Source organism: Volvox carteri (genome assembly GCF_000143455.1).
Source record: "Volvox carteri f. nagariensis unplaced genomic scaffold VOLCAscaffold_1, whole genome shotgun sequence".
NCBI lineage: Eukaryota > Viridiplantae > Chlorophyta > Chlorophyceae > Chlamydomonadales > Volvocaceae > Volvox > Volvox carteri.
Genome location: NW_003307545.1, coordinates 18727 through 156038, shown reverse-complemented (window position 1 = coordinate 156038; position 137312 = coordinate 18727). Strand labels below are relative to the sequence as shown.

General features: G+C 56.7%; 16 protein-coding genes across 16 annotated transcripts in view; 6 read left to right on the top strand and 10 right to left on the bottom strand.

The window, feature by feature from the left end:
- VOLCADRAFT_109528 (uncharacterized protein) overlaps positions 1 to 2045 on the top strand; it is a 2785-nt gene extending 740 nt beyond the window's left edge. The window contains exons 5-9 of the mRNA XM_002945935.1: positions 148 to 317; positions 468 to 561; positions 810 to 887; positions 1186 to 1266; positions 1370 to 2045. Coding sequence (XP_002945981.1) covers positions 148 to 317; positions 468 to 561; positions 810 to 887; positions 1186 to 1266; positions 1370 to 1399 — 453 coding nt within the window. The 3' untranslated portion in view covers positions 1400 to 2045. The remainder of the gene's footprint in view (positions 1 to 147; positions 318 to 467; positions 562 to 809; positions 888 to 1185; positions 1267 to 1369) is intronic.
- Positions 2046 to 2179: 134 nt separating this feature from the next.
- Positions 2180 to 3708, bottom strand: VOLCADRAFT_55034 (uncharacterized protein; the record flags this gene model as incomplete). Its single annotated transcript, XM_002945570.1, has 3 exons — positions 2180 to 2536; positions 2783 to 3049; positions 3376 to 3708. The coding sequence occupies 3 exons, from the start codon at positions 3706 to 3708 to the stop codon at positions 2180 to 2182; spliced, it is 957 nt and encodes a 318-aa protein (XP_002945616.1).
- Positions 3709 to 17621: 13913 nt separating this feature from the next.
- VOLCADRAFT_78603 (uncharacterized protein) lies at positions 17622 to 23815 on the top strand (the record flags this gene model as incomplete). Its single annotated transcript, XM_002945934.1, has 12 exons — positions 17622 to 17993; positions 18428 to 18595; positions 18903 to 19039; positions 19323 to 19404; positions 19538 to 19660; positions 19862 to 20073; positions 20420 to 20576; positions 20992 to 21080; positions 21435 to 21551; positions 21730 to 21817; positions 22653 to 22904; positions 23459 to 23815. The coding sequence occupies 12 exons, from the start codon at positions 17622 to 17624 to the stop codon at positions 23813 to 23815; spliced, it is 2154 nt and encodes a 717-aa protein (XP_002945980.1).
- Positions 23816 to 28665: 4850 nt separating this feature from the next.
- On the bottom strand, positions 28666 to 36016 carry VOLCADRAFT_85767 (uncharacterized protein; the record flags this gene model as incomplete). The annotated part of the gene is made up of 7 exons (XM_002945569.1): positions 28666 to 28989; positions 29117 to 30509; positions 30672 to 31027; positions 31302 to 32000; positions 32322 to 32413; positions 32773 to 32940; positions 35992 to 36016. 7 exons carry the CDS (start codon positions 36014 to 36016, stop codon positions 28666 to 28668), a joined length of 3057 nt encoding a protein of 1018 aa, XP_002945615.1.
- Positions 36017 to 40090: 4074 nt separating this feature from the next.
- Positions 40091 to 41419, bottom strand: VOLCADRAFT_85766 (uncharacterized protein; the record flags this gene model as incomplete). Its single annotated transcript, XM_002945568.1, has 3 exons — positions 40091 to 40402; positions 41168 to 41182; positions 41336 to 41419. The coding sequence occupies 3 exons, from the start codon at positions 41417 to 41419 to the stop codon at positions 40091 to 40093; spliced, it is 411 nt and encodes a 136-aa protein (XP_002945614.1).
- Positions 41420 to 51970: 10551 nt separating this feature from the next.
- On the bottom strand, positions 51971 to 53748 carry VOLCADRAFT_54973 (uncharacterized protein; the record flags this gene model as incomplete). The annotated part of the gene is made up of 4 exons (XM_002945567.1): positions 51971 to 52040; positions 52444 to 52555; positions 53118 to 53175; positions 53446 to 53748. 4 exons carry the CDS (start codon positions 53746 to 53748, stop codon positions 51971 to 51973), a joined length of 543 nt encoding a protein of 180 aa, XP_002945613.1.
- A 1821-nt stretch (positions 53749 to 55569) lies between these two features.
- On the bottom strand, positions 55570 to 59720 carry VOLCADRAFT_55676 (uncharacterized protein; the record flags this gene model as incomplete). The annotated part of the gene is made up of 7 exons (XM_002945566.1): positions 55570 to 55990; positions 56462 to 56613; positions 57035 to 57112; positions 57911 to 58030; positions 58469 to 58720; positions 59133 to 59184; positions 59587 to 59720. Coding segments are annotated over 7 exons (1209 nt in total), but the record flags the coding sequence as incomplete, so codon positions are not given.
- A 996-nt stretch (positions 59721 to 60716) lies between these two features.
- cog1 (component of oligomeric golgi complex 1) lies at positions 60717 to 70488 on the top strand (the record flags this gene model as incomplete). The annotated part of the gene is made up of 18 exons (XM_002945933.1): positions 60717 to 60848; positions 61027 to 61100; positions 61205 to 61286; positions 61493 to 61586; positions 61867 to 62068; positions 62190 to 62316; positions 62589 to 63806; positions 64204 to 64443; positions 64814 to 64887; positions 65406 to 65586; positions 65910 to 66170; positions 66781 to 66931; positions 67190 to 67578; positions 67804 to 67962; positions 68382 to 68607; positions 69103 to 69281; positions 69746 to 69869; positions 70144 to 70488. 18 exons carry the CDS (start codon positions 60717 to 60719, stop codon positions 70185 to 70187), a joined length of 3957 nt encoding a protein of 1318 aa, XP_002945979.1. The 3' UTR covers positions 70188 to 70488.
- Positions 70489 to 72989: 2501 nt separating this feature from the next.
- Positions 72990 to 78772, top strand: spl7 (splicing factor like protein). Its single transcript, XM_002945932.1, has 7 exons — positions 72990 to 73254; positions 73325 to 73427; positions 73493 to 74076; positions 74471 to 74736; positions 75037 to 75331; positions 75797 to 75945; positions 76222 to 78772. The coding sequence occupies exons 1-7, from the start codon at positions 73044 to 73046 to the stop codon at positions 76348 to 76350; spliced, it is 1737 nt and encodes a 578-aa protein (XP_002945978.1). The 5' UTR covers positions 72990 to 73043; the 3' UTR covers positions 76351 to 78772.
- On the bottom strand, positions 78757 to 109020 carry VOLCADRAFT_78597 (dynein heavy chain 7; the record flags this gene model as incomplete). The annotated part of the gene is made up of 58 exons (XM_002945565.1): positions 78757 to 79483; positions 79887 to 80144; positions 80511 to 80654; positions 80953 to 81437; positions 81858 to 82275; positions 82685 to 83408; positions 83820 to 84118; positions 84435 to 84659; positions 84876 to 85025; positions 85393 to 85584; positions 85731 to 86000; positions 86171 to 86425; positions 86918 to 87062; positions 87449 to 87597; positions 87891 to 87953; positions 88091 to 88255; positions 88442 to 88612; positions 89143 to 89250; positions 89671 to 89763; positions 90113 to 90337; positions 90809 to 90927; positions 91119 to 91340; positions 91917 to 92040; positions 92245 to 92380; positions 92758 to 92858; positions 93263 to 93500; positions 93663 to 93823; positions 94020 to 94141; positions 94434 to 94596; positions 94958 to 95039; positions 95386 to 95584; positions 95932 to 96010; positions 96268 to 96687; positions 96969 to 97199; positions 97438 to 97628; positions 97877 to 98042; positions 98478 to 98624; positions 98974 to 99079; positions 99441 to 99531; positions 99839 to 100196; positions 100513 to 100694; positions 100929 to 101115; positions 101316 to 101473; positions 101838 to 102138; positions 102886 to 102984; positions 103281 to 103472; positions 103599 to 103775; positions 103989 to 104030; positions 104278 to 104414; positions 104763 to 105030; positions 105506 to 105796; positions 106563 to 106646; positions 106875 to 107140; positions 107246 to 107591; positions 107733 to 107760; positions 107785 to 107897; positions 108250 to 108506; positions 108897 to 109020. 58 exons carry the CDS (start codon positions 109018 to 109020, stop codon positions 79295 to 79297), a joined length of 11436 nt encoding a protein of 3811 aa, XP_002945611.1. The 3' UTR covers positions 78757 to 79294.
- A 1514-nt stretch (positions 109021 to 110534) lies between these two features.
- Positions 110535 to 111735, bottom strand: VOLCADRAFT_115568 (uncharacterized protein; the record flags this gene model as incomplete). Its single annotated transcript, XM_002945564.1, has 4 exons — positions 110535 to 110673; positions 111191 to 111314; positions 111416 to 111511; positions 111595 to 111735. Coding segments are annotated over 4 exons (500 nt in total), but the record flags the coding sequence as incomplete, so codon positions are not given.
- Positions 111736 to 112478: 743 nt separating this feature from the next.
- On the top strand, positions 112479 to 119342 carry VOLCADRAFT_102592 (uncharacterized protein; the record flags this gene model as incomplete). The annotated part of the gene is made up of 12 exons (XM_002945931.1): positions 112479 to 112507; positions 112966 to 113047; positions 113461 to 113634; positions 114095 to 114319; positions 115157 to 115288; positions 115458 to 115556; positions 115788 to 116078; positions 116363 to 116531; positions 116984 to 117159; positions 117638 to 117712; positions 118021 to 118243; positions 118618 to 119342. 12 exons carry the CDS (start codon positions 112479 to 112481, stop codon positions 119340 to 119342), a joined length of 2400 nt encoding a protein of 799 aa, XP_002945977.1.
- A 1676-nt stretch (positions 119343 to 121018) lies between these two features.
- Positions 121019 to 121840, bottom strand: VOLCADRAFT_115565 (uncharacterized protein; the record flags this gene model as incomplete). The annotated part of the gene is made up of 3 exons (XM_002945563.1): positions 121019 to 121120; positions 121374 to 121616; positions 121688 to 121840. The coding sequence occupies 3 exons, from the start codon at positions 121838 to 121840 to the stop codon at positions 121019 to 121021; spliced, it is 498 nt and encodes a 165-aa protein (XP_002945609.1).
- Positions 121841 to 121950: 110 nt separating this feature from the next.
- On the bottom strand, positions 121951 to 123690 carry VOLCADRAFT_109527 (uncharacterized protein). Its single transcript, XM_002945562.1, has 2 exons — positions 123471 to 123690; positions 121951 to 123197 (listed from the first exon to the last, which is right to left on the bottom strand). Exons 1-2 carry the CDS (start codon positions 123677 to 123679, stop codon positions 122384 to 122386), a joined length of 1023 nt encoding a protein of 340 aa, XP_002945608.1. The 5' UTR covers positions 123680 to 123690; the 3' UTR covers positions 121951 to 122383.
- A 146-nt stretch (positions 123691 to 123836) lies between these two features.
- VOLCADRAFT_78588 (uncharacterized protein) lies at positions 123837 to 125529 on the top strand. The gene is made up of 2 exons (XM_002945930.1): positions 123837 to 124132; positions 124339 to 125529. The coding sequence occupies exons 1-2, from the start codon at positions 124008 to 124010 to the stop codon at positions 124499 to 124501; spliced, it is 288 nt and encodes a 95-aa protein (XP_002945976.1). The 5' UTR covers positions 123837 to 124007; the 3' UTR covers positions 124502 to 125529.
- A 314-nt stretch (positions 125530 to 125843) lies between these two features.
- Positions 125844 to 126897, bottom strand: VOLCADRAFT_115562 (uncharacterized protein; the record flags this gene model as incomplete). The annotated part of the gene is made up of 3 exons (XM_002945561.1): positions 125844 to 125975; positions 126174 to 126254; positions 126777 to 126897. Coding segments are annotated over 3 exons (333 nt in total), but the record flags the coding sequence as incomplete, so codon positions are not given.
- Between the last annotated feature and the right edge of the window lie 10415 nt (positions 126898 to 137312).

The window sequence follows — 137312 nt, the reverse complement described above, 5'->3', positions numbered from 1 at the left end:
GTGTGGGATTGGTTATCGTAGAGCCAGGGTGGCTGGGCGGGTCAGGTGGGGAATGGCTGCTAGAAAGTGCATGCAATCACAGCTGCAGATGACCCTGCAAAACCTAGCAGTACCAACTTCCAAGTAACTTGGCCTTGTCTTGCGCAGGAGCTAATTAACTTCTGCCTTCACTACATCGCCGATCTGGATATTCCCATCAAGCGTGGAACGTTCATCGAGTTCCGTAATGGTATGCTGAACGTGTCACCCATTGGCCGCAACTGCAGCCAGCAGGAGCGCGACGAGTTCGAGAAGTTTGATGAGACGGCAGGTGTCAGGTACGTGAGCGACTTCCTTTAACGAGGGTGTTGACTCTCGGATTCCGTTTCACCCGTGCATCTTACACCGATTCCGCTACTGAAGAGCGAGTGCGCCGTGTGCATTGTGGAATGGACATCTAAGCACTTGGTGCACTTTTGATACTGCAGGAAGGCCTTCGTGGCGACGCTCAGGGAGAAGTTCGCACACTTGAACTTAACATACAGCGTTGGCGGCCAGATTAGCTTCGACGTGTTTCCCCAGGTGGGTGTGTCGGGCCTCGTCCCATAAAAACCTTCCGTTGCATGATGATGGCCGGGGCACCTTGCGTAGCAGCGTAGTAGCGTGAAGAGCCCTTATTCGGGGGAAAGCGGAGATATGCCCGGAGCCTTCAGTGGTCCCCTGCAGAGCTACCTAGCTCGTTTGCGAAATTGTGCTATATTCTGTCTGCTGTGGACGGCGATGCTGTTGGGGCCAATTATGATGCTCCGTATTTGGGTCACACTTTCCAGGGCTGGGACAAGACCTACTGCCTGCAATTTCTCCAAGACTTTGATGAGATTCACTTCTTTGGTGACAAGACATATCCGGTGGGTTGGATTCGTGTGTCGTGTGCATGGTATCTGCGTTGACGGGGAAACCATTCCGCACATGTGGCCATAAGTGGCAACGATGAAGGACTGCGATGTTCGAAAGTCTTAGAACTCCCTTGAAAAGCTAGTCTTGAGCTGGCTAGGAAAGGCGAGCCGATTGCAGCTTTTCATAGGAGTGTGTGGTGATCGAGGCGAATACTGACTGCACTGCTGATGTCACATGGCATATTGGACGGCACGTAGAACATTACTCGAGACGGTCGGCCTGGTAACATGGCTCACGCCGCAAATGCAGGGCGGCAATGATTTCGAGATCTTCACCAGCGACCGCACAGTTGGGCACACCGTCACCAGCCCTGATGACACGCGCAAGCAGTGCACGGAGCTGTTCCTGCAGGCATAAGAGAGCTTATAAGCAAGTGCATGTGAGCAGTACCGAGAGCCTAGGCGATCGCTGAGACCCGTCTTGAGATGAGCAGCGACAACAGCACGGTTTGTTTTTTTGTTGATCTTCGAACTTCTCGGTTATGTATTTTAGCACTGAGACCTGCCGGGGGCTGCGTAAAGCCAGCGAACTGCTGACGCCATCATAGGATGTATGAGGGCATGGTGGACGAATTGGGCGTTCATTGCGTTCCGCTGCGTCCGGATAACAACACGGATACCGTGTGCTGTCATGTCCGTGTGTTGGCCTACAATGAACAAGCAGCGTAATAAGAGGTTATTTATCTAGGACCCCTCACACAGCCTCTGCGTGACTTCAACCGCCGGTGGTTATTATTGACCTGACAGTTTGGAGCGGAGGCCGCAATAGCAGGGGGTCCCAGCACTACCCAGGCGCTGAGCAAGCTCGACACCTCCTGTATGCTGACCTCAATATATGGGCATGCAGGGGTAACTGCTTTGACATGGCAGGCGATAATGGCATATGTGCTTGTTCCGTATTGGAGACATTGGAGTGTTTCGGTTTTGAAAACAGTCGAAAGATGTACTGCTGGTGCTTGACGTTTTTTAGTGGGACTAGTTTCCTTACGGCCTTTGACTGTGCGGTATTGGCCGAGGGACGCTTTTTCATTGAGTTTTCCTCGCCTGGAGGTTGAGATCGGTTTCGACGTATCTAGGTCGGCCGGTCGGCTACCTGTAAGTAGATAAGATAAGGCTGGTCTACCATATCTCGCGTACGTTGTCCGCACATTCTCATGCAGTGCTCAGTCTACGAAACAGAGACCTGAAACAGAGTTGGAAGAAAGCTAAAGCGACAAAATCAAACAAATTACTCATGTTGCCTGCTAGTTGTCCACGTTCTTGCCAGTGCCGTACAATCCCTTCTCGTAAATGTAAGACAACACGCTCTGCGGAACTAGGTAGCGAACTGGTCGACCGGCGGCCAGCTCCTCACGCACTTTAGACGAGCTAATTGAGTTGCCCACCCTGTCGTATACAACCAGAATACGTTCCCGATAGTCGTGCAATACGTTTCCCGGTTGGCTGAGAAGTTTTTCCAAATCCGTGCCTTCGCGCGCCACGCACACCACGCCATGCTCCCGAAGAATGACGTCCGGATCGCGCCAGACTCCCGGCACGGCCATGGATGCCAGGACGTCGCCACCGCACAGCAGCATTGCTCGCACCGGCGGCAGGTGCGGCTGTGAGGTTGGCTGCTCCGCTGGCGGATCCCGGGCTTGGAATTGCTGCTGTCCGTCGGCCGCCGTCGATGGCTGCGGCCGTGCTGATGCCGCGTGGCTGGACGTGTTCTGTAAGCTGAAGCCCAACACGACCTCCTGTACCCTGGCGCTCTCTGTAGCTGTATGTGCTCTGGAGGTAGCAGCATCCTGCTCGGCCATTGCCTCCTGGATGCACCCAGTTGCCCAGCCTCGCAACTCAGACTCCACGCGCCGCAGCACAGCAAGGGTCCGCGTGTAACCGGGCTGGCGTGCTTCCCAGTCGTAGACCATTGTAAGGTTCATCGTATGATGCCGCGTGGCGTGAGCGTGAGCATGCGGACCCAAAGCTGCGCTATCGTACACCTGGCCGCTGGCTGATTCGGCTTCTGCTGCCAGGCGGCACATCGCAACGCGATCTGCGGCGGGCGCTAGGCCCGCCTTGCCGTACGCATCAGCGACCGGTGACAAGTATGCGGCCCAGACGTCGTAGCCGCGCTGCATTGGGAGAGCCAAGCGGGCAAGAGGGCTGACGTGATGAGGACTGGCGCACCATGGCTTACCCTTTTAAAACTTCGATCGTTGCAGGTATACATTGTTGCAGGTTTCCGGAGCAGGATGGCTGGCAAGACAGCCGATTCGGCTAAGCCCTGGGCCAACCGTGGGGTTGCCGGATCGCCCCTATCCCGAAGGTCCATGCATCTCAACGGACAGCACGCGGGAACGGCTGCAGGTTGATCTGGACTTCACCCGCCTAACTTCTGAGCAACTAGCCTTCTTGGCCCTGACTTCTGGCCCTCACAACACTGGCTAAGCTTTCTTACTCGCATCAGCTCATCGCCAGCCAGGTCCACCATCCGCATATGCATGATAGTAGGGGGGTTAAAGCTTCCGCAGCAAACCAACACCAGGGGGGTTCGCGGCGGCATGGAGTGCATCTTACAGCTCAATTTCTCGGTCGGCAGAGCCGCCGAAAGGTGCGTATGCCCGGCACATGCAGCGGTGCCGTGGACGCCGCGCCATGCCGTCCGTTCTGCAGTGCCTTCCGCCTCGGCGCTACGCTCGCTCGTAGCCAAAGATAATGCTGCCGCGGTGGCGGCAGCTGCGGCAAAGTATGTGCCACGCCTTCGGGTAAGGCGCTTAACCGGCCCAAACATGCTAAAGCATTAAATACTCTTATCAGTTTAGGGCTGCCGTAGCAAAATAATTAACACACGCTGTCAACAGGAAAATGGTAATTAGATTCTCGACCCAACACCGATAACAATCACCGAGTTGAAGCTACCTTCCAGAATTTAGAGATAGATACCAGTCCTTACTAAAATACTTCAAATTAATGTCAGCACCCAATACGGATAACGCCTTGCTCTGTCCCTAGGGTCGCATGGTCTCGGAGCTGTCCTGTTTCTGTGTAACGACTACTGCAAGAGTCGACGCAAGCGTTCAGGAGACAGATCATTGAATGAAACTGTATACCTTCGGAATAACTAGCAGCAGTCGTCTTGGATGGTTTGCACGGGCGTGCATAAGGCTTACATAATGCGCGATCATCGGTACGTGAAAACAGGGTTGAAAGGTTTGGGTCAAGGGTCAAACTCTCAGCATCTGGGGACATGATGCGACGCGTAGCACTGCATACTCGCGAAAGCTGTCAAACTCGCAAACGAGTCACTCGCAGAATTCTCCAAACACGCGGGCACTCCATCCTAAAAATGAGCCTTCAAAAACTACGCCAGCCACCTCATGGAAAAGAAGATACAAAGCCAAAGCCAGCGGACGGAAACGACAGAATCCAATAAGACACAATTATCCATTACGGTTGAAACCCTGCGAAACCAGGTCGTAGGAAGTTGATGTATCGAGGTCGTTGTGTCGTACCACGAACCCGCTCCTGATATGACTGCCTCCTCGCGCAGCACCTTGCAGTGCAGGTAAGGCAAGCCGCCTTATATCGTGCTATGCCGCAGCTAGAGCACTCTGGTTTATAAAGAGACTAAACCATACCCAGTGCTTCCAGCAAGCTGCAAAGACCCATAGAAGTACAAGAATGCCATAATCATAAGCCGCGTAACACCGGGGCCATAGCTGTGAGATTGTGATTGCCCCAAGCACCACTGCACAAAATAAATTCATCTTTCACGTCCGGCCAACATCCAGGACGACAATGCTAAGCATGAAGTCCTTAGAAGGCAGGCACTTGGCCGGATTATCAGCCTTATACGATATCTGAAATATGCCAACCCGCGCTCCATTACGGCTTCCGTTACGCTCATCCTTATACCTTAACCTCATATGACAGTGGATGCGTGCCCTAAAGGGTCCCACCTGCTAGTCTACGTAACACGAGCGCTTCAGCATTTTTCATGTGCCGCACACAAAGCAAGTCAGCAGCCTACTGCGACGACCATGCCGCTTACTGCCGACAACCATGCGAGCCTCCTCCCCTGATGGCTCAGGAGTGCCCAGTTTGCCGTCCTCTGTCCTCCCCGTTTTTAGGGGATCTGTTACGTCTACCGGATACTCTGCTGGAACATCCTTGCTGCGCGCCATAGGCAGCTCCGCCTCCGCGTGCACGTACATGCCCGTGTCATTCAGGCCTGGGGCGGCCATGATGCCGCTGCTGCCCGGTTGTGACTCGATTACCCGCGCAGCGCAGCCACCGCAAGCAGTCTCAATTGGAGACCTAATGCGCACCTGCATTCGCGGGGATCAGTGGGGAAAGATTCACGTTGAAGCAGCTGCAGTGCTCACCGATGGCGAATCGAAGCTCGTCCAAACGACGATGGAGGATACTCAGGTGACCGACCAGCAGCTATCTAGGTTGCCGTCTGTAGATGCATCGACAAATGCATGCATCCCCATGTCGCCCTTTCAGCGTGCTTGTCTTGGTTGTTTGACTACCTTACCGTTGCGGGGCTACAAGGCTCCGGCACAGGCAGCTTTCCTTTGCACGCGGATGCCTCGGAAGGCATCACTGCCGGCGGCGCCGCCGTACGTGCATCCACGACGTGGATATCTTTTGTGCGAGCTGAGCTCATGGTTAACGGCGGCCCATCCCTCGCGCTGTCAGCTGCTGGGGCTGAGCTTGAGCGATGCCGCTCAGCACGTGGCGGCACTCGCGGCGGGCATGCTGCGCGGGGCGGCGTCGCGGCAGTGGCAGCGGCAGTGACACGACTCTCGGCTGCACATGCCCGCACGTCACGCCGTCGCTCAAGTGCGTCCTTCAAGAGCTGCGCCACCGCGTCATGGCCTTCGCGCCGCGCAAGGTCGCAAGCCGTCCGGCCTACGGTACAACAGGGGTCCGTGGGGAAAAAGCGTGCAGCATTTGCACGTAGCTGCAAAAGTAGGCATGGATGCGGCCGCACGCTGATCCTTCCACATCGTTTTCAAACATTTTTTCCAAACAAGCGTAAAGCTCCTAAGGCAAGACGTCCAAGCGATAATCGATATGGAGTTAGCGGCGATTGAGGTACACATTTGCGTCCCAGTGCTGGGGCCTAACACTGACGGATAGGTTTTCATTTACAATCTGCCAGCAACTGACTCGCTGGACACTTTAACAGGACGCACGCCGCTTCCCAGGGGACTCACCGGCACCGTCACGGACACCTGCAAAGGCACTGCGATGCAGCAGCAGCTGTGCAACGCCGAAGGAGCCTGCCAGCGCGGCGTAATGCAGGGCCGTCCTGCCGCCCGCAGCCCCACCAGGAGTTAATGCGTAACTCAGGGCACCCCTCACGCCCTGTAGAGCTCCATGCTGCTGCTGTTGCTGTGCGCTCTCGACAGCATTCACATCGACGCCATGGTCCTAAATTTGGGACATGGGACCACGCGGATGTTCCACGGGGATGTTTTCGCGAATTGGAGCTCTGCTTCACGTCGCCTTGTGCTGAAGCCAGTACCTACTCGTTAAAACCTAGCGCCACAAAGCTGCACATAAGCTGCAAATTACATTTCAGCACACACACCTGTAATCGCCCTCACAGCACAGACCGGACTGGCATGGGTACCACGCCATCCTGCCATCATGTCTAGACCCCATGACGCACAAACATGCATGCCGGCACACCCACCACAAGGTAGGCCACGCGAGCCATATTGCCTAGCTGCGCCGCTTGGATCAGGCTCGCAGGACGCAGCGGCAAAGCCGCACCTTGATAGCTCGATGGGCTGCGCGCATGACCTGCGTTGCCAAGACGACGCAGCAAGGGCGGTCATTGCATATCAACAGGATTGGGCAGTGACCCAAATCGTCACTTGCCAAATCGTACTTGCAAACCGTACTTTTTAATTTTTTTACACAAAGTATGCATCGTTGTACGAACGGGCGGTTTCTATACTGTGATCTTTGCAAAATACATGCAGCTTGCATCTTCCCTTGATGGCTTCATGAGCCCTGTTGGCTAATAACCACCAACGCCAGTTAGCCAGGTAGACTCCAGATTGATTCAGGCTCTTACTTTGTTGAGTGGAGAGATGCGACGACGTCAGCCCATCCATATCAGAGCTGAAGCGCACAACACTAGCCGAAAAGCTGCTGTCATTGCAAATGGAGCTTCCGCGCCGGTGCTGCCGACGAACGCGGCCGCCGGACGACGCCAAACAGGGAAGTGCAGGATCCGAATCCAGGGCCGCCGCGCGCCCAGGCCCAGCACCGGCTCCCGACGGAAAGGACGGCAGCGCGACAAGATAATCACGCAGCTGTGACAAGCTGTATTGCGCAGCCAGCTGTACGCGCTGGTACTCGCACAGCGACATGACGTGCAAGGCCTCGCCTTCGGCCAGAAGTTGTCGTATACTGGAAGTAGCGGCCGCGGCGGACGCAGCCGCTGCTGCCTTACTTGGCTGGGAGCCGGGGTTTGCTTTCCAGCCGCCGTTGATGATTCCAGTCGATATACCCTTGCAGGTCGGCATGGCTTGAACTCGTCCTCCGCCGCTGCTTGCGGCAAGGCGAGCAGCTCCCGGGTAGTACACGCAGTGCTTCGACATGATATGAAACGCCAGCACCGCATCATACTGTTCCGCTGCAGCCATCACCACGGCAAAGTGCTTCACGGGAATGACGGCAAATGGGTAGCCTTTATCAAGGCATTTTGTCACCACGGCAGCGGTTATCGCCACCAACTCTGAGGATGCATGCATGGCAAGCGATGGTGGCAGAGAAGACAGCCCCCTCCCAGAGGGGCCTGCTGGAGGCGGCGGCAGCCCTGGCAGCAACAAGGGCACATACCCCTCGTACGCGGGCGATGAAATCTCCTCATTGCCGCCATGCATTGCAACAGGTCCAGGCTTATGCACCACTCCGGGGTTCCCATCAAGCGGCCCAGGAGCTCCAGTCCGCCCGCTGTTGGGCGGGATGTAAGCGTCCAGGCCGTTCACAGCTGCTCGCCGGGTGCCGGTGCTGGATTCAAGCCGTGACAATGGCAGCTGAGCTCTCTGGCGAGCGGACTGAATAGCTTTTAGGTAATCAGGCGTGAAGCCATCAACACCCTCACGTCCATGCCGGATCACCACATCATCACCCCTGCTCGCCGCAGCTTCTGCTGCGCTGTCGAACATGGGAGCGCCGAGCCAGCTGTCCACCACGTCACGGATGACAAGGCGCGCCGAGGAGCCTGCGGCCGCAACAGGCTGGAGACTGCTGCTGCTGCTGCTCCCCGCCTTGACAGGCACTGGCAAGTTTGGTTTGGCAACAGGCTCCTGTGGTGTGCGTACAGCGGAAAGGAGTTAAGGGCCGCATGCAACTGCGCAGAACGCTCATACAAGCTGCCGTAAGATCTTGGTTTGCCACCGCAGGAAGTCACACGAGGACAGCCCTCGTCCCTAACAGTGCTCGTAAGAGCCCCCGTCTGTGCAATGCTGCACCGCCGAGCATCACCTGAATTCCGCATAATGCAAGACTGTTACATGTCACCATGTCACCGCAGCGATATAAGGAGCATAAGGTTGGAAACGACCTGCTTACATCTTACCGGCCAGGCAAGCACTTGAACACCCGCGCCGGCCATACTGATGCTGTTTTGGTGCTGCGATGATCGCTGCTCCTGGTTCATCTGGAACGATGCTGCAACCGGGAGCAGCGCGAGGCTGGGCTGCGGCTCTCCGGACGGCTGCAGAGTGAAGAGGCTATCGGTTCCTGGTATGGAGCAAGTGGTTTCCATCCCCGCGAAAGGAACCCACCGCTCACAGCCAAGCCGACCGGGCCCAATCTCCCGGGCGCTTGAGTTCCTTGACGGCATCCAAAAAAGTGTTTGATTTGTCACTCGCGACGAGGCACCGCCGTACAAGGTATTGTATGACACGCGTTCTGAGGTTTTAGAAATGTCAGCCCCGCATGGTGACGTGTGCCGGCTGGTTCCAGTGCTGCTAGCCGCAGGTGAGCGGTAGTAAGCCTGCAGGTCAACCATGTCAGGCACCTGCGGTGACGGGTGCTGCAGCCTCCCGTCGGCTTCTCCATGCAATTGCGGAACAGCCTGCAGGCTGATTCCAGTCTTCGATCGGCCATCTTCAGAAGCCTGCCTGCGCTGAAAGGGTGCAACATGATGACCATTTGCCCGAGTGCACGCCGCGTATGAAGCGATGGCCACCGCGTTCCTGTACGGGCTGTCCGGTGGAGGCGCAGCGTCCGACGCAGCAGCAGCTTCGCGTGCATATTCCCCGCTTGCACATTCCAGGTCTTGGCCACAGCCAGGAAAGGCAGAGCGCTTGGTGCCGTTAGGCGCGACGGAGTCTCCATTAAGTCCACTAACGATTTCAATAGCTCCTGGTGCACATCCGTTACCTTTCCGTGCTGTGCCGTCGTAAGGCCCAGGTCCTGTCGGCACGTCCGACAGTTCGCTGCCTGCATCTTCGACTTCGTCAGGCGGTCTTTCTGGCCGACTACTGACCTGTCCTTTCCGAAGGACGGCGTCGCGGATCACGAAGAACTGTCGCCTAAGCTGCTCAGGCGAAAGTGCCTACAATGCATAGAGCGCGGGTGCAGGAGACAGCGGTCTAAGGAATATTGCATGGCCACGCGAATTGCCTACATGATGCACCCGGACTGCACCCGGACTAAGATTACGACATGCATGCGGGGCGCTGGCTGCCAAATTAAAAGCAGCATGGAAGCGCTGCACGTCCATAACCATGGTTTCTTGTTTGTAAACGCGAGGCGCTGTGGATATGCTTTTCACAAGTAGCGAGCCGACTATCTTGGTAGGTGGGATAGTTCTGGATGCCATGCATAATCTGGGTCGGACAGGTGCGTGCCGAACTCGTCTCATTCCAATTCTTTGCGAAAGTAATCCTCCAACGGCTTGAGTCCTCAAGTGTCAAGCATTTGATGAGTTGAGGCCATCGTTATGTTGTAGATCATGCGTGGCTATTACTTGGCGTCGATCCCCACGGTGTTGGTCACGCGCCCGCATGATGACAGCACGCGAGCTCGCCCTCTCTATCATGCGTAATACTCACTTCATGCACTCCGGGCGTGCGGTTGGCACCGAGATCCCGAAACGCGCCAGCTGCCCAGCTAGAGCGCCGTCGGCCCCGTGGCGCTGATGGCCCTTCGGTGCCCGCTGAGCCCCACTCACAACTGCCCTGAGCTGTTACATCCTCTTCCTCATAGGAATCCTCAGACAGCGCGTCCAGGCCGACCTGATTCTGAGCATTACGGGCAAGGTTCCGGCACTGCTTTACTACCCATATCGCGGAAGCTGGAGGAGCGCTGGACCGCCGCTCGTGGTAAGAGCCCAAAGTAACATCCGAGCGAGGTTGGAACGGTGAAAGGATGACTGGTGGATACCTTTGGTGATCATCACCACACGGACCTATGCCAGCGGCTGAATTATGCGCTGGTCGGGTATGCTCAGCAGCCACCATGTACGCCTCTCTGTGTTGTCCTTCGTGATCAGTTGCTACCACGCACGCCGCAGGCCACACCAGATCATTATCACTTTGCATGTTATCCTGTAGCTGCTCGGCTTTCAGTAGATTTATGGCGAAAGCCGACCAGCTGGACCAGCTAGCTACACAGAAGACGCTACGAAGATCAGGCTGTCCCAAGCTTGGTTAGGATACGCCGTAAAAAGCTCCCCTTGTTACCACAGACGTCGCAATTCTACATGAACGTACAGACCTAGCGTGGCGGTTTTATGATTGTCAGAAGCCAGGATGACGATGCTGTATACATGATCGATGCAACAAATTAGGCAGCCAAACTATCGACTTCAGCGTGACAACTAAGACGATGGTCGCCAAAATTGTTGTTGTTGACTTTTGGGTGGACCCAAGTCAGGGAAAGACCGAACGGCGACCTATGATGTCAACGCGTTGCCTAGTTAATATTTATTGGATTACAGTTAGAGACTTGGAAGCGAACGGAGTAAGCAAAAGAAACAAAGTCGTCGTCCCAAATCCATGCAATTTTTGAATATCGGTTCCCTACCTGCCAGAATCGGTTACTAAGTATAGTTGCGGCATACACGTTAAAAGAAATTGGTTACAAGAACTTGAAAGATGGGATGTAAACTGATGGGATGTAAACGGTAAATTGTAATGCTATTTCGCGAAGCTGGAGGTTAGGGTTTATACTCTGCCACGTTGCCACGAACAACCTATCTTTGCAGCAGCTGATTGCTGTGTGATCACAGGGCGCAGCGACCTTCTTTTTCTGCTGTACGTGCCAACCCGCCTGTCAGGAGTATCAAGGTGGGCCGCCAGAAATCCCCTCATAGTTTCGCAATCTGTTGAGCAGATGCAGCGAGATTGGAAGCATTTTGATGAATTACCCAAATACCCAAATCACTCAAAAAATTCATCTGCCAGGAATACGTACCGCTAGAGGATGCGCGTACAGCCCAAGCCGAGAAACCGGTTAGCTAAAGCTCGACTCGTTGCCATTTGCCATCTTGTTACAGTATGTGCTATGCTAGGAAAGGTCTGGCCGAGAGAAAAGGCCTGGCAACTAAGAAAAGCAAGATCCTCAGGTTGGGTTGGGGATAGCCGTGACCGTAAAAGGATCAATAGAACATATGATGCCAAGCACAAACCGCCAATGCTTGAATATTGGACTCGCAATAATGATGCAAAGGTATACAAGTCCGCCGGAAAGAGACGAAGCAAATGTGGAGATTTGCCACGGGCTTAATGAGGTGTATGTGTACAATTGCAATGCAGTCGGGTGCGTCGTCTCACGCACCCCCCACGCTGTCCCTTCAATCTCTAAACAGTTCCTACCTTATGATGATATGAATATACGCTGGATAAAGATGTTTGGTCAATGGGCAAAGACCTATATCAGCAATCCGTTTTGAAGCTATGGTACCGTATATCGTTGTCGCGGATTACCAGCTGTTGGAATGACCGACACTCATACACCAGAGAATGGTAACCACAGTAATAGGACCCGGCGGGGTTCCGGCGTTCTGCTGGTCTTAACACCAGCTACCAAACAGAGGATGGAAACTTTGGCCAATCGCTAACATTGTATGCTGTTGTGTGGAAAGATCGTGCCATGCCAACCCAGATTGGCTGTCTCTGTCCAAGCTTCATCGCTGCTGTTGGGCAATCCCAACCTGGACTGCCGCAGTCAACCAACTTCAGCGTATCATCAACTTAGTGCTCTTTCAGAAACAAGGCATGCAGCGCGATGTCAAGCAGATTATGTTCATGTATGCGTTTGGATGCTTACGGTGTTATGTACCTAGGGAGAAGCGAGTATGCCCCTGCTGCGGCACTGATACCCATATCGAAGATGAGAAGCACATTTTGCTGGACTGTCCGGTGTACGACAAAAAATCAGATCTGATATGGATTTCCCACGCTTCGAGCATATGAAGGACGCTATGAAGTGGGAACCTGAACGCCTGGCAAGGATGCTGGAACGTATGTGGTCCACCGCAACTCTATCGTTCCCTTTGGTCGTTAGCATCCTTTATCACTTGCTTTGTTTGAAGTGCGAGGTAGGATGGTGTTTAAAGGCGATCTGGCAGCCCTTGAGCCCTCGGCTTGTATTAGGGCGGTTTGCAGGTACGGGAACGCACCCACGACCATGTAACACACACATACTCTCTCTCTCTCTCTCTCTCTCTCTCTCTCTCTTTTAAGGTGTGTTGTGTGTGCTACACACACACACACTTAAAGGGTGTTGTGTGTGCTTCGATTTGCACAACTAATCCCTCGAGGGCAAGTCATCGGCTTCACCGTCACCTGCGAAAGGCGAACCACCTAGCAATCACGAATCCCAAAGCGACGACATGCTTTCGGCTCTCATGCCCACTGCACACAACACTGCACACGGTGTGTTTCGGAGCATCCTGCGGCCCATGGGCAGTTATTAAAGCGTACACAGGTGAGCTCCGCCGTTAAGTAGCCGTGGCACCTGCCAGGCTAGCCATCACAGGGGGTCCATGGCATCCGGTATACGGGAGCTCCTTATATTACGGCACCAGAAAGGCTGGCAATCTCTTTCCGTCTGCGTGATACGAGGCGTAGGGTACCTGTTACCCGTGCTCCGCCGCATGCAAGCCAGGCGCCTATGTGGGCCCAATGACATGCTCGTGCAAGAGAGCCGAATCTGTTGCCCTGGCCGTTCACTACGCAACAAAGCTTTCCTTGGTCACAATTAAATAATGAAATAACTGTTCAATGTTGTGCTTGTAGCTTATGCGGACCCTGGTTACCATAGGGATTGTGGGGCTTTTCTTTGCGGGGGCCTTGCACAATATAGCATGTTTTTAGAGGGACGTATACGCGTTAAGCAGCTGCGTGGCGTAGTAACGCGACCGGCGCAGGCTGAAGAGCATGCTTTCCAGACGCTGGTCGTTGGTGCGGAGTTTAGACCGCTAACAGGCAGCTCTTTGCATGGGAGCTTTCATTTAGAGGACCCCCTCAAATTATACGAATTATCATCGGCTCAATTGGGGGAAGGAGGCCGGCGAAGCTACGAATTGTCCGTCGCATGGGAGCCCGCCTGGGATCCATTTAGTGCGTGCATTTTTTTCCGGGAAGGCTGTGCTCTTTTGCGACTGAACTCGAAAGGGGATGTTTCGGTCGTGGCAGGCGCGCGCAACAGGTCCGGCGGAGATGACGGCGTTGGGACTGCTGCAACCTTTGAGAGCGTGCGCGCCATAGTCTCTGACGGCGCAGGAGTGCTGTATGTGGCAGACGAATGCAGAATTCGAAAGCTGCAGCTGCCTGCATCGTGGCGGTCAGCCCCCGCGCCCTCTCACTCCCGCAATTCCGAGGTTGTCGTATCCACCATCCTGGATACGCAGCGGCCTCTGTGTGGACTTGCCTTCGACAACTGTAACGGCAAAACAAGCCTAGTTTACAGTAGTAAGAACGCCGTGTACCGCGTCCGATTAGGCCCTAGTGGTGCGGGAGTGCCGGTGCTCCTAGCGGGACAAGAGGGTCCAGGCGCCCAGCAGGCCAACAGGCACGGAGAACAGGCGCCCTTTACGGAAATCTGGGGCATGGTGATGGACGGCGACGGCAGCCTGTTCCTGACAGACGTCTTGTACGACCGTGGCGGGCCCTGCAGCTGCCTGCGCAAATTGACGCCCGATGGCGCCGTCACAACCATCTCCAAGCTCAGCTGCGTCTGCTTCCCAGCCAACATTCTTCCAAACGGGTGTCTGGCGCTATGCGCTGTTAGGAGCGTCGGCGGTAGCGACGAGGACCTCATCCTGGTTCAGCTGGGCCTCAAGCCGCCCAGCTACATGGTTCCGGAGCCCAGGCGACCTGGGCCCGCGCTTCCTGGCACGCTACCCGGAGACCTGGGCGCCTTACTGGACCGCCAGCCAGACGGCACAGCAGACCTCACTATCGAAGTCGCCGGCCGTAGCTTTCACGTCCACCGCGGCATTTTGGCGGCGCGCAGCGAGTACTTCCATCGGCAGTTCGAGAACAACTTTAGCGACAGCAAGGCCGAGCACTTTGTCCTTAATGAAGCCGACCCAGATGCCTTCGCGCTTGTTCTGCGCCACATGTACACGGGGACGGTGGACGTGCCGCCAGGCAAGGCGCAGGCAGTGGCGGAGCTGGCGGCGCGTCTGCTACTGGAGAAGCTCCAAGACCAGGCCGTGGAGGCTGTGCTCACCAACGTGCAGCCAGAAAACATTGTGGACAGGTTGTTGTGGGCGGACGCGCAGGGCTTCACGCAGCTGCTGGCTAGCCTGGTGGCCTGGTACCTAGATAACCAGGCGGACATAGTGGCGCGCGCGGCGGACTCGTTCTCGCGCCTGGAGGCTAACCCCACACTCATGAAGGAAATCTTAATTGGCTGCGCCCGGAGAGCTGGCAAAGGCGTGGCGGTGAGCGCGCGACGCAGCCCATAGCTGGGTGTAGGCATGCATATGCCATTACGTGTGCGCGACTATTTGCGCGATCGAGTGGAGATTTAGAGTGAGTGTGCGCCGACTGAATGCGCGCACGGAAATGTGCACAGGGATTTTAAACGGGAGCTGCGCAAAATGTTTGATGTTGCGCATGAGGCTTCGCGCGCACGCGTGTGTGTGTGTATGTTTGTGCGGCCCTGTTGCGATGTCACCACGGCGGGGTGTGGCGGGACGACACAGCGGCGCACGGCTCAGCGCAGAGCCCTATGGGAGTCCGGCCCCCTGGAGTCGTTCCTTGTAGGGATTGTCCTTGTTCCCTTCATTGATATAGCTTTTTTGAGTTCTTGGCCGACAAGGGTAGTTTCAGTTTGGCAGGAGGATCTCCATGGATCTGGCATACTATGGCTTTTTGTCGGCACAGGTCCACATAAGTGAAGCAGCCCAGCGGGCTTCGAGTCCTGGTTTCCTCTCTGGTTTGTGCTTAGGCCGACGGAGCAATGGAGTACATTGCTGGACGAAAGTCCCTCTCTTTTGCTGTGTATGTGCGTGTGTATGTCTGTAAGGTCAGATCTTGACCATCAGGATTGACGTGGCATTCGCGCGTTCACCCATTCGAACGCACTCACGAACATTTTCGCGTTGGCTGAAGGTTGGCTTCTAAACCATGGACATGGCAGCAGATTTTAGTTTTGCAGGAGCGTAGGTAGGTGGCTTTTTGCGTCGAGTTGGGATGCATTAAACGTTGGATGCATATGTGTGTGTATGTGTGTTTACACATCCTGGAAATGACGGAGGAAATCGGGTGTGAGAAACATCGTTTGGGCACGGACCTTGCCTGGCGTGTGGCAAGCAAAACCCACAATAGTACTGAGACTGTCTTCAGCTCGTACAGAGCTTGTGTACTAACTAACGCGCGCGCACTGCACGTCATTGCATATGTTGTTGCGGCGAGGGGAGATGGCCGCTCAAGCTGTTGGTGATTCATCGAGCGATTTGCATTGCTGCTGCCGCTGCTGCTGCTGCTGCTGCTGCTGTGTGTGTGTGTGTGCTAGCAGCGTCCCGCGGGCGCATCATGGAGTGGCCAGGGTAAGGAATGCCTCATCAAACAGGCCTTCCCTGGCCGCTGCAGCACCGCGCCTACAACACCATATGCATGGCTAGCGTATCAGGGCCTAGTAATATTTTAAGGAGCTGGATTTAAAACACCATTGAGAAATATTAAAACGGCATTCGAACAATCTGTCTATGCCTTTTCTTTAGATACTGCGGGGCCTGGTGGGTGCGGTTCCATTGGCCGTCTTCCGAGGTCAGCCTAGGGGCTCTGGGAGTGCGCCCACCGAGCGGCGGGTGGTTGTGGCGCAGTCCCGGAATCGGGTTATGTAATAATAATTTAAGTTGAGGGTTTTGGGTGCAGAGGGTGTATTGTGTGGTGACCTTGTTAATTTGGCCTTGCGGGCTTTGGGGTTTCACGTTCCCACCGGTTTATAATTTCATCATCTACGAGTTCTTCAGCCTGAGCATGGCTGTCAGCATGATGGATAGGGACCCGCGATATATGGAATGGTGGGTGCAAAGGAGGATGGGTTGTAGGGTTGCGTGCGGCATTTGTTGCGCGGCGGCGGTTGACCTGTGTTGCGTGGATTGAGCTGGAGAAAGTAAGCATCATTTTCGACCACTTAACTTCATTAATTGAAGGCAGCAGATTGGGCAGCCAGGGTGAAGGCACCCTGGCTGTTTCACACAGCCGCATCGGTGTTTTCCGTCCTGGACGGCAGGCTTCTGTATGCGATATATTTAATGACTGTTTCACTTTAGGCTCTGCTGCACTTCCTTTGCGGGATTGAAAAGATCCACGGGGATCCCTCAATCCAATGCCGTACGGTGTTGCATTATGGTATTGCAGCATTGGAAAGGGAAAGTGTTAAGAGTGCGTGGAACCTGTTGTGAGATGGTGGGCGAATTTGCAGGTACAGAAGGTAATGGAACAGTTCCGTTATCTGAAACCTGTTGAGTGGGAAAAATGTCTGTTGAAGGATATGCAAACTGTGTGGCGCCGAGTGGCCTCGGTACGTGCGCCGGGAAGTCTTCCCCTAGAGGGGAACAAACTTTGGATTTCTGAAGGGGATGAAGTTTGTCTTCCCCTAAAGGGTATGGGGTTTGTTGAAGTTGTGGGGTGAGGCTTACGGACGTAAGGTATTCTTTCTTGGCATGTCGTGTGTGCCGGCAGGCCCGCTGCCAGCCACTGACTGGATGGCCCCATCCAATTATGGATTGCGTCGGTTGGATCACCGGTGTTCGGTGCACGAGTCAACGCTGTTTGGCAATTCCCGAATTTGAACTCTGACAGAGCCCTTTGTGTGATTTAGAAGTCAAAATGCCAACCACAAATGCAGGGCGTAGCGCAATTTCTCAACTTGAGAAAATCTCTGACGTGCGCAAATTGGGCAATTGTAAATTATCAATCGCGTCCTGATTATCTCACCAAAAGCCCATTCTCTTTTAGGTTGTTTTGGGACGTGATTAGCTTTCACTCTTGTGGCCACGACAACCAGCAGCGCCATCACGATAGAACAATCGACCAATCTGCACGACGCATTGCTGCTCACAGTCATAAGATGGTCGACAGCATTTTGTTCCAATCCACAAAGAGGCTGACTGTTTCAGAATCGCCGCAAACAGCTGTCATCCGATGTGCAAGTGCCATTGCGGGAGTGCGCCCTACTGCGCGCATCCACCATCGAGGTTGTCAAATGAAGTGGTGGCTTGGACGATCCCCTGCGCTGCCGGAAGCGGCTGCTCTTAGACCTGCGGTTGGCAGTACGGCACGAAACTCGGTAGTGGTCAACTCGCTGATCCGCCCAGATTCCGCCAATGGACATAAACTCAATAGGACTACCCAGCGTGCGGTAACGACCATTTCCTCCAGCAATCGCAGCAACAGCAGCGTAAGCACCATCGACAGCAGAGGGGCCGCCCCCGCCCCCGCCGGCAGCAATAGCAGCGGCCGTGACGGCCGCAATGGCAGCGGCCTACCCCCCCGCCTCCAGCCAGTAGACTTCAGCACTCTGGTTGCCTGCTGTGCGGAGCTGCGGAGCGGCTGGGTTCCCGCCAAAGTGGAGCAGGTGGGTAGTCACACACGAGAGAGGGGGCTCATGCTGGTACACGTCTCGGTGAATGGCACGATGCATGTCCGGTGTGTGAAAGGGCTGCGACCCTTAAACAGCGGGCGGTGACCGCTCAAACCCCCAACAAGAGCTCCAGGTTTACGGCGAGGGCTGGTACTAGGTGGCTCGTGGCACTCAGGGCACTGGGCAGCCGGCAGCGGGGCAACCTCAGAGCTCCGAAACCACCTCTGGGATTCCATGCACCGCAAAAAAGGATGTGCGATTGGTCCCACGTCCATCATGAATCCAGCTTAAGCCTTCTTTGGCGCCATGCCTAATCCCTTAGACCCTTTTTCCTACTTGCACATCGGCGCGACACATACACACACGTACATACACAGTTACACTCATTCACTCACGCCACGTGGGGTTTACACGGCTTGGGCCCGCAGGTCGTTATGCCGGACAAGACCAGCTTGTGCATCCTCCTGCGCACCCCCTCAGGGCAGGGCTGGTTGCGTGTCTGCTGGCACCCGGCAGCTGGCCGACTGACCATGATGACCCAGGGGTCGGTCCCGGAGCGGGGCAACGCATCTGAGCTGTACAGCCTGGGCGAGCAGGTGCGCGCGCACCCCAGGGGGCTGGATGAGAGAGAGTGTTGGCTGCATGCTGCAGCGGCTGTAGCCGATGGGTTGGGCAGGCAGGCAGGGAAAAGCGGTCGGCCCATGACGAGTCACTGGAAGGGGGCTGTCGAGGGCTTCTGGAGCCTGGGGGAGGTAATGTGGGGCCCGTCACAAGCTCCTCCTCCCCTCCCGTCCTCGTCTCCCCTTTGTCCAGTCTCCTTGTACAGCACACGTTGGGCGTCGGAATGTGTTTCATAGGAATTGCCGTTATTCCCCCCGGCCCCCCGCACCCGGCCCCCCTCAGGTCCGTGAAGCCCTGTGCGGGTTAGTGCTGGTGGAGGTCAGCTTGCCAGCCCCCTGGGAGCGGGTGGCCAACCTGCAGTTCGGGGTGAGGCCCGGGGAGGCGCCCACCCGCCACCTGTACTGCGAGATCATGGCCAGGTGGGCCTCATGACGGCGGCCGTACACGGCATGCGACTGCCGGGGCCACTCTCAAGGCGCCAGGGGGCACCCAACCAATTAACACACACAGACGTGTACGGCTGTGAGCTGTTCTGTCCTGTGCTGTACAAGGCGGGGTTGCTTCACCCTGGGCAGCGTCCTGGGCCGTTTTTGTTCTCTTCCTTCGCAGCGCTCTTTCATCCACCACTTGGACTTTATCGCTGTCGCCACCTCAACTGATCCGCCACCGCCGCTCTCCACCGCTATCTGCACACCTGCACAGGTACAGCAACGTCATCCTCGCAAGCGCGGATGGGGAAGTGCTGGCGGCCGCCTACCAGGCGAGAAAGGAGCTGGGGGAGGGTGTTTAGCCTTAGGAGGAGGGTCATGTGGGTTACCGATGTGTTGACCGACCGCAGCCCTAGCCCCACGTTAGCCCACCCTACCCTAAGCCACCCCACCCCTCCCCACATGGCGCCCTGACGGGGTTCCTAGCAGGTCGGCGGTATGTTGTCCAGCCACCGCCAAGTCCAGGTGGGACGAACATACTCGCTGCCGCCGCAGCTGTACGGCGTGCCACCTAGCGCCGCTCCCTCCTTCGATCAATGGCGCGACACACTCGTCGGCGCCGCGGCACTCGTGGCGGCGGCAGCGTCTTCCGCCCAGCGACAACAACAACAACAACAACAACAACGCAAGCACCAAGCTTCACCAGCTGCTGCTGCTGCTGCTTCGCCGCAGCAGCAGTCACCGTCCCAGAGCGGCAACGGTGGCGACGGTGGTCGCGAGGGAGGGGTTGAAGCCGTCCTGGCCCCCTCTGAGGGCCGGCTGGTGGACGGCTTCATTCGCGCCTTCCACGGCGTCAGTCCGGCGCTCGTGGAAGAGGTGTGTGGGGCGGCGGGCGTGACGCCCGAGGTCAGGCCCAGCACCTTGACACAGGCGCAGTGGGAGGCGCTGTACGGACAATGGATGACGTGGCAGGAGCGGCTCCGTAGCGGGGAGTTTACGGCGACATCCGACCCCTCAAGCGGCAGGTGGGATTGGCGCCTTGGCTTTCCCAATGAGTGTGTATGTCCGTGTGCGGAGTTGGGGGAACGAAGTACCAACTGCCGACGTCCAAAGCCGTAATGGGGTATGTGCAGGAGACCATACATACATACATACATACATACATACATACATACATACATACATACATACATACATACATACATACATACATACATACATACATACATACATACATACATACATACATACATACATACATACATACATACATACATACATACATACATACATACATACATACATACATACATACATACATGATTTCCTACTTTTCTGCGCCCAACCAACGCCTTCCCATATGGCCCCCAGATACTCCGTGTTCGGCTCGCTGCCCCGGCGTCACGCCTCCGTACATGAAATGCTGGAAGAGTATTATGGCCCGCTGGCGGCGGCGGAGGCCCATGCGCAGCTGTACGGCAAGCTGGCGGCGGCAGTGGCGGCGGCGCTAAAGAAGGCACGCGGCAAGGTGCGACAGGAGAGTTAGGACGGCCCAAACAGGACGTCCGTGACCTCTGCCTCTTCCCTTCCGCCCCGGCTCGTCCCCTTCCCCCCACCGCACACACAAGCTGGCGGCGGAGTTCCTAGCGGGCGCATGGCGACTCGTACCACACTCGTTCTTGGCTTTTCCCCCCCCTCCCCTCTCCTCCCCTCCCCCCTCTTTCTTCGCTCCCTACGTGCGCCTCTTCGTTTCGTGTTCCCTCTTCCTCGCACTTGCACGCACTTGCACGCATACCATTATCTAGGTCACCACCCGCCACTTCCTCCCTTTCCCCCAAACTCGTTCAAACCAAATAGAATTATGCCTAGCCCCTGCCTCTCAATTTCTGTGGCCTGCTTGGGTTCTTCGCCTAATCACCCAACCACCCAACCACCGCCCTCAGGTCCGCGCCTTCGAGCAGCAGCTGACCGAGTCGGGTCGCACCGAGGAGGTGCGCCGCCTGGCGGACATCATCACCGCCAACCTGTACCGGTGAGGTCGCGGAGCAAAACACTGCACTTATAGGAGGGAGGTAGGAGCTCATGGTAGAAGAAGAAGAGGAAGGAGAAGAGGAAGGCAAGCTTGGCTTCCGAGGCCCCAGGAGCATGGAAGGGGTGGAGGATAGAACGCGAAGGCGAGAGCCAGCCGGGGTTCCATGTCTTGGGGAATTCTCTGATACGCACGACTGCTACCCAACCGAAATTGTGTTTGTCCCACGCTTCATCCGCCACCGCGGATCCCACTGCCGCACCATCGCCGCGACCTCTGCCATCGTCACCACCACCATCTGTTCCACCTCTCCGCCATCTTCACAATCGTCGCCACCTTCTTCAACACCGCCGCCAGTATCCCGGCCGGCTCGCCCTCCGCGGTGGTTGAGGACTGGGAGACCGGTGAGCCGCTGACGCTGCAGCTGGACCCAACAAAGCCTCCCGTTGCAACGGCAGAAGCGTTGTACCGCAAGTAAGTACAGTACAATGTCGTACAGTCGTACGGCGGTTCTCGCCTGCTGTCATCGCATCAGCCTTGCATCACACCTTTGTGTCGCCTACGATTCTCCTTTCACTTTTTCTTATGAGTTCTATCTTGCAGCTGATGATACTTGACGCACCATGGCGGTGTCCTTGTTCGTGGACCGCAGAGCACGGAAGCTGCGGCGGGCGATTGATGCCGTACAACCGTTGTTGGAGGAGGCGCGGTCCGAGGTCGCCTACCTGGAGGACGTGGAGGTACGTGGGTTGAGGAGGAATATGAAGGCGGGCGGTGACCGAAGAGGCGGTTCGGGCAGGATTTGATAAAAGGCCGGGAGAGCTCTGGCCGGCAGGGCAGCGGTACGTCTGGCCGGGAAGCTTCAGAGAGGCTCCCAAACTTCCAAACATACCAAGTTTGCGCGTATGGGAGGTAAGTAATGTCCGTTCCAGCGCCTGTGCCGCGGACGGGTGCTAAAGTAATGGGATATCGATAACAGCGCGTTGCTGTGCAGCTGCCCCTGCTGCAGAGCTCTGGGGTCCGGTGCTACCGCCGCCACCCGTCCGTGAAGGACCGCAGGAAGCGTCGACCTCTTCCCGCAAGATGCACCGTACCTGAACGGACTGGGCATTGACCATCATATCGGTCCTGTATGTTTCGGGAATAGGCGCGCGCAGGAGCACTTCCTCGGGGCAATGCCCGGCACTACCACCCGTAGAGCGTTATTGCTCGTGTCAACTGCTGGTCTGTAACCTGCTTGCCTTCGCGATGTTGTACCGCTTGTACGATCGGTCGTACACTGGTTGCAGGTGGGCCTTGAGGGATTGAAGCTTTGGAGTGGAGACCCGGCAGACTTGGCGGCGCTGCGGGGAGTGCAGGTGCGCAGTACGGCGGAGTGGCAGACACCCTCTGCTATTAGTGGCTTTACGGTATTGTATGGAGCTGTTGGGTGCTTTCAGGGCTGTACTTCCTGACCTAATCAGAGCGAGTAGGTGCAAAAGATTCAACCACACGCGGGAAGTTACATTTAATTCGGTTAGGCTGTGTCGGTTTCTTGTGGTGCAGGACGAGCTTGTGGCCGGGAAGTACATGAAGCCGCCGCCGGATGCTGCATTGGCGCAGAAAATGGAGACACGAACATCTAAAGCTGCGGCGCGGGCAGCCACGCGGGCTGGCAAAAAGGGCGGGAAAAGAGGCACCGCCGCGGCGTCCTCTGCCGGCGCCGCCGCTGCTGCTGCCGCTGATGGCGGTTATGACACCGCCTCCGCCCGGCGGTACACCAGCCCGGGGGGCTTTACAGTGCTGGTGGGACGGAACAACAAGCAGAACGACGTTCTGAGCACCGAGGTGAGCCGGGGACTACTGGGCTGGGTCGGGACTACTAAGGAGGGGGTAGTGGGGCAGAGGAAAGGAGGGGTTCCGTCTCGTGTGGTGAAGTCAGGTCTGAGACAAGATGAGGCCCGCCCGGGAAGAACGAAGGAACTGAGCTGGCCAAGCAAAAGCATGGGCTAAGAGGAAGGTAGGGAAGATAGGCAGGGCCCAATACATGTTGAGGTCGATATGGTGGTCTTCGCACGCAAGCAAAGCGGTTTGGTCTCGACTATAGCTCCTGCCGCCCATAGAGAGTCTGCCACAAGTCCGCTTGCATGACACGCATAGGGGATATATTCTTCGCTGGTGATATGGCCAGGGAAAGACGAGCTGCGTGCTCCTTATCGCTTGCGCCATTGGTGCCAGAACGCGATGAGGTCAAGCGGTGCAAAATAAAAGAAACGTCATTTAGTGCCGAGTGTCACACAGCATTATCTATCTGTCTGTGTACACACCCGTATTTCTGGCAAGTGGAAATTTGATTTCCAGTTTCCACTTCTGATTTGATTTGATTTCCGGTATCTGTGCAGGTGGCGGCTGATGACGACCTGTGGTTCCACGTTCGCGGCATGCCCGGCTCCCACACACTGCTGCGGGTACCGCGCGGCTCCCCTCAGCCACCCGCCGAGGTCGATGTCCAGTTTGCGGCCAACCTGGCCGCGTTCTTCAGTAAGGCACGTGACAGCCTGAAGGCCGATGTCATTGTAACCCGCGGCGCCTGGGTGCGGAAACCGCGGGGCGCCAAGCCGGGGGCAGTGGTAGTGAGTAAGGAGCTCCGAAACGTGGTGGGGCGACCGGGGGACAGTGTAGCAGCAGCAGCAGCGGCAGCGGGAGGAGTGGGGGACGCGGTGGCAGGGGGAAGTCCTGTGGATGGCCGGCGGAGGTGATGCATCTTGTCCTGATGGACTCCGGAAAGGGGAGGAGCCAAGAGCTATGGTGAGCTGGACAGGACGACCTGTGGCGAGGTGTTCCCCGGGTAGTGGGTACGGCATAGTAGGGGAGGGCATATACCGGGCCGAGCGTGTCAGTGATATTTAGGTTGTCAGCATGGAGTCATGATGTGAAGCCTGAATGGTGGTTTTGAAGGGCGATGTGTAGGATGAATTTGGCATGCAATATTTTGGGTTCTGGACGTGTCTCAGGACGAGTGTTAAGTAGTTTACATTTTGCGTAAACAATGTCGTATACAGCCGGCTTAGATGCCGCTCTTTCACCATACAACTGAAGGTTTTCCGAAAACAGCGATAGAAAACCGAGGTTTTCTGTGAACTCAAAAGAGTTGGTTGTGCGTGTTAGTACGGCATGTAATGCCGGTAAAGGAGGTCGCTCCTGTGTGCTAGAGTATTTTTCGGGTTTCGTAGCTACATTAGGTCGCTGCTGTGAGGCGTTAGGTGTCCAGGCCTTGTGGATTCCCTTGCGGTAGCTGGTCTCCATCCGGCCTATACCTACCGAAAGAAGACTTATTTCAATTGCTTGCAGGTACCCTTTGTAACGTCTGATAATTTCTCATGAAAACGGGAAGTTCATTACTTACGTACAATCGAACCGCTGCCTGACACGCAACTGAGCTGAATTATAGCAAATTTCCTAAAAATACTTACGCAAAAACGATTTTGTGACGTCAGCAAAAGTCTTTGACCCAGGCAGCGTGGCATAGGCAGTACGAAACCACGTACCTAGATCAGTGTGGGATTTGAGAACCCGCTGAAGCCCCCACGGGGCGGACCCGGGGTCCCATGCCGTACGATGAGCACTGACCCATCACGCTTTGCCATCCGTTAGGCTGGTGAACAACGTGCATAAATGCCCACCTAATGGGGATCTCCTCTAACGCCCCGCACCAAGGGCTGCCCCTTCTCATGCCCGCCACCACCGGCTCTTCTCGGACCACACCTAGGGCTAAGGGCTCTCTCCTCATAGCCTGCAGCAGGGGCTGCACCCTCTCACACCCCGCTACAAGAGCTCTCTCCTCACGCCCCACACCGAGGGCTGCCCTTTCCACGCCCCGCTCCAAGGGAGGTCCCTCCTCATGCCCCGCATCAAGGACTCTCACAATTCAAGCCCCAATTAAAGGGCTCGTGCGTGCCTTAACGCCTCTGTAGCTGAACTGCGCTATCCTTCAAACAAGCTTCAAACATGCCCTCCGCAAGGTTGCCATTATCCCGTCGCCTTCCTGCCCTGTCCACGGCCTCTGCCAGCGCAAAAGGACCCCATGCCTGGCAGCCATATAACAGAATTGCTCGGACTTGGGTTGCAGAACACCTCATTCGCACGTCAGAGGCGAACAGCTTCATCTTGTCCAGCTTTGCGCTCAAGGAAAACATAGCGGACGGTCCTGTATCACATAGCTGCTGACGGCACGCACTAAACGGCCGTTCTGGCCCGTATACCAAGCCCAGATAGCGAGCGCTATCTTTGGCAGGTATTACCTGGCCTGATAGCCGTAACTGTTGACATCTCTCGCTAAGTTCCGTCTGCTGGGTGCCATCATATGCGAAAACAAGCCTTTCGCACATTGAGACATATGGTGGCATCCCCAAGGCTTCACAAAACAAGTCCACAAAATGTAGAAACTCAGACATTCGCTGTAGTGACGTCGCTAGCAGACTAACATCGCCTGTGTACGGCAGTACGGAGACGCGCTTGCTGTCCACAAGGGGTGTGTCATGATGCTTACGTACTCTACTAATGCTTGCGAACTGCTGAAGGAGCACGTCATTGGCGTCCTCCAGCGAAAGGGACTTGCAAACACAATCAGCCCCTCGCAGTCTACACGTCATGAGTTAGCTTGCGAGCAAGATCAGAAGGCCTTGGGCGTAATTAAGGAGTTCATCTGTGTCCTTGAGAGCCTCTATACACGCGATCTGTGGCTGACTTTGGCGGCTAAATGCAGGCTTGCGTTGCGGAAGCCGGGTTAGTTGGCGTAAGGCCCTTGGGCGGTGCAAGCTCTTCGGTTGCTTCGCCACGGCCTGTGTCCGCGCTTTGTTAAGTGTGCGCCCGCCCGCCCGTCCCTGTTTGCGGCGCTCGCATCGTTGCTCGTGGGTTTTTTCCGATCAGCGTCTAGCGTGCTGAGGAGTCTACTACTGGATGGCTCAATCTTCCAGGAGCAGCGCTTCAGCACCAGTCGATACCTCGGGTTGTGAGCGGCATTGCTTAGACTTGTTTGTGCTGGGGCAGTTTTGTCCGGGCAATACCAATACGGTGGAACAAACTCTGGCCGGCGCCACATCATCATAGTGTCCCGTACGCACATGCTTTGCCGAGGTTGGTACCTTGGGGATCGATATAACCCCCGCAGCCTTTAAACCCCCTGCGTGGAGTGCTTTTGGAGTCAATGGCTGAATTTCTTGTCGGCTGGCTGGCTTGTGGTATTTCATGAGGTCCCCGTGCCCTGCCGAATTGGTGAGGAGAGCCCTATGTGGCCCACGGGGTGGTGGCTTTGGTGGCTGCTGCTGTCGAATAGTGGTGCACACGGCGGGCTAACTACCTCCCCCTTCTGCGACTTTTATCCCGATCAGAGCCCCCTTTGTGTGAAGTGCCTAGGGTCCCCCCTCAGAGGTTCAGGGCCGGAAGGGGAGTGTCTCTGGTTGCCTGCTGCTGTGCGAGCCGTGGTACCTCTTAGCAAGGGCCAGTACCGTATTCGGGTTATTGTAATAGCTGGCTCATAGTACGGTACACAGGACGTCTACAAATACGCGTGAGGTTACATGTATGCGCGCCATATTCACCTCCGCGTCCGGACCTTCCACTATCACTGTATGCCTCCATCTTTGCGATGCACAAGGGCAACGCAACGCAAGATAGGATATATCTTACTGCGTACTTGGGCCCCGTCCCACCCTTGTACGTGCTCAGGCTCTTTCTGGGCTCAGGAAACAACAACGGTGACCCAGCTGCCGGGGCGGGGCGGACCTCATAATGAGTCGCTGTCCAATGACGGCAGTATCCGGTACCTCAAAAAGACGGAGCTCCTACTCCGGCGGGGCAGACGGTCCGATCGATATTACTGGGAGCATTAGTATCAGGGACTGGAGTCAGTGGGCGGCACGTGGCCGGAAGCTGCTGGCCAAGCTTGATCAACACGCACGGAAGGAATTCCTTCGAATTCCTTCGGATCCTTTCGAATGGATCAGACGATGTGATATGATGCAGACAAAACCTGCAAAACGCGCGTGTTGGATAATAAAAGCCACAATTAAGCTCCCATTTCGCGTGATTGCACAAAGTCCGTCCGGGCGCGAAAGGCGCCAAGGTATCACATTCCCGCATGCCTCGAACGCATCAGCCGGCCCATACCCACGGAACGCAGGCGTGTGTGCGGGTGGATGGGTGGGCGTTGAGTCATCAGGCAGGCCATCATCCGGCAAGGTCTGCAAAATCCGATTGAATGCTTTCAGTTTCAATAAGGCATAACCCTTAAGCTATAAATGAAGAAAGTCTTCGAAAAGTAATCAACTGAGCTAATTAGGTCTGGGCCACAAGCTCCCAACCCGGAACCGAAGCGCCAGCAACTATGTGCCCAACAATTGGGGTGACTGAGTGACTGACCGTCGTTTCCCTGATCCATCCAGACACACAGCTTGAAGTGAATCCTGCGGCAGGCGGCACGCTGGCACCGATCCCAATGCCGCCTACCCCCAACATCTCCAGACTTATATATCCTTGCCGCCGTTTGGCGCCCACAGCACCACCGCTGGTCAATGTGTGCCTCCCAAGACCAACATACATGCTCGAACTAACTGGCCCGAATATCTTAGACAGGTCAGCGAGCTGGAGTGGGTAGGAAGACATGACGCCCACCGGACTTGCTAGGTACGTGGGTTAGGAGTACGTGGGAGCGGAAGTTTGCTCCTCCTATTGCACACACAGTAGGCAGCCGAAACGTTTCTCGAGAGCGAGTCTGGTAGCACGCTTTAGCGTGTATGCTTAATGACGATGTGTGCCGTACTTGGCGACAGCTACTACACAGCATGGCACCTCCAATGCATACCTCCATGGCATCGGTTGTTTGACGTGCGGTGCGCGTAAATCAGTCCTTCATACGACATAGATACAACATACTTACATACATACCCATACCCATATTATACTCCAAAACATGCCCATACCTGCCAGTATCAGTATCATTCTGCGATGTGCTCAGCAATATCGTAGCCCATACACACATATCGTCTCTGCAAATGATTCGCGGTAACGTCGGGCCGTAGAACAACCGGCAGCACTTCATTAACAATGACAGCAATTAAGAAGACTCTCGAACATTGCTATACGAAGCCGGTGCGGTGTTACGGAGCTGCTGTGTCAGGCTGTCCTTGTGTTGCAATGCCCTGGTTCTGCAGGATTTGTATGCTGCGCTGCCCTGTGCTGCCCTGTGCTGCCCTGTGCTGCCCTGTGCTGCCCTGTGCTGCCCTGTGCTGCCCTGTGCTGCCCTGTGCTGCCCTGTGCTGCCCTGTGCTGCCCTGTGCTGTGCTGCCCTGAGCTGCCCTGTGCTGTGGTGCCCTGTGCTGTGCTGTGGTATTGGCGCGCCCTCCTGTGCTGTCCTGTGCAGGATCTGAGCGCGCGCTGCATTACGCTATACTGTGCTGGCCTCGCCATGGGTCTGTCGTGCCGCGATTCGCTGCGCTCTACTGCGTTCTATTGCGCTATGCTGCGCTGGTAGCGTTTCGTCTGTCTAGCTTCGCTGATTCCGCATCCTCATCCCCAGGCCCCGGAAGGCACCTGCAGTTGTTCTGGCGAGCTATTTCCCACCATGGCTACTGCAGATTCCTGCGAACCCCAGGTCCCCCCGGCGGAGCTGCCCGGCCGCGTTGCGCAACCCAAAGGCCGCGACACACACGGTGCCGATGCCCATGACGCCTGCCAGCGCTAGAACCACGATGCTGGGCCTGCCGCTGCGCTTTATTGCCCCCGACACTGTCTGTGTACCAACCAGCCCCGCCACCAGGCTTGCGGCTCCGAACACGAGCGCGTAGTCGGTGTTGAGGCGGTGCAGCAGGACGAACTGGATGAGGGCGGCCGAGGAGGAGAAGAGCACCATGGCGCCGCTGGAGGCTGCTGTGACCTGAGAGCACCGGCAGCAGCAGCAGCAGCAGCACGATCACGAGCAGCAAGACCTGGGAACCCGGTAGCACAGGATGGTGGTTGTGGTGTGGTGGTGGAGCCACAGAAACCTAGCGTTACTCACTCACCTGCGGGTGCACCCCGATCTGAAGCAGCAGCGGCCCCATCACCATGCCGCCGCCTAGGCCCAACAGCCCGCCGGTCAACCCCGCGCCGAATGTGGCGCACAGAGTCTTCACCGGCGCCTCCAGCACCAGCAGCGCCGCAGTGCCACCCAGAGCCGGCTCCGCCACCGCCACCGCCCCAGCAGCTGCCACCGCCGCCGCCGGCGCCGCCATCCCTTCCCCGTCCGGCCGTTGTGCACCCTTGGCTGCTGTGCCCTCCGTCATTCCCTCCCGCCTCTCCATGCCAACGTCTCCCGCAGCAGCCTCCACATCTGATGCCTCGGCCGACTTGGCCAGTGCTGCTATCACCATTACCAGTGCAATTGCGCTGATACCCAGCATGGCGGCAGCTTGCATGATAAATGTAATCCACCATGCAGGGCTGCAATGCGTCATGGTAGCACGGGCACCTTGAAGTGCAAGGTACGTTCCCCAGGCGATGATCAGGCCCACAGCGAACCGACGGGGAATGCGGCGCATCGCCGCTGCCCAGTCATCCGCCCATTTGCGCGCCGCCCCCATGGCAGCGCCAGCGGCACTGCCTACAGAGCGGTGCCACTCGCCGCCTCGGTGCCGCCGATCCGCCTCAGTAACAATAGCGGGCCCGCATTCAATTCGCACATACTCACACTGCCCAGATGACGACATCGATGAAGGCTGCGTGTTATGTCTGTCGTACAGTATCAGGCAGACGGTGGGAGTCGCTGGCACGCCTGGCCACATCGCCGCGTCACAGCCAGCTTGGGTGCTACAGCTCGGACCTAGGCCGGGAGCCTGGGATACGTAACCCTTAGCAAACACTGCAGCGCACGGCGTTTGCATCGCCTCTGGCCCTGCCATTTCCGACCCAGCGGCCGGCCCAGATCTGGATCCCGGACTCGCGCTGGTGCTGTACCTGAACTCCCCTTTGTCATCAACTTCTTCAGGCAGCGTCTCCAGTCGCGCCGGCACACGGCATGCATCAGTAGCGGTAAAGCCGCAGCCGTCGCCGGCCGCCACCGGCGCTGCACCACCGTACTCAGATCTCAGATCCGGCATTGCGGAGTACGGCCGGTCTGAGGAGCCCTCCAGCATGGCCCCCGAGAACGGCTGCTCCATCCCGTTGCTGCCGGCGCCGCCATCATCTCCACCGCCGCCATCGGTCTGCCGTAGCGAGCGCCTTTGGAACTGTGACAAGCCGCTGCCGCTGATCCTCGCGGAAGCACCGGAGGAGGCGACGGAGGGTGGCGGTTGCATGATGCCAGACAAGGGGTACGCTGCTGAGTGGGGGTAGATGCTCCGGGTGAGCAGCAAGGATCCTCGTAAGGAGCCGCGGTGGGGCTGGGCACCGGAAGGAAGGCGGCTGCGCCATTTCGACCTGTACGATAACATATGACATTGTACGGCAGGTGCATGGCATTGTACGACAGGGCTTAATGAGTTGGCAAGGGGCTGTTAATGTTGTGACGCTCCAGTGATGTTCGCAAGGTATCGATTCGTCAATGATTAAGGGTGTACTTATCGCCCTAAATCCACACACCTGCGCTGCAACCAGCTATCCTCTGCCGCGCCCGTCTCCTCATCCGGCGGTCCCATCACTGCCGTAGAGAAGTCGATGAGGCCAGTAGCTGGGTCGAAGGAGCTCCGCCTTGTTCGCTTGTGCCTCCGCTTTACTGCGGCCACTGCGGTGGCTACGCTGGGGCTCAGCCTCATCAGTTGAGTCACCAGCATTCCGGCAGTGGGAGCCATCAACATGGGGGAGGAAGGAGAGCCGTAACCAGAATGGCGAGTGGAGCGCCTATTGAACTGCGGCCGGCCGCCTCCACCTGCTGCTCCTGCGCCCTCACCGACGTCGCATGAAACCTCTTCCATGTCCGTGTCAAAATCAAGCGCTCCCTGCAGGCCGGTTGGATGGCAACACCACGTATGCCTATTGGAACTTAAGACGGGAGTGCATAGCATGGAAATGTAAGGATGCTGAAGTTGCTGCTTAGCAGACGTAATGGGAAGATCGAGGGCGCCTTTCCCCCTATTGCGGTGAGCACCTCGTGCTCCCATCGGGGACCCGTGGGTCAGCCGCGGGGTTACCCATGACCGACCCCTTGGTCAGGTCTGTGCTTCCATGGGTGACTGAAATGGATCAGCCGGGGGTCCCTACTGCCGAACTCACCAGCTCGTTGAAGGCCCTCCAGGAAGGGGCGTACAGTGAAGAGACTGGGGACGCCCCTCCTGGAGTAGCGGAACTGCCGGGGCCAGCGCCGTACCGACCAATACCCACGTCATCCCCGCCCATGAACGAGGAGGTTTTACTAAAGGCGGTAGCGGGGAAGATGCTGGATGACCGTCGGGCGTAGCTGGGATGCTGGCTGTGATCATGCGTGGGACCGTTTTCACCGGTGACGGACACACCCTCCATGCAGTCCCACGACACATCAGCGGGGCTGCGGCGGGCGACGGCGGCTGTAGCAGCGGTGGCGCTCCCGCCGCCACCGCCACTTCCTATGGCGGCGGCAGCGGCGGGGCCTGCCGGACCGTACGGGGCTACTGTGGTGGCTTCGGTGATCTCTAAACCCTCAAAACAGCTGAGTGAAACATATTGGTTAGGTTCCAAGCCCCAAGGCCCTCGTGGGTTGCTGTACGACTGGACACGGCGGAGACGCAGTCCCGACGACCCCGCGGCCCCAATGGACGTCGCAGCGGAATGGCAGGAGCTGTACGGGTGATCCACTGCCAGAAGCCCTTCGCGGCTGCCGCCTCGGCTGCTGCTGCCGCCATGGTCGCCACTTTTGTTGCTGGTATCGTGGCGAGCCGCTGCCGCCGCTGCTGCCGCTTGGGCGCGCTTGCTCTCCTGAGCCCATAGTGCTTTTCCCTGTGTATACGGCAGAGGCGGGGAATGCGAGACGCAGCAGACGGGTGATAACAAGCCCGAGAGCAACCCGAGTTGACATTCACACTCTTGATGGTCATTGCTGTATGGGCCCTTACTCGCCGTCTGGGAATGCCGCGCACTAAGCGCCTCTACGGCCGTTGCCACCCGCATCGCCACGGTCTCTGGCGCCGCCAGTTTATGCACCGGCACCATCTGCCATTGCCGACGGCACCACCAGCACCATGTAGCAAAGAGGCGATGCACTTGGGCCGAAGACGGTACCCTTCACTGCTCCATCCGATCCCCGTTCACCCGCCCTACCTTAGCTATCGCCTGTGCCAGCAGCAGGAGCAGGAGCACTAGAAGCAAGAGATTCAGCAGCCAAGAGGGCAGGGCCACGTTGAGCAGCACTCCTGGGGGTTGAGGAGAGATTGGGGGATGGAGGTGAGCGTAGGTAAAGCCGGGGAGGGAAAGCGGCGTCGAGGAAGGCCACCAGGCGTAACACGAAGGAGGGGCAACGTGACAAGGTTTAGGGTCGTGCGCTTTCTGATAATCGCGGTCCTCGTGTCCTAAGGCTTCAGGTTCCTCCCGTTCACTGTTGGACGCTCGAGCGCTCGTCCGTGGCTCTTCTCACCCCGCTTGGATCGTCTTTCCCGGGCTTGTCCTGCCCCCCAACCTGCATACATGGCCCATGCCCGGTGTTGTTGCCCCCAATCCTCATCCCGTGCCCATCCTATACCATTAAGTGTCCCGAGGCCGCCGACCCGCGCACCTATCCCCACGCCGACCAGCAGCACAGGGGTGAGCAGCAGGATCAGTGGGAAGTCGATGAGGGGCGCCTCCGGTACGCTGGGGTGGGTCCGGGGCAGGTTGCTTACGACCGCTGCCAGTGAGCTGGCGGTGATACAGGCCTGGGACAACGCAGTGCTGGGCTTGAGAGCTGCGGAGTGCAGAGGGTGGCAGCGCAGAGCGGGCGTGGGTGTAGGAAAGGGAAAGCGTGTGGTGATAATGATAACGGTGATAATAATAAATTATTATTATTATAATGATGATGTTTATTTTATGACGTAGCGTGCCTCGAATTTGTAAGTCCAATATAGCCTCATAGTCAAACAGATACGGGACAGGCGGGCTAGCAGAGGTAGATAGTGGTACATGTTGGAAGTAATCAAGGAAGATACTAGAAAGCGCAGTTGATCATAACATATGTAATTTATAATATATGGCTTGTGTAAAGCACTCTACTCCGGCGAAACAGGATAGGCCGAAACTGAAAGCCCCTGCAATGGTGGGCGGCGGAGATAAGTAAGGACAGGATTACCGCTGGGCTTGGGCTTTTGCACGCGTCGTCCTTAGATCCCGACCAGAGAATTGATATTGCATTTGCAGATAGCGGCTGCTGTTGCTTATGCCAGGATTTGGGAAGGCTCTGCGCACAGTGGCGGCCACCAGGCCAGCTTACGTAAGGAAACGGGCCCTGCTCTAAGTTGTGTCTTTCTGCACAGCGGCATTTCTTCGGGTCCTACATTGTGCTAGGTAATTCAGGCTTTTTACCAACGCTCAATCGGCAATTGAGGAAGTGTGGAGGATGTCGCGAGGAATGCTATGCAACGACTAGATGCGAGAAAGCAATCTCACCAAAGCCAACTAAGACGTTGAATAGTGGAATGTAGATCGCGCCTCCTCCTACGCCTGCAGCAGTAGCCACCGCTCCAATCTGCGTTGCAAGGATGCGCCGGCTCAGTCGTACAGCTCTAAGCAAATTCAAGCAAATTGTGATTTCTTAACCTACAAGCACAGATACAACAAGCCCCAAGAGGCTTCGGGCATCAGCCTGGAAAGCCGAATCAACTTCCAGCTGAGCCATCCTTCAGCTAGATGGCAAGGACTATATTAAATTATGATTTTATCTCCATGTTCGAGTATGTAGCCACTGTTGCATGGAGTGTGAGCATCTAAGAAATGAGTACTAGGAGGCCAATGCCGTGCCAACCGTCTTCAGTTTTCCCGTGGCCCTTCCCGTTTCACTCGGTTGCACACCTACGGACTCATTTGTTCGGCGGTAGGTATGGGTGTAGATAATACCTTACATCCTTTGGATAAACGATTTGTGCAACTTACATCTATCTGCGCTATCTGCTAGTCGAGTACCGACGTTTACAGCTTACAAGACATTTCTGCAAATCACGTGGGATAAGTGTTGCCTGAAAGCTCAACTCATTTTCTGTGGAACGTAAAAGAGTTCAAGTCCGCAGTTGATAGACCAGGCGCTGACAAAGTCTGACCTGGTCCGACCCTGTCCGACACCGACCGACCTCCGTCCCGTTACAGCAATAAAGCTAGCTTTCACACAGACATTCGGCGCTCTTAATTGCAAGTTTTAACAAGTCACCTTCCTGCTACCGGTGGTATACGTATCTGCTCAAGTCGTCATTTGGGACCGATCCATCAGGTGCCGACCATCAAAAACTTAAACTCGCTGAAATTTCTCACTATGTGTATGAACATATATATCTACGTTGTATGACTTATGTTTAGCACTAGTTTATTGTTTTCGCTGCGCATTAAACTGTTGTCCCGCGAGCGAGCGATGTCCCTCGCTTACGACTTCAAACTAAAAAGCATGGTAGCTATTGCACGCAGTGAAGTAATATTCTTGATGACCATTTAGTGATCATCTGCGCCTCTGGCGCGCTTGCACCGCAGCCTTTTAACGTTATGAACTCTCTCGACCTGATGCCAATAGGGACCGGCCCCAGGCGGCCCAGAGCAGACGTACAGAAGGCCCAGCAGGAAGCAGCACGGAGGCGCATAATGGAAGCACTCCTATACGCTTTAAGTTTTCCATGCAAGTGGGTCTACTGCAAACATTACAAAAGAGAGCCGCCGGAGTGCAGCCCAAAGTCATGGCGTAGTCGATGGCCCAACAGCACAGGAAAGTGACTGAGGGTTGCAACGACGCTACGCAGACGCACAGGCGCCTGCACTAGATGGGAGATGGAGGGCGGCAAAACCAAACGATCGGGCTTCCCCTCTAGACGACGAAGATTTGAGAGCCCTGCTGCAGATGTTGTCCCTTTGTCGTGGCCGGTAGTGAAGCGTACATGCGGGGAGGCCGCCTGGAGCTAAGGCTTGCAAGGCATGCAAGCCATGGGGGAATCAAAAAAACAGTTGCCCATATAATATAGGTGTATATACTGATGGTATACAGAGCTTGCCATTGTCTAAAGGCGTAACAAATTAAGGGTTAGCAGGAGCATGGCCCCGCGGCCTCGATGAATTCGACACGGTTCGGGCAGTTCAAATCAGGGCTTGACCAAAAAGAGCCGAAATGGTCTCCAATGTGATGTTCCTCTCACTCTTCAATCCAATTAATGGATCTGGTTAACCGCACATCCGGCCGCCTTGCGCCGGGCACTGCTATTACCTGTCAGGCCACGTTGGCCCAAGTCATTTGGCCATGCAAGCGGCCAAAGGCTTAACTGTTTTTGAAGAGTTTATGTCATTTAATCAAAATCCAGGTTGGATGAGGATTTTGTGTGGACAAATATACTGTACTGCTGCATTACAGTCACCGTACATAGCCGCGTCAGCTAGTGAAACATGCCATGTGGAATCGGCAGCACTGGTCAGACGCATTTTGGAGGGCCAGGGACTCCGCGCGAAGCGCCTTGATGGGGCAGCCGAGTGTCCCGGGAATCTTGCTATAACTTGCTGGACCGGGAATTTGCACTTCATAGCTAAGGAGCTTTTTTGTATTAACTCTGCCTCACATCAAATCACAAAGGACGTGGGACGAGCCCGCTGGCGGTAGCGATGCGCTTTACAACTCCTTTCGAAAGCAATTTTGTGGCACAATTATCGATTGAATGATTCCACTTGTATCCTTTCCTGTCATATCCCTTCATTCAGGCCGGATATTTGTGCGTTACACAATATTGGCTCAACGCGTCGTTGCCAGACCCGTCGCTGCATACTCCAGCACACTTACCATCTGCGTAACGCGTTTCAGTCATTATAGGTAGCGAAAATAGGCGAGCCATATTGGCGGGAAGGCTGAGGGGACCAAAAAACATACTTGCAATTGTACAATCGGGGAGCAACATCTTGTCCCAGGAAGATCCTGCTGATAGCTCTTGGATGGCTCTCCCCAAGTCCCAACCTTCTCTCCCCCTGCTTAAAAGCTAATTTGTATCAGCTTGTATAGCCTACCCGCGAGCAATCTGGGGACCTGCCCCCTGAACCATTGGTGCCCCAACCCGCTCCAGGAACCCCCTGACAAGTCCGAAAACCTCGAGTTTCAATCTGGCCGCAAGCAAGGGCATTTTTTTCCCGCTGCACCTGAGATGTCGTTGTGATCTCTCCCAGCATGGGATGGTTGTGGACTGGTAAAGATGGCGTCGGTAAGGCCCTGAGCAGCACCAAGGTACGTACGGTACACATACAGCCGGACAGTCGCAATCACCACGGCACACGTGCATGCCACACTACGCGACCGATCAAGCAGCCCAAGGTCCAAGTGGGCCCGGCGATGTCCGATAGCTATCCAGAATCCTGGCTGACTATGCAAGTGGCCGTAGAGGAATCCCTCGGCCAGTCTAATTCGGGGAAACTCATACATTCTCAACTGACAACTGTTAACTGGCAGCGACAACGGTAACCACCCACGACCGCCCCGAGGGGCACGTAAATGGATGGAGAACTCAGTCAGAGGTAGCTGTTGAGGTCTCCTGCCAGACTCCTAGCATGGTTGCTCTCAGGGCTGAGTCCCGAATGCACCGAACCCGTGTAAATCTGAGACATTAATCCCTTAAGATTCTGACCACAGGACAGGGTGGGTGCACAGCCGGAGGCAGGATGATATTGAAAGTGCGCGGTCGGCTTCAAATAAAGCCCCCGCGTTGGGCCGCAGGCTGGCATATATCCGGCAGCTGCGCCGCCCCCTCTGTAACACAGCTTAACAGCTGATGCTACACCCAGAAAGCACCCCGCCGCGTCCGCGTGCATCTTTCAATCTACATCTGGTTCCCCCGGCCTGTCGCGAGAAATCATGGTGGTCCACATTTTCATATCCAAGTGCACGCGAGGCGTCGGCTATCATGGCGAACCAGTTCCTGCCGGACTAGGGCTCAGGCCGTTCACGGACATGTCAAAAATGAAATACGGACGACCTTGCCTGGCCGCCAGGGCTACAGCCTGTTTTACATAATTATCCAGGTTCCAGGGCCGGGGATGCAATGCATTCTACTTGAAACAGCTCATCCATACAAGGCCGTGGTAGACCGTGATAGTATCGTTGGGCCACGGCTGCCGTGTGGTCTATCCCGTAGGCCTGATTACAGCAGCGCGAGCGCGGCTGCCACGACGTGATGGTGACCGGGGGAACTCCCCTTGATGATATCGTGCACGGTTATGTGCCACCGCAGGATGACCAGCAGCAAAAAGGGTCGGACAGGTACAATGATGAAATGGACAGAAATGGAGCGGAAATCCTCCGATCACGGGAGTATACAGGAGTACTTTTGAGCCGTTCCGATATCCTATTCATGCCCTAAAGCTCGTTTTCAAGCGAACGCTAATAACAACACGGCGTTGAACGCCAAAAGACGCATGGGAAATATGTATAGGTGGCCACTCGTCCATGGATGAGTCGAAGCCGTGGTTTTTTATAAAATCCGGCGCTACCTAATGCACACTCCACAACAACTAGTCGTACAAAAAATAACCGACGGGTTTCCCATTTTATAACCGTAACCGTGCGTTCTGTCGCAACTTAGGACGGCAGTCGGCAACAATTCGGCAGCGGCGGGACCCCAAGGTCATATGGACGGAAGGGGCAGCAGCAGCAGCAGCAGCAGCAGCAGTTGTTGCCGCATCCACAGAAGGATACTCCTTCAGCCGCATACCGAGCGGACCTGCATTGTTTGCGGTACAGGGGATCGCCCAAATTGGCAGCGGTACGCACATGACGCAGACCTCGGGAGATACCGGACGTCCTGTGAAGAAACTATGGGCCCTAACTTCATATACATACCCTAACATCATATTCACACGCCCCAGTTCTTTCTCCCTCCCACACACAAACCCTCCATCCCGCGGCCCTCCCTTCACCAATCGCCTGCGGGAACACTTCCCTAGCTATTGAATAGAGGCCCTCGCTTCCCTGGACTTGCCAAATCGTTTGAAAACACGAAAGGATGTTGGTCGGCCCAGCTCCCGGGCTTCCGCCCCGCTGCAATACACCTCGGGGTGGTGCACAGGATGACACGCACCGGCAGTCCTGCCGCCCGCTGATGCCGTATTGGGCGGTACAAAGCCGAAAGCCGGTGGTCACCGTGGTCAACGTATAAGGAAACGACGAAATTAACGTCGATGCAAAGAAAAATCCTGCCAAAACACGTTTTATGGGTCTCGAACTCCCCGTAGGATGGGGGTGAGAGATCCGTTCAGAGGTCAAACAGATAGAAGGCGCACATGCTACAAAAAAAGGTAAACCTCGGCCAACACTAAGTGCCCACATGCACGACATGCATATGGGTAGGCGGGCATTAATTCAACAGCCGCGCTGCCAGCGCTGTGCCTGGCAGCAATAGAGGTCCGTGTAATCAGATCCAGATTCGGTACGGCACAGCATCCTGTCAGTCCATGCAATAAAGAAGTCTCTAAGAAAGCAAACCTCTATGTTTCGCGCAACGATATCACTAGATCTGCCAGGGGTTTGACTGGGTGGTCGGGCTTGCCACTATTCCCATACATACACACGGGGATGGAGGGGAGAGAATCAAGTTCCAACAGGATGCAGGCACGAAAGCACACCAGCACCCAACCTCAACGCCAACTCCCATTTTTCCCGAAGCGTGCCCATTTATGCTTACGAATGGCTGCAATGCCGGCAGGTTACCGGTTTGAACGTTTAGCCTGGGCGAGCAGAGATAAGGGAAGCAAAACACCGAACGATCCTTCCTCCCTGGTGGGGAGAGAGGGAGCCGGCTCCGATTATGCGGAGAGCTACACGGCGCCTCAGATGCTATTCCGATGGCATCGTTTATTTTCAAAGGGGTATGCGCAGCCCCATAGGAACCACGTACATATATATACACCTCTAGCAGACCTGTGTTTATACATGAACATAACTGCGCCATAACATATCCCGTTAAAGTTCCAGGTTAGCGAGAACTATCTAGCTCCTGCAGTCGAACTATCAAACCTCCGTTGGCAACCCGATGTTTTAAGGACGGGCAGCTTCCTGTCCTGCCTGCACTGCGCCGCATCACACGCTGAGTTGCACACTGCACCGCTGGCACATCCCAATCACCCCAAGGACGAGGCCGCGCGCCTTCCCTCTTCTGCCTGTAGCTTGCCCCTCCACGTTGTCGGCCTGGTCCCTTGCAGGCCGCGTTCCCTGCTGGCCCCCCACCCTTCACTTGCACGCCTCCTTCCCTAGTGGTGTCAGGAATCCCCCCCAATGCAGTCGTACATAGACTACACAGACCCATGCATGCACACAAGCAAGAAAGTAGCTATGCCATCTTGCTGGACGGCTTTATCATTGACCAATCAAGCGTAAGACGAGCCACCTAACAACCGTTTGCGATGACGCCATTAACGGAGCCCTGCTTGTGCTTCCCCCATCTCCACAGACGGATCCAACTCTGTGTCCCCCTTGCTTTACCCCCATAGATCACTGGCTTATAATCGCGCGCATGGTCGCAGGTGTTAGGATCAGCGCTGGAACCCCTCGGGCTCTATTACTGCAGTCACCATTCACTGGTATATGAGTAAATCGGTCACTTTCCAGCACCAAGAGTCCGGCGCCACTACCACATCCGATTGTTCCCTTCCTGCAACCCCCCTTCCATCATCACCCGGCGAAAATCAATAAAAGGCAGGGTAGGGCAAGAACCACGATCGTCATGCCCACCGTCCTAACTGCCCACACGCTGCCTGAAATGACGTAATGGTCAACTCCAACCTCGACATTTTTGGCCATCCAAGTACCTGCCTGGCCCGACTCACGTCTGTAGTGCTTCTCACTCATTATCACATCCTGCTAGCTAGCGAGCACCTACCTGCCTGATTACTTCCTGCCACTACCTCTTGCATATCCCCAGGAATCCCAGCTCCCCCGCCCGCAGCTGCACAGCTGCATTACGCAACCCAAAGATCGCGACACACAACGTAGCGATGCCAATGACGCCTGCCAGCGCTAGAACTACGACACTGGGCCTGCCGCTGCGCTTTATTGCCCGCGACACTGCCTGTGTACCGAGCAGCCCCGCCACCAGGCTTGCGGCTCCGAACACGATCGCGTAGTCGGTGTTGAGGCGGTGCAGCAGGATGAACTGGATGAGGGCGGCCGAGGAGGAGAAGAGCACCATGGTACTGCTCGATGCGGCGGTAACCTGTACGAAGGGAACAAGCATACACATTTGAAGAACGGAAAAAGGAATGGGTATAAAACGTCGGAGAGAAGTGCGAGGAATATCCAACTGGGAAGGCTAAGACCCGAAGGAGGAGCGGGGGCCTACAAATGATGCCCCTCTGAATAAATCTGCGTAGCGGCATGAAAACGAGCTTACCTCACGCAACGCTTTGGATAAAGCCCCCCACCCCGGATGACGTTCATATGCTGCTACGAGCCTCTATCCTGAGCAATTCAATATGTTCCATTGGGCCAACCTTGTGCTAAGGTTCTGGAACTCAATTGTCAAGAGGCCGGGGACACTGTGCCACCGGGCCTTTATTGCTGACCTTGGAAGCTGGCACTGGGGGGTGTTGCTGAGTGCTGGACGAGCAAGGTCCTAGCTTTCCTCAAGAGTTTGGGAGCTGAGCCCTCAGCCGGTCTGCGTGGTGACGACCTCATAACGCATTACGCCACCGTTAGGTTGCCAGTGGGAGGCATACTTCGCTAGTCGGCTGGACGCCCGGTGGGAGTGCCCGGATACCCTAGGTGATCCACGCCCTTTCCCAAGTGGAAGTACCGGCGTTAAGGCGTGTCGCTGTGTGAACTGGATGGGGCCGCCCCCGCGGGGCACGCGGCAGAAGTGGCTGGCCCACACTGAAACCGCCATGCACCAACGTTTGCATCAAATGCTTATGCGTTTCCGGTTAGGCTGTCGGGAGGTAGAGATTAACCGACCTAACGGCCGTGAGCGCACTGTGCGCACCTGCAGGCTTTGCGGCTATGGAGCAGTTGAAGATGAAATGCAGTTTTTGTGGAATGCCCGGCTTACACAAGTACACGGGCTAAATACGAGCGTGACCTCGTTTCAAGGGCGCGACATGCGCACGATTATGACCGAGGCCCCACCCCTGGCACGAGCCAGGTTCCTCACGGAAGTCTGGGAGACCCGGCACGTTGCTCTAAGGCGCTGCGTGCTGAAGCGGTCGAGGGAGGACGATGGTGGTTCATTGCGCATTTTGAGTGAATTGATTTGGGTAGGGTTGTGCGGATCAGAAAATCTCCTCCTTCACCGGTAGCTGAGCCGCCGACACTTGTAGCAAAACGAAAAACGATTCCGCACTAAAAACGATCAGAAACGATTTACCGTCCATGGCGCCCCCCGCTTTTACGGACACCCCCGCACTTGTGCGGAACTTGTAAATTGATATGAAGATATGGACACAGCTTCCAGCCTGATTTTGGGAACAGAGTGTGCTGTCTCTGGCCAATGTGGCATTATCCGATGGGTAAATGGTTTGCGAGTTTTCTTGGCCCGACTTGGATGAGAACAGAAGTAATGTAAACGAGATGTAAATGCTTCACACAATGCCGCACACAACAAAAAGTACATTACAATTCAAGGGGGCCCTTATAAACTGAGCATATGCCTAAAGGTGTATTTCCAGTGCGGATTAGTGCCAGGGATCCCTCTGCTAATCCCTGCAGTGGAAATCCCACCGGAATAAGCAGGATTGGCCGGGGATTAGGGAATTCCTCAGGACACCGTGTTCTCTATTCAGAGGATTAGCAGTAGTTAGCAAGAGGTTAGGAAAGAACATAAACTGTACTTGATGTCCATGTTTTGAATCCGGGCTGAGCAGCTAGCCAGACCACGAATCAGGACGAGAAACCCAAAACGCGTTCGTTTCAGTACGACTAATACGGACAAGGCACCGGGGACGTGGACATAAGGTTGGGGATAAGAGACGCCCAGCCTGCCTGTCAGAGCCCGCATGCTACTTAGTGCGGCCCTTCCGGGCTACCGTGCTCTTCCGCATTGGTAACCAGCAGGCAGCCGACGGCCTCGCTTGGGTTACTTTGGCCCCACGCCTAACCCAGCGAAACATCCCCCGTGCCTCTAAACTAAAAGGCTGGCCTCTCACAAAACCAGGAACCCAAAGTACGGAAGGGAGGGCGGGTGGGAAAGAAAAGGTCGTCAAATTCACACCGCTAACCAACGGACAATCACAGCGGCAGCTAGCAGCTGTTCTGGTAAAGAGGGCTCGTATCAACTAGTAGCCGAGTCCGAGATCGCCCGGAAGATAATACAACAAGACTAAACGCCACCGAACAAATAGCAATTCAAAATAACAACCACCAACTGCACCGTACGACGCCGCTCTGACGCCCCTCTTCAAACCACATTTTCGGCTATGCCTAAAATAAGATATTTACCTGGCAACTTGTGAAAATCAAGTTATTACCTGGCCCCAACCAGGTAGTAACTTTCCGTATCTGGATTAGCATTCATGGCGCCATATCTAACTTTAATTCCTTGGTAATTCCATATAGGTAAGCAATATCTGTTTTGAAGGTGCTGCTTTAATGTCAGGCGTATTAAGACCCACGAGCGGGGTTATCCGTAAACTTGTCATCAGGCCAGTATTCAACCATGACATTGTTACACAGGTCCATAGGGCGCGGCTGCACGTAAAATGGCGATGCCATCAGGCGGTAACTGTGTGGGTTGATCACAATTGCTGCCGCGCAGTGCAGATCAACAAGCATCTTATAATACTGGGAAATTATAGCTACTCCATAGCTCATATGTGCAAGAATGCAAGCATATATCCCAAAGCGATGACTGTTGAGATATGACTCATCAAATAAGAAATGTTTGTTTATTATTGTTTATTTGTTTATTATTGAGCTATTGAGCTATTGAGGCCCAGACCACTGGACTCAGCAGTGACTAAATAGTACGGGCGGCAACATTTTGTGTACGGCAGAGGTCGGTCGTCGGGGGTCCACGAAGTAATCGTAATGAACTACTACTAAATCGCCTAATGATGATTTTCAATTAGCTAAAAAACCCGAATTACCTAAAAAGGATTAGTCATTAGCTCGTCGATTTGGGGCTTCTCAACCCATGTATGAACTCAGTGCGGACGGTCCCAACTCGAAAACGAAGGCATGTCCATTTAGGAAATGCAGATGCTGGCGCTCTAGCTGCCGCAACACAAGGGGTTATTCACTATGAATGCTGTTCGGTACTGTGGAAGCTTTGTTCCACTAGACCTTCTGCAGCAGTGCCGGTCGACCAGTCCAGGGGGCCCAAAAATAACTCCGCAGAAAATAATTTCCCTTCGCTCCTTATGAGCCTTCACGTTGGGTATCTTGCGCCCATCTTATTTTCATTTCTACTGCAATTGCTGCAACACTATGTTGAGTCCAGGGCTCCCGCTCCTACTGCCTACCCGCTCTAGCTACCATCATTGCTACGTAGCTACTCACTCACCTGCGGTTGCACCCCGATCTGTAGCAGCAACGGCCCCATCACCATGCCGCCGCCTAGGCCCAGCAGCCCGCCTGTCAACCCCGCGCCGAATGTGGTGCAAAAGGTCCTTAGCGGTGCCTGCAGCACCAGCAGCGCCGCCGTAGCATTTATCGCCGGCTCTGCCGCCGCCACAGCTCCTCCTTCCTCCAGCTGCTGTCCTCTCTTGGCAGCGTCTCCTTCCGTCCCTCCCTCTCCACCCACGGCTATGCCACCGGCCTCCACATCTGCATCTTCAGCCTGTCGCGCCAGCGCTGCTGCAACCATCACCAGCGCCACCACGCTGACTCCCATCATGGCGAATGTTTGTATCGCAAATAGGGTCCAATAGGTGGGGCTGCACTTCGGCACAAAAGCGCGGCCTACCTGGAGAGCCATGTATGTCACCCAGGCAATGATCAGGCCAAAAACGAAGCGGCGGGGAACACGGTGCAGCGCTGCTGCCCAGTCGCCTGCCCAGCTCCGCGCTGTAGCCGCGATTACACTGCCTGCATGCTCTGCCCGGCAGCGCCATGCACTGCACAGGTACCACCGGTCCCGCTTGGAATTGTCGACGGATCCACATTCAATCCGCACATATCCACATTCCCCGAGTGAAGAGGCCTGCGACAGCAGTGCTGACGGTGCAATCATATCCCTGTCGTGCAGTACCAAGCAGACGGTGGGGCCTGTTGCCAGGCTGGTCCGTTTTGTCGGCTCGTGGTGGGCCGCGGCAAATGCAGGTGGCTGGGGCGCTCCTGCTGCAGCAGACATGGCGGTAAACGGCGATTGCATCGCCTCTGGCCCTGCCATTTCCGACCCAGCAGCTGGCCCAGATCTGGATCCCGGACTCGCGCTGGTGCTGTTCCTGAATTCCCCTTTGTCGTCGACTTCTTCTTGCAGCGTCTCCAACCGGGCCACCCTACAGGCGTCAGTGGTGGCAAAGCCGTTGCCGCCGCCGCCATGGCCACCACAGCTACCGTCGGCGGCGGCGGCCACCGCCATCACCCCACCGTACTCAGCCCTCGCATCGACCGGCATCGTGAAGTGCAACCGGCCTGAGAAGCTCTCAGCCGTCAGCCCTGAGAGCGATTGATCCATCGCAATACCGCAAATCCCGTGAACGTCGCCGTTGCCATCGCCGCCACCGCCATCGGTGTGCCGGAACGAGTGCCTCCGAAGCCGGGGAGCAACAAGGCCACTGCCGCTAACCCTTGTCGAGGCTTCGGAAGAGGCGGCAATGGAAGGTGGTGCGTTTATGATGCCTGAGGATGGAGGGGCTGGCGGGAGACGGCTGCGCCATTTTGACCTGTTCGACAACATAAAACATAATGGACACGACATGACATGATGTGATGGGCTAGGTAGTGAAGGGCGGGGTAGGTAGGTAAGGAAGGGAAAGGGGACACGGCATCCCCTCGGTCTTCGCAAAGTGAAGTGAAGTCCGGTGGCCTTGATGGGCCATTGGCGCAAATCCAGTGGTAAAGGGAGAGGAGGGACGATTGCGCACAGGCCAGGATGGTTTGCAGTTCTTTTCCCCCATCAAATACACGTAAATAAGGGGATTCCAGTGGCGGCATGGCAACTGGTAACTTGAACTCCTTACACGTATGCGCGTATGGGGGCGGCATTTAAGTGAAGGGCATCGGAGTCCCCCTCGCACTTTTGGTGTCCCTTTGGTGTCCCTTCTTATTCCCGGCCAAGCTCAGGCGCGCCAGGATGGAATAGTAGCAGCTACCGTTCTTTTTCGTTTTAGCTGGGGGCAATGGTATTCCAAAGAAACCAAGGGATAATTTTCTAAGTCAGGCAGATAAACTGTCCCATAACCGTGAGGCGGTGGGGGGTTTCCTCTTTGGTAAACCATTTTTTACCCCATATAAATAAATTACACGGTCAACTGCAAAGCCCGGCCATGGGCTTCACGTAGGTTTTTCCTTGCGATGAGAAGCTTTCGGATAGCGCCGTCCTTTGCGCCTGCTCCAGTCGGAAATGCTCGTTATGCCCGGCTGACTTCAGGTAGGGGGCTTTCAGGTACTATCCGTCCCCAACCCCCAGGTTTAAGCCGCGGCGTTTTGCAGGACGGAGACTTTCTGGCCCAAGAAATGAAAATTTTGTGCCCCTGGACGTGCATTATTCCTTTTTTCCAGGGCCGAAAAAACCCATTCACTTCAGGAACCTATTCCTTAAATAAAAACACTAATAGCAACAAGGCGTAATGCAGATTGAAATGATGGAGATGGTGTGCTTTGGGTGTACAGATGACCCGGAGTTAATAAACAATTAGAAATCATTTTGCACTTGCTGGGGACAGATGAGTTTAAAGCAAGCTTCAGCAAGCTGAGTTTAAAGCAGCCCGGCTATCCATCTCCTGCGTTCTTTCTGTCCCTGGCACACGCACCTGCGCTGCAGCCAGCTGCCCCCAGCCGGCCCGGTCTCCTCATCAGACGCTCCAGCCAGTGACGCAGCAAGGTCGATGTCGAGGTCAGTGGACGGGTCGAAGGAGCTCCGCCGCCTTCGCTTGTGCCTCCGCTTTACTGCGGCCACTGCGGTGGCTACGCTGGGGCTCAGCCTCATCAGTTGAGTCACCAGCATTCCGGCAGTGGGGGGCATTAACATGGGGGAGGAAGGAGAGCCGTAGCCAGAGCGTTGGTGGGGTTGATGCCGCTTACCAACTCCCCTTACACTCTCATCCTCGTCGCATGATATCTCCTCGCAATCCAAATCGACGTCCAGCGTTCCCTGAATGCATCAGTATCAGCAGGAAAACACGATGTGCTCTTTAGGATTCAGCACACGTGCCTTCAAGACATCGCATACATCAGATGGAATAGACTTCCTCTTCTAGACCGACCCCTTGGTCAGGTCTGTGCTTCCATGGGTGACTGAAATGGATCAGCCGGGGGTCCCTACTGCCGAACTCACCAGCTCGTTGAAGGCCCTCCAGGAAGGGGCGTACAGTGAAGAGACTGGGGACGCCCCTCCTGGAGTAGCGGAACTGCCGGGGCCAGCGCCGTACCGACCAATACCCACGTCATCCCCCCCCATGAACGAGGAGGGTCTACTAAAGGCAGCGGCAAGAGTAGCGAAGACTCTAGATGGCCGTGTTGCGTGGCTGTGATGCTGGCCGTGCTCATGCGTGGGGCCGTTTTCAGCTGTGGTGGACACACCCTCCATGCAGTCCAACGACACATCACCGGGGTTGCGGCGGGCGACGGCGGCTGCAGCGGCGGTGGCGTTCCCGCCGCCGCCGCGTCCAGCGGCGCCGCTGCCAAGACCGCGTCCAGTGGCGCCGTTGCCACCAGCGCCACGTCCTACGGCGCCGCTGCCTCCAACACCGCGTCCTACAGTAGTGGCGGGGCCTGCCGGAGCGTGCGAGGCTATTCCCGTAGCTTCATTACTTCCCAACCCTTCAGAGCAGCCGAGTGAAACATATTGGTTAGGTTCCAAGCCACAAGGGCCTCCGGGGTCACTGTACGACTGGACACGGTGCAGTCCCGACTGTCCGGCTGCCACCGCTGCTGCCGAAGAATGGCTAGAGCCTTCATAGTCGGTTGCCAGGAGGGCGTCGCGGCTGCCGCTGCTGCCGCGGCCGCCTCCTGCACTACCGCTACCACTGCCGCCATGTTCGCCACTTCTGTTGCTGGTATCGTGGCGAGCCGCCGCCGCTTGGGCGCGCTTGCTCTCCTGAGCCCATAGTGCCCTACCCTGTATATACGGCAGAGGCGGGGAAGGCGAAACGCAGCAGAAGGGCTTCACAGTGTGGTGGGCAAGCAGCCAGCAACGAGAAGATGATTGAAAAAGTGCTGCCACGTCACCACCAGCATCACAGCTGCCACCCACCGTTGCCAGCACTACCACAAAAACCATTATCAGCACCAACAGGACCGAGTAGCATTACGGCCACATTATTGGGGACGCAGTTGCAATTCTTCGCAGCTGGGGGCCTCATACCTCTGCAGCCATCCCACCTTAGCTATCGCCTGTGCCAGCAGCAGCAGCAGCAGTGCTAGCAGCAGAATGTTTAGCAGCCAAGATGGCAGGGCTACGTTGAGCAGCACACCTGGGGGGTTGAGATTGGGAGATGGGCAGGAAGGTGGTGAGCGTAGGTAAAGCCGGGGAGGGAAAGCGGCGTCGAGGACGGCACCAGGCGTAACACGAAGGAGGGGCAACGTGACAAGGTTTAAAGTCGTGCGCTTTCTCATAATCGCGGTCCTCGTGTCCTCAGGCTTCAGGTTCTTCCCGTTCACTGTTGGACGCTCGAGCGCTCGTCCGTGGCTTGGGTTGTCTTCCCCGGGCTTGGTGGTTTGCCCTGCCCCGCAACCTGCGTACGTCGCCCATGCCTGATGATGTTGCCCCCAATCATCATCCCGTGCTCATCCTATACCATTAAGTGCCCCGAGGCCGCCGACCCGCGCACCTATCCCCACGCCGACTAGCATCATAGGAGTAAGCATTAGCATAAGCGGAAAGTCGATGAGGGGCGCCTCCGGTACGCTGGGATGGGTCCGGGGCAGGTTGCTCACGACCGCTGCCAGTGAGCTGGCGGTGATACAGGCCTGGGACAACGCAGTGCTGGGCTTGAGAGCTGCGGAGTGCAGAGGGTGGCGGCGCAGAGCGGGCAAATGCAGTCGTGTGGCTGCGGGTTCCGATATTGGAACATGATAAGTGGTATCGAGATAATGGCCATGTTGGTGATGGTTGTAATTGATCGCGAGCTTTGAACATCAAAGGCCCCATGGAGTTCGGCGATCGTTAGGAGAACCGTAGAAACAGAGAAAGGTAGAAAGAAGGCGATAGGAATAGGACTGAAGGACAATAAGGTAATGTGGAGCCCCTTCAACCATTGATTCCCATTAATAAGCCTACGGCAAGCACTTTACTCCAGCGAAACAAGATAGGCCAGGATAGGGGAAAGGGAGGGCGGAACTGAAGCTCCTTGCAATGGCGGGCGAAGAGGCTAAGCGCGGGATTTATGCTAAAGCAAGCGGCTGCCTTAGATCCATTGCAGAAGCTTGAACTGGTGTTTGTTGCTGCTGGCAATGACAGAATTAGTGAAAGCGATGCAGGCAACCAAGTGGCAGCCGCCGGCGTTGCGGAATAAAACGGACCGCGCCTAAAAACATTTTCTCCACCACAACAGCACCTTATGTTGTTTCTCCTTTTTGTTAAAAATATTCTGGACGTCGGCTTTTGACGTCTAAGCGACGATCGAAGAAATGTGGGAAGGTTAATACAGAATGCCTGGTGCAGCGACGACATGCTCAAAAGCATTCTTACCAAAGCCGACTAGTACATTAAATAATGGAATGTAAATCGCGCCTCCTCCGACGCCCGCAGCTGTAGCCAGCGCTCCAATCTGAAGTGGAGGAATGCATTCTTCGGGTATAGCTCATCTCAAGCAAGCCCAGAGCATACCATGCAACTTACAAGCAGAGCGACAGCAAGCCCCAAGAGACTGTGCACATCGGCCCGGAAAGCCGACTCGGCGTCTAGAGGAGCCATTTTACAGCTGGAAGGAAGGATTTACATAGCCTATCTTACGAAATTCATCATTGATAAGGACGCTTATGTTGCGAGGAATGTTAGGATGGAGCAAAAGGACATTGTCGTGCCAACCGCCTTCAGTTTTCACGGGGTCTGTCCCGTTTCATGCAGGTCGGCACCCATGGCACGAGCAGGTAAATGATCAAGGACAGATAATGTCCACAATTATTAGACCTGGATGACGAACACCGCTGACATCTATCTGTTAGGTGTTCTCAGTGTTTGCCGGAGATAATGCCAGCGGCGAAGAGGGACGAGGCTGACTATGCAGCTTGTGCCACACGCTGATTATCTTGTACTGGAACATTTTCACAACAAAATTAATTTTACCTTACGTTTTCTCCGATAACGCGTACAGACGCACGGCTTTACAAATGAGGCTGACTTTGGTCGACGCCGGAGAACATACAGCAGAGCATCTCATTTTCCTTTTATTGATTATGAAATCGTACTAAAATTGCGCTGTGATCTTCTGGGATGTGCATTACACATTTAGACGGATAAGCTGCATCCTGTCGCCACGTGGTTCTTACCTTTCCATGCACTTCAAGTTCGATTAGTACAAAAACATTTATAGTGTTTGGTTTTTCAGCTGAGAACATATAGAGATTTCCAAGTAGTGCAGCCTTTGCTCGACCGGGTCGCTGCGGGGCGGCAGGACAGTTCTGACCAGAGGAACGGCCGCCTGGCGCGCGTCTGCCGTGAACGCGGGAGTTGATACAAGGGAATTATTTCTGGCTTAGAAACGGACGCGGAACGCAACTCAGCTGACCGCTTATGTACACAAAATTGCATACTCGTTAATCTGGACAAAGACTAATGGGCATTAGTTGAATATTATTGTCGCAAGATGGAGACGTTAGGAACAAGATCATCCAGGTGGAGCAGAAAGCCTGAACGAAAGTCCGCAACAACAAAAGTGCTCCGACGAACCTCCTAATCAAGTGGCACCGCAATAATTAACAGATGGAAACCTAAGCCTCCGAACCTGGTTTCATTCGTTAGTTTCGTAGCCATATTTCCTAACGTCCTAAGTTGGTTTCGGTTACAGATCCTAAGTTGGTTTTGTTTGTTTCATAACCCCAAAAGACTTCAGGTTTGTTTTTCTACTTCTTGATGCAGGTAATATTAATCCCGATAATCTTGTTTTCTTCAGGCTCAGGCTCGACCGTACCTGACATCGTACGTGCGCGGAGTGCGAACCTGCGAAGTTGTGCGTTTGCACAAGATGAGAGATCAGAAGGAAATTACACGGTTTGGTGCGAAATGTAATTAGACAAAGCATTCATTCCTTAAACTTTCTTTTTCTAGTGGTATTCCGGACGTCTTACAAATGCTTGGTAAAGCTGGAGCTTGGATATTTCAAGCTCTGAAAGCTGCAACCCATATTTAAAGTCTGCCAAACATTGGGTGGGCGCGATCCTTTTATGCAAATCTATGTGCAAAACGAATATTCGCTCTGGCAAGTTAGGCTTCCCACTTTACTGACGTACTTTGGACGACATGATGCCATCTTACATTCATATCGTTAACCAGCATTCTTGTCCTCTGAGGTTTGAAAAACGCATATACTCCTTCAAGAAGCGTCTTTTTTCCTCCACGCTTGCCGCTAAAGGCAATGGTGGAAAGCTATTCGTTCTTGTGCCAAGTGTGCAGAAATAAGCGATGTACTAGTATCGAAACGATGCGAGATATGATATGATATGATTCCTGCGACTTGCATATAGAAAACAGCCCGCACCGCTCTGCAAGCAAACAGTCGAGGCAGGGTTGGGTTGCTGGCAAACACGCAAACGCTTAAATCAAGAACTCTCCCATCTTCAATAAATCCTCCATGGGGCGATAAATTATGTGTCCGTCCCTCTGGAATGGCCGCCGGTTGGTCAAAGGTGATACACATATGCATCCAAATCAATCCAAACTATATACTTACTTGCAAATGATATTACATCCCTAAATTACATACGCCGGATACCGTGTCGCAAGCCAACCATTGTTAACCCAGGTCGCGGTGGTACGGCTGCCACCAACTACTTAACAGAGAACTACTACAATTACTGAACAGGGTATCGCGGTAGAACGCCATCTAATACCATCTTGCAAAAGTCGCGATTGCCGGGGATTCTCGTGCTAACGAGCCAGGCTCCACCCTGCGCTTTCAACCACTGCCATCTGCAGGCGCCTCCCAAGCAGCTAAAAAACTGAGCCTTCATCGGGTAATTAAATACACTATTCTTTCACAAAGCGATTATAGTTTTGTGTCACAGCATTTCTTTCGCATTCTGTATGCCGGCAACATTAAAATCGGCTCAGGGCGCTTTTTTCTTTTCCAGAGAATGAGAAGATTTGTCTTTCCTCTGCTCAAGTACATTACCTAGTCCTACCCCACATGAGCGCAGACCGTATGACCCAAGGACTTCACGGCCGCCATCTCTGCAGTGAAGTAGCACGCGACCGAGGTTAACTGCACCGCACTGTATACGCTCAATAATAAGACGTCAACATACGACCGGATGTGCTCCATTGGGTTCCGATTGTCCCAAGCAAGGATAACAATAACATGAAATGTATGCGAGAGGAGGAACTCCTGGAGCAGTCGCCATCGTTGCCGCAACGTTGTACACCTGCTTCCTGGACACGCTGATGAACCACCTTACCAACCGTTAACGAACCCTACCAAAATGTGATAAACCCAAAGGACGCCCTCAGCAAAACCTTTTCGGATTCCTATCACAGAACGAAAGGCACAAGCGCCCTCCTTCCAGCGGGGTAGTCACTCCCAAAGTGCTCCTTGTACCACCTGCACACATAACGTCCAAACAGATAACGGTCAGGTACTGCGCGGACTCTCTTGCTGGCCTGCAGGAAGCAGAAAGATACCTTCAAACATAAAATGTACCACTAAGAAGGCGCCCACAGAAATATGCAATCTTGTCTGGGGTATCATATGACGATATACACGAAGGCAGGCAGAGTCGCAGGCAGAGTCACAGATCGACCTCCAAAGACGAAATAGGGCGAGGTGGGAAGAGGCGAGATGCAATGGGTTTCGGAGCGAGGCCAGATGAGGCCTCCGTCACACCACGCCTCGCAACGCCGACTTAAAAGTGGCCGCCTTAATGCACCTGTGCTAAACTTGCCTCCCACCCTCCCTCTCATCCCCTGCAGGAAAGGCCCCCCCCTCCAGCAGTCCGCTACCTCACCTATGGTTGGTTAGCGACCGCGGTATGAAAGTAGACGCCCCGAATAGGGCCCACGCCAGGGCGGGCCAGCTCCACACCGCCAGAGCGTAGCCGGTCCATTCTAGGAGCTCCCCTGGAGCGGTGGGAGGTGTGGGGTTGGGGAGGAGGGTGGAACCAGTGTTGGAATCGTGTCGTCGTGATGTTGGAGGGGATGTGGGAGAGCTTTCAGGAGAGGCAGTACTAGTTGGAGGTTGAGAAGGAAGACGTTTTGGGGGAATGTGGTTTGAACATTATTGCGTTACTAAAGGTCGCTGCTGCTCGGAACCTCTGGCGGCTGTAAAACGTGTACTAAAAATAAACATGTATCGGAATCTGTACAGGAAGATAAACATGCGCACGACGAAATAAATGCACACCCACATACACATGCAGTTACACTGGCACACGGTTGATTCAACGCACATACATCCTAGCTGGCATGAGTGTGCGTGCCCACACACGGGCACACGCACGCACACTCGCGCAAGGCCGCCCCATCCCCCAAACCCAACGCATTTCTCATTCACAGCTCGCATGATGCGCTCTGTCGCACTCCCGAAAAAAAAACACAACACACAGGTGGAGCCGCCAGGCCGGCCCAGTCAACCAGGCAAGAGTTCGTACGGACAGTCCCGGCCTCCTTTCCCTCAACTTACCTAGGTAGTTGGGGCAGCTGACAAGCTCGTACAGTCCACCACGGGGTATGAAATAGTGCTGCCTGATACTCGAAGAAGCTGGGGGCCCTCCCGGCGTGCTGGGGGCGCCGCTTCTGCCAGCCCCCGAGGCCTCCTGCTCCTGCTGCTGCTGCTGCTGTGGTCCTCCCCGCCCATTCTTGCAGAGGCCGCCCGCGCTACCATCTCCCCACATTCGGCCCTCGCTTTCGCGCTGCTGGTCGCCCAGGAGGCTCTCCCGAACAGCTCCAACACCACCGCTAGCGGCACCGGTGGTGCCGCCATTGCTGCCTCCGCCGCTCGCCTCCCCCACCCTGTGTTTCCCCATGGCCAGCCGGCCAGCACGCAGCTTCAGATCTGCCCAGCGGTTAATTACCGTACCTATGCCGTACAGTACGGCGCCGATCACAAAGCGCGGCTGGGATGCCCAGTCAGAGGGGTAGTTCGTACATGCTAGCTGCGCCGCAATCAGGTAGCTGAAGAGCAGGTTGGGGAAGATGCCCGCGAGGGTGATGCCCACGGCCACGGTTTTGGAGCTGTACGGCATTATAAGGGGGTGTACGATACCACGGTACAGGTAGTGCAGCAACCAGCCGGCCAGGAGTACGACGTTCATAGGACGAACCTGCTATGACGGCCGGACGTGCGGGCGGATAGGGCAAGAGACAAAAAGGCTCGTACATGGATTTGTTCTTGAAGCGAAGAGGCGTGTAGACGCTTCCAACTTGTGGTTTCGGAGCAGGGGCTGGCGGAACTGGGGTCTTCCTTAGGCTAGGCCTTAAGATGAGGCCGTACGTATTCGGCTGGCCTAGGCACTCTAGTAGTTGTAACCGGACGGCCAAAGCGCGAAGTTTCTTGGGCTATGTGGGCGAGCACGTGCCCGAGCGGAGCAGTCGCGGCTTTGCAGCGAAGGCGGCGGCCTCGAGAAAGGCTCCACCCACATACCATAGAGCTGCGTGCGGGCATCTGCGCGCTGCTTGTGGCCTTGCTTACAGCTCTGGCCCAACGAAGTCCCCAGTCGCTTGTCCGTTTACCTGGCTTGATCTTAACTGGGCTTGAAACCGCACTACACCCCCCCCGCAAAACCCTCCCCGTCCGCGCACACCTCGCTAAACATCCCCCCCTGTGGGAGCAGCCCCGCATACAGCAGGTATACTGCCAGGAGGAAGGGAATGCCGGGGATCGCATCGCTAACCTGGGGGGAAAGGGAATATGGATGGGGCATGAGGGACACCTGTGGATAGTTGCGTGTAAGGAATGCATGCGCGCTGCGAGTATTAGAAACTTTAATGCTATGCTGTGAACAGGGCGCGCGCGTCCGAGTTAACCGCGGCTACAGCGGCAGTGGCATTGAAATCTCATGCGCGGAGCGGCACGACATTTGATATATCAGAAGTTACCGAAGATAATATCTTACGATGTGCGCCACACGCTGAGGTATGGGAAAGCCCCAGGACTTGGCCTTCGCTGGGTCCGCATGCCGACCGTATGGCGCAGCATCTTTGAGTTGTGAGCTGAAAGAAGCGACGATGAGGATGACACAGAAGCTCAAGAGGATTACATGCGTCCATAGCAAGCCTTCTAGGTCACGCACGTCACAGTGGGGAAATGCCATTTCCGCAGCTTCAACCACAATTCCTCAGACGGAGCGATACAAAGTTTGGCATTAAGTCGATAATTTACGTATTATGACGCATCTTCCTGATGAAGGCAGGATTTCGTGAACGCTGCGTCCATCGGCTCATGCTGTCGTACGACGTAACATGCCCGGCCGAGCACTCACAGCGAGGGATCAGGGAAATCACAAAGCCCAAACGCAGGATAAATCTGTTGATCACCTAACGTGTGGGTGACACAAATTTTCACAGCTTCAGTGCTTGTAATCTGATTTCGGTTCCCGTCCTCACTCGGCAAAATGTCAGCCCAAACTCAATGGCTTTGCGAAATGCTCATCCGATTGGCATAATATACCCAAGCCCGCCATGTGACGCTGGCTGTGGCCGCCTCCACGGCGCGCAACACCTGAGCGTATCAGAGCGCCAAAAAGCCAAACGCTAGCTAGGCACCATTAGCAAAGGACCCCTGCCCCTACCCCTGCCATCGCTCATCCCTTGAGCTACCATCCTAGCACTCACAACCCTCACGTTCTTCCCACCTGTATGTATGTACGCATCAGGACACCACTCCTCGCCCACCCACACTCCAGCTCTCCAGCTCTCCGTTCCATATCAGCCTACAAATGACCCGAATGAGTTGCTTGAATACAGCTCCCTATCACATCCCAAGCGCGCCCGTGCCCAGCCTCACGCAAGTGCCTACGCAAGCTCCTCCGGCCCGGCCCCCGGACTATGTCTATATCGGCTGCACCTCCGCTCTCCTTTCAGGCCCCACCCCGTCAACCGGACACACCAGTCCACGTTGTTGCGATGCACCAGCCTCAAGCTTTGCTACTAACCGCCGCCGGCGCTCCTGTTTTCTCTCTGCGCCCCGCCCCCCCCACATCCACCGTCTCCTGAATGACCGCACAGCCCAGACACCGACCATCCTGGTAGAACACCGCGTACTGGCCCGCAGCCAGGCCCTGGTCATTTTGCGCCAGAACCACAGTGCCGTACGAGTCATTGCCGTACGAGCCATCACCACGGGCGTCGTGCAGACGCAGCTCGCAGCAGTACATGCTGGGCCCGTGTCGAACCTTGACAAACAACGGACCGGCCCGTGGGTCAGGATCAGGTCGCGTGGCGGCGTCCAGCCAGTTGAACGGTCCACACGTGAAGGTGTTGCGCTGCTTGTCTGCGTCGTAGTACTGCCGTGACACCAGTACGGCATTGCGCAGCGTGTCCTTGGCCACTACGTACCTGCATCATGCACGGTATGACCGGTTATTGCGTTCCGTCAAGGTGGTGGACTTGATGCCCCAGGACCAGGACCACGTGTAAGCGGCTTCATCACCCACTTCGTCACCGTCACCGTCGTCTCCATTTCATCCACGAAGCGGCAGCAGCAGCGGCAACTTGCCGCAATCCTAGCCCCTACGGTTATTGCGTGAGGAGGTGCAGGTCCAAGAAGCTTCTTGGGACTCGGGCGCAGTGAGGCTGATGACCCCACATTGGTGCGGACCTCACACCACCACCTTCCATTCCTACCATTCACCGCCCTCCATGCCCCCTCCTCACCAGCGCCAACACCATCACCACCACCATCACCACCACCACCATCACCACCACCACCACCACCATCACCACCACCATCACCACCACCACCACCACCACCATCACCACCACCATCACCACCACCATCACCATCACCATCACCATCACAGGACTTACCAGGGGCCCCCCGGCAGCTTAATGCCTCCCCGCTGCCCCACCGTGTAGAACCAGTAACCCTGGTGCAACCCGAGCGGCTGCCCCGTCTCAGCCTCCAGAATGGGCCCCGGCCACTCGCCCAGATGCTCGCGAACAAACTCGTGGAATTTAACCTGGGGAGCACGCCGCATCGGTGAATGGAAAAAATGCAGTACGGTATCGTTAAGAGTTGGTGTGTTCAGTCGCCCGAGTGCGAGTGCGGAAATCAATCCGGGCCATGTGTTCCCCCGGGCTGTGGGTGTGGATGTAAGGAAATGGGCAAGGATATGGGTACATGTGGGGGAGAGGGAGAAGGCTGTGCAGAGGAGGTGCGCGGCTGACGTTTGGCGTTTCTCTGTCTGTTTGTCGTCCCCTGCTTGGCCAAGACCAAACCGAGCCGCATGCCGCTGCTGTCGCCTTTTCGCACCGTCTCCTCGGCCGGTTCCCGCCCGGTGCTTTCCTCAACCGCATTCCTTCCCACCCCTTCGACGCATCACGTTGCTGCCGACGGCTCCAGACCACCGGCCACCCACCCACCTAGCCACTGACCCCTACCTTGCCCAGGAAGCATATGCCCTGACTGTCTTTGCGGTTCTTGTTGGCCAGGTCCGCAGCTGCCGCTAGCTTCCGGACCTGTGGAGAGCGGGCGGGCGGGCGGGCGGGCGGGCGGGCTGGTGGTAGAAGGAGTGGGAATGATATATGATATGCAGCACAGCCAAAAAGGTAAAACAACTGCCGACGTCATTGAAATTTCTAACTCCGTGCTGGAGGGGGGCAGCAAGAGGTGCAGACCGGGGCGTGTGTGTGTGTATATATGTGTGTGTATGTGTGTGTGCTCGGGGGTAGCGAGAGGGGCGATTTCGGATGGCCAGCCGTTGGCAGACACACGCGCGTGGTGCTCCTGACTGCCGCGGCGGGGGAAAGCGCCTCTACAAATGAAATCAGCATCGCGGATAGCGTACGGCGAAAACCACTGTGGGAAACATTGGAAACCAAAAGCGGGAAGCAGGAATGCGCGGTGGTCAACAGAATCGCAAGAGCGCCGTGTGAGCGCCATATAACGGTCACATACCGGCAGCAGCCATGGCATCGTGAGGTAAGGCGGGCCCCCGCCCCCACGGCCCCCGGTCCCACATCGTGTCATCCTTCACCCATCGTCACCCTTCTGCTATTTCGCACCCGCGACACCTGCTCCCACTCAGTCACCCACTCAGTCACCCACTCAGTCACCCACTCAGTCACCCACTCAGTCACCCACTCAGTCACCCACTCAGTCACCCACTCAGTCACCCACTCACTCACTCACCCACTCACTCACCCACTCACTCACCCACTCACTCACCCACTCACTCACCCACTCACTCACCCACTCACTCACTCACCCACTCACCCACTCACTCACCCACTCACTCACCCACTCCTCCCACCCACCTGTGACTTGGTCAAGCAGCCCAGGGGAAACATAACACGCGACAGCTGCCGCGGACTGAGGTTGGCCAGGAAGTAGGTCTGGTCTTTGACCGCGTCCGGAGTGAGCAACAGCCGCACCTCCTCCCCTTCCCCCTCACCACAACCACCACCACCACCACCACCGGCAGCACCAGCAGCGCCAGCGCCATCACTGCCACCACCTCTATCCAAGCCCGCGCAGGTGTTTGCGGCGCCGCACAGACCGGCGGAAAGCTGCTGCGGCTGCCGGCTGGGCAGTAGGCCGCTGGAGGAGGCGCCGCTGTGGCTGCTCCGCCGCCGCCGCGCCGCCTCTGCAACCTCCTCCTCCTCCTCATCATCGTTGCATTCGATCACAGAGGAGGAGGCCGCCGCTGAAGCTGCTGCTGCCGACAGCTTCACCTGATCAGGATGATTTTTACCATGGCCCTCACGGTCTTGGCAGTGGTTGTGGTTGTGGTGGTGATGGTGGTGTACTTGCCGCTCTTGTTGCCGTTTTTCTAGCTCCGGCAAGCTGCCGCTGCCGCCACTGCTGTTCACCACTGCAGGAGAGGAACGCCGCGGCACGCGCTCGACGCGCGCATAGTGGCCTGATGCGACGCGGTCAAATGCGGCGCCGTATGTGCGGTCGAGGTAGTCGTAGAAGGCGCCGAACTTGACGCGGCTATTGCACCACATGTCGGGGTTGGGTGTGCGGCCGGCGCGGATCTCCTCCACGCTGCCAGACACGACCCGGTCCCAGTACTCGGTGGTGAGGGGCACCACCTCCAGAGGCACCCCCAGGGACTCGCACACCTGGGGTTATCACAACACCAGGTCATCAGGTCGTAATATACGTAAAAGATATTTGGAGGAGGGGAGTAAAATAAGGACGTAAGAGTCGGTGCATGCAGCATTACTGAGACATCATCGTGTAGGGCGTAGGGGGGGTTGGGAAGCACTCCTGGTGACGTCTGGGAAGGAAGGATGAAGGAAACGTGATAGGGTAGAGGGTGAGCTGAAGAGGACTTCAGAAAGCGAGGGTGACATGCGTGGTGGTTGGTTTCGGGGCTGCTAAAGCAGGGGGGACGTTGGGGCGAGGGACATGAAAGTGGCCGGGTGGCGGGCGGGCACCGGTTGTGGGACAGCTACAAGCGAGAACTGGGAGCTGACTGGATATGTAAACTTGGGGGAGTTAACACGCGTGCGCGCGAGTCCCTGCGCGTACCTGGCGCGCGTATTGCAGGTCCTCCTCCCAGGGGCAGGCGCCCCAGAAGTTCCTGATGGCAAACGGACACAGGCGGCCGGACTGGTTGGCAGGGTTTCGGAGCGGGGACGCAGTGCAGCGGGGAAAGCGGGGTTCTCACCCACACGCACGGGATGCATCCCCACAGGAGAAGGTCTTTCCCGAGCTGTACCCGTCACTAATGTTCACTATTTTCATCTTCGGGCCCGTCACGTAATGCCTTTGGCAAGCAATTGGTGGGAACTTGGATGCGCCTGACACCTCGACCTGTGTAGCGGGCAGTTTCCATGAAGCGGGGTCTGGTATCTACCCTAAAGATGCAACACCCACACACAACCCTATATATGTGTATATATATCATCCTTCCAAACATATAAGTCTACACACACAAGCACACAGGCTCCCTCTCCCTCTCCCACTTCATGCCCCACCCTACCGGAAGTCCTCCTGAAACCAGATCTGCAGGTAGAAGGCGTGGCAGGTGTGGCCGGCGGCCCGCAGCAACCTCAGCGCCAGGCTGCTATCCACTCCGCCGCTCAGCAGCACCGCCACGTTGAGCCGACTGCCGGGCTCGCATCTGGGCGCCCCTCGGGGGAACAGCGGTTGCGAACGGGCACGTGGCCGTTGGAAAATGGTGGTTGGGAAGGTAACATAGACAGGTGTTAAGAGTCAAGGAAGGACGCGATCCAAACGAGGTCGGAGGGAAGGCTAGAGTTTAGCACATGAGGAGATGTAGCTGCGGGTTTTCTAGGTATGAGTGGCACGTATGAGGGCAAGCGTACTGGGTGTGTGCGTGGGGGAGAGGGGTGCGACAGGAAGGCACACCGCTAGCTTTCCTGTTTCCTGTGATGGCTGGTCTGCAGGTGGCCAAGGGATCTGGTCATATGAGCGTTTACTGAGGTTGGTGCGGCTGAAGGGGGGCTGTGGAATCGGCCCGACGCACCCTGCCATGAGGACGTCGTGATTGGCCCAGTTTTCGGGAAGCGGAGCCACGAATTCGTCATCCAGCTGGCCTGTTGACGAGCCGGGACTTTCAGGTGGCAAAGATGTGCTGTTGATTGGTATATCCTGGATTCCTGTGACACGTGTGCTGCATCGGAATCGACGCCCCGCCGCGGCGCCGTCAATAACCCGACGGGGACATACTTGCCTAACTATCGGCAGGAGAGCTGTACCTCCTAGGCGTATGACTTGCGATTGCAACGCAGCTTTACATGTTCGAAAGAGAAAAGGTGTGCGCATGGCAAAGGTAAGCTGGGTAGTTCCAGGTAGTTCAGGTCCCGTCCTGTAAGAAAGAAGCACATTCCCAAGCAAAAATATGGTAAAGGGTCCTTAAGGAGGAACATTATGAAATTGTAACAATACGACAAACGGCCAACTGTCACACCCGAACAAGCTGCTGCCTATCTTGCGCTGAGCGCAGGCAGAGACAGTGCTGGACACTTGCCAATATTCCCTCGCGCGGATGAAATGTTCCAGGCATTGGTGGCGTTCACAACGCGAGCGTCCGTTTTAACGCAACATGTTCGCAGCATTACACCCTCCTTTTGAGTAGGCTAGATAAAAATGATGCAGCCCAGTTTGAGCTCTGGGCAGCAGATTCCTGCCTCGGGGCAGCTGAAGCAACCTGTCCTGACCGACGCACAGCGTGGCGCAGAAGCGCTGTTTACTACGAAAACTATCTCTGAGATCCGCGAGGTGCGCAGATGCTGCCACAAGAGGCGGCAGTTTCGAGTATGGGCTCCGATCAGTTTATGGGAAGTCCGTTCTTTTGCGCTTCGCGGGAGTTGCTATGTATGCTGGATCATGAAGAGAAGCCGATCTTCGGCTACAAGGCTTAAATAATTGTTGTACCGGAATTTTTGTGCATGAGCAGATTGAAGTCCGAACCAGGAAGGACATTGAGCAGAAGAAGCTGCAACTGAGGAATCTTGTTGGAGACTCGTACAGGTCCGTGGGGGCCACGGGTTTTTGCCATTTTTGTCCATACAAGTTCGCTTTTGAAGGACGATGGGTGTGACCTACCTCCCCGTCCCCGGGACCTCGCGGCGCAGGGACTTGATCGACAGCGCGGACAAAATCCTTGCTATCGCCAACAATACCACAACCATCCTCAACAATGTCCGCAGCATCCAGGTGCGCCTGTCTGCGATATGTGCGGCCGGCAACCCGACCCGTCCTGTCCGGACCGCCACCGCCACATTAAGACCCCACTACACCCTACAATCTAAAGCATCCCCCATTTACCCTCATTACACCCGCTGGCAGCTTTCGGCCGGGCTCTCTTCCCAATGCCCAGCTCCCGTCCTTTTCGTGTACTCACTCCTGCATGCTGTCCGCAGGAATCATTTACCAGCCTGGCCCACAACTTCACCTCATCGGATGCGCTGCTCAATGAAAAGCGTGACTCGCTCACCAAGCATGAGGAATTATACGGTAGGGAAATAGAAACAGCCGTCATCAGCCCACCACCTTCCTATCCCCCAATCGGGATGTCGGCGGTTACGAGGTTGAGCTCTACTCTTATTGGCCTCCATGTTTAACCCTATTATCTCCCTAAATTCCCAAAACCAGACCGATGCCGCATATTGCCAAGATTGCGGAGAATAGCTGCTCAGCTTGCAAGAAAGCTCAGATGTGTTGCCTGCGTTCGTTTATTAGTCTGCCTTCCAGCTTTATAGTCCCCTTTCATCCGTCACCCACTGTTGCCCGGCAGCCGTGGGCTCCCGCGTCAAGTATCTGGTGGACACGCCCGAGCTGATCTGGGGCTGCCTGGATGCCCGCCGCTACTTGGACGCCTCTCGTCGCTTCCTGCGGGCCCAGCACGTGCACGACCTGCTGGCCTCCAATTTCTCCCCCGCCGCGCTGGCCAAGTTTCCCCTGCTGCGGCACCACTGGCCCACCGTCACAAAATTCAAGTGAGGCCTGGATGAAGAGAGTGGGGTGCGCTCCGGCCATTGGGGCGCTGATGGGCCTTTGGGGGCCTGGCGGAATGGGGGAAAGACCCGTGAAAAACCGTCTGTCTGTCTGTCTGTGCAGGAAGCAGGTGGTGGATGCGGTGCAGTCGGTAATGGTGGGGGAGCGGCAGGTGTCCACAGACATGGCGGCGGACCTTCTGACGTCGCTAGCCTCTCTGCAAGGCATGGACTCAGCGGCACTGCTGCAGGTGGGCGCGGGGAGTGGGAGAATAGGGCTAGTGGGGCCGAGGCGCCACCCTGTTCGACCTCCGTGCTTCATACCCACATCTACCAACTGCTCTTCCCGCCTGGATCCTCGCATCTCGAATCTTGAAAATACGGCTGGCTATGCCTGATTGGTCTGAAAATCCTGTTATTACCGAAAGCAGTGCTGGGAGCTCCTCTGTTCCTCCGGACCATCACGGTTTTCCTTTCGTTTCTTCGCTATGGATAACTCTTATCTTTGGGTCCCTGTCTGTAGGCGTTTCTCGCATCTCGTCGCGCGATGGTGGGCCAGCTGGTAGCCAGCGCAACGGCGGCCTCGGGCGACGCTGCCCCGGCAGCCGCCGCTGAGGTCCTCTCGGCCCTGGCACAGGCAGCCCAACTCACCATTGCGCAGGTCGGCGAGCTCTTCCTCCCTGCCGTCAGCCCCGCCGGCGGCCGCGGCGCCGTTGCCGCAGGCCCCGACGCGACCTGCCTGCTGCAACAGCGCTGCCGGGAGGATGAGGCCGATTACTCCGAGCTGCTCTTCGGGGGCCGTACCAACTCTAATGCCGCCGCTGCCGCAGCAGCAACGGCGCCGGCGGCACCGGAGGCAGACGCCTGGCGGCGCACAAATCGTTCTGTGGTGGAGAACCTGGCAGCGCTGTCGTCTGGGCAAGTGGAGCACGCTTGTGTGAACTGGCTGCGTGCGGTAGCGGAGGACTTCAGCTCTCAAAGCTCACGGCTGCTGGCTGGGCTCACCACGGCGGCGGCGCTGGTGGAGGTGGAGGCTCAGGTCCGCGGCGCCATCGCGTCGTGGCAGCACCCGGGCTTTGCCGCCGCCGCCGCGGGGGGCCCGGGAGCGGCACGCGGCGCCGGCCACGGCGCGGCCAAGCGCGCCCGCATGCTGCACCACCACTCCGGCTTGTTGCTGTCGCCGACGGCGGCCTCAGCGGGCACTGACGCTACCACCGCTACCGCTCCCGGTGCCCTCTCCAGTGATGCCGATGCGCCGCACCTGGGCAGCTGGGAGGCGGTTGCGGAGTGGGTGGTGGGCCGGCAGCTTAATGTCTGGCAGGAGGTCTTCCACCAGCCTTTTGTTGTACGCTCCAAGGAGCTGATCGAGGAGGGCTTTGCGGCGGTGGGTCGCGCTCTCGACGGTCCGCTGGACCAGTGCCTGCGTGCCGCCGCAGAGGCGGAGCCGGAGCCAGCGGGATGCATCATCACACGCTCCTGGCCACTGGACGGCTGCGACAGCACCTCGGCGGCAGTGGCGGATGACCCACATGGTGTCGGCCGCGCTAGGTCGAGCTCGATAGGCCGCAGTGCTGAGTTGTGGGTTGGCGGGGGCGAGGCTGCTGGTACGGTGGCGACTGGCAGCGCCATTGGCGATAGTTGCGGCAGCGGCGCTGGAACAGCAGCAAGCAGCAGGGCATACCGGCAGCAGATGTCGGTCATCCAAAGGAAGTTTGATGAGGACCTGCGCTCGATCCTGCAGGTGGGTACGTAGTGGTTGTACCGGTATGCCCGGCGGCGCACATGGATGAATGGTTCGCGGAGAGTGGCTAGTGGTAGATGGAGCGGTGAAGAAGGCCCTTTCCCTCCCTCTCCCGCTTTCTCTACCTCGGCTCATAATTGCCATGTAGGGTGACGCAGGAGATAGGATACAGGCTTGCCAGAAGCGCCTGCGCCCATTGGCAAGCCCCGGACTCACCTGCTCCTACCTACTTCATCTCCCTGCCCAAACGGCCTTCCGACAGACAGACTGCCACATTACAAATATGCTTACAATATGGATTTAGGTCCTGCAATCTCAAAAGTACCCTTGGCCCCGCGCCTCCCTTGGCTGATGTTTTGCTCTTTCTCGGCCATCCCGCTCCGCGCTTCCCGTGCAGGCTGCCCTGCTGCTTGTGGGCACTGCTGATGCAGCCGTGTGGCCGCCCGGTATACACTCCACACCTGTCTCCGCGTCGCCCTCGTCGGCATCGCTACCCCGAGTCGCCTCGGATGCAGTCACGGTTAGCGGTGGCAATGGCGGCGGCAACACCCTCCAGGCCGTGGCGCACTCACACCACCACCATCACCACCATCGTTCCTCGTTGCATGCACTGGCGGCAATGAAACGTGATATGCAGGTGTGTGCGTCCGTGCCTGTCAGAGCTGGGACCTTGGGGTTCAGGGAGGTCGCCGCCTACCGGCCTGTATCCTTGCCTGTCTGTCTCTCTGTCTGTTGAGCTGCACTCAGCTGTTGGACGGCCGCCATGAGGTACTCGGAGCGGCTACGCCGCTCAGAGCGGCGGTGGCGAGCAAGTCCTGGCCCAGGGTGGCCAGTACGTTGCCTTGGCTGGCAGCAGCTGCTTAAGTTGGTGAGGATTATGGGAGCACTGACCTGCTCGCAAAGAAAACTCGCGGCCAGCAGCTGCGTAATTTGACTCTTGAGGGTTGAGGAACATTTATGCCGGCGCACCTCGGCCCTACACGCTCCCCTTTTGTGCGCCCTCGCAGGGTAGCAGGGCGGCCGAGCTGGAGCCGTTTGTGCAGTCCAAATGCATAGAGCTGGTCACCGCCATCGCAGCCAGGTCGGTTGCTATAAGTAGTGAGGGCAAGTGGAAGGGGAGAGGAAGGCATGTATTATTGTAGAGTCCACACGAGAAGTCATATATCACCATTTAACATGTGGTGAGGGAATATATGGTACTGAGGTTGGCATTCGCTGTCGGCCTAAACTGTGCGGAAGGAGGTTAAGATGCTGCTGGACCTATTAGTTGACCAATGGGAAGGTTTCAGTGGCAAGGGTTGGAACTGGGCGGAGCATCAGCGGCTCCATACCAGCACAAAGGATGACTGCTGGCGACGACTACGGGGGCCTCGCACGCGTGCGTCATCGGGCTCCGCTACACGTCCATTTAAATAAGACCCCTGTACGAACGCTTCCTATCCTCCATCTTTAAGAAGCATGAGGACAGAGACCCAAGAAATTGTGGGTTTTGGATGCGATAGGGAGTTGCACCCTTCCTGCCTATCTACGTGCTACCCTGTGCCGCCGCTTTGCGTTGCGCCATACCTTACACCGTCGTCGTCGCTCCGTGCATCGCAGGCTGCAAGCCCGTTTGGACCAGCTAGGGCAGCCACGGGAGGGCCCCGCGGGGGCCGCCACCGCCGAGCTGGTCGTGCTGCTGGGCCGGCTGGCGTCGGCGCTGGCTGCGGACTCGCGTTACCTGCCGGTCGTGCTAGGCCCGCCGGAGGCCTGGAAGGTATGGCTGCAGCAGGGTGGGAGGGTAAGGAAAGGAAGCACAGACCCATACGTGACTCAAACGCCTACTTCGTAGGACGTGATTGCAGCAAACGCAAATCGGGCAGGGCGCGGGAGGGTGGCACGGCACTTGTCTGCATTGTTGATGATGTTTGCCTGCTGAGGGAGGGGGGTGAACGTCAAGCCTTAAGTTTACGACTATAACTTCCAGCCTTCCCATACAGCGCCCGTGCCCACGCTTGTCCTCCGTGCCCACGCTTGTCCTCCGTGCCCACGCTTGTCCTGCGTACCCTGCGTACTCTCGCCTCCCTGAATTCGCCGCTCTCCTCGACTTTCCGTTCCTATCAGGCCGCCGCCTGCGCCGGAGCCGGCACTGGGGGCACCGCTGCAACGGTCGTCGGCCGCATAGCGGCAGGCCGCATGGGCGGCGCGCGCGGCGCCGCTGCCAACGCGCGCCTGGCCGGCGTGCTGGAGAAGCTTCGCACCGCGGCCGTAGCCGCGTACCGCAGCTGGGCGACCTGGGCAGCCACCAGCCTGGCTGGGGAGCTGCGGGCGCTGGTGCTGGCTGACGACCTGCTCTGCGTTAATGCAATCCCGCTGTCTTGGCAGGTGCGGCGGTATGCGCGTGGTCGTGGTTTCGGGTGCGCGTGTGCGTGGGCAGGTACGTCTGTGCGTGTGGGTTGGGTGAAGCGTGGCGCTGTCAAGAGTGGTTAAGGAGTTGAGCTGGGGCGCGGATGGCGGGATGGGGGTGTTTGGGCTTCGAGGGTGCGGCCCAGTGGGGGCGCATGATGGTGCAGTCGAGGGTGCTGATGTTCGGGGTCCATGTGCGGGCAACGCCATCTGTCCATAATCACCCTCACAAGCTCGCGCCAACCCTCTCACGCAACTCCCCGCTCCTAGCCAATGCTTGGTATTCCTGGCAACCTTCTCCTCCTTCAACTGTGTGCATTTCCATGCACTCATCCTTCCAGATTAACAGCTCCCTTGCCGCGAAAGGAAGGAAACGCACGTGAACGTAGGGGCGTCCCGCTTAGCCGCTTAGTTCGGCACTGTGGCAGTTGATTTCCGCGACAGCATATGGTTTCCCACTGAACCGCCTTGCCGCTTCGACAGCAGCGAACCGATTAACTGATCACCGCTGCCACCTTCTGCCCGATGCTGTGTTTGCCCCTAATGGGATGCTGTGGCGATGGCTAATGGAATGATGCGACCTCATCAGGAGACGGTCATCGTGTCGGAGGCGGAGAACGCGCTAGCAGAGCCCATTGCGGACATGCGTTTCTCTCTGCCCGCATCACCCTCCGTGCCCGTGCTGCTGCTGCTGTCGGCCGCGTGCGCGGAGGTGCGGCGAGCGGGTGACCACAAAATCGGTAAGCGGGTGCCGGGAGTGGGCAGGCGTTCGGGTAGGGGGACCTGTGCGAGATCTGTGTGGGCCCTTCGCGGGAGAGAACAGGGCCAGGGGGAGCCGTGCCCAATCCACCTCATTATTGATGAGGAAGGCTTGTTTAGTATTCGTAGGGATACCTTTGCTGGGTGTGCCCGTAATCCACGTCCACGAGTGTTCCGGAATGTTTTCCAGATCCCCTCCGCCCCGCTGCATCCACCCTTCCTCTTTGGCCCATGCGCAGCTCCTGAAGCTCTCCAGGCCTTCGAGTGGGAGCTCTACCGCGCTGTCACCTCTACCTACTCGCAGCTGCTGCAGCCCGGCACAGGCGCGCTGCACGTGCGTGGCGTCACCGAGAAGGGCATACTGCAGCTGCTGCTGGACGTGCGCTTCCTGCGAGACGTGTTGGTGGGTGGAAGGCCCGTCACAGCGCGCAGCAGCGCAGCGACCACAGGCTCCACGCAGGGCTCGGCAGCAGCCGCGGCGGCGGCGGCTGCCGCCGCTGCCAGCGGAGCCGGCCTGACGTCGTTGGGTTCGGGCCTGCTGCCGGCTCCTGAGTTGGCGGACCCGACTTTGGTTTCGGCGCTGGCGGAGAGGAAACGGGATGGAGCGGCGCTGGAGCAGCTGCTGCAGGTGTGCACGAGAGAGAGATTGGGCTGGAGGTCTTCCTTTGTGAAAAGGTGGTGGAGGGGAACCCCCTAACAGCTAGAGTGTTTGGGACAGACGCACCTGAGCTCCCATGATGTTATGTTGCCCTTACCTTCCATGCCTCTGCCCGGTGAAGGATGCACCCACAGCTCCTTTCGATGCAATCCTCTGGCATTGTGCCCTGCTGAGCTCTTTGTCATATTGAAACAGGACTGTTTGGACCCCATTGACTGGGCCACCTACGAGTCCTACCTATGGGCCAACGAGGCACGTTACTTCCAGCGGGTGTCCATTATCTTTGGCGTCCTCATACAGCTGCAGAGAGCGCACCCCGAGCAGGCGGCAAAACTGGCGGCCTCGGGGCTTCAGGTGTGCGTCGGGAAGCATTGCATCATTGCACGTGGAATGGCTCTAGGGGGACTGCTCATAGGAATGAACAGCACTGGCAACATTGCACGGATTGTGTTGCAGCATCAGGACTTAGTAAGGTTTGGAGGAGGCAGCGGTGCTGAGAGGCGCGACTAATTGAGGTGCCCTTAACATGCTGTAAGTGCCCCTACCTCTTAAGGTGGTCACCTATGAATAGAACGTGTAGAGAAATAAGCCGTGACACGTTTGCAACATCCTGCTCTGCTGTCCATTGCTCCTTGCACATTGCTGACGGGGGGGCAGGTTGACCCGCTTCCCGGCAGCCCGACCTGCCACTTTGCCGCACTGGCACCGGACCTCATTCTTTGGGTTCACTGATTCTTGAATCCTTGCCCCGGTGCACTATTCCTCCACTGCAGGATTTCAACCCGCTTAACGTGCTGCCCGTCGCGCCGCGCTTCCAGTACCTGCCCATCTCCGCGCCAGCGCCCGCGGCGCAGCAGCCCGGCGCTGTAACAACCACGAGCGCAGCTGCAGCAGCGGGGGCTCCGGGGTATGGCGGCTCTGCTTCCAGTGCCGCCGTGGGTTCAGTGGCAGCCGCACGTCTTCGACCGAGCATGGGTGTGCGCAATCGCGGGGCAACCGGTAAGAGTGCGAGGTGAAGGAGGTGCTGTGCCTAGTTGCTTATAATGCTCATACAGCTTGTTGATACCACTTGTGTAGTCGTGGTCGTGTTGGGAAGCCTGCTAAGTCGGTGCTGCTCCGCCATCAGTAGGCACCGGCTTGCGTGCGTGCCAACCACCCTGACAGCGTATCCGAGAAGTGTGTTCGTCCTCAGGCATGTTTATCACGCTTACACAGTGTATGACTAGGAATAAAATTGCAAGATATTTGATTACGCAACCCAGCTCGTATGTCTGCGTGTGCGTGTGCCCCTTACACGTATCTCTGCGACGTAGGACCAGGACCGTCCTCTGCTTTGTCGTCCCTTTTTCCCTGCGTATACGCTCGGCATCGCACTCTTCGGCGGTTTCCTTCCTTTCTTACCATCCAACAGGGTTCCCTACCCATTCTCACCCTCTTCTCTAATACGTATTTCCCACACGCTGTCCGTCATGTGTGCGCCTCGCTCGACCGCAGGCTCTCCGGACTCTTTGGACACCTACTCCTTCGCGGACCTGGGCAGTGCGCGCATGGGGAAGGGCGCCATTGCTGGAGGCGGCTCGGCAGCGGTCTCAGAGGCAGCTGCGCCCTCGTCGGCGCAGTCGGCCGCTTCGGTGGGAGCGGCAGCGCTGAGCGCATTGCATGCGCGCTTCCAGGTGCGTGCACTGGGCGCATGCCTGGTTTTTTGACACCTGGTCGAGGCTGGGTGCACCCCTTGGGCGTGTGCCTGGGCATTTGCAGTGGGTGGGGGGCCCGAGCAGTGGACAGGGGGCCCTATCACGTTCGCAGGTCGCGCAGTGATGCTGCAATGTTCGCGGCGCTGTACCCGCCCGGTTGGAGGAGAGCAACGTTACAAGGGTGACGTCGGTCGTCGTCTTTGTTAGTGTTTGGGTTCGTTACTTAGGAGGGCGTTCCGTCTTTACCTCTCCTCATCCGCAGCTCACCTCGGCCAACTGCAGCCTCGGATGTCATCTATTGCCGCAACCCAAACGTAGCTGCGACGAGCCCTCATAGCACACCTGCCACTTTCTGCGCCTCACCCTGGCCCAAGCAATGTCGCATCGCCGCACTGAGCCCCATTTTTAACCCTCTTCACCCCATCCCTGCTCGCATGGCGCAGGCGGGCTCGTTGGGCACCTTCGGCTCCCTACTGGGCGACAAGGCTGCGGAGGTGACGGCCATGGCGCAGCAGCGGTTTGGAGAGTTTGGGGACTACCTGCCCACATCGGCACTGGGTTCTGCAGGTAAGTTACGGGAGGGAGAGACGAGATGGAGAAGCGCAGCCACCCCGATCAGGTGTAACTCCATAGCTTCATCTGGCTATTTTATTGTACGTGCGCCTTCAGCTATTTGTCAATAACAGCCCTTGCAGCCGGCGGCCCTATGTTCATGACAAAATTAAAGCTACTCCGCCTCCTCCTATCAGGATGATATTTCTGTTGTTGTTCTTCGTGGCGATGCGTGTATGTGTGCGTCTTTCACCGCCTTGTCTTGATTCCATTGCTTTCAACCCTCCAGGTGGCCTGCTGTCAAGTCTGGCTAAGAACGTGGTCAAGAAGTAGCCAGTAGGGATATGTAACTTGCAGAGGGGCGGCGAGCGCACAACGGATACTTTTTCACGATGTAAACTTGCAATATGAATGGGGACCTCCCCTTCTTATCGATCAGCTTGTACGATGGGCGCTGTGCTGGGCATGACTTGAGGCGAGCTGTGACTGAATGGCGCTGAGCGTGGGCCAGAGCGGGGAAGAAATATGTGCGGTACAGAACCTATATGGAGGGCTGCTTGGTTGAGGGCTTTGAGCGTTAGGGGTCGTTATGTAGGGAGTTCAGATTGCAGAGTTTGGTAAGGCGCTATCTTTCTCTACAATGGACCCAGAGGCAATCGCCGCTGTTTGCAGCAAGCACCTTTTTCTGGAGCATGCAACTGGGTAATGCGATATGCGGCGAATGAGATCCTCTGAACATTAGCTGAATTGCCCAGGAGCTTTCTTTTATCGTCTGTGTTGTGGGGTGGGTTCTTAACCGAGTGCCTCTTTAGCACGCAGTGGAGTGACCTTGAACGTCTAGCTCGTATCGGGAAGGTTTGCAGGTATGGGGGCTAAGCATCCGCACATACATGCACCAAGACACAATGCTCATTACGGGGAACAAGGCAGCTAACGCAAGATCAGCTAATGGGACGCCACCTCTGCAGCCGTCCACTCACAAGCGCACCAGATGCCATGCCTTGCGGAGGCACAGAGACTTAAGGGTAACTCAAGGCTCCTAGGTTACCCCTGGGAAACCATTCAATAGGTCTTTCTGTAGGCGACTCAAGGCTGTCAGGTGTCCAATCATATCGGCCACGCCGGCAGGGAAAGAGTTGTTGCTAAGCTAGTAATCCCAGCACCCCCGGACCTCAATGGACCCCATGGTAGTACATTGCGGTTGGAAGCAATGCTATGATCATGACGAGTAAAACTAACGGCAATAACCCAGGCAGTTATCTCACAACTGTGTGCCGTTCCCATAGTACGGTAAAAGCTATGTAAAGCATGTACCTCAATCACAGTGAAATACAGGAAAGCTTCCACCGCTTTACAAAGAATGGAGTTAGCTTACTTTTGGTTGCGGGCTACCGCCCGAAGCCTTCCCCGTACGGCAAGCTTGCAACCTGCGTTAACCCAAGCAGCGGAGGGTACAAGGCGCAGGGTCTTCTCGAAATGACTAGAGCCTTGCCTGCACCAAACCTAAAGTCCTTTGTTAAGGTATACCGTGGGCCGGAGCGACATTGGCTGGCATGCCGCTGCCATGCCGGCAGTCATGCCGCTGGCCATGCCATGCGGCCACGCTGGATGGAAAGAGCCGTACCGAGGACTATTTCCCCTGGCACTTCGTAGAAGGGCCTCAAGAGGATTTGCTGCCGCACGTGCGACGATGTGCGAGGACAATCAGATACCACGAAGGTGCATTTTATGGGGTAATAAATCGGCTAGATTCTATGGCAGCGATGTGCAGGGGCTTCGACGGGCTTAAGGTTCGGGAAGTACCGAAAAAATGTATCGCATTTGGTTCTGCGCAGCACCAAAGCTTCTCGTTAGGTACTCGATTAGCAGCAACATGGGGCGGGTCTTGCGATATTCAGAGATCCGCTACATTACAGCGGCCCCAGTCTTCTGTGCAATGCGCGTGCTTGGCATACTTAGGGTGCATTTCCAGTGCGGATTAAGGCCAGGGATTAGGGCACGGAATTCCTTGATACGAGCTTACCACATAGTTTTGTTCCATAAGGGAACCAAAGGTTGAAAAGGCGAGGTAAGTTTGCCAACAACTTAGCCGTTTGAGCAAGTATCGATGGAGGACAGAGGGTTAATCCCTGGCCTTAATCCGCACTGGAAATACACCCTTAGCGCCTATACCAGCCAGCTAATTTTTATGACTTAGGTAGTGTGCCCGTCCATGATTAGGCGAATTTTTTTTTCCTTTCATGTTTTGTTCGCTGGATGCCCGCGGTGGATGCCCCCGGTGCCCAGGGTGGTTCCGGTGTGTTTCGTAACAGGCAAAAGACTGACAACGAAACTGCACTTTTTGACGTACCATAAATATATTAAATTTTTTTACAACTGCAGTGGCCCTAATGGTGTAGATGTTCTACGGTTTTCTTTATAATTTAGGGCGATATCTCAAAGTAGGTTTCTGAAAGAACGAGAGCCAGCATAATGCAACGCGTAACGCGAACTCAGTCCGTGAGGACTCCCATGTATGCATTTTTATGTGCATGCCATTGATAGCTTGACCGCTGTTTGGTACCGGAGCGGCGTATTATTCGGTTACACGCACGTTGCGACGTGCACTGCCTCCGTGACGCCCCGGGATATTTTTAAACATAACTGCGACATTAGCTTACCCTTTTGGTAATTCCAAAGGTGTCTTCGCGTATAGGGATTCCTGTTACCTAAGGGCTTCGGAGCGAGCAATTGTTCACGTAAGGGTTGACATCTTTAACGATCGGTGGTGTCCTTGGTACCACGGTTCATGTGTTTTACAGAACCACTCTGCACCTTCATTTTTGGCGGCCTCAGAGTCTGCATAGGCTTCCCGGCTTTGAATCGGGTACGGGGTTGAATTTCTGCTTCAGTCTGGAGGTTGCGCGTAGCCACACGGATTAGTCTTGTTATTCTTGCTGAGTTACTAGGCGTGTTGTGGCCCCACAAAAGCTCAACTTGTCTACATTTTCCTCTCAGCTCGTCCTTGCTCGCTGTGCCCGACTTTGTACCAAATAATCGTGATATTTCTCTGCCGTGTTGACAACGGAGTTGGCCATCCTGGCATATATATTTCCTTAGCACTCAATAGCAGCTTTTGCTTCGCACTCACTCCGCCTAGTCCCGTCTCCTTGCTGTAATTGGCGGCTGTTTGACCTGGCTTCAGCTTACATGTCGCCGCCGTTAGCAGGTAGCAGGACAATGGCGGAGGAGCCTGCTAACGAGCACGGCTTTACTGAGGTTTCTGAGCAGCAGCCACCGCCGCAGCCTAAGTCCTCTGTGCTTCGACTGCGTGGGCTCCCATTCTCGGCTGGAGAGGAGGATGTTCGCCATTTCTTCTCGGGATTTAACGTAGCTCAGGTCGTCATCGGCAAGCGCGCAGGTCTGTGGTTCAGCGGGACAGGCTGACAGATCGGCGTTTCGCAAACTTTCGGCCTCCGGCTTCTCCGCAGGTCGTTCTACTGGCGAGGGCTACGTGCAACTTGACTCCACGTCTGCAGCAGCGGAGGCAATTATGAAGCTGCACCGGCAGACTTTGGGCCACCGATATATCGAGTAGGTGCTAGTTGCCTGTCGTTGTACCCACCGGTACACTGCGCTGAAAGGGTTTTGCGCCGCAGGGTCTTCGAGTCCACAGAGGCCGACCTTGCCACAGCAAAATCACTAAGCGTGGACCGTATGCGCGGCTTCGTTGTGCGCTGTCGCGGACTCCCTTACACGGCAACCGCTCAAGATGTGCTGAACTTTTTCGGCTCAGACGCGCCGGTCGTCCGTGGGATTGAAGGTGTTGTATTTACATATGCTCCTGACGGTCGCCCGACTGGCGAAGCCTTTGTGGAGTTTCAGACTGAGGATGCGCAGCGCGAAGCGCTTAAGAAGCACAAGGAAAGCATGGGCGCGCGCTACATTGAACTCTTTGTCAGCACAAAAGTAGATATGATCCAGGCGATTCAGCAGAACCGCCTGATTCTTGGCTACTCCAACCGCAAGCGCTGGCTGCAGCAGCAGGGTATCAATCTCGCACCGGGTCCTGCCCCTGGTCACATGCATCCTCACATGCAGCCACAGCACCAGAATCATTACGGGCCCCAGCAGCACCATGGCCCGCGCAGGCACCCGCAGTACGGGCAGGTGGAGGAGGTGACGGAGATGATGTCGGGTGCGTTCCCCTCGACAGCTATGGCGGGGAGGCGCGGTCGCGGAGGTGTGTGGGCTTGCTTTCTGCTGCATTGCGGGGTTCATTATGGCGAAGCGATTTAGTACTGACGAAATGAGCACATTTGAAACGAACATAAAGCGAGGAAATGGGCCTGGCATGAGAGGTGGAAGGCGACAGGCTAAAGCCGCGCCATGCCGCTTTTGGGACCCATTTTGCACTTGATTGTCTTGAGCTATGGAGCTTACAAGGTAAAATCCTTCCTATATAATCTTCCACGCTTTGTATCCTGCACGTTTGAACCTGATCTTACTATTTGCGTGCAAGAGTCAAGCCATCTGAATTGCAGAAGTTGTGCCACCAGCTTTAGATGAATCCAACACCCAGCCCTACTCCTACACCAAGTGAACAAGTGATGATTGCTACCTTCATTTTGTCGCAGGCTTCAACATGGGGGGCATGGGCGGGCATGCTGTTCAGGTGATCGGTCCTGGTGGCCAGATGCTTCCGTCGGGAACGTACCAACTGGAGGTCCCCCGTGAAGGCGGCGGCAAGCAGCAGCAGCAACAACAGCAGCAACAGCAGCAGCGGTTCGGCTTTCCGGGCCGAGGTGGTGGCCGGGGCGGTGCGCGGGGCCCTGGACCAGCCGCATTCCCGGGTCGCGGCCCTGCTGGTGGCATGGTCATGGGTGGTCGCGGTATGCAGCAGGTATGTATCGTGTGCCAACCTGTCGGGTCCAGAGCGGATTTTTCCATGCTTGGGATGTGGCATTCAGCATTGCTGTAATTGGTGTTCCGTTGACAGGCGGATGGCTGTTCTATGAGCGTTGGGTTGGCTATGACTGCGTTGGCGTTGCTTCTTGTTTATATTCCCGTTCCATTGCTCGATAAGAGGTAGCATCGAGGCGCTATTGCTATTGCTTGTCCTTTTGGGACAGGCATGGATGCCAACAAGCTACCTATTGCCTAAACCTACAACCCTGTAATGTCCCGGTTCTTCCCCTTGCAGTTCGGCCCAGCACGCCCGCCACCGCAGGTTATGGCGATGGCGCCCATGCCCCCAGCCGCGCGCCAGACTGCGCAAGTTGTGCCCGTGGCTGCGGCCGCGGGGGCGGGTAACGGTGGTCAAACGGTGATTATGCAGGAGGTGCCACAACAGGCTGGCGCGCAGTACATACAGTACGAGCAGCAGCAATGGGGCCAGCAAGTCATTGTGCAGCAGCCGCAGCAGCAGGGTGCTACTCAGCAGCAGTCGCCGTTATACACTACTGGCGCTAGCTCGCAGCAAGGCACAGCTATTCAGGGTGCGTCAAGAGTTTTGTTCAGGGTGGAAACGGGCTGGGGTTATTTACTACGTTATCGGTGTTCACCAAGTTCTAGTCGTGGGCATTATGCCCCGACATAGCTTCTGCTTTATTTGAGGGAATGTTGTAATGGCAACACGCGTGGAGTTACTTTTCCCGAAGAAGCTGATTGCGTCAGCCTAGGAAGCGGTTTGCATAAGGAGAAGTAGTGGCAGCATGTTACGCCATGTCCCATGTGTCAACGTGCGTGGTAGCATGTTTCCGTACCCCAAACAGCGCCGAAACTGGTGCCCATGCAGGCGTCCCGAGACACCTCGTGTGAATTTCAAACAGGTCACGCGTATGTCGCTGTATGCAGTATGCAGCTTTCACTCTTTGCCTATGACGCCATTCTATAGCTGCATTATTATATCTTGTCCTCACTTTTCGTAATAAGTTTGGTATACTGCACGTTTTTCCTCGTAGGAGTTGCGCCCGGCACTTACACTCTAACCACTAGTGTTATTCAAGTGCCGTCGGGTGCGGGGGGTGGCGCTGGCGGCTATTCGGACTACCAGCAGCAAGTACATTCGCTGCAGGGACTAGACGGTTCGGCCGGGACTGGCGGTCTGCAGGTGCGATGGCATGCTAGGAACGGGTTGTTAGCGATGCCTGTTGGGCTTGTTTTGCAAATGACGTAGTGATTTCAGCATTCTAAGAGTATTCGGATAAAGTATATGATGCGTGTGCAAGAAGGCAAAGCCAGTTTTTTTGTCACTCGAAACTTCTGCCGCATCAGGTATTGACCGCTTGTGCGTTCCCACTTCCTGTCCTTGCTGCCCCTGGCCGGCCTCTTCCTCTTGCCTCTATGCTGCCGCTGCCCGCGGCCATGTCGATCGCCGCTCACGCAGGCAGCCGACATGGGGTCCACGCTAATGGCTGGGATGCCGGGGCCAGGCCTGGGAGGTGGCGGGATGCTCCATAATCACCATCATCACATTAGTCGCTACGATGGTCATGCGCGTGGCCCTGGCCTCTAAACCCGGCAGTGCGACAGCTGCTGTGTCGCGTTGCGCTGGTGCTGATCTCTTCATGGCGAGCTGTTTTTGCCAACAACGGGGCGCATGTAATTACATAAGGGCGCAACGACGTGTTGGCCTGGCCTACCATGAACGGGATTCAGCGCCTCTGATCGCCACGTGCTGGACCTTCACGTGAATTATCCGGTGGCTTCACGTGCCATGCGATGGACCGATGTTGTGGCAGTGGTGGTGGTGTAAGGTAGGGCAGTGTGAGGTGCTAAATGTGACAAATGGTGCACAATGATTGGCATCAGGCTGGGGGACCCGCTGATGGTAAGCATTTGAGCCCACGGATGGAATGAAATATTGTGTGGTCGGTCGTCTATCAGACCACCCGCAGCACAGGTGGAAAGCTCTACAGGTTTGGCCCAGAGGAGATTTCATGGCTATGGCAGGCGATGCGGCGGTGGCATCGGACGGGATGTGACCCCGGTAGAGCGCCAGGTGGCGGCCGTCGGCGCCCTTCACAATCCTTTCCACACTCGTGCTGCTGGGTAATGGATGATGACCTGTGGCTTTGCTTTATTACGGCTTTCTTGCACGGGCCGGATGTTGCCCGCGTTGCTGATTGGCCCGCTTGCCTGATTGGCAACGCGCTCCCGGCACGAGGTGAGTAAAGCTGTCAGGGTGGTCTGCACTCTCTGCAGTTTCTCCGGAAGGCCCATGGCTAGGCAACGTAATGACTTGTGAGAGATCTTTCGGTTTTGGTGTGTTCTGTCCGTCTGCTTCTGTGCACACCGTCGTCCGGTGATTCGCGTGCTCGGTCTACTCTCTAGCATGTGGCTAACCAACAGACGGCTCTCTTAAATCGTAGCGCGCTGCGGATGGGATTCCCAAATGGTAGTCATCTCCCAGTCAGCAGTTCATGCGGATATCAAGATGCGATGGGTTGCTTAATAGTGTGATACCTCAAGGAGATGAGTGGAGCATTGCTCTTGGAATTTAAGCACATAGAGGCTTTGACTTGAACGAGGTGTTGTCATTTGGCGGGCGAAATAATGGCGGAAATGCCTTGTCTGACGTTTTGCTAACGGGAATGGCTGGTGGAAATGTTGGGTGATGCTTTCGATCAATCCGGCATCTTGTGTTTGGGAATTAGGCCGTCTCAGAAGCCATTATATTCTATTGGAGAGGTTATGCTCCAGGAGCATGGCCGAGGCTGTTGGCTACGTACGTTTTTGCTGTTGCTGCTATCCGCGGCTACTTTGCAAGTATAAGATGTGGGCCCAGAGGCGGCGGTGGATGACTGGCTTTAGGTTTGCTTAGGACGTGCCATGCCAAAGGTAGTAGGTGGGGTTCGCCGTTTGTATGATCCTTGTATAAAATCAGGGAGTTTGAAGACTTATTGTGGCAGCTGCTTGGGGTGAAAACCATGGTCATCGCACATTTAGGTAGCTCCATCCGCATTCTTGACCCTGGCGCAAAGACGTATACCGCCGCGTTCGGCAGGACAAATCACATACGTGGCGGGGATAAGTTACGTTTTGATGGGTTATGGTATGCAGTCGCGTTCACGAAAGTACGGTGTTATGTGTCTTTTCTGCTGTGCAAATGGATTACTTCAGCTGCTGGGCAATCGCTGCTTTTTTTTATTGAATCTCACCCCCACCGGTCAATTTCATGTGGCCCCGTCTGTCGCAATGAAGGTTTTCCAAGGTAAAGTTTGGTTATGCGCACGCCCACCTTGCCAAGCGCGTGGATGTCCTCCGAGGCGCTTCGCGTGCGGTGGGATTACCTAGCCTGGCAGAGTCGAGATTAAGAGCGCGCGCCTTCACTGCATGCTTAGATGCATAGCACGTAACGCGGCGCTGCTGATACCGGGTTGGCGTCGATTAAGGGCGCAGCACAATGTCAATGCGTGCATGCCCACGGTCGTACTACTTCTGGTGTGGCGAGTCCTCATTTCCCTGCGAAATGTGCAGGCCGGGCCAGGGGCAGACGTGCAGGCCGCCGGTTAGAGGACAGGCCAATAGGAATCTGCAACTTATCTTGAAAGGTTAGTGTGTCCAAGGAACCTATGATAGCGATATTTTCGGTTATGTGATGGCAGAGGTAGACATGATCTGGTACACAGACGAGACCCTGCTTCGAGGCTCCTGGCGAAAATATTCCGAGCGCACGACGCGCGTGTCTGCATGCATGCGTGCTTATGCTGTCGGTTGCACACTCCTCGGCTTAGCTGCGGGTGGCATTGTGCGTTGGAGAATGAGGTGGACCGTGTTGCACGGACGGCTGCGGACCCAAATCATGGGACACAACCGAGCGCTCTCAGGGGATTGGACACCTCTGCTTTTGCATGCAGTCTCCATGTTATATAACACTTACAGGCAACACAGATGCAGCTGCATAAGAGGGAGAGTGTGTAACTTAAGCCGCTTACATTTCTTTTCCGTCCTCTTCAATGCCGCGCCGTCCTAAGATTGCCATGCAAGAGCCAAGCAGTCCAAAGTGTCCTTGGTTAGCGTTAAGTGTCAGAATGGGCTGTCGCCTTAGCACCTTCATGACAGGTGTGGGACACCAACATGCACCAAAAGTGCCTCGTCCTTGCTACGCCTAATTGCTACCTTGTAATTTAAGGTAGCAGGATAGCTACCTAGGCACCGTGCGGGGTGGTCACCAGGTTCCGATCAAACATACCCATGCACGATCGCGCGACAATATCTACCTCTTGCGACATAATTCATGCCAGCATCTCCATTCATGCAGATGCCATGGTTCATTCATCATCATCTCTTCTAGTCCCCTTACGTGTCGATACTCCTCTTCTCCACACACGACGTCCAGTAACACCAGTCCCGTTGCCATGAACGGAGAGAAGGGCATAGACAGGCAGTCCCCCGCCCGCCAGAACCCCCTCGACTAGCGGATTGGAACAGCTAACCATTGCCAGCACCACGAAGCCTCAGTCATCAAGCATGCACAACAGAGCGACGCCCTGCAGAATCCAAAAATCGCTGCTAGTGCCGTCCCGCATGGGAAGGCTCACACATAACACGAAGTTGGTTGATTGGCCCGTTGTGCTTAGCACCCCCGCGCGCACGCTGGTCTTATAAAGCGGGCATTGGTACTCGGACGACGGAGGTTCGTAGTCCTGCGAGGATGGTGGTGGCACAGACGCCGAGGTGCGAGGTGCCAAACACGGTGGACCGAACAGTGCGGGCAATGGTGGTTTGGGACGCTGGATGGCATTAGCATTTGTTGGGTATGGCTGCCACCACTTCCCAGGCCGAACTGCCAATCAGCTAAGAGGACGCCGTAAAGTACTTGCTACGGGTCCCTAATGGCGATGGGCAAAAAGCGATTCTCCTTCATCTCAACCCCAATATGCATCCAGCCTCATGGACACCCACAGCGCCGCACCAGGGCCGCCACTGACCTCGCCCTGGCCCGTGCACAGGGTTTCCCATCGACTAGCATCCATGCCGTGCTAGTGCCGCCATCACCACTACCTACCATACACCAATCACCGAGCCCACATCCACAGCCCCCCATACCTGCATAGGCTTGAAGTGTATGACTGGCAGCGGCGCGTACATGACGCCCGGCTCGCTCTCGTCCAGCCAGGCTGCGGAGCGGTCCCATCGCGCTCCATCAATCCACAACCCGTCTATGAGGATGCCATCCTCTGGCACCGCCTCCAAAGGCACCTGGTCGGGCGCGTCGTGTGGCGTAACTTGAAAGCCGAACGACAAAGTGTCGATCGGGATCGAATACTTGCGCGCGTGCATCTGGAGCACACCCGTCATGAAGCCCTGCGCAGGGTACGAGAAGCAGGAGGAGCAGGACGGGGAACAGATTGGTTTTGGTGCCAGAGGGTTGTGTGCCGGGAAGATGTGGATAGCTATACCAGACATACGGGGTAGCCCCAGAAGAGGACATGTCCTAGAAAATTAAAAGAGACATACAGACACGCAGACGCAGAAGAAGGCAGCATCAGGAGGCAGTGACACACCAACACCGCACCGGCAGGCGCGGTGCAAAGTGGTGGTGTGACCTCACTTCCACTGATGTGGCTCACTAGAAGGAGCATCACAAAGATCGCTGTCACAGCAGAACGGCGGCAGTAGTGGGGATGGCAACACGGGGGACGGCAACACGGGGCTGCAGACGGATCGCACCTGCGGGAAGAAGAAGCCAGGCAGCCAGAAGCATTTGGGAGTGCCGCCAGCCAGCCAGGACCGCATGAAGCCGATGCGCTGGTGGTAGTCCGCAACCCAGCTGGCCAGGGGCTTGAGGCTGGGATAGGCGTATCGAGACCAGGCCTAACAGGGCGGTAGCGGGGGGGCCGGCATGTGAGTCAGTCTGCATGCGCGTACAAGCCGAACCCTCCCTGCGCTTCATGCTCATGTAGCTTTACCCACTCCCCAAATAACTACCCTCCCCTTCCTCCTCTTCTCTCGCTTCCAAATCAGTCAAAAGCCCGCTCCCGATTCCTTACACTCAACGCTCCTCCAGCTCGAGCCTACACATTCTCCGGCTTCCCCCAATTCAACATCCTTTCCCCTGTCTCCCCCCTTCCCTTCACCTTCTTTGTACCCGCACAAATTCGCGCCCACTCACCTCTGGCACCTGGTTGTTGAGCATGCTGTTGTACACCCCCTCCAGCTCCCCGCTCATCACCACCAGGCCCTTAATCGCCTTTTGCAGCTCCGCCAGGCTAGATGCCACCGCCGCAGACAACCGGTTAAAGCGGTCCATCTCCTGACCCAACACCACGCTCAGGCTATTGAGCTGCCCGGTCTCGGTGCGGTCAAACAGACCCGCCGCCGCCTCGTCGCGGCTCAGCAGCGGCGGTAGCCCTCCTTGCAACTCCGCAGCCAGCTCCGAAACGGTCTCGTCGGGGGACTTGCCCGCGGACCCGGAGCTGAGACGTGGCTGGATGGACAGCACTGCCTCCACCAGCTTGCGGGTCTCCTGCAGCTGGAAAGAGATATTGGCGTTGGTGTGCATGCCGAACACTTCGGGTGCCTCAGTGGCGGGCAGGCCGCGAATATAGTCGCGGTAGTCCTCCAGGCTGCCCTCCGCATTTGGGCTGTAGTAGAGGCCTGTTGTAGGGTGAAGCGTACGTGGGGCGAAAGGATAGACGCGGGTGGGTGGAAGCAGGGTGGGTGGAAGCGGGTGGGTGGAAGCAGAAGCTCGTGGAACGCTAAATCTACAATGACCTGTGGCAGCATATGTAAATGAGCGAGAGGGTGCTGCTAGTCAGCAGCACCAATAGTAGCAGGAGACGACGCACGGTGCCGCTCTGTTGATTGGACCCCCTTTCCTGACCCGTGGCATGTTGCTTGCGTTGTAATCGCAAGGGGTAAAGCTCCAGGAGGTTGTAGTCATGTTACTTGGCGCCCTCCTTATGCCATAACCGCCCCACTGCACCAGACTTCCCCCCTCACCACTTGGCGTGAAGGTGTAGCCCTCATCCAGCACGCGCGGCGTGATGTACTGGCGCAGGATGGACATGAGGCAACGCCGGTCCAAATCGTCAGTGACACGACCTCCGTAGTTGATTTGTCCCACAACGTATTCGATGGCCGGCCAGGGAATCTGCTCCTGTTCTGACAGGAACATCCGCAATGTCATGGCGGAGCATTCCAGATCCGAGGTGTTGAACTCGTAGCGGATGTTCCAGCCCAGCGGCCCGAACTTGCGCCGCTCCTGCACGACGGCATGGAAGAAGCTGAGAGCGAAGAGCAACTTCTTGAAGGGCACGGGCTTGGCAGGGCAGGCGTTGAGCGCCTCGGGGGTAAGGTCGTTGTAGGTGCGGTTGATGTTGGCCTTGACGCCCTTGGGCGGCTCATTGGTCAGCTTGATGCCGTTTTGGAGCACCAGCACGGGGAAGACCTTGCTGGGCATGGAGGTCAGCCATAGCCGGAACTCGGGATGGACCTGCGCATGGTGCAAAACACATGCACGCAGGCGTGGTGGGAGGTTGTTAAGGTGCGGCTGGTGGGCATGTTGGGGGCCGGAAACGAAAGAAGACGCGGGGTAAGGCTGGGCCTTCTCAGGGCTGGGCTGGGCTCAGTAAAAAGAGGGTCTGAAGTGGACGCTGTTGTAGAAGTTTAAGCTTTCCGTTGCCAGGGCATGTCGCGCGTTGGCTTATTGCCCGCACCTCCTAAGAAACCATCTCCTGCCTGCCGTTCAGCAGGCACCGTCTACCCCACGCCACGAAACGTGCCCTCCTTACCCACCCTGACCCACATTCCTTTCACCCCTGCGCCACGTTTTCCTCCTCCCCGCCCGCCCGACGTTGTGTGCACTCACCCACCCCACCTAACCGCCCCTTCACGACCCTAACCTGCGTGGATTCCTTAGACAGCTCCTCCACTTTCTCCTCCAGTCGCAACATCCAGGAGGACGCCAGATGGCAGTTCTGCAAACACACCCAGTCACCGGTCTTAATGGCCTGGTTGATGAGCATCTCCGCAATGGGGCCCTGGCCCTGACCCAGTGAGATCATGTGCAGCCGCTCGCCCGTCACGTAACCGTTCTTCTCCGCGAAACGCTGCAACATCGCGGTCGGGTCGGCGCCCGTAGACAGGATGAAGATGATAGGCGTGCGGCAGGAGGTGTCCGGAAACACGTCGTCCAGCGACCATGGCGGCGGCTCCGTAAATTCGGTGCCCAACTTGCCGGCCACGTACTGCGCGCAAGCAAAGATGAGCTTCTCCTCTCGGAGCACTTTAATAACCAGCAGCTTAGCGAAGGGGCGCTGCGAGGTGAGGCGCGTCTCCCAGTCGCCAGGCAGCGGCAGCAGGTGCGGCTCGTCAGCCTCAAACAATGCCTGCCACTCCATACCCTCTGTAGCGAAGGACTCAGCCAGGCCAGAAAATACGTCGGGAACGGTGTGTTCCAGGTGCATGAGTGCGGTCCAGGCGGCGTGGGTGATCCAGTCGGGATGGGGATTGGGCCGATTGGGGGGCGGTGCACCGCCGGCACCGCGCACGAAGAAGTTCCATTCGGCGGCAGTGATCTCAGGGCCAGCGGAGACATGGCGGAGGACCGAGGTGCACAGCAGGAAACTGGGGACCGGTGAGGTTGGCGGGTAGAGAGCACGGTGGGGAAAAAGGGCAGGGAACGGGCATTGAAATGGGGACCGGCGGCATGATGTTGGGTTCTGGACTTATGCAGGCTGCACGTGATGCTGGGATTGCATTGGATTGGGTTGGGTTGGGCTGTGTTGCACAGGTTCATGCGGGATGGCCAGAGAACGTTTCACCTCCATCGCGACTAGTTACAGTGACGCCCTATGGAGCAACCTCGAAGCCCAACGCTCGAAGGCGTCACAGGACAACCATCCTGCGTCCTGAGCCAAAGGGAGCTCCAGCCTCCTACGGAACCGTGCAAAGCACAAAGTACCGCGGCGACCCGACGAAACGCCAATCTTCCGCTATTTGTTAACTTCCTACGGTCCTAACCCTCCTCCGCCCCACCTGTACAAGAGCTTGTGCTCCTCGAACAACCCACGCGACACATTGTTGTAGATAAAGCGAGTCACAAAGTCGCTCAGCAGCTGCAGCCGCGTTGGCACGTCGTCCGCCTTCTCCGACTTGTCAATGCAGTACGAGAACATCTTGGCAAAGTACGACAAGCTGAACTGGTACATGGGGCTGATGAGCGATAGGTCGGCGATTACAAAGTAGAGGATGGATCCACGGGTCGCAGCGGGGCGGTAGTGTTCGCGCGCCTCATTGATGGAGCGCTCCGTCACTTCGGCCTCTTGCACGCGGTTCTGCAGAGGGGCAGAGAGGCATGTCAGAGCAAGCAGGCCAAGGAGCAGGTAAGGTCAGCAGCGATTATGGACGAGTGTGCTCGCCAGCAAGTTTTGGGTTCTGGCGCTCGGGAAAGAGGGTAAGGAAGGTAGGAATCATGTCAACAGCCCGTCCGGGCACCAGTGTTGCTAAATGAGTTCATCACCAATTCCTTAGCTTGATTTCTAAACCACACATATCTTGAAAAAAATTCCAAAGAGTTATGCAATACGATCCACAGCAGCCCATGCGCGTAATGCTCGGCGGGTCCTCATTGCCTCAATGCCCGCTGCTCACCGAGATGACGCTGCTGGTGGTCTTGGAGTGGTTGAGTGTGTTGATGAGCTGCTCATCGTCCAGAATATTTCCAGAGCTCTCTTTGAGCAGCTTCAGGATCTTGTCCTCCAGCTCACCCAGCTGCTTCTTGTCGGCAGAGATGGACAGCACCAGCCGGTCCTTGGCCTCCTCCAAGTCGGGCCGCTCCTTGCGAACCACCTCGCCAAGAAGCTGGTCCTCGAGACCCTGCGAAGCAGAAAAAAGGGAGCCGGAAAGATCCACACGGAGGAAGTGTAAAAATGTAGGGGAAAACGTATTACAAGTTGGTTAGGGTCACGGCTGATGGTGGAGAACCGGGGTCGGGCCCGTCGGATGTAATGCCCAGGGGAGCATGATGGAAATTAGTGGCGACAAAACCCCAACAGGCGGACCATACACGCATGCATGCACGCATGCACGCACCTTCATCGTGACCGTAAAATTGATGATGGTGACCTTGATGCACACCTCAGGCAGGTAATGGGGGTTGGCCAGTTTTGTGGTGATGAAGAAGCGGAAGTTGGGGTCGTAGTCAACGTCGCTGTCGCCTAGTCGGATCAGGGTGCGACCACCCTGGAGGGGAGGAGGTTGGGAATGATGGAAGGAGGAGAAGATGGAAAGGATCTGGAAGAAGCAGAATAGTATTAAGGTGGAGCTTGAATAGACATCAGGGAAACGGACACCAAAGGGAGACAAAACCTGCTCCCTCCAAGGGGAGACAAAACCTGCTCGCCCGTGGTACACACATGTACGTTCACATCGGCTGCTTATGCTTCGCGCACCGCCTTCTTCCCCCAAAGCTGATCCTCCCAAACTCCACCCCAACCGGCCAACCCCATAACGCACGATGCTGGCGTTAATGTAGTTACCGTGCAACGCACAGCCGCAGCCCGCACTACACCGCCAGAGCCCTGAACAGCCCCCTTTCCCCGGTACCCACCTGCTTGAAGATGGCCTTTTGCAACACGGGCTCCAGTGCAGGGTCCAGCGCCTCACCCACGTCCTCAATCAGCACCGGGTTGCCGATGCGGATCGAGTTCTCCAGCGTCCGCAAGAAGTTGCCATCCGTGAGCTTGATGCAGCGCAACCCGTTACGTGATTCCATGGCCTTGATCCAGCCATTGGCCTGACCCTGTGCGGAGCCAAGGTCGGGGTCGGGGTTCAGGGTTAAATATCCGGTTCGGGTCCCGGGCCTCCACATGACCATCTCCACAGCACAAAGGCCTCCACGACCCCGCTTCTTAACTATTCCAGGATCCATTTATGGACGGAGCCTACCTGCGGGTCGATCATGAGCGGCCAGCGCTTCCCCCTGGTGACCAGGATGCCGTTATCCACCGAGACGTCGTCCGTGGGCAGCCCCCAGATGTTCCACTCGCGGATTTCCACCGGGTTGCCCAGAGTGGATCTCAGCGAGGCGGCCTCGGAAACCGGGATCCCGCGGCTCTTGCACTCGGCGATCCAGGAGGAGACCAGCATTTGCCGGTAGGCGCCCGTGAAGGCGCCGTAGTAGGCGATGCAGGCGGCCGATAGGAATACGTCGCCGACCTGGCGGAGAGGGATGGGGAAGGGAAAGGGGAAGGGGGAGAGAGTGTGTGTGTAAGGGGAGGTATGACACCTACGTGAGAACAAGCAGTGTGGTCAGGGCCGTGATGAGGAGGCGCATGACCACGGGCCCAGTAGCAGCACCAGGCCCCAGGTGAAGCGGTTGCACCCACCAGTTTGATCAGCTGCTCCCCGATGGTCTCCGCAGTGGCCTGCCAGCGCACCCCCTCGTCCGCCAGACCACTGGTCAGCTTGCCGGCACGCTCCAAGCGCTTGCGGGTCAGGTCCGCTTGGTCGTTGAGCTCCCGCTGCTCCCGCTGCGCATCCGCCAGCTGCCGCCGCAGGTTCTCCACACGCTCCTCCACCTCCCGGAGCGCCGCCTGCTTGTCGGCCAGCTTGGCGTTAGCCTCAGCTAGCTGGGACTCCGCCTGCAAAGTTTAGGGGATAAGAGGTGGTTGGTTGGTGGTTAGTGTGCAGGTTTGGGAAGCTGGAACTGGGGTTAGTTGATAGGGTGAAATGAGAAGAGAACGGCGCGGAGAGGGCGTCTGGTTGGGAAAAAATATTGAAGGCTGGTTGGGTTGGAGATCGGTCAGGAGTTGCTTGGAGCATAGCTGCTGTGTGCATGTGATGCCGGGGGAAAGGAGCTAGGGTAGAGGTAGGTGGTCCGCGACATTGTAATGGCAAGGGTAGTAACTGGCAGCAAACGGCAACAAAGCTATATGAGGGAGATTGAGGGGTCCTTGAGGGAAAACAGCACCCAGCACTGTGCGCATGCCATAATGCAAGGGAGCGGAAAGGATACCTTGGCGCGCATCCCTCCGGCCTTGGCCCTCTCTGCCTCGACCCGAGAACTGCCCGGGCACTATCCGTTCCGATGCGCCTCGCCACTTGGTCGCCTTTACCCCCTACACCCCGCTCACCTGTCTCAGCGCTATCTTCTTTGGTCCCACCACCTTGGCCACCCGGTTGTATGTGTTCATGGCGTGTGTCCACATGCACAACGAGCGGGCGGCCTTGGACACCTTGGCCACCAGGTCGGGAGTGTAGTCGGGGTTCTCAAGGTACCTGGCCACATCGGGGTTGGAGGGGAGGGCACGTGTAGGAGGGGGGGAGGTCAGCAAGGCATTAGGAGAGATAAAGGGCGGAGTGTATACACTAAGGTGTGCTTATGCACAAACATGGGGATTTGAGAACGAGGGACAGATTGGGACGGGTAGGAGAGGGAGTGAGACGACAAAACTCGTAGATGGGTGGAATGCCGCTTGTGAATTGTGACACGCAGCTTGTAAGCCGCTTGTGAAAAGCCGCTTGTGTGTGGCGCCGCACAAGGGCGTGGTCGTGCCACTTTCAGCAACAGCGGCGGCAGGCGCAGCAGTAGCAGTAGCAGTAGCAGGACTTCGCCATCCTTCTCGCTCCCCCACAAATATCCCCCATCTCGCTAGCCCTCTCACTTTTGCAACTTTTTAATGGTTGCGTCCGAGATGTTGTCCTTATCGAACTCCTCCAACGAACGCATGAATCCACCATCACCCAGCAGACGCTTGGCGGTGTCCCAGTCGGGTTTTTCACCCTTGAGGATGCACACAGCCTCCATCGTCATCTGCAGTTCGTCATTTAGAGATGCAGTGAAATCGGGCAAGCTGCCGGTCCGGATCCAACCAGGGCCGGTCCTGAATAAAGAAATAGGTCTCGAATTATTCCACCTTTGAATTTCAAATTTGAATCCTGGCAGGAACACATTGAGGAAAAAACATGGAACCCAGACAAGGACAAGAATGCGAGACTGCCACGAAGCGTGTGTGTGGGGACCTGCAGTGTGATCAGTGCAGTGTTGTCGGCAGAGACCTGTGGCCGGCCACAACCCGGGGGCCCATGCAAACCCAACCTACGCACCTGCACCGCCTGAGGTGGCTTAGGGAAGGACTTGATTTCCACAATATCATTCTTGTCCAGAGCCTGCGGTCAGACCAGGAGTGTTAGGTAGGGCGTAACACAGGACTTGGTGCTTGTTGGGGCGGTGCGTGTTGGTCTGGTGTATGCGAGCATTGAACCCCCAAACATATCTCTCTCTCTGTTTCCCCTCCCCTCCGCACCTTGAGTGCTGCTAGAGCGGCGTTAAGTGCGGGCATGGCCTCGTCCAGGTCCGCCTTTGCGCTGTCCGCCATGGCCTGCGTCTCCACCTGCATAGCCTTTACATCCCGCTCCTCCGCCGCCACCACTTTTTTTACCTTTTCCGCCTGCTCCTGGTCCGCCGCCACCTGCACAGCACCGAGCAGGCGCTCCCACATGTCGCCGTTGCACAAGCTACTATATACACACGTCATCCCATTCACAAGAGTGTCAGAAGCAGAAGAGCTCGAAACTGAGGGAAGACACAAGCCGCGGGACCACACAGGCACCAGACGTGCCCGGGCCCCTCCCCCGCTGTCAACTTGGTGCCGCACCTTGACCAGCAGGTCAGCTGTGGCTCTGGACTTGGCCTCCAGGATGGGCTGCAGCCCCGCCAGCTCGGCTTTCATCCGATCCACCAGGGAGTTGGTGTCGCTCAGCTTGCCCAGGCCGTTGAGCAACCGGTCCTTGGCGGTGGACAGCTCGTCGCGCTTGTCGCTCAGGAGCTGCAAGCAGGAAAGTAAGGGAGCATGAGTAAGGATAAGTGCCGGATGGATTGCGGGGAATGGGAAAGCAGGAATAAAGGCGTAGGCGGTTGAGAGCGGGAGTGTGGGTCCGTGTACAAACTATTAACCAGGTATGGGGATGGTCTCAGCAATGACCCCGACCTCGGCCGTTGTTCACACAGTATTAAATCTAAGTCAGTAATGCAACAACGGCTTGCACGCGACACGGAAGGATGCGGAGGGTCTGAAGGGGGTGCCAGCGGGTTTGAAGGATGCATGTTACAAGAGTGTGTGTGTGTGTGTGTGTGTGACACGCCTAGTTCAGGAAGTGGTTCTGCATGCAGTTTCCAGCGAGGCAGAGAACAGGATAGCCGGAAAGGATATGTCTACAAAACATCTGGGCTGACCTAATGCGGCAGCCGCGGAAAGGTGTCCACCATGGGGGATGGAACCCATCCATCGGTCATGAGCGCACGCGTGATCAACGCGCTAGCAACAATAGCGACAAGCATCACAGCAACGAACCCAACCTGGAGGTAGAGGTTGATGAGGTCCAGGTAAGACTTGGGGGTGGTGTAGTAGCGGCGGCGGAGCTCGGCATAGAAGCGATCTGAGGCGGTGGACACGCTCGTATGGATCTGTCGGTGTGGGGCCCGGGCAACAGAGGGGACAACAAGAGGGATGTGGTGCAAGGCATGTAGGATAGAGGATGTGGTATGTGGAATGTGTAAGGACGTGAGGCCAGCGGAGGGCATAGGAGTTTTGGTGGGGTCGGCCACACGGCGTGTGGAAAAGGTAAGGCAGGCAATTGGGCCATCTGCAGGTAGGCAGGCAGGTAGCCAGGTAGGAAGCATGGAATCGCAGAAGGCAGCATAAGGCGGGCGGGAAGTCCGCGCGCCAAGTCAGATGCCCCAGCACGTAGGCAATGGAGGCGCCTCAAGCCCGTTAGATTGAGAGCTCCGCGACAGGCCGGGACATGGCTATAGCCCGGCCGCCAACCGCCCGAAGCGCACATCCTCGCGACCTTAACAACACCTCGGCGCACCCTCCTTCCTCACCGTCACACACATAGCCGCCAGCGCGTCCCGCACAGCATCGCCGCCCAGGTCGGTGTTCGCCAGGAACTTTTTACTCACGCTCAGCAGCGCTTCCTGCGGGGATAGGACCAGAGCAGCGCAGAGCGATGTTGCGGCAGGGGCGGCGACATTCATCCAGGAAACCAGGTAATCACGAGCATGAGCCCCTCCATGCGCATCCGCAGAACACAGGGTACTGGCGGGTTATCGGGTCGCCAGGAAAAGGACGGCCGCTATCGGAATCCTCCGAGGACTAGCGGAGCTCCATGCCGGCAGCAAGGTACGGCAAGTCATGGTGGGTCACGGGAGGCTTGGGGGTGGCAAGGCCACGTAGCCGCGGCCAGCAGCAGCTGACAGCCAGTCACAGCCATCAGCGTATAGCTCTGTGTCGAAAGGGAGCAGCGTGCAGTCTTTCTCCACGCACCTCCGGCCAGGCGCTGAACCAGTCGATAGTGGTACAGTTGATAAGCGAGGGGAACTGGCGGCAGCGTGAGCGGAAGGCCTCGCCCACGGGGCTCATGGCCAGCACCAGATGCAGGTTGTCCCGCACGCGGTTGATGAAGGCAGTGTAGCAGCCGTCCTTGCTGGGGTTGCCGCCCGTAGCCAGTACCCACTCACGGATGTCGTTTACAATGCGGTCCTTCTCATCCTGAGGGGAGAAGTCGTACGAGGAAAACGGTAGTTTAAGGAAACGTGTGTGGGAAAATGGAGGACGGACGCAGACAAGATCACGGATAAAAAAGGAGGGGATCGGGTCACTGCGGGGAAAGGATGGCATTTAGGTGCCGCAGGGTTCGCTGGGCAAGACGGCGTGTATTCGCTGGGGAAGATTTGCCCCACATCGCACACGGTGTGGAGAGAGGAGCAATGTCCTTTGGCGATAATGCGGAAGTTAGCACTATGGACGGGTGTCCGGCGCAAATCAGCACAATTTCCCCATCCGGCAAGGATTTTCGCGGCCTACCCACGCGGGTTGCTGAATACAACCCAGCCGGTGCACCCCTGGTCATCGTCCTGGAGAGCCTGGCGCAGTCATCCTTGAGGACCCCCTTCCTGTCCTCATGCGCATGCTCATGCTCGTGCTTGCCTCCCCATGCTTACTTACACAACCCCCACCGACCTGCGCAAACATGCCCGGCACCTCGCCGCTGTTGAGCATGTTGTTGATGTCCTCCAGGAAGCCCTCCTGCACGATCTGGGTATCGCTGAACAGGAACACCACCGGTTCGCCATCGATGCCTACGTGGCAAACAGCCGGACAATGAAGCGGGCTCAGCATGCGATTGTCGCGCACCTAGGTGTGCAAGCAAGGAAACATGCCGTCAGGCGGGCAGGAAACCCCGTAGCTCGGCATCCATGCTGGGAGAGACCAGTGGGGACAACAAAACGGCGTGTGCTGATGTCCAATACACGAGACCAACTCCCCATACCTGCGGTGCGGTAAAGCTTCTTGAGGTCCTCGCGGAATTCGTTGGCTCCGTAGCCGCGTGTGAGCTCGATGGAGAAGCTCTTGAAGCCGCCCATGAAGGTGGCGAAGCGAGTGAGGGAGCTCTTGCCGGAGCCACCCACACCCACCAGCATAGCGTTGCCGCGAGGCTGGCGTAGAATGCGCGCGATGCGGGTGATATGCTCCACCGCATCCATAAAGAACACTGCGTGACGCAACGCAGGACGGAGAAGAACCGGTGAGTGTGTGTGCGTATGCTTTTGTGTGCGTGTGCTAGGAAGGAGGAAACATTGCTCATGTTCCATCCGCTCATTGAAGGGGGTTTGGATGAGATGGGCGCATCGGTGTGAAAAGCAAGGCAAACCTTTGTGCAGGGTGGGAAATTTCAATGGGGAAGAGGTGGATGCAACAGGAGGCAAGCGGCCCGTGAGACGTAAGAAGATTGAGGGCAAGCGCAGGACGCTCATGGGGGCCGGGCTCGCGGGGCAAGCCTGGGGAGCAAGCCTGGGTCGTAAAGACGTGACCGGATCGTGCAATGCCCCTGGAGTGTCTACTCCGGAGTCTAAACCTTTGGGGGCTTCCTGCCGTGGATGCCCATCGCCGAACAGGCAGGCAGGCAGCTCACGACGTGTGTACGACGTGAAACTGATAAGTGCCAGCTGCAGGCCCCGATAAAGCCTTCCAGCCAGCAGCTCAGCAAGCCAGCCTAGAGCACATTCAACGCCCCGCACATAGCCAGCCCAGCAAGCCCACCCAGCAAGCCCAAAGCACACCCGCTCACCCAAATTGAGTGAATTGGTATTGGATAGGTTGTACTCATCCAAGTATTCCTCCAGCACAGCCACAACACGAGACACATCGGTGCCAATCTCTTCGTACCGCCGCTCGTCGCGGTCCAGGCCAATCTGGTGAGAAGGGAGGGCCCAAGACGGGGATTGAAGGAAATCAGGAAAACAAGAGAACTACCTCGGCGGCGGGGATGTGCACCAGTACTAGAGGCCCCGACACAACTGCATCGGGTCTGGGCCTTGCGGGAGCCGCACCCGGGTCTCGCCAGCCACGGGACCTTTCCCTCGCCACGCGCCTTCACCCGCGGTCCATGGCCTCACCTTTATCCAGTCGCCGAACATGATGTAGCGGCCCGGACCGAACAGCTCGTCGTAACCAGCTGACCCTAGGCCGTGCTTGGTGGCCAACTCGACAAGCATCCGCTTGAAGTACTCCTTGTCCTCGTTGTTGATCAGGCTGCAAAGGAAAAACGGTACCACGTTGAGGAGGGGAAGAGGAGATAGGGTGCGATAGGAGGGCAGAGCACGCTGGGGAAGATGCTTGCGTGCACGGGCGGACGGAGTTCTCTCCCGCAAGGTTGGTGCGGAGCATTTGAACGGATCAGAAGATTAGGCCTCCCAGTTATGCAAAGTGCGGCGTTAGCGGAGCGCAGCACAAGTGCAATTAAGAGACGAGGCGCCGCATCCGCACACAGGCCCCTGGCCTCCGGTCTTGGTCCTAGGCCCCAGGCGTCCGCTTCTCCTGGGTCCCTTCCTGGTACCTGGTTACTGTGCTGCGCTGCCGCGCTCCTGGACGCAAGACACACACCACGCGCCACATCGCTCATGTCTTACCGGTCATGGAACACGCGGCAGGACTCGTGCAACCACAAGCGCATCATGGTGTCGCGGTCCTTGCAATTGCCGGGCGTGATCATGAGCAGACCCTGGAACACCTTGGACAGGTCGCGCAGGTTGAATGTGTAGTGGCTCTTGGCGGGTGTGGGCAGCAGCTCTTCAGAAATCCTGTGCCGGGGGCCGAATGCAACATTTTACCTGAGATGAAGCAATCATAGACAGAGAAGCAGCAGTCTCTGTCCAGCGAGCTGGTGTGGGACTCTAGAGCAGCTGGGCGCTTGGCAAAGGGAAAGAAGAGGCAGCCTTCTGCTTCTTCGATTCCCTTCACCGCCAGAACCCGTTCACTGCGGCACCACATCTTTCGCCCGTGGCATTATGCTTTTTCATTCGAAACTGTCAATCATTCTCAACAAAAGCACAGCTGTAAGTGACAGTTGCGGCAGCAGCACCAAGCTGATTCCATGTAAACATACCTATCGTAAGCCTCCACCGAGCAGTTGACAATAGGCACAGCCACGCTGGCCATATCGCGTGGGAAATCCGACAGGAAGCCGTTGAAAATGGCCGATAGGATGGTCTTGGTAGCAGCGTCCGAGGGAGGCGGCACGCACAACATAGTGAAATGCCGCACGAAGCGCGGTGTAATCTCCTGTCGGCCACCGCCCGGTGGCGCACACGCAGCGCACAGCGTTGTGTCCTCCACGTCTTTCCAGAACAGCTTCTTGCGGTCGTAAAAGCCCCTAAACGACACAGAAACAATGTGAGCGGCATTGACGGCGTAAGGTATATTGCACGGGGAGGTAGGGAAGAGGACAGCCAGGACGCGAGATGCGTGGAGCCGGGAAGCATGGCAGACATCGCAAGTACAAGGCAAAAACCACATTTGTCTGTTGAGCCCTTACTTGAAGTCCTGGAACTGCCGCAGGAGCTCAATGGGCGGCTGCGCGCCGTATTTCTCCCGCGCAGGCATGTTGACATCATCCACGAAGAAGACGATCCGCTTGTTAACGGGTGCGCCGTACCGCGTTTTGCGCTTTTTCTCTAACTTGCTCTCAATCAGTAGCTGGAATACGCACCGCCGGCGGGGAGCAGGAGACCACAAGTGGGGACAACCTCAGGCCACGAGCAAAATTAGAACATGCCGGACAGCCGGCGGACGAACAGAAATAAAGCCGGCAGGCAGTCAGGCATACATGCGCCAAATTGAGTATGAAAACATGGTAACGTGGAAGGCAAGCCGGGAACTCCCTACAGTCTACCTGCGTGTCAATCGCCTGTGTTTGCGCAGAGAAGTTGATCGTGAACGGCACTACATTCTTGCGCTCGCGGATGTCCTCCAGGGCCGCAACTGTGATGACGCTCTTGCCCACACCCGTGACACCTGGTGGACGAAAGGTTACGAAACAGGCGAGTCCGAACAGCAGCAGCGAGAGCACCCGGGATAACAGGTGAGTCGGATGAGGAAATAGGGAGGATTGTGGTATTGCGCGTACAGTGCGTGGGGATAACGGAATGGGTTTTAGGAATAACTTTACAGGTCGAATGTGCAAGGAACAAGCACAGATTAGCGTAAGATTGGCATCGCCCCGCATCTTGGCCTTGGTCCAATGCTTCTTCCTTTTTTGACTCTCCAGGTCTGGTCTGTTTATTATTTCTACCCCCAGTGGATTTACCTGTGAACAGCACAGACCGTTGAACGTCCAGGCAGGCGTCCAGCAGGTAGGAGAAGCGCACCGTGTCCACGGTGGGCACCATCATTTGGAAGTACGGCAGCTCGCGCTTGTACGTGAAGCTGGGCACAATGTCCGTCCAATTCTTGAACTCGGGCGGGAAGCGCTGGGGGTTGCGGGGAAAAAAGCGCGTGCGGCATGGGAGAGATGTCCGGCAAGAAGAGGTTAGGAAAGTGCAGAGAAGTAGCATGGATGTAAGAGATTTATTGGAAGGGATGGAATGTGCTGCCAGCGTGCCAGGCCGGAAAGTCGCAGGTCAGCCGAAGGGCATAGCTCTTGAGATGACGGCAAGCCGCATTCACGTGATACCGGCACGCAGGGAGGAATAGGTGGGCAAAGGTGGGAGGGACGCACGGCACACAGGATGATGCCTGGTAAATCGCACTGCGCGCGTGCTGAAATCCCAGATACATTGGCGGGGAGAGATCTCAGCTTTAGCCTTCCAGATGCCGGCGCCAGCACCTTACCTTGTTGCAGTCCAAGTAGAAATCGAACACAGTGGCCGAGCCGGGAAAGGCGCACACCATTTGCAGATGCTCACGCACGAACCTGCGGGTTGTGGGATGGGACCATGATAGGGCAGCGGGGACGGGGCCAGTCAATGCGGGCGATATTCGCATGCGTAAACAGATCTTCGGATCGTCATGACCATTCACACCTGGCCATTCCGATCAGCCCCGTGCTCCCGCACGGCGAGGTACCCAGTCGCACCCGTTCCGCATATGCACATGGACGGGTTCTTCGGCCCGCCCTTAATAACATGTCGCGCCCATCTATAACCCATGGCATACGCTTAGACAAGCATGACCTAAAGACCCGCGCGCGGGTGACGCTGCTTCCATGCAGACCTGCGCTCGACCACGCGTTTCGCAAGGTGCACGGACCCAGAACTCACTCGTCGAACTCCTCCTTGACGGTGTGCATCAGGTTACCACCCAGCGCCCAGACATAGCAAAAGCCAAACAGCTTGCTGAGCGCCATGGTGATCTCCTCGGGCTTGGCGCCCCATTGGAAGCCACGCGATGGCGAAACCAGGCTCTGCACGCAGGCCGAGAGGAGCAGACGTTGGATGGGCAGGCATTCACGGGCAGGCGCTCAGATAAATCGTTGGTTGATCCGTACACACACACAGTGTGGGTCCCTAAACAACTACGAAGCATAAGCATCAACCACCGCAGTTTTACGTTAACAACTTAGCCAATAATGTGTTCCAAAACTGTTTTTCTATTTAAAACAACAATTAGCAACTGTTAGCAGCACGGCAATCCTGACCCACATAGCGCCAAACCCGCTTGCATTCAACACGCCCGGGCCCCCCTCCCGTTTGCTGCTCTGTTAAGCTAAAGCCCTAGCAGTGTCCGCCCTGGCCGTGCCCGCATCCCGCGCGAGTGCCTTGCCTGCAGCAGCATCGCCAGCGAGGTGGTCAGGTTGTTATCCACACTGGCGATGTACTCCTTGCCCTGCTTGCGCACGAACGCTAGCCCCGCATCCACATACTGGTCGAACATGGTGTAGATGGCCTCCGCATACTCGGGCTTTATCTGCAGGCCACAGGCAGGCGGCGCCATCAGGCGGCCATAGACGCAGCACGGACGGGGAGGCTATTAATGCAGGACCGCCAAGCGTGACCCGCTGCGGGGGATCACATAAACGTGCACGTCGGGTATCGCGCAAGCTATGGCTGACCTTTCATCATGGGGTCCCTAAAAGCACAAGCACGGTACAAGGCGGGCCAAAGCATGGCCGCCGCAGGCGCAGATGCGGCCACGCAGCGCACCTGCGGTATGGCCGCTGGCAGCTTCTGTCGCGCCCACGTCTGGACGGCGGGACGCCAGCCAAGCTCTTCCAGCGCTATGTACACCATGCCGCAGCGGGATACGGTAGCAGGCGACGCCACTGCCAGGTCCTGCACCTCGAACAGCATCCGCATGGTGACGGGATTGAGCTTGATGCGCTCGCCGTTGGGGAGGCACAGCGTGCAGTTGTCGTCTAGGACCGTGTTCATGTTCTCGATCCAAATGGCGTCCACGGGGCCATCGAACACGACCCACTTGCGGTCAGGCGTGGTATCGTTAACGGCAGAGCGGATGAGCGTGGAGCCCAATCCGTCAGACCATTCGTTGGTCAACAGGTTGTACTCGCCGTACAGCTCGCCCATCTTGATGCACTTAGGGTTGAACGTATACGTGTGCGTCACCTGCCGGGAAAGATGACCGAAAGGAGGGGGTTAGGGAGCGGGCGTCGAGCACGGCAAGAACGCAAGGGTGCGGGAAGGGGCGCGGCAGATGAGGAGAAATAAGAGGATGCCGAAAGAGACGAGGTCCATGGTGCGCCAGTGCCACGCTCAACCCCCTTCTCGGCGCAATGTATCCTGCTGTAACCCCTTGCCCCAATGCCACGTCCAAGCCTCCAGCGTCATACCATCACCGTGCAGTCACCGCCGGTCCCCACTATGCAGCGGGCGTCTGTAAGCCGCACCTGGTACTTATCCGACGGATGCTTGAGCTCGGTGCGCAGACGCGTGGTGGCGCCCTGCAAGGTGCGGTAGCACTCTGTCTTTCCACCACCAGTGGGTCCCACCAGCATGACGCCGAAGCGCACGTTCATGGTGTCGTACAGCTGGATGACCTTGGTCACAAACGACTGGGGCTGTTGCAGGCCACGCGACGACAGCACGGCACGAATGCTCTGCTCCAGCTCGCCGAAGTCCTGTGTGCAGCGGTAAGCATGGACAGGTGGCCAAGTGGGGACGTGTGGGGGCGGCAAGCACGATGAGCGGCAGCATCGTTTTATGGGTCCGAGACTGAGTGGAACGGCGTGGCCCTGGACCCCTGCATGGCACGGCCAACCCCTCATTCACACAACCCATCTTTCCCGCATGCTGAGTACAAACATCTCCCCAACTTACCCACCCAACCATGGGCACCCATGCACTGCGCTGACGTACCTGGTCTGGCACTGTGAGGCCCGGGAACAAGTCAGAGATAATATTCTGGAACAGCTCCACATCATCCACCAGGAACTTGGGGAGGTTTGAGTCACGCATCGCACGGATGAGCACGACGTCCTCAGACAAGTCAGGATTGGCGCGCTTGAGGCTGCCCGCCATCACCAGCACCGACTTCACAGCACGCATGCCTGTGGGTCGCGATGGGATATGGTGGGGAAAGGTGGGGGAATGTAGGCAAGGTAAAGCAATAATCGACTAAGACTCAGCGCCTCAAGGTAGGGAAGGTAGGAGAAGGTAGGTGTTAGGGTGAGGGGTGATGACGGTTGAAGGACAGGACCAGCGCATATAGGCCCCGACTGGAGCCCCAACCCTTCCCTTCTACCGCTTCCAGTTTCCTAATCTCTTTAATCATTTCCCTTGCTGGTGTAACACTCACCAAAATCATAGTGGTCCTGCTGGCTGAGCTGCTCAGAGGACAGCTTGTACAGCTTAACCATCTTGCGGGAGAGGGTCTTAGAGTCCTCGAAGCCCTCGCTGAACAACATCACCTCAGCCACCAGCGCATAGTCCGGGATCATCATCGCCATGGGCCGGAAAAGCGCCTGCGCACACAGCAGCCACCAAGCGAGTGAGAGGGAAAGTGGTGGCCAGCGTTTGCAGCAACAGCTGAAGCCAGCCAAAAGCGGCTTGCGGAAGGGAATGAGACCAGAAGGGAGAGCGCGATTGCGGCCGTGAAAGGGAAATCAGTGAAATTGCGCACTTGCGCAAATGTAAGCTTGAGGGCGTGTCAGGTGTGCCAAGTTTCAACGGATAAAACCAAGAGGGACAGCTCTTGAGGCTGGCTCCGCCCGGCGCGCACGTTGGATGTGACGCGGCTAGAAGTTCTGCAGCTGGGCGGTGCACAGCGCACATGGCGGCGTGGTGATGCTGAGTTAGAATACGCGCATGTGTGTGCATGTGTGTGCTCTACAGTGTGCGCTACAGGGAAGGAAACGAAAGAGGTAGGAGGATCGCAAACGACAGAGAGCACAGCCCACCTTGAGGTTGTCAGGCAGCTCGGTGCGGCCTGCGTAACCGGGGTTCATGGTGATGAAGACGCCGCAGGTGGGCACCAGCTTGATGACGCGGCCCTCGAAGTTAAAGGTGCTCATGCTGGCCTTGAGTGCGTTTTGGATCGTCAGCAGCTGCACGGCAGGGCGCCGGGGTCAAGGAGGGCGGCGTGGCCGGAAAGTCAATGTAGGCCTGGGTGACGCGAAAGTTATTTACTCGACAGCAGCTAAAGCACGACAGCTACCAGCACATTTCGCACATGGCAGAAGTGGCGATGGATATCATCAACGCAGCAGGCAGCGAGCTGACTGTATTCACGTTTGGGAGCAACAGAGACAGTCTCTGCTGCAGCGGAAGCGCGGAGAGATCTCATTGCCGTAGCACAGGAAAGCGCACGCAGATACGACCATGGCGCTGGCGTCGAGGGCGTCAGACCGGGCGCGGTTGTGCGCCTCCTTCTCCCAGCTTATTACCCTGGCCCACCTGCTGCGCCACCACGGATAGCACTTCGATGTCGATGCGGTTGAACTCGTCGAAGCACGCCCACGCGCCACATTGCGCCAGGCCACTGAAGAACTTGCCCATGAACCTGGCAGGGGAATAACGGAGGGAGAAGTTAGAAGAAGCTGGACGCCCCTGGACGGGAAAATACCGTGAGTAGAGGTGAGGTGAGGTGAGGCGCAAAAAAATACATGCGATGGAAACGGACCATAATGGTCGGACAGCATAGCTCCATTCCTGGTCCGCTTAGGGTGCAAGCAGCTGCAAGGACACCTCGTCTGCGGCAACCTTAGCTTCGACCCAAACCCTAAACCGTGGTCCCTTCCGTTTCGGGCTTAGCGCATAGCCCTTTGCACCGGTCTGCACATTTGCCACCGCCGTCAAGCATTTATCATTTCCTCTGCCTCCCTCCGCACAGACCCGTCGCCGCGGCCCTGGAAGCTGCTTACTTGTAGTCGAGGTTGTCTCCGCAGTTGAACACCACGCAATTGACGCCCAACGCCTTGCCCAAATCCTTAGTAGTCTCCGTCTTGCCCGTGCCTGAGCCAAGGCGGAAATGTGTCAGTTGAGCAGAGAGACAGCTTGGGCAGAGTGCAGCGGTGTAACGATCCCAAGTCGTTTGGATAAGACGCACATGACAAGATGGAAGAATGTCTTGGTGTGCGATGTCCTCGCCTACGCACGAGACACTGTTGGGGGCCTCTTTTTCTGCATTTTGCGCAATTTTGAGCTACCTTAAGGCATACCACGGATATCGCCCTGTCCCTGAGGCACTGGAGTCCCAAATGCTCATGCCTGGTCGGACCAGGTCAGCTGCCCCGTCCGTCCTGTCCTGTCGCATTCCTACCTGCGGGTCCCGCAGGCGCGCCGCCCAGCTTGAGGTGCAGTGCGCCTGTGAGCGTCAGGTAGCAGCGATCCGTCATGGGCGTCACCACCAGGCGCGGCTGCGCGCCCAGGTACTCGTATGCGTACACGAAGCGCGCATTGACCTGGCGCACAATTATGTCTTCGTTCTCAAAATAGTATCGCAGCTGCATTTGCCACTGGAAGCTGTTGATGTCTGTCACACGGCCTGAATGTAGCGCGTCCACGATGTCGCGCGCGTGAACGTCGATGGTGATGAGCGCGGCAATGATGCGACGGTGCAGTGATGACAGCTCGCCGCGTACCAGCTTGGTCAGGTCGGCCAGCTGCCGCACGTTGACCTGGCGGAGGGATTGGGGGACAATAAACGATGTCATGTTTAGTGGTCCGTGAAGTGAGAGGGAAGGGAACTGCGACCCCGGCAAAAGACCCAAACGCGAATGGCTCAGGGAAGTGAAGGTGGGAGTTGCCAGGAGTGATATGCAAGGAAAAAGAGGCCATGGAGAGCGAACAAAGAGGAGGAATGTTCTCCCACACCGTGCTATACAGATTCAAATCCACGACCTCCCCCAACAGCCCAGGATCGCTTAGATGCAATAGTCCTGCACAACTGATCTGGCTACGCACCCCGGGGCTGACATTAATCGTCCCCCTTACCGCTCTGTAATCCCCCATCGCGCCGACGGGGTCCACGCTGCGCAGCGCCTCCTCCACACCATGGCACCAAAACACCTGGCTGATAGCAATGACAAGCTGCGCCGGCTGCTTGAGCACCCATGCGGAACGCGCCTCTTCCGGGTAAGCCACCCAACCGGCCTTGGCCAGCTTCTTCAGGTTGGCTGCATGATTAATTGGGGAAAATGTGGTGGGATGTTACACCGGGTAAAGGCTATGGATGTGCGCAAAACATGCCAAGAGCAGACCAAGATGAAGCCTACCGTACCAGCTACCCAAGGCAGCATGCATGAGTGCAACACAGGTACACACGCTAGGCCTGGACCGACCCCCTCTCACGGCGCCATCTTCATTCGTGCCGCAACCTTTACCGCCAGGCACCCAGAGACGCGACTCACCAATCATGGCGCTCTCCACGTCGCCCAGCCACTTCTCCACATTGCCACGCGCCTTTGTGTTCTTTCCCAGGCTGACGCGCTCGCCCTCGCCTGAGATCATGGCATGGATGTCGATAGATTTGGGGTCGTCGCCAAAGTCCAGCCGACGGATGCCGTCGAAGCACTTGCCCATGTGCGGCTGCACAGCCTGCGGACGGAGGGAAAGAAACAGCACGCAAAACAAAACAGCTGATGACCCCGCAAAAAGGGAGAAGGTGACTGCCGTAGCTTTGGCCAGACGCCCACGGACGTGATTGCTCTGCTATGTCGTCGTCTGGTCTCCGGAACGCCTACTGGTGAAAGATACCCGGTCCTTTGCTCTTAAATCCCTATCCCACCAGGACTCACCTGCACGTTCTTGGTCTGCGCCAGGATCTCCAGCAGCTCGTCGTTGGACAGGAAGTAGAAGCGCGGGAAAGCCATGCGCTTGGTCTCCAGGTAGTCCTCCAGGTTCTTTTGAATTTTCTCCAGCGTCTCGTTGGCCTTCTGGAACGTCTCCAGCACGCCTGCACCGCGAGGAAGCAAAAAGTGGAGGTACCGGGGGCAGGCAGGGCGGCCGAGTGAGCATGAGCAAGATGTGAAGAGCAGGAATGTTGCAGGGGTGCAGTCACCGCCCGGGAGTTTACTGTCACCACCTCTCACTTCGTGGTAAAACTGCTTCACCAAGAACACGCGCTGCTTGTTCGGTGCGCAACTAGCAAGAGCCACGAAATTTCCACACTGCACGCCGTCTGCAAAGTTTATATCGTTGATAGCTCGGGCCCTGGTATCTTAGCTAGGGACGGCCTCAATTTGTTACACAAGGGCACACTCTATAGACGAAAAATGATTTTACAGACGATACCGCAAACGTGCCACAAACAAACTAACCGGGGTGCGTGCCCGCCATGAGCGCATTTGGCCTGTCCTTGGTCCGCCGCATGATCTCCCGCAGCTGCTTGTCCACCGCGAAAAACGCCTTTGCCTCCACTGGTAGCTGGCGCTGGATGTCGATAGCGGAGAAAATGGGCTCGAGGTACATCCACGCCTTCTGCACCGAGATCCACTCGTCCAGCGTGTCTGCAAAGAGCGTCAGCTGGCGTTCCACCTTCTCCACCTCCGGCCGAATGCCGGTCACGAAGCGGCTGGCCAGGATGGTGGACATGGTCACCATACTGTCTTCCAAGGCAATCTACGTCGGGAAAGGAGGACAGGGAAGTGAAGTAAGGTTAAGTCAAGATTAAGTCAAGATCCGAAAACGACTAAGCCGTAAGCCTAATCACAATTTCAGTGCGTGCGCTTGTGGAAAACCTACGACTTGGAACCCCAACCCCGACCGACAAAGAGGCGCCCCCTTGCTATATGCCAATCCCTCGCTCCCCGCGCCGCCGAGCCGCCTTGACGGCCTCCCTCACGCGCACGGACCTGGATGTCCTCGATGCCGCCCAGAATGAACACATCCTTGCTTTCCTTGTACGGCACCACGTTGAACTCCAAATCCACCCACTTGTTTTGCACCTGTGGGTGGAGATGGAGCAGGGTGGAAGCCCGAAAGCTGATTCAATATGTTCCTATCATTCGCAAGGATACGTTATGTGGTAGTGGTGGCGGCGAAGGGTGCCTGCTACATGGTAACTAAGCACGTTAGACACTGATAAGGACGAATCCCATTTTGCTCCCATTTTCGCTCCCATGGTGGCTCCCATTTTTGCTCCAGCTGTAACGAGCAAAAATATGAGAAGGCCAAGGAGATATCGACACCTTAAACGGCATCCAACCATGCGGCCCCTCTCAGCATGGATTCGATACCTTTCACCACTCTCTTGGATAATTCCTGCCTCCATGAGGCAGGCAAGCCACTCAGAAGGTTGACGCTGGATGACCAACTGGCCATTGGAAACCCGCCCCATCGCTACCCTCCATCCTTTCTAACTCGCACCTTTGCCAGCAGCTCCTCCAAGGCCATCTCCTGCGTGGCCTCCGTGGAGATGGTGGAGATGGAGTCCTTCCATACCTGCACCTTTGCATCGAGCAGAACCTGCAAACCAGATGAAGCAACACGGACAACATCAGCACGACGTGCACGGGGCCGCCATTGCCCAATCGGGACAGCTAAAAGGAGGCGCAGCGGTGCGAGACGGCAGACGATGCCACTCCAAAGCGCCGCAAGCGCCATCATAAGTTGCCGCGTTGAGATGAGGCTATTAACCATATACCAATCGGCCGGACATGCCTTTGGTTAGCCAAATGGACCCCGGGAGAGCGGGCCGGCGGAGCTTACTCCTCTACCGTCCTGCTGCTATGGCTAGGGCAAACCAGTACCGTCCATCCCACCTGTAGCGTGAAGCTGTTGTCGCGCACAATCTGCTGTCCGATGGTTTCGAAGATCTTGTTCCAATGGCGCTCCTTGAGGGCGCGGTTGCGCAGTGCGGAGACGACGGGCAGCAAGTTCCGGAAGTCGTCCACGGCGGCGCGGAACTTGGGCACCAGCTTGTTGGGTGGCAGCCCACGCTCCATCTTGTACACCTGCAACATTAGTTACAGCGCAGAGCAGGTAGGGGGGACTCGATTGCGTACGCTCTTGCATCGTAAGCACAGCCAGGCTGCAAAGCTCGTAAGGGCCGATCTGAAAGCCCTGAGGGCAACCCTCACCATCTTGTGGAACTTGTTGGTGGTCTCCTCGAGCACCTGCATGTCCAGCGACTCGAAATGCGTAGCGCACCAGATGTCGGTGATGGACTCCCACTCGGAGCGGCCCAGCCAAAGGTTGAGCTTGAGGTTGACCTCGTCGGCGGTGTCCGTGAGGTCCTCTGACTTTGCCTCCGGAACCTGCAACAAGGGCCAAGGCGAAGTCCAGGGCGTTAGACAACGTTAGAAAACCAAGTGGTCGGTGTTCGGCAGAGGAAGGGCAGGCCCCCCAGCAAGCTGCTAAAGCACAGCCGGAAAGGGGGCACAGAGACCGAACCTGAACCAGCAGCACGGTAGCACGCAGGGCACAAGTCCTATAACATCCTTTCTAGCAGGCCGACGGGCGATTCGTACCTTGAACAGCCGCTGGTACTTGTTGATACGCGCCGACTCGGCCTGTGAGCGCAGGAGTGGACAGGGGTCACAGGTATCAGTGCGCAAGACTGAACACAAGGCGAAATGATGACGCCAACAACCGCGCTCTCCCGAAGTCCAACCAATAGTACCCACATTCTCCAGATCTCCACGCTCCACGCAGCAAATAGGGCTGCCACGAACAACCGGACGGTTACCTTGCTAGGACCCAGCATAGTTGCGGCTAACCACCCTCGCCATGGCCTTTCCCCGCTGCGCCTGCCCTCACCATGAGCCTGTCCACTGCTTCCTTGAGCTGGTTCAGATACGCCACCACCTTGTCGTGCTCGCTTTCCTCGCTGAGTACCATCTCGTGCTGCGCCTCGTTGCGGATCTCTGTGACCTCCTTGCTGATGGCCTCGATGCCTGCGGCAGAATGGCAGCACCACGGTGTAAGGATGATGAAGGTGACAGCAATAATTGGGCTGTAATTAGGAATCCATGGGATACCGCCGCGTCAGAGCGCATAGCCTGAAGTTTAGCTGCACCAGGCGGCAGACGTGTGGAGACGTGTGGAGACCTTTGAGCAGTTCCAGGAGGCCATAAGGACGCGAAAGCCAAAACGAATGCAGGGCTGAGCGAGCTACCTCGCCTCGGCGCTTTTCCGTTCCTACGAGCAGATGGCTAAATGTTCCGTTCACCCATTTAGACTGCCGACACTCCCGTGGGAGGCATGCTGCTTCGTCGACGTGGGAAACGCCCAAGGTTGCTTACCCTGCTCCAGGTTGGCGCTGTACTTGGACACGTGGTCGTCCCGCGCGCCCTCCACCTCCTCCATCGTCGTCTTGAGCGTGTTGTAGGTGCTGTCCATGGTGGCATATGCGGCGCGGTCCATGGGCGACACCGGGATGTTGTACTCGTCAATGAGGCCATACAGGTCATGGATCTCGTTGCACGCAAAGTCGAGCCGCTTCTCCGACTCCCGGACCTCCCCAAGGAACTGCAGCTTTTCCACATATTCCTCCACAGCGCTGCTGGGGGCCTGTACAGTTGGCGGGGGATCAGGACAGTGGATTCAGACGTCAGTAAATTTGAAAAACTTGGAACATGCATCATTCTTTAATTGACACAAACAGGTGTTTATGAGGCGGATGATTGCGGATGGCTGCGCTGAACCACAGCCTGGGATATGAGCAGCTTCTGCAACGTTACTGAAAACCGGAAAGGGAGCGTTCGCTGGGAGAGTGTGCACTGCGTGATCTCTTGTTGTGAGGTTCCGGGCATCCGTATACTGGTATACGTATCCTTGCAGACTCGCACCGTGCCGCCAGAGGGCCGTCCCTCTCCTGTGAGTATCAGCTGGTGGTCGTGTGCATTGAACGATCCGGGGCCAGGCCATCTGACCAGATGACCTCTACAATCCATCATACATGCGACGCATGCACGCACATACACACACGCGCGGAAACCGTGCACGCCGTCGTACCACCCTCCCTCGAGCAAGGCCCCCGCCTGACCTGCAACCTGCTGAGCGCGTTCTGCACCGTGCTCATGAAGTCGTGGAACAGATCCGCCGCCAGTGCCGGGAGCATTGCGTGCATCTCCTCCAGGCAGCGCGTGGGGCTGGGGATGACCGCATCCTTGAAGTGTCCCACTGCAATACGCACGATGGACACATCGCGGTGCGGCAGAAGCGCCTCCATCTGCGCCTTCTGCTCCGCCAGCAGGTCCATCAGCTGCCGGAAGGTCGCCAGCGTGACGCGCTGCTGCTGTGGCGATGGCGAGGACGACGCCTCGCCGTCGACAGCCTCCTGCGTACCGTCGGCCTGCTGCTGTGGTTGTTGTTGCTGGTTGGCTGCAGGTTACGATACAAACATCCATGTTGCAAGTTACCAAACCGCCAACACCCCAGGCAAGGCAGGTTATTGCCAGGGGGCATAACGACATTGAACATAAACCGTACAACAGGAATCTATGCACGGGAAAGCTGACATGATGGCATCCTGTTTTATATGCCTGGAATGGACACTGCCGTGTATTAGGTAGCAAAAGCCCTGAAGGCTCTGGTGCACTAATCAGCACGCGATTCCCGCGGGCAAGGCGCCTGCCGTTGCCGTACGGGTCGGCGAGGGCGGCTATTGCCTGCGGCATGCGACGCGAATGTCTTGCAGGCGTGTGATAGGTTCGGAATGCTTGGCCGCTGTGGGTTGAGTTGGGCTTTGAAGTGGAATGCGGCTTCTCAATCTGTTGGTGCTAGCGGTTCCACGCCCATGCCTAGGACTGGACAAGCCAGGCTTGCACGCAGATGCGGTGTTGAAAACATCGGAGTCCGAAACTGGCTATTGCTGCACGGACACCCATGGCATCGTCCACGGTATTAGGGAGCAATGTTGAGTAGACCCAGGAACACCTGGGAACACCTGCACATTAGTCCAGGCGTCGAAGCCCTTCAAATGGGGCTGTTAAGCATAATAACGCACCGTCCGTGGTGCTGTCCTCGGTTGGCAGCACGTCGCCCTTGGCCTTGAACATCGGCGCGAGGCCGGGAATGTCCAGCGTGTTGTGGAACAGCACCATGTCGCGGTAGGGCAGGTAGCACTGCTTGTGGTCCTCGGCATGCTGGAACGCTTCCACCACGCTGTCGCGGACTGATACCACCTGCGAAAGGGCGATGCAGCGCCGATGGACTAAGGTTCGTAGTGAGACGCATGCAGGTAATCATGAAAGACGAATGGCACGATACTGCATAGTGCAATAGCTGGGAGGCAATTCGCGACTAGGACAGGACAGGAGACCTGAGAGGCATTGAGAACATGAGGATCCGCCACGTGGATGTTTATTTCTTGCAGTGCACAAAACACAACTCCGAAACCAAGCCCTCCCCACCATGTCGTCGTAGTTTTCGTTGGTGATGAGCTCCTGCAGCTCCGTGCCCGGTTCCACCTCGCCCGCCTTGTCGCCCATGACCACCGACATGAGCGTGCCGTCGCCGTACAGCCGCGTGATGCCGCACAAACTCTCCAGATAGTTTGCCATGATGCGCTGCATCTCCTCGAAAAACTCCTCTGGGTGGGGGTCATACAGCAAGTCCTCCTGATTTTCCGCCAACAGCAGCTCCAGCTGGAACAGCGCATCAGTTGCGGCGGGTGCTGCTGCTGCGATGACGCTGTCCTTGCTGCCTCCAGCACCGCCGTCAGTAGTAGTGCCACCGGCGCCGGCACTGAGGCTGCCAGGGGCGGCGGCGCCGTCCTTGCTACTCTTGCGTTCCGCGTCGGCTGCGGCCACGGCTGCCTCCGCTGCGTCCGCTGCCGCCGCGTCCATGTCCTGGAACAGCACCATGACGGGTCGTTTAGGGCGCGTGCTATCCAGCAACTCCCGTAGGGACTCTAGCAACACGCTGTGCAGCGTGTCGCAGACCATATAGTCGGCTAGACGAATGAAGTTGAGCAAGCGGCGCTGTTCGGAGCGGCGCGCCGCGGCAATGGTGTAGGCAAAGTCGGATTGGCCCTGCTCGCGGTCCTTCTCCGCCTCGGCGCGCGCCAAGAAGTTGCTATGCTGCGATTTTGCCAATTCTCCAGCGCGCTGCGACTCGTTTTCATCGTGCTTCTTGTTGAACTCGGCCAGCCGTTCTTCTAGCTTGTCGAGGTCATCCCTAGAGAGGGACGAGTTTAAAGGGCGTTCAGAAGAATGGCTGTAAAGAGGGGAATACTGGGCGATGGAACGATTGAGCTGAGGAGGTACGACTAAGAAAGACGATGGAAGTAGCGCCAAGCTGCATCAACCCCTCGAGATTTACCTGCACGCCTGCAGAACGGTCTGGAAGGTGTCTTCGTGGAATTGCCCAAGGCGGACCTCCACTGCTGCCTTGTGGTCACTTTGCGCCCCTACAAACTCGTCCAGCGTGTAGACCTGCAGGTAGCGAGTGCAGATGATGTAATTATGTCCGACCGATTGTAGGAGGTTCGGGCAAAACCACTTTGGCTATAGGATTCGAGGCGCAAGGCAAAGCCCAAGGGCAGCATAAGTTTTTCACCGTCCGTGAGCCGCGTCAGCGGGCCAAGCAAACAAGTACAATAGACCCATGCCCGCGATGACATCCACCCAAGCTGTTGTGCCAGCCCAACATCCCGACATGATTTTCAAGGCCCTCGTGCATGAGCGCGAAGGAACTGATTCTCAGTAAACTCAACGCCGCCTTAGCAACACAGAATACCCGTTGTTTTCGTGAACAATGCCATCCACGGTCAAACCCAAAACGCACCTTCACGGGTTCCACGTTGTGCATTCGCATGTGGCTGAGCTCGAAACACAGCCCGTGGAAGCGGCGCAGCGGCCCCTGGAATACGGGAGACAGCTGGAATAGGTTACGCTCCAGGGCTGCACGTGCTTTATGAAATTTGTGCTGGTTGACCGCTCGCTTCCACAGCCGGAAGGCCCGCCATAGCTTGTACAACCGGAAGATCTTCAGGTGCTTCAGCCGCGAGAAAAGGTGCAGTTCGCGCTCCCATTGCTCCAGGGCTGCAAGGACAGCCAGTGGGCCGGACAGGAGCAGCACCACAAGCATTGCTCGATGCGCGGAGCATGCAAGGGTGCCTGGGAAATAGCCGTTGGTAACAAGACATTCAGACTGCGGCAAAGACGCACTCCTTCCTGCTTGGACGACATACACATCCCATACCCAAGCTAGGTGCCATACACGTGAAGCCCTGTCGTGGCTCGTCCCTAGTCCCGTCACTGCACATCCGTATGTGGTGACCCGCTGGCCATGCTGACTGCTGCTGGCGACTGCGAACCTGGCACAGGCCGGACCGCTGGGCCGGGCATGGCTGTTGCTCCGGCAGCTTTTGCGCTAACGGACAAGCCAACGTCAACCGGCATAAGGGGGCTCAGCAATCGTTGCCTGCTTACTTGCGAAGTCGGAGGAAGTCCCGTCAAGGTAGTGCGTGATGCCACGAACTGACATGGTGTAGAAGTCACGCTGGTCGATAGCCGCGAACGGCACCACCTTGGGAGCAGGGTAGGGACAACACATGCGTCTCAGTGATTCGAAGGCGTCCATGCCAGATAAACGTTGTGTCCTAACTGGCCCCGTGCAAGTGCAGCTGGAACCGAGCTGCAAAAGACGAAAGGGCATAATGCCGGCCGCGACTGCCGGCTGTTATATCATGTCATTCTCGGAAAAGAACAGATCGGCGGATCTCGGGATCCCGTGATAGCCAGGATACTACACCGGCCCTGCATCCGGAATCGGTGATCCTACAAGCCCTGAAGCACGCCGTTACACGGGCCCCTCAGGATCACATCCCCAGCACCCCTCCCCGTGGTTTGTGCGCCCTACAACGCCCTACGGAATCTGCTGAACAGTTTGTGACCATCTACAACCCATCCCGTCGCGACGTTCGGCTCATGACCGCTGTAAGCGCCGCCATGGCAGCCCCAAACATTGGCCTGCACGGTCCAGCACCCAGCACTGTGCGCATGCAGCATTTTGGGACCCAAGCAGGGGGGCCCGTACCTCCAATGCGTACGGGTCGTATTCCGATGGGTTGCGGTCCATTCTCCGAAGGTACACGAAGTCCTCCGTGTTGGGATACTCCCGCAGCGTGTAAATGAGCCTGTGCGAAGCAGCAAGCATTATCCCAAGATCAGTGGCGTTTGGCCCCTCTGGTTTATCTTGACTTTTCAAGACAGGCAAGGCACGAAGTGACATTAACGCGGACCAAAGGATTCCCTGCAAGCATGGCTTGGATCGTGTCACCGGTGCCGCAGGTCTTGTTAGGTCCCTTGTGCCGTGGCGACGCGCAGCCCACGGCCTCGACGCTTGCCCGCCCGGCCTAGGGGACAGTGGGCCTGGTGGCAACCCCAGGCTATGTGAAAGATAGTGCGGACTTATCCCTAGCACGCAGCGTATTCCTTCTCGCTGTGTCCTTGCTGCCATGGACGCTCAGTGAAGCACCCACAGCACCTGCGCTGACCATAGATTGCTTGCTCGCCAAGAGAATGCGTCCCGGTCCTGAGTCAAGGCGCCTGCTGCTGCCAAGTTATGGCCAAGCATGCATGCCTTTCTACCAAATCTGGCGTGCGGAAAGCCAAGCGCTCCCGCTTTCCTGCCAAGGGACTGCCTCGGCGAATACTGCTGCTACACCTGGGGGAGTGCTGGTGCTATCTGTCTCTTGAGGGCATCATGCTGCTGGCCACGTTAAGGAGACCCCGCGCCGCCAGCCGCCTGTTCCCCCCCCCCCCCAAGTGGCTTGGCTCCGGCATGTGTTGCTGCTGCTGGCGACCAGCTGGCTTTCCAGCTGCGACCAGGCGCCTTGATGGTAGTAGTTAAGCATCCAATAGGCTGACCAGGGCTGGGTCCAGCACAAGCTGACAATCCATGGACCGTCCTCCACAAGCATTGCAGATCCAGAACCAGCCGGCTCTACAAGGCCCTGATATGTCCCTGGCCCTCAGGGGGACGTACCGGAAACCTCCCACCAACACAGGGCACCACTGTAGCCCTATCCGTGCCCAGATGTACACCAGCATACCAGCGTCACTTACTTGACGTAAGGCAAGCCCTCTCCAAGCTCTTGCTTGTTCGGAAGGCGCGCTGCGTGGCCATTCCCGTTTTCGCCTCGCGCCCGGCTGACCATGTCGGATGCTGTGACAGGTGGTCGGGGGGGCGAGGCTGCCATGTTCCCTGTTTCAGTGGAGGGAGGTTGGGGGACAGATAGCTTCACCCCAACCTTCTGAGACCGACACGGACACGCTCGTCCAGCAATGTTGGCGTGAAAAAGACTTTGGTAAACGGCTTGCGGATAGCGCACAGTCACAATTCACCCCACCATTACGGCCCTGGGTTCCGCATGTGCTGCCACATTGCGCAATGCGTGCGCTTGGCACTGGGAACCCAATGCTGTGAAGCTCAGTTCAAGCTGTTTTTTTTTCAAAAATCAGATGCAGTAGCTTCGTCCCTTTGCATTTTCGTATCGTATATGTTACATGTTGTACTGCCCGTTGGCCAGCAGCATGTGTTCCCCCGCAACGGTTCCGTCAGGGGGTTTGCAGTTAGGTGCCTTGGTACTTCAACAGGGCGCACAACTCCTAAACTGGCGGGTAAAGAAGCCCCATGGCTACGGTGTGGCCCAAGACCCAACAGCATGCTATAGTCCCCTCTGACCCAAATCCCGAAAGCCCCAGGGCCACGTGGACCTTACCGTCATCACGTCTGCGACCTGAGCCGCGCAGTGGCGGCGCCACTGCTGGGAGTGGTTTATCAAGCGGGGGAACATCCGTCTTCGGAGACTGTGGCGTCTGCTTAAGTTTTTCCAGTACCGGTGCCTGACTCAGGGAAGCCCGCCATGGGAACGGGAGATGGTGTTGCTGGTTGCTGCACGAGCTTCGGATGGAAACATGTGGCCCAAGGGCCCTGAGCAGCTTACCTTCTTCGCGCCCAGGGCATTTAGCGTGCTCCTAATCTGCTGTGCTTTCTCAAAGCCAGCAGTAGCCTCTAGCGGGGCCAAGGACCGCGTGGCGGACTGGGGGATGCAGCGATGAAACACATAAAAGTTACGGCCGCCTTCAGAAGTTATCCTGATTAAACCACATCCTTTTAGCGTACCATTTGCGCCGCTGCTTGCGCCTGGGCATACTTCTTCGCTGCCTTAGGTGCATGCACTCCAGAGGCGACCTTCGGCTGCAGGTACAGCGCATTTTTTAGTTGTCCAGGCTGCTGCTGCACGTCGTTATCCCTGGACGCCATATCTCCTCCGGGCCGTCCTTTGTCAGGTCGACCTCTTCACCGGTCCCGAGTTCCCGTTGACTCGCAATTTACTGAACATTGAATAATGTTCCTTGCAGGGCAATTTTCCCTGTCTACTAATTTAATTCTCCTTAACTTCAAGTCACATAGACGCGTTAAGCAAGCGCTGCTACAAGTAGTCACATAATCAAGGCACAGGATCACGTATGATTATATATTATAAATTGAAATTGTTTTGTGGAGTGTTGATGTTTCCGTTGGGAACCTAAGCTTCGAAGTCCGTGAGTGTGTGTTGGACCGAGTGACAACCAAATCTGAGGCCAACATGCACAACCAGCATATTGTAAAAAGACATATTTGCTGTAATACATCCTAATTTATTGACATCTTGCTTTTCACTAATCGAGGCAACTTTGTTTTCTAATGAGTTGCAATTTGCCGTGGCAGGCTTCAGCTTATGTATCTGTATCTGGTCATAAGATGACATGTGATGAAATGAAATGATTGACCTGCAAGGAAGAGGACCACGCGAAAGTTTAGGCACCTCAGAAGCAGAGCGACGCGCATGCAAGCGTAGGAGACATGTTTAAGGTAATACTGGCGACGCTGAATCACTGTTGTGACCATCTGACCAAGGGTTGACAGCTCATGTAGCCTTCGGACCTGCTCCCTTGCAGCTGCCTCTGCTTCAACCACAGCTGACAGGTCCAAATGGCATTGAAAAAAGGGAGAGCCAATCCGTTATGGCGCCCTTCGGAGGCGGTGGTTCCAGGTGAGGCTAACAGGCGGAACGCACCTAAAGGGTTAAAGGCTCCTGTGCCGCCAGCGACGAGCACAAAGTACCGTTGCCATCACTGGGCTTGTCCGGGATAGGACAGATCGCGGGGCCGCTGCCTGGACCGTCGCTGCACCAGCGGTGTGTGTGTGTGTGTGTGTGTGTGTGTTTGTGTGCGCGCGCGCATGCAAGCCATCACAGTGGACGAACGCGTTTGCCTTTGTGGGGCGGCTGTGCGCTTACGAGGATGCCCATGCGCTCATAGGTAGGGGGGTTAGCGTTCCTATCCTCCTGCAGGGGTGTAATAACCCTTCCTGGTACAATAATTCACACCCGTATCAGTCACCCGTATCACCCGTATCAGTCAATGCCACGCGCCATCTCGAACAGCAACCACCAGGGAATGGGTTACCAGTCAGGCGTGAGGATTTCAGGCTACGCACGGCGAATCGCAGGTCGGGCAAGGAGGCGGACTTGGCGGCTGCTGTGGCGGCGGCGCAGACCGCGTCATTTGATGTGCGCGGCTGGTCGCGGCAGGTACGCCGTGCCTGGAGCTTGCTGCTGGGCTGGGCATATTGTTTACGGAAAAGCGTAGACAATCATTGGTTACCGGGGTGAAGCTTGTATTCTGGCACGGCTCCGGAACGGCTGGCTAGGGCGGAACGGCTGGTGGGAGGGGTACTTGAGGCGATGCCTTGCCGGAGGGGAGTCCTGAGCGAAAGGAAAGCTTTGGATAGGTAAAAGTCGACTAACGCTGGTTCAGCAGGCATCCTTGGCAGTCGGGTGCCGGCGAAGGTGGCGCTTTCACTGCCCCGGCCAACGCTCGCTAACCGAACCAGCACGGCCACCATCTCAGCCGCCCTCTCGCTGCCCTACCCGCCCCGCCGGGCTGGCTCATGTGCACGCGGCCGCACATACTGTTCCATTCTGTGCCGCGACCACATCCACAGGCTAAGGAGATCACTTCTGACTTGACTGGCTCGGACAAGTACAAGAGCCTGGCGTTACATGCGGAGGTTAAGTTAGCGGAGGCGCTGGAGCGGTGTGAGAGGGTCAGCCCCGTCACCCGCAGCAGCAGTGGTGAGGAGCGGCCCAATAAGCTGCGGACCGCTGTGGCCTGTCAGGTGGGTTGCTAGCTGGCTGGTTACAGGAATTCTTGCGCGCCGGCAAGTGATAACGGATGGCTTTTTTGTCGGAGGCATACGCACCTTTGGGCCGTGTGGCGGGTGGGCCGGGTAACTTGCAAGCCAAGCCGTCTTGGCTTTGCGCCCTGGCGGCACAGTGGTGCCGGAGGGTGTGTGAGATGGCATGGAGGAAGCCGCGGCGGGGCCAGCATTGCACCGCTGCAACCAGGTTCCCTGGAGCCCCCCTGGGCTTCTCTAACGCAGCCTCGGCCCCGCGGGGACCGTTGCTCTGCCGTCCCCGCTTCATGCACGGGGTCGGCTGCATCGGCTGCTGATGCCCTGCCGACAGCTTGGACGAAAACTGGCCTCCTTGCGGCTTTCCTTTCACGGCCAGGTTTTGCATATTGTTATGATGTCTTGCTTATCAACGACGCTGGTTCGAAACCCGTGGTGGCCACAGCTGCTGGGCGAGTTTGCGGAGCTGTGCGGCCCCTTCTCTGGAGTGCTTATCACGCTTCGTGACGAACTCCTTAAGGCGGTTTATTCTTGGCATTACGCCTCGGAGCGCGGCGGCCTGTCTTTCGACCAACTGCCATGGTTTGCGGTTTCGGAAAGGCTGGAACGGGACAAGGAGGCCATGCTGGAGGAGCGCGAGGCTTTCAAGCAGCAGCTCCAGGAGCAGCAGGTAGGGGTGGGGCGTAGGAGGGAATTGAGGTGGATTTGAGTAAAAAGCTGAGGAGCCAGACTAGACCCGGACCAAGCGCGGCGGCGGTGCATTAGCGGGATACGGCGCGGTTCGAACGGAAGGTGCTGAAGTGTTTTGTGCGTGGCGAGGAGGGTGTGGAAAGAGAGATTCGGGATGGCTAGCATGATGGTCTAGGGTTGTTAGGAAATTGGGTTTTTTAGAGGGCGCGTGGGGGACGTGGTTGGGAAAGCAGAGTGGAACGTCCAGAATGGGCCAGCGACCAGCCGGCCGCCTAGGCGCCTGGATGAGGTTTTTATGAAGGACGCATATGGCATCATGATCGCCAAAGAATGCCATCAATAAAATGTTGTCAGCATCAATAAATAACGGTGTCGTTAGCAACAGCAGGAATGCCAGCAATTGCAGCTGCGGAGACCCGGAGGCTTCCTCTCCTACTCACCTTGCCATGTGCTTTGCCGTATGATGTGGCTTACGGCCTTTAGTGACGTGGGCTTTCTTTCGTCGCCGTCATGACGGATGGCGCACTACATGCTCTGCAGCCCAAGCAGATGCCCTGCATGTTTTTGTCACCTCCCAATCTGCGACGTACCGGAGCCCAGATGCCACCAGTTGCGGGCATGCGAGATCAGCACCGGTACTCCTGGCCAGCAAGCCGCAATACACAACCCCCTCTCGCAACCCCGTCTTTCTGCGTAGCTCGGAAAGCCTGTCCCATGGCTGCTGGGACAACATCAGTCGATGTTAAACTCTGACTTTGTTCATCATTCGCTCCAATCTGACCTTTCCCAACCTAATTTCTGCCCACCTCGACCACAGGAGGCTGTGGCGCGTATCGAGGATCAGATGAACGCGCTGCGGCGCGCCACGGAGGTGGCTCAGCTGGATGCGGCGACGCTGCGGTCTCACCTGGACCGGGTGATGGTCAGCGAGGAGTCCGCGAGGCTGGAGGTGCGCCGGGCCTGAGTGCACGACTCTACGAGTTGGACGGGCTGTTGGGTTGTTGTGGGCTGCTGTGTGCGGGCGTCCAGACGCGCGACCTAGTTCGCTGTTCCGCTGACACCGTACGAAACTCTGCGGCGAGCCCTCCTCCTGCTCACCCTGGCATCCTGTGCTGCAGGCCAAGACAGGCCGCGAAGAGCTCAAAAAGCTGCGCAAGGAGTACCTCAAGATGAAGGACGAGCTGGAGGCGGAGCGGGATGCGCACACCAAGCTGCAGGTGTGGATGGATAGGCAGGCAGAGAACGCAAGCCCGACGGGAATCGTGCTATCCATTGCGTGAGCCGCACAAGGGGAACTTCAGATCCGGCCATCCTAGGCGGGTCTGTACGTGAGTCTGAAGCGAGAGACTTCCAGCGTACAAGAGACTTCCATGCTGATACTGCACATGGCGGAAATCTGATGATGTGCAACATGACACACCGCACCACCACCTCGCGGCCCACTGCAGGAGCGACACGTTGAGCTGAAGGAGTTCTCGGCCGCCCGTATTGCTGAGCTGTCCGCTGCGCTGGCGGCGGCGGAAGTGGACGCGGTTGATGCCAGGCGGCTGGCGGAGAGCCGCATGCCGCCGGAGGTGTACGAGAAGCTGCAGGCAACGCTGGCGGATACGCAGTCGGAGTTGGAGCTGGCGCAGTCGCACATCCGGGACGTGGAGGCCGTCAACTCGAAATTAGCGCACCGGCTGGACGTCATGACACCGAGACCGGTGTGGCGCAAGATTGCGGAACACAACATTCAGGTGAGACGGCTACTGGCAGTGGACTGGCTGTTGCGCCGGTGTGGGGCTAGGGTTGGTGAGGCCTCTTGCATGGCTGGCCATGCCCACCGACGCGGCTGCCCGGCAGCCCGGCCATGCCCCGCGGCGGGCCCTGGAAACGGTTTAAGCGAACTAACAACTGGACCAGTTCTGCGATTTGGGTCACGTGCTCTCTCCACGTCTCGGCGTTCCCTCTTAACAGCGTTCCGTCATATCCGTGTCAACATCTCATTACCCTGATTCATGTACGTTTCCCTCTCCCGCAGCCCGGTCGCCGTACTGCGGAGCTGGTCCACAGAGTGGAGGAGAAGCTGGGCCGCTACGCCAATGAGCTAGAGGAGCTCAAGGCGCGACTCAACCTGGCGGCAGCGCTGCTGCAGCCTGACGCGGCGCCCACGGAGGTGCAACTGTCGTTGATCACGGAGGATTTAAACTGTGAGTGGCTTGGGCTGCAGGTTTTTGAGGGTTGCGATGTAAGGGCTGTGTCGTAGCCGCGGCGGAAGCGGCGACGCGACTGGGTCGGCTGGGCAGTGACCGAGTGTGGCAGAAGGGCGGACCACGGGCCGGGGCGCTTCGTGCATGAATATGTGCACGTCGCTGTTGTAGTCATCTGTCTGTGCAGTTGATGTGTCATGAAAAAGGGGAACGCAGCAAGGATGTTGCCTGTAAGGGCCACGTGTTTCTCTTCCATGACCACACAGGTAATTGTTAATGCCATGCCGCAGTGGAAGCGGTGGAATGGCAAGGCGTTGGTTCTGCATATCCCAAGCCTATGTCCCGTGCTTGAAAACGCGCTCGCAAAATGAGTGTATTGTACTGGAAGAGGAGTTGCTTTCATTAGGGCGTAATATTGGTTCCGTGTAATGTACTCCTGTTCACCTCGACAGATTTTTTGACGGAGGGCGCGGGCAGCACCACGGGGCCCACCTCCAACGGTCCCGCCGTAGCGGAGCCTTGCGGCCTGGCGCCCACGGTGCCTCGCTGCCTGCGCTGGCCGCAGCGAGTGACCCTGCAGACGTTGTCACAAGAGCAGACAGAGGCCATCGCCATGGCCATGTGGAAGGTACGGTATGGGGCAGTCGGAGGGCCATGCTGTAGAGTCCGCGAAGCCGGACGGTGCGGCGAAGCAACCAAAGCACACGCACAGTGGTTTGCTTTGGCACATTAATTATGCGTCGTGCATCGGCAAGACGGCTGGCGAGAATGAGGCTGGGACCAACGGGCGGGCGATGCCCCAATGGACAAACGCGGATGCCATGGCGGTCATGTTCTAGAATACTGAGGAGCTCTGTCCTGTGAGACAGAAGCGTAATAGGGCCCATTGCTTTCTAGGCGACATCACCACCATCACTCAAAAGCATGCCTTTCCGGCGCCGCACTCATGGAGGCCCGTCTATTCTGGTGGTACTTCTGATATTTTGTATTGATTCTGATATCTCGCACCCCTAGAATCTAAGACAAGCGCACTCATGACCATCGAATCACGTTCGCTATTTCCTTGCCTGTCCCCGTGTCCTCTTCGCCGGTCCTGCTGCTTGAAGGCTCGCCAAGCTATGGACGTGTCATCCTCATCGGGTACCTTGCAGTCCTTCGTGTACTACTATTTCAACCCCCAGGTGGGCACGACGTAAAAGGGCTGGCGACGGTAGCTTAGGGGCGAGGGGACCGGCGGTAGCGCTGGTAGCGGGCGCAACCCCTGGCTTCGAAAGGATGAAGATCGGATAGTTACTGCATTTTTCCTTATCCTATTGCGCATTCAGGTTGCTTGCTTAGGCAACGTCCCACGGGCCGGTCTTGCGCTTGTATGCTCTTTTGCCCATATGCAGCAAACCCCCGCGACGATCTATGGCCCACCCTGTCGAGCCCATTGCGGTTCACCTCACATAGGCTGTAACTTTCGTCTGCATGCTTTATCCTCGCTCAGGGTATGGCTACAGCCGACACCGCTCGCATGTGCTACAGCTTCTATTACGCTTGCTCCACATACGCCAAGTCCAGCGCAGTCGTACGGACGTTCTGGCTGGTGATGACAGGGCAGGTTTCGGAGGCAGCAGCGATCGATCAGCGCATCATGGTTTCAGGACTGACGGCGCTGCTGCACAGCCTGCCAGCCGTGAATGCCGCCGCTGGCGATTTGTTGGCTGCAGGTGAGTGCTCCTGCGGATATCCCTGGTGTTCTTGAGTGACTGTGCGGTGCACGAAGCGTAACTGGGGAAATAACCGTAGGAAGAAGGTGCCGGATGAATTGCGTTTAGCGAAAGCGATGAGCAAATGTACCGTAAACATTATGTCACGGGATCCCCGAAAGCCGCATAAGAGAAGTGGCGCACACAGCGTTAACCACCCTTTGCGCAATGTAACTCCTCGATCCTGATCCGCCGCAACCGCCATTGGACTGGTGTCTTGTGTAACAGCTATCCGGTGCATGCTAATTGGAGGAAAGAGATGAAAGCAGCTCCAACCCATCCCATTCCCGTGTATTCCAACGCTCCCCCTCGTCCCCTCGGACCTATCCCCCCAGAACGCATCCTGCACATCGAGGACGTATCCTCCGCCTTGGAGCGGCTCTTCCCCAACCGCCCCTCCTTCCGCATCAGCAAGCTGCGCGACGCCCTGCGCACCCAATTCGGCGGCGCCGAGACGGTGCGGCTGGAGGCCCTCCAGGCAGTGCTGGATTCGCACGGTCTGCATGCCCCACCTGCCTCCACCGCGTCCAGCACGGCCAAGGCGACGCGCTTCCGGCAGGAGCTGATTGGGTCCGGCAGCAAGGGCGGCGCGACTAGCGGCGGCAGCCATCCTGTGGGTCCGTTTATTTCAGTGCTGCTGGCACAGCATATTGACGAGATCCAGACGCTTTGCATGGAAGTAGCGACGCAGCTGGCGGATACGCCTGCGGTGGTGGATGCTACGGATGGTGAGCACGGCGACAACCCTGCGGAGGTGGTGGCGGTGGTGGAGAAGCTAGGTGCTCTGCTTGGCCCGAGCCGTGCAGCGGCGTGCGTCCTGGCGGCGCTGGGGTTCTCGACGGGCGATGGCAGCGGCAGCGGGCGGCGCAACAGCGCCGAGGGCGAGGATGTGAGCGGCAGCAGCGGGGATGACATTGTAATGCCCATGGGAGCGATCGTGGACTTGACCGACATGACAGCGTGGGTGCTACGACGTTGCCTGATTAAACCAGTGGGCAGCTACGACATCAGCGGGGCGATGCAATGGGCGCGCGAGGCGCTTGATGACGCCGGGAGCTGAGGCCGCGATGGCGTGGTTTTTGCAATAAGCGGCAGCAGCTTCAGCGGCTGAGGGGGCAACTGTAGCGGGTTTGTGCAGGTGCAGCATTGAGCCTCGCAGCGAGCAGGGCATTAATAAGCAAAGGGGACGGGGTAATTTTAGTGGGTTAAGGAGGTGGGGATGATCGCTGCGGGATATATGGTGAATTGCTATCCATGTATAGCGTGGAACAGTACTGAATAGACTATATAGATACTAGGCGCACAGGCATATTACGTTCCTGCTGGCGAGCTGCACGGCAGCTGCTGGTGCGATTCTGGTGGGGAGCATGCCAGGCAACGGACGCTGGAAATGCATGTCAGTGTTCCGGGTCACAAGCCTCGCGGGACGAGGAAGCATCTGCACGCGCAAGGCCGGGTTGCGGCCGCAGACACGTGTCGTTGGATGGTATCATGGCCGGCCGGCCGGCCAAGTGTGCACTGAGGAGGCGGTCCGCGTACTCCCTTGGGCCCATCCGGTCATCAGGATGTGACCGGCTGAATGTGGCTGTACGGGATTTCCTAATGAAGCAACATGCGTGTGTGCGTGAGATGATCATTCATGCGTCAGGATACAGATGGAGGGAGGGACGGCGGGCATGCTGAACCAATAAGAACCTTAAAAGCCGCAGTGTCGTCGAAGGCACGGTGGTGGGGCGCGCACGGGCGCCGCTAGCCGTTTGGAAACGTGCAGATAATGTTTTAGTCTGGCTTAGGGTCTCCAAGTACCCTAGGAGGCGTCTTGCGTTGCTTCTTGCATGTAACGGTGTGCTGGCTGCAGAATCCATGGGGGCGCCCCATGTTGCTGAACTGTGTGTCAAACCGCAACAGCGCAACTGGGCGGAGTAAAGACCCAGGGTAGGACGAGACTGAAAACGTGTGGACGCGTGGAGTTGTGAAGGACTGGCATGCTCTACATAGGCTCTCAGCTGGCCATAGACGTTCCCGCTGGTTCACACATATAGTGATGGAGTGAGCTTGCAAAGGACAAGGACTGGGGTTATCCACGCTATGCCGTGCTCGTCGGGACATGTGACACCCAGCCGTGTAGAGCCCACACTACGAGTCCATTGAGCTCGCAGTTCGAGAGGGGGAAACCGGCATCCTGGCGCCATCATTCGTGCGCATATTCCTCATTTGAGTAAGGTCCACGTCACCATGACAGGTATTTGTGAATATGAGGGTCGGATTCGTTTGGCGGTCGGTACGATGCATGGCAACTGATATCCAACACATGCACCTGCACAATACGTATCGCATCGAACTTAACGCCGTGTCCACCTCACCTGCAGTCAGGGCATACCCTTTGTGGACTGTGCGTACGGCCTTAGGGTGTTATGCACCCTCACATCACCATAATACATCTCGGCGACTGCCCAATAAGCCACACTCCCCTACCTCCCGTTCCCGAGCCCCGCACCCATCTGGTGCAGATTTTCGAACCGCTTTTGCGGATGCCCGAACCGGTCTCACAGAATCTGCGGGTGCAGCTTTGGACCCCATCAAGCTGCATTATCTAGTGTTGTTCAAGCGACAGAACATCTTGGGACACTATCGGCCACGGTGAGCAAGTCGATTTCACTGGCATGGCGCTACGGTGGCCCTGCCACCAGCCGTGCCGCACCGCTGTGCCGCCCCCTCGTTTCCCAAGCCAGAAGTCTACCCAAGTCCCCAGCCGGCAGGCGCGTTTGCCGCTGCCGTTGCCCCTTGGCTGTCTTTAATGCTGATGTCCGCTCCAGATTCCACCAGGAGATCGTACACCTAGTCCAAAGGAAAGTGGGTCGCCGGCGGTACATCAAGTGGAGGCCTGCCTTTCATGGCTACAAGGCATGGTTTCATCATTCAAGATAAGGCTGCCACCCAGCGCTACGAGCATGGTAAGGCGTGACCCCATGCCAACGCACAAAGGAATGTAACAAGCGCGTTAGCTGTTTGGCGCGTCCAACGTTCAACAGAGACGGATGCAATGAGAGAGCGTTGTGGCAAGCGCATGGTAAATCCAGAGCCGTCTCACCTCTCGATGTTCTGTGATGGCTGCGTAATGAAGCGGGGTCTGCCCGTCGGCGTCTTGCGCGTTCAGGTCCGCCCCTGCCTGGATTAGCAAGCGCGTAACCTCTACATGGCCCCGATCTGCAGCGAAGTGCAGAGCGGTGCAACCCGTTTCGTCTCTCCCGTCGATGGCTTCGCCGGCATCCAACATGCTTGCCACCGCAGAGACGTCTCCCTCGCCCGCAAGCTCGTGCAACGTCCTTGGCCCCTGAACGCGACGCGACGCAGTCGATAAGAAGGTTCCGGTGTCCCTTCGATGCAACTTTGGTCGGCGCTTACCGCTGTCTGGCTGTCATCGTTCGCATCTTCGCCGGCGGCCAAGCAACTGAAGACGGGGCCCATACCCCCCCTGCCTTTTGGCTGGCTCCCGCCCGCACCCTCCTGTCCCCATTCCGGTACAATCGTCTTAAGCAGTTCCACGTATTGCTTCATAGCGCTCGCCTTTGGTAAGTCGCCCAGCTGCGCCCATGCATCCCTGTATCATACATTCTCATACGGCTGACTTGCTTAGTCCTCTGAAATAATAACACGGGGAAACGCTTCCAAATGGCTTACCACTTTGCGCGGCCGGCCACGTCCCAGAAGCCTGGCCTATTGCCGGCGCATTGCCCAGAGGTCGCTTGCTTGTACAAACCATAAAATTGCAGTTTAATAGCGTCCGTAAACCTAGAATCCCTTGCAGTCACCGCTGAAGCTAGGAAACTAGCGGCAGAACCGAAATTGTCCTCTTCATCTGTTGCGACGCCCTCCAAAACGTCTTCCCTCTCAGCCACATCCAACATGCTTGGCTAAAGGTGCTAACAGTGTTTACAAAAAGCAATAAGAAATGGGCAATGCCAGGGCCCGTCACTTCTATTCACATCTGGCTACTGCCGGACAACCGGAAGCCTGCGTAGCTGCCCGTCCCGGCACCGCCAGCACCATGCATTACGCGCACAACAGTATGTACTACCCAGTCCCAAGCCTAAGTCCCATTCATCTCATCGCACCAGCGCGCAGCACATCAATCATATTGAATAGCGTCGTTTCGCTCTTCTCCGCTATCCGCTGGGCTAGGAAGAGGGTAGCGTCCACGGTGCCTTCCGCATACGTCGTGCGACCGATGACATTGTGTTGGAACTCAAACATCACCGTCCCGTCGCCAGAAACCAGCTGGTACGTGTGGTACGCATGTCCATTGAGTGCCGACTCGGGCACCTTCATAACCTCCATCTGTTCCTTTGGCTCCCGCACCAGCTCGATTTCTGACACGTCAAATTTGATGCCCATCTCCACAAACGACTGCACAACGGCCTTCGCCGTCCCCGACGTGTCCTTCTTCGTCGACTGGTGGGACTCGACCACTCGGAGCCTGTAGCCCGAGAACGCGCCAGGAAAGTTTTTAGCCATCATGTCCATCATGGCCTGGAATGCCACGATCTGCTTGCCCATATTGGGTGCAATGACGGCGTAGGTCCTGGCTGCCGCAACCTCAGAAAGAATCCGCGCTCGGTCGCCCCCCGTGGTGCCCATGACAAACGGCGTGTTGTGCCGCACGTAGAAATCCACCATGTCGTGGATGGCGTCAGGCAGGGTATAGTCGACCATGATGAGGTTAGGGTAGCGGGCCTTGATGTCCGCGATCGCGACATCACGGACGGCAGGCGGCACGAGCTCCAGCTGCACACCCTGGACTGTGACATGGGTCTTCTTCTCGATGTCCATGGGGGCGCACAACGTGTACGGCACCAGGTCAATGTTGGCGCGCAGGGCCGCCTCTGCCACCGCCTGGCCCATCTTGCCAGTGCAGCTGTCGCGGGGAGTCATACAAGAGAGTTTCGTGGTATTGCGTTTCAAGTGCGCGACAACGGGATTGAACTGCTTCGGCGAAAAGAGAAGGAACATACATGCATCCGGACAAAGGTAAACCCTCGGGGAGATGCAAGTCGGATCGGGGATGGGCGTGCAGCAGCGGCAGGGGTCGGGGTCATAACGGAAGGCACATTATGGAAGGGCTATGGCTCTGGACGGCCCCCACAATTCATCTCCCCCCGTTTGACATTGCTCGGATAGTGATAGTTACCTGTTAACCATAAGCTGGAACTTAGGCTTGCTGGACGCCATCACCACCACGGAAGTCCGAGCGCATCGGCAGCGGCTCGATGCAGCGAAAGCTCCTGGGTTTCTCAGTGGATGCCTTGCAAGCATTTTAGGAAATGCAAGTGTATTGTGATGTTTTAGATCACACAGTTGGCGGCGGTTGTCCGGAAGGGGTCCTAGGACAATATTCATGCAAAATCGTCCTTCATCACAGCAATGCGTGATACAATGCAACCTATGTGAGCTAATCGTAACTAAGGTCAAGTTACGGCACGTCGTACCTCGCCGCTTGTTGCCAAGTTATGTATGGCCAACCATTTAAAAGTTACTATTTTACCTTTTTGTCGCACATTTTTAATTAGCGTAGGAGAGGCGCAGCCATAGAAGTTATGCTGACGTGCGCTGTTTTTAACTCATGAATGCTGGGCTAGCCCCAAAGAGGACAATATTATTGAACAGTATTTCTACTGCGTGTTGAACATCGCCGAACCTTTTTTAGCTTGTAGAGCGGATCCCCAAAATGGCAACACTGTCAGACCGCTTAAACATTAACAGCCAGATTGAGCATCTTCAGGCGAAGTACGTGGGCACTGGACATGCTGACTTCACCAAGTTCGAGTGGGCGCTAAACATTCATCGTGACAGGTCCGATAGGCCCTGGGATCGCCGCGAGTAAACCAGGGTTTGGCTTGGATAAAGGGGATGCTTGGCAAGCTGCAACCCTGCAGTTGCGCTATAATTGCCAGTAAGCCAAATGGTGCCCGGCGGCACGGCGTATACTCCTGCTGCGCTCTGGCCTGCCGCTCGCCCTACTTTGTCCCACAAACCCCCTCTCGTCAACTCCACCGCAGCTACGCTTCTTATGTCGGCCATCACAACATGGTAGCCTACTTTGGGGTTGTTGAGAACGAGTCCATTGGGCGCGTCAAGTACGAGTTCCTGCAGCGTATGCTGCTGCCGTGTGGCCTACCGCCGAAGGCACAGGAGCAGAGCGAGGACGAAGAGGACAAGTAAAACTTGGCTAAGAATACTATGCGGACCATGTTTTCGGCCTGAGTGTCCCTTGCGTTGGAAATGTAACTCGTTCAACTTCTAAAGCTAGCGGCCAAGACAGGGCTGGTACAATATCTTTGGGGTTGGGGGACTAATCCGACTTGGGAGGATTTCCCACGTACTGGTACGCCCAACGAATCCAGGTCTGCTTTCGCTTTGCTCCTATCGTCGGCGAAGCCGTGCACGTGGTGATGCGTTCACACCACCGCAGTGTCGTGACAATGGTTGTTCACTGGAGCGGTAAGGGATATTACGGCCATCCTCGTGCCTTCCTGTGGAAAGCCGGCACCCTGAGGGTGCAGCCAAAGTGGTTGCTTAAGGCTAGGCGGGCAAAGTGTATGGCTTTGGGAGGTTAATCTTTACCCCTGTGCTCGGCGTCTTTTGTTGAACTTCACGAGCTGACACTCGCTTTTCCATGTGAGGGGTATGACGGGTGGCGGTTCCTACGGATGAGAGGTGATGAGTCTATCCGTCCTCATGGTGCGCAGGGTGGAAACTGACTTTGTTGCGCCTGCTTTGGTGATAGTGACGTCGTGCATGAGGTGTAGCAGGCAGGGTCGTGGGCTTGGGTGCTCGGTACTGTATGCTCCCTCAACGATTGACAGATAAGGTTCATTGCTGCAACCAAGTTACTGAGTATAACTAGCCCAACACGGATTGTACCATCTGTGTCCTACACTTACCTTTTTGAGACCGAAAACCCTACTAAAACTAATTCCGAAATCATTCTGTTGGAGAGGCATTGTGCGAAAGACGGGCGGTTGCAGTTTTGCGCTTGCGGTATTGGCTTCGCGGTATCGTGTGTTTATGCCTTCCCGCTTGACCGTTGACCGCAGCAATAGCACAGCCGACGGGTCGATAACCACCTGTCATTACACTTCTCTCTACCACTATTCGCAACTGCTGATTTGCTGGAACCGAGAGACCCCAACACGTGCCATGGACAGTTTGCTCCAGTTAGCTAGGTAAATATGTAAATAGGCCCACATAACGCTGTCAATACCGGGCTGCGTTTGAAGCCAATAGTGTCAGGGCAAGTAACAGGTCTGGCACAGCCGCCACCACGGCTGTAGGGCTAGGATAGCCACATGTGCTACTCTCCGCCTCGTGAACCTGCATGTTGCAGCTAGCTGCGGCAGAGGGGCAGAAGAGCACCCGAGGCCGGGCCCATGGCCTGCGGAGATGCAGCCTGGCTATCAACAAGGGAACCCGTTGGAGTGCCCGGGTCGGTATTGGCGCTCTCCTGTGCAGTGCTTCCTCCGTGTTCCCCCTCTCTCAACCGAGTGTGGAGTGTCACTCGCAGTCATAGGGCCGCAAGGATGCCTCCAAGGGTGTTCAGCAAGACAGGATGCCCTCGCTCGACGTAGTCATGGCCAGTGTTAGGCAGCCACACGAAGTTGTGGGGTCCAAAAAGGTGCCGACTCCAGGCGTGGATCTACGGAGCCAAGAGGTTTGATTGGGAACTGGGTTAGGCATGTCAGCAGCTCAGACTAACGCTCAAGGTGGGTGCTGGGTCAAAGCCTTAGCCAGGCGGCATCTGTCGCCTGGCTCTGGGGGCCCCGTGGATTGAGGTTCCGTGAACGAAGAGGTATTGCACAGTGAAGCACCATCACGGTATTTCCTTCACACCCACCTGCTCCCGTGTATAGCGCCGGTCTAGCTCTCCCGCAAACACGGTGGTGGGCACAGCGACGGGCTGGTTGGCCGCCGGCAGCTGCAGAAGGTCCAGAAAATGAAGGGGCCCGTGGTCCTGAACTTTGTCATGGCCAGCTAGGGGAACTTGACTAGCAGCAGGAAAGCTGGCGAAGTAACCCAATGCACGAATACTCCAGGTTCAAAGGTTCAAATGGGACATGTCTATCACTCTGAACCTCAATGACCCAGCTCGTGGTCAAGGGAATTTCAGTTCGACACGGCAGCGTGCGTTCCATGGGGTCACGGTAAGGCGCGCTCTATGCCTGCACCCTACCTCGTAAGTCTCAACGAGAGCAAAATCAGCCCGAAGCACTGGCCACACAAGCTGTCGAACCTTGGGATTAGCCTGCAATCAGTCGCGTCGATGGTTCTGGGTCTGCTGAGCACAATCCATTTCACAACTGCACCAACACAGAGAGCGGTATGTACACATGCATGCAAGTACAAAACACTGCTGTAAAGGAGAGGACTCCGGCCACCAGTACATATTCAGCGGATGAGTGCCCGCACCGGCATCCGTCCGGCCGTAAGGCGCACCCACCAGATGCGGGTTGCTGGTGCCGTACCGAGCCCCGAAGGCGTCCCAGAACTCCTCCGCGGTAGCCAGCTTGTGCAGGCGGGTGGGGTCCAGGTCGTCGTGGGCGGCGTACAGGTGCGGAGCCCTGGATGGGTCGTGGGTAGGAGGTGAAATGAGGAGTGTTGATGTACTGGGCAGCCTGCTGGCAGGCAGCCTTGAGCGCTCCGCACCCAAGTGATTTGGAGCGCATGTGTGGTGCTTTCCTCGCCTCGTTGTGCCTCCCTCTGCTCGGGTTGTGCCTCCCTCTGTACTGGCGCCGTTATGTTCTCCCATTCGGGTGCGCTAACGGTGCGCAGCACCAGCACTGCCGCAGCAAAACCCAGCAAACCCGCACACACACCTGCACCCCGATACGAACAGATGGACGGGCAGAGGGCTCCGGCTGCGCATCAGGTCCTGCGTTCGGTTTGGATGGTGTCTCGAGGGATTCAGCAGAGATATAGCGATACCGCCACCTTGAGCTGAATCTTCCTCCTTTATTAGGCACACGGTCGTCTCGCGTCAGGTGTATCCAACCATACATCTAACCATAAATTGAGAGACCTGTCAAGGTCGAAAATCCTTCCGACGGTGGAAGGTAAAGTGCCCCTAGTCGATGGACGGTGGTGACGTGGGATAAAGTTGAGTTGCGAGCTGCCCAGGAATGGACTTGAGCCGCCGTCGATCCGGCAGGTACCGTTGGATGCCGGTGGTGGGTGCGGAACCTAAGCGATCCACTGAGAAGTTGACTAGGGTGACTGGATGAGGGTGCCCCGAAATACCGGGGAAGGCAGGGTTTCGCCAGGTAGCGATCACGGGTGAAGATATAACCCCCGTGTCCCACACATCATGCATTTAAGCAACCGGCCGATTCTTCCGGCTCGATCTTTTTCCTTCGCTAACCGCCCCCTCATCAACCCACAGGCCGACACATCTGCACTCGATTTGATTATGATGCGTGTCACAGGACCCACCATCACCAGTACAGACCCCATAACTTGATACTGCTGTCGGGACGTTTTCTTCCCCTTCGTCTCCCCGAAGGGGAACACCCCTTCTTCCCCTAAAGGGGACTCCGTCCCCTTTAGGGACTCCGTCCCCTTTAGGGGAAGCGATATCATTGGTGTTATTCTATGCGGGCATAACGTGGCCATACGTGGACATAACATTCACATATGTCCCTAGCCTTACTTGTGGCTCTTATTAGGCTCTTGGGCCCTCTGGCTCGAGTAATGGGCACTCGTTACACCTCCCTGGGTAACGCAACCGAGGTGTAACACACACACACACTCACACACACACACCACATGCAGTATTCACCTACCGGGGTCAGGAGCCCCCTGCTGGGGGCCAGAGGCAGTTCAGCTTTGCCTATGGCTCTCCCAGCTACCTATACAGCTACACATGCACCCACAAGTACATCGCCACATCCCACCTGGACCACCTCATACGCGATCCAGGCGCCCATGCTGTGGCCGAACAAGGCGTACGGCAGACCTCCCCTGCGTGGCGGCGTGGTGCCAGACAGTGACGTGGGACACCATTGTGAGAGTGTCGAATCTTGGTGACCTTATTTGCGGCATCTGAGGGCTTGCTTGAGTGCCCCTGCGAATGTAATACGGTTTAGGAAACCCCCTTACTACACTGCATAGGTTTTTGGTGGTGTTTCACACCCATGCTCGCAACGATGCGTTTAAGCGAGGGTCGCACAGTAATTTTGGACCTCTTGAGTCTTTTCCTCGATAACAAACGTTGCTGCAACCCCGCAAGCACCGTGCTGCAACCCCGCAACACACGAGATGCACCACGATTGCGAGTTTGTATGCAGTTGTGTATGGATGCAGTTGGGGTGTGGCGACTTTGTACCTGTTTTCCAGGACCCATCGCACGACATCAGCGATATCAGCAGCCAGTTGTAGCAGGTTTGTGGCGAGAGACTCCCGCATTCGACTGTTGTGGCCGGGGAGTTCGATGGCCAGAACCTGCCGGTACCAGACAGCAGTAGCAGCAGGTAAGCAACAGCACGTGATAAACCAATTGCACGCTACGCGGTTTCATCACGGAGTTACAGTTGTCAGTGCGGGGGTTAGTACATATCAGGATAGCGCAGTGGGCTGCTAATTGCCCGCGGTATTCCACACGATGCGCCATTGCACTGCCCTGCCGACCGCCACAGCCTGCACCCGACCAGATCATCAGCACCCCCAAGTTCCGCACCTTCACCCCACGCTCGGCAGCCGCCCACCTCTACGTGCACCGCTATGGCTTCCCTGTCGACCTCTAACTATGCCGAGACCGACTACTTCTGCGAAGGCCAGACGTCGCGAGGCCACAACTGGTTTGTGCACCTCTGCCCACCGCCAACCGGCACCAATGGCACCGTGCCTCCATGTACGTCATCCCCACCTGCTTCACCTCCCTGGATGAGCTTCATCTCCTTTTGCCCCATCTGGCCACCTCACGATGACACACAGCGAGAACGCGTCCTCACTCGCCTCGCTGACTTGTGTGCGGAGTGGCAGCGGCTGATGAACCTCAGCAAAGTTACCCGCCAACTCATGCCCGCCCTCCTCACCACCCTCTCCCCGCCGCCAGACGCCCCCTCCACCACCAACCCTGCCGGATCAGGAGGCCAGTGATGCTCCCTCACTTGTAACAACAATATGACCGACACCATGCCAGCCCTCAGTCCCCAGTCCCCAGTCCCCCGCTCCACATCTACCGCCTCCCGCCTCCCGCCCCCCGCCCCTCAACCCTACCCTACCCCCCATGCCACCCGACCCGAAGGGGCCTCCAGCAGGGCACGGACCCACCTCCACTCCTTGGTGCACCAAATGCCGCTCCCAGGCGTGATACACCCACGCGCCCATGCCCGCCTGCACACGATAGCACCCAAAGAACCCCAGAAGGGATGAATTATTAGGCAGCGCATGTAAGACGTGAGAGCACTGCTGGACGAGATTCGCATACATGCGATGCGGTGATGGTGGATGGAGTGATGACTAGGCGTAAAGCCTACGAAGTCACTCACAAGCAAGCTTCCACTGCCAGCACTACACTAGTATTCTGGCAATCGGAAGCAAGCAAGATGTCTAAAGGTGAACTGGAACCTCTGGGGCAATCCAGCAGGAGGCAGGAGCCATCTGGAACCTCACTCTAGGAGTCGAATGAAGTGCGTAGGAGGCCTACCTAGGAGACCCAGTTAACCAAGTATTGATTAGTCTAGCTGTTGCTCCTTACCTAGCTACGCCAGGAAGCACCAATGCGTGGAATCACAACAACGAGACTCAACCTATGTGCACACTATACTAATACCTGGGGAATGCAAAACAGCAGCATCCGCTTGGACTCTTGCTTGTGGCCTCCCGGGACTCCAGAGCCGCTGCTGACGTCTGCATCGCTAACTGCTATTGCCGGTGTCCTACCATTCTCACCGGTGGTTGCGGTGGTTGTGGTAGTTGCGGTGGTTGTGGTGATGCTGTCGGGAGTGATGACACTTCGAACAGGTGCTGAGGGCAAGATCCAGGAGCTGATGCTGCCATCGAGACGGTGGGTACTACCCGAAACACCACTGCGATTGCAGCAGCCACCGGTGCCACCAGCGGTAGCAGGGGCCTCACGGAGGCCTGCCTGCGCCGCTTCCCTCAAACCGCCGTCCCCGTACATGAGAGCTCGCTATATGTACGTATGTATGTCGCTCTGTCTGCTGGTCGTTATGGGTACGGGTAGGTCTCTTAGTGAAAAGGCATCTAGTACCGACCGACCTGGAGCACAATTCCTCACTTATCCATGCAGGTTTATACCCAAATATAAATATATCATGTAAGTGCTGAGTGTAAATACGGACGCGCTGCTACCGTCTGCTGTTGCTGCTGCTGCCGTCAGTCGTGCTGCTGGCTGCAACGTAGGCTGCAAAAAGTAGGCTGCTGGGCGTACGGTGCTACGGGATTTCAGTTATGTTCCAATCGGTTTTTCCTTGCCTAACCCTAACTTGGAGTTCTTCCCGGTTCGTACGGAATTTATACACCGCCAAAGGGTTAGCACAAGTCAATGCGCAAGCACACTGTCATGTATGGCAAGGTAAGCAGCAACCTCTGTGCACGCCATTTAGTTACCGTACGGAGGTCAGAACGCACTGTCGTCGCGACGAAAAGGAAAGTAGTAGCTGTAGTAGCTGTGTGGTATTGTCAACTGTGGCATTGTAGACGGAATGATGGATATGGGCTGAAGTGTATGAGTGCTGTTAGTTGTCTCGCATTTGCACGTGTCTCGAACAGGCTAACGCTCGTAAGTCATGTACGTCGGTACACGTACGGCATGTCATCATGGGGCAGTCCTGGGAATTGGACAATTAATCGGCTCGTCCTAGACACCGATAGCCGACCTTGCACCGCTGCTTTCATCACCCTTTCCACAATTTGCCGGAAATTTTAGAGATGGGCGAGCTTCATGCATGCACTCGACAGCAGTTATAATGCAACGCTCCCCGAGCTTGATTGATTGGCCAAACAGGAGAAGTGTTAGGATAGGCGGCAAGAGTTTGCTCCGATAGTGCAGAGCTCGTGGCTCGTCATACTTCGGTCGTTCCATGATCGGTTTTGCCCCATGTGTCGCTTTGGAGCGGTTGAGGACGAGCATCACGAGTGTTCTGCCTACGATGTTTGTCAGGACTTACTGCAGGCGAATGGTATATCTACTGGGAACATGCGGGCTATCTTGACGTTGCAATTGGGTGACCAGCGTTTTTGTTTGCGAAGGCGCTTCATGTGTTGCGTCGGTTGTGATACACCTGCCTACATCCTAGTATAATACAATCATAGGGGTTGTTTCCACTTGGATTAAACGTGTAAGGGATTTGTGTTCGTTACCGAGTAGGTATGGTTTAGGACGACTTGCCTCCGGTCCTCCAGTCGCCAACTGGAGCCAGTTTCTTCACATATGGTAACGAGTTATGGTTCGATCCTGCCTCGAACCGTCTTGGAGCTGTTTTCACATCGTCATAGCGCTTCCGCTTCGCTTCACTATAACGATCGATTGGTTGTGTTGCCGGTCGTTCACCAGCATCTCGATACTACCGGGTTCATCGCTCTTCGATACTGATCACGGATTAAGGCTTTCATAATCCGCACCGATCCACCGCTAATCCGTCGGATAGTTTCAAATGGATCAAGATGGCCACCCGGCTGAGACATGAAGCCTCCTGGAGCGGTCAAACCACCTTCTTCCCCAGCGCGCATCTGGTATGGAACAAACCCTTACTATAGGAAGAATGTTCGCATTTATAACATGTTAATCTACATTTAATCGGCGAAACGCGCGTATATGGACGCACTAATCCCGCCAAGCCTAATCCGTCCTAATCCGCGCGATGTTTCCATATGCGACGCAATAACCCGTGACTTTTAATCCAAGTGGAAATACCCCCCATACAGATGCATAACTATTCCGAACGCGTACGGACGCGAGCGCAGTATTCATTGCAACCACTGTATGCCATCCAAATAACTGTGCACACATCCGTAACCAGCTACAGTTATTACTGTTGCATCCTACTGAGATTGCTACCCGCGCACGTTACACGCATGTGCACCTCCGCCGTACGCCCGGTCGGTACGGCATCGTGAGAAACTTACATGCATGTTGGAGCTCCAGCTGGCGCCTGCTCTGTCTACGTGTAAAAAATGTTGCAATAACTAGGTTTGAAAAGTACTTGAAAGGAGCCCATTTCATCCTGCCTTCGCTCGTCAAGCTAGCCCTATCGAGGGGATATCTCCCCTAGGCCCTGTGGCCCTATCTACCTCCACCCGCTTGCCGCTGCAACCAGCCACCAGGCGACCAGGGCCGCTAAGTACGCCGCACCCTCGAATGTGTGAAGTGTGTGTGTGTGTGTGCCCATGGACATTCATAACCAACAAGTGCAATGGTGTAAGTCCCTGAAACACCCCGCTGCAGCTGTTGGGCCGGCTGCCTAGCTCCGTAACCCGATACATAGCGTGCGTGTCCTGAGTGTGTTGAGTGACGCGTCTGGTTAGGTCCAGTATACATGCGGGTACTGTACATACACACACACATGTTCGCATGCACGTACACGCACGTCCATACCCACGCGTGTGCTCACCAGCGGTCAGCGGCGGAAGAAGATTCATGCACTGTATCTTCGCAGCAGTCACCACACGCGGGCAGGTCTACTCTCTATTATACGCATACACCTGGAAGCTATCTGTCAGCATAGGACCGCAAACCTATATGCTGTACACCACCACTACATACTACAGCTTCGTCCTGTTGCTCCCACCGCTGCTTGACTGATTGACGAGTCAGCAGAGGAACAGCTGACGGAAAGCGCAGCTGGGGCTGCTGCAGAAGTGCGAGCTTCTTGCGGAACAGCGCCCTCATCGTCATCCGCCTCGGTCTCCTGCCACAAGGGGTTGAGCATGCCCCATCGCAAGGGCGGCATTGCTAGTACAGCACTTGCTGATGACGCCCAGCAGTCTGACTTCACTCCGTCGAGGTAATCCTCGTCAAGTTCACCACCAGCAAGGTATGCAGTGGTGGCGGGGGAGTTGGCCACAGCAGAGTTGGTCACCAGCGACAGGCCCTCGCCCTGGTGGTGGCAGGGGCCCACACTGCTATCAGCAGCCCATAGACTGAGCCGCCTCCTAATGCACCCTTCACTGCTGTTGGTGATGTTGCTGCTTAGCAACTTGCCACTTCTCCCAGCGTAAATTGCCGTTTGCTCCTCGTAAGGTTGATGTCTAAGCTTAATAAAGGAACCTCTCGACTGCATGGCCGCCGCGGGAGCTGCAGCCGCCACAGGCCGGCAGTCAACGGTGGCGAAGTCCTCAAAAGTCTTTGCACCGACAGGCGGCAATTCATGAACGGCAGTCAACGGCGGCGGCAAGACGTGAGCAGCCGTGTTGGTGGTCCGCCATGTTACTGCTCCTGCTTTGACTGCTCCTGCTTCGTCTGCTACTGCCGCCGCTGTTTCGCCAGCAGTAGTAAAGTTCTCCAACCTGTCGCCAGTTGCCGAGTCAACGGCACCTTCAGCGATATTTGCTGCAGCAGATGGGCCCGTGACTAGCGAGTCAGTTGAGGCACAGCTGGCCGCAAGTGCAGCCGGACCGGCGGCAGGGATGCAAGCCTCCAGTAGTGACGCACCGTCATCATGATCATCATGGACATACATATCATCATCGTCGTCGCTATCATCCGCTTCGGCTCCCTGCCATAGGGGGTTGAAGACATCCCACTGCAACGGCTGCATTGTCAATACCGATGCTGGCAAAGTCCCATACGATTGTACTCCTTCCAAGCAGTCGACGATATCACCGCCAGCAGCTTCCGAAGTGGCAGCACGGGAGCCGCCCACAATCCCGGGCGCCGCTGAGAGGCTCTCGTTCTCCAGGCTGCACGGGCTCACACGGTGGCTATCAGCCCACAGCTGGAGCCCTACATTGCGCTGCTGCCTCCTGCTGCTCGCGTAGTTGTTACCACCATCATTGCTGAGCAGCCCACCAGTACTTGCACTTGCTGCGTCGCCACCAGCCCCTCTACCAAACGAGCCGCCACTCCGCAGCATGGCAGCCGCTTGGACAGCGGAAGCTACTGGCCAGCGGGATTCACAAGCGGCGGCTTGGTTTTTGACGACGGCAGGCCCCGCGGAAGCCGTTGCATCAACAGGCTGCAGCAGCGGGGCAGCAGCAGCAGCAGTAGCAGCAGCAGGAAACGCGGTGTCGTCCAGGATACCCCAGTCCGCCACTGCTGCTTCTGCTGCTTCTGCAGCTGCTCCGTTAGTGGTGACAACCAATTTATTGGTACAGTTATTCGCGGGGCGGTGTGAAAGCCCAACGGATGCGGCTACAGTACCAGAACTGGCCATGGCAAGCGATTCCGCAAAGGTGCAGCTGGCTGCAAGTACATGGCCTGCATGGGCGCTGCTGGCGTCCGGTGACATAACGTCCTGCTGACAGTCACCGTCCTTCGTCGCCGTTGCTTGCCATAGAGGATTCAGCACGGACCACCGCAACAGCGGCAAAGACAATGCTGCTTCCGGCAAGCTCGCCTCTGATTCCTCATCCCTTCCCAAGTACTCCGTGTCGTCGGTATCACTGCCGCCAGCAGCTTCTGCAGAGGTGACGACGGGGAAGCCAGCAGCACCCCCGGGGGCCGGGACCATCCCCTCACCCTGCAGGTGCACAAGGCTACCAGCAGCCGACAGCAGCCGGACCTCTCTGTTGTGACACCCGTCGCTGCCGCTGCGGTTAGTGGAAATGTTGCATAGCAATTCGCCATTTGCGCTGTTCGGAGGTGCGGGAGCTGCGGGAGGTGCGGGAGCAGCCACCATTACTGGCCCGTAGTCACCACGATGAGAGGCGTGCACCTCGATGGCGACAGAGCCCTCGGAAATCGTTGCACGAGGGAGCGCTGGCGGGCCAGCAGCAGATATTTTGCTGCCAGCAGCAGATATTTTGCTGCCAGCAGCTATCCACAGCACTGATGCTCCTGCGTCGGCTGCGTCAGGTGTTGATGCCGGTGGAGCTCTTGTGGTGACATTCTCCAACGTTTTGTCAGTGGTGGTAGAACCAACTGGCCCCCCAACCGTGGTAGCTGCAGCGCCGCCGCCGGACGCCGCCATAGCAAGCGGACCCACCACGGCATCTACACCGCGATCTACAACAAGCACAGCTGCTGAGGTAGCCGCAGGGCCGCCTTCATCCGGCGACACATTATCATTACCACCCTCCTCCTCCTCCTCGTCCTCCTTCTCGTCCTCGTCCTCGTCCTCGTCATCCTCCTCGGTCCCTTGACGACATAAGGGGTTCTGCATGCCTGACCACAACGGCAACGACAGAAGGTTATTACTAGCCGATAGGCTCCCAGCGGACACATAGGACAATCGTTCCTCTGCATCACTGGCATACTCTGGATTCTTCCAAATGATACCAGCCATGTCCGGGCAGGTCGCGCCCACCCGCGGCGGCGCCAGCATTGGCCCGCCGCCACCAGCGGATGCTATTAGAAGTCGCCGCTGCAGGGAATGAACAGAGCCACAGAGCAGAGGCAATAAAGGAAACCGTCATGCGAGCGGAGGAGTAGTAATCGCCTTATAGCTGCTAGTTTAGCTGCAAATCCCCTCTCTCCGACGATGGCAGCCAAACACTTATGCTTCGCATTATTACGGGGATTACTTAGGGTTTTAGGGCAACCTGGTTAGTAGGGTTATGCCGGTTAAAGACATGCGGCATGATAACATACGGCGATGTCCGTCACGTGCATTCCGAAGTTGGAGGGTTGATGGAGCTTAGGAAGGATTGGCCGCTCCGGGCTGGGTTTTCCGGTGTGCCTACCTAATTTGCCGTTACCGCTTGTAAACCCAACGGGCAAGCCATCCCATACATAAAGCATGCAAGCTTCCCCCAAAAGCGAAACAACTGTGCATACCACATGTACCCCACCCAAGCACACGCACCTTATTATGTCGTTTGACGGCGACTACGAGGCAAAGCAGCAAAAGACAGCAGCCGACAGCAGCAATTGCGATAATCGCTGGTCCGAGCACCACACCGTTTGACGGCTTGCTTGGGGCCTTGATGGTCGCGGTCGCCATGGTATTGCCTCCGACCCCGCTGCCTGCTGCTGATGGAGAGGAGGACGTCTTCCGTTCCCCAGGCGCCGCTGGCGGGCTACGGCTCTCCCGAAACTGCAACAGTATTTGTGTGCGTGACGGAATTTTGCACGTGTGCGTCTGTCTGTATGTATACATGCATGGATGCATGTGTGTGTATGTGTGTATGTATGTAATGTGTGCGAAGATCGTACCTTTCAGAAACACGTGCGCAGGAAGTAGGCTCGTGACATGGAGTATCATCCACCGAAATCTCAGGAAGAAGAAACGAACCGAACATGCTTCGAGTCATTCCATCAGCAGGAGCGAACACGCATATACTGTCATGCACGCCCAACTGTCAACTAAACCACCAACTAATTCACCCGGCCAGGAAAGGGCGAGCTAGCTACGTACAAACAAACATCCACCACAAGCACTGTGCATCTGTGTGTATGCATGCATGCATGCATTTGCTGCAATAATATTCAATGCATGAAGGTTTGAGAAAGGGAGCAAGCAAGGCTACTGAAATATGTATGTGTGTATGTACTAATAATGGCGACTAGCGAGTGCCGTGCAGTAATCTACATTCGCGTCCTGCCGCCGACCTGGCGGCTCGCAGCGCACCTTGAGCCCTGTGACTGCCCAAGCACCGTTAGCCAGGCCCCCGGCGGGGTCGCAGCTGCCCTCCAAAGACAACAGCGCCTTGCGAACCTCAGCCCGCAATGTCTCCATATCCTTGGAGGGACCAACCTAATCATGCATGGGCACGTATGTATGTATGTATGTAAGTCCGTATGTCTGTAGCGAAAGGTAGGTAGTACCATATAAAACACACGGTGCACGCCGGCATGTTTACTTCTACTTACACGTAGCACGCTGGGATCTATCGTGTGCATGCACAATCAAGCAGC

Coding starts and splice junctions, on each gene's coding strand:
- spl7 (XM_002945932.1), top strand. CDS start 73,044: ATGTCGCCGCCGTTAGCAGGTAGCAGGACAATGGCGGAGGAGCCTGCT. Junction 73,255..73,324: donor CGTCATCGGCAAGCGCGCAG/GTCTGTGGTTCA, acceptor GCTTCTCCGCAG/GTCGTTCTACTGGCGAGGGC. Junction 75,946..76,221: donor CCGGGACTGGCGGTCTGCAG/GTGCGATGGCAT, acceptor CCGCTCACGCAG/GCAGCCGACATGGGGTCCAC.
- VOLCADRAFT_109527 (XM_002945562.1), bottom strand. CDS start 123,679: ATGAATATTGTCCTAGGACCCCTTCCGGACAACCGCCGCCAACTGTGT. Junction 123,198..123,470: donor TTCCAGCTTATGGTTAACAG/GTAACTATCACT, acceptor TCCCCGCGACAG/CTGCACTGGCAAGATGGGCC.
- VOLCADRAFT_78588 (XM_002945930.1), top strand. CDS start 124,008: ATGGCAACACTGTCAGACCGCTTAAACATTAACAGCCAGATTGAGCAT. Junction 124,133..124,338: donor CTAAACATTCATCGTGACAG/GTCCGATAGGCC, acceptor ACTCCACCGCAG/CTACGCTTCTTATGTCGGCC.